The sequence below is a fragment of the Petromyzon marinus genome, chromosome 8 (assembly GCF_048934315.1).
Source record: "Petromyzon marinus isolate PM22_M1 ecotype Great Lakes invasive population chromosome 8, UKy_Petmar_22M1.pri1.0, whole genome shotgun sequence".
Taxonomy (NCBI): domain Eukaryota; kingdom Metazoa; phylum Chordata; class Hyperoartia; order Petromyzontiformes; family Petromyzontidae; genus Petromyzon; species Petromyzon marinus.
Window position 1 is genome coordinate 17,259,356 of NC_133674.1, and position 136,984 is coordinate 17,396,339.

Sequence of the window (136,984 nt, forward strand, 5' to 3'; positions counted from 1 at the left end):
TAGTTTTTAGTTTTCGTTATTTTCTGTGAACCTATCTACTTGACTTTACCGAAAGACCCAAAGAATATCACGTGACATTGTTTTCAAGAGGCTACGATGTGCCAATAAAATAACGTCATTCATAAACAGACCGGGTCTGTTTCACAACCTTTAACAATATAACAAGAAATTAACTTGTGGTTAAGCGGTTCATAGGCCTTCTTTACCATATTTAACGGGATCATATCCTAAAGCAGCAAAACTCTTGATCGCTTTGACTTTCTGAGTCTCTTCAGCGGTGTTGTCGTCTGTCAAACAAATGTGCCAGCTCCATACTCTTTGGTTCTTTTGGTAAAGTCACGTAGGTATAAAATAAAATAAATCACGACGTTTCGGGCACAACACAAGCGTCCATCAACAGATGGGAAAGCATGGTCTGATGCTGAGGCAGCCTGTTTTAAAAGGTTTGAAATGGGTGTAGCTCAAGGGTTACAAAGAAGTGGCCGGGGCTAGTGATTGTTAATGTGAGGAATTAGCATGATGTTAATGTGAGAGATTAGCGTGATCTTAATGTGAGAAATTAGAGGGCACGGAAGTGGCATGTTAATGTGAGAGATTAGCATGATGTTAATGTGAGACATTAGCATGTAAAAGTAAGCTAGGAGAGCGGCCTCCTAAACGAGGGCACGGAAGTGGCTATGTTAATGTGAGAAATTAGAGGGCACGGAAGTGGCATGTTAATGTGAGAGATGATGGACGCTTGTGTTGCGTCCGAAACGTCGTGATTTATTTTATTTCATACCTACGTGACTTTACCGAAAGAACCAAAGAGTATGGATTCCTGCAGTCACGAGAGCTTCAAATGAAGATTGAAATGTTGCCAGCGTTGTGGCCAGGTTAGCTCTCCGCAATAGCCGAGACAAAGCAAGTCGCTTGTGAAAGGTAACGACGTCTTTGTGCAAATACGTTTCATAGGCAAGGTAGTGCAGTAATAACGTGTGTAAGCAGCATGAAACGCATGTACACAAACTCTGTCCAACATCAGTGTCTCCCGGTCTTCACCAACCCGCACTGAACAGCACGGTGATTTATAGTAAAAACAAGTTTCACGATCCGCTTGTGTTGCGATCGAAAGGTCGTAGTTTTTTGTTGTTATTTTTTGTTATTTTCCTTGAACCTATCCGCGTGACTTTACCGAAAGACCCAAAAAATTTAACAGCGACGCCGGTTCGACGTCCACTCACCATGTGTTGTCACCCACGTGACGCAAGGCATGACGTCATAATGAACATAGTCATTTCAAATCGCAATTGGTCATCATAATTCATCATCATCATCAATAAATCATGATCCATCAATCGATATATAGATATTCGATCATCATCAGTCAAGCATCATCTATCACTCGTCATCATTTTGTCAATCATAAATAAAAATCATCATCATCCCTATATCACTATTGATCAATCAGCGTTCATAAGTCATCATCCGTAAATTATCAACGACCCATAATATAATCAATAATAAGCTTCCAATCATGTGTAAGTCATCATCAATTATCCGCCATCTGCCAATCGTTATTCGTATATCAGAATTCGTAAATCACAAATCATGCGTAAGTAATCGTCCATCGATGATCATCCAAAACGATCACCCATCAATATCAATCGTCAATAATTATCCGTCACTCATGTATGAGTCATCATAATTAATTCATCACCATCCATTCATCGGCATAAACCATTCATCCATGAATGATATTGTAGTCCTCTCAGCTGACAAAGGCAATGCTACTGTCATCATGGATAAAATAGAATACAACAACAAAATTAAAGAATTACTCGACGATGGTAGTTATACAAAAATAAAAAGAGATCCCACCAACAGCCTCGTCACACAAACCAACAATAATTTCTGATTCAACTGCATTAATTGATCAATCTAAACAGTTTTCGTTGAAACCTTCTGCTGCCAGGCCACCAAGATTATACGGCTTACCAAAAATACATAAAGTAGATACACCTCTTCGTCCCATAGTCTCTACTATCAGCTCCCCCACCTACAAACTAGCTCGTTTTTTGTCTGAAATCCTGCGTCCTTTCACTGGAAAGACCACCTCTGCGGTACAAAATTCTACTCACCTGGTATCGACAATCAAGGGTATTTCCCTGTCCCCAGACGACCTGCTTGTCAGTTTTGATGTAGTTTCCTTATTCACCAAGGTTCCTGTACCTGACACCATTGCAATCATTGAAGACTTGGTTCATCAAGGACTAAACACTGAGGTACCCCCCTTGGTGAGACACTGTTTAACCAATACATACTTCACTTGGAATGGAACTTTCTACAAACAAACTGAGGGCACCCCAATGGGCTGAGACTGACGCCATCCAGACTGCCACTCTGCGCCCAACCTTATGGAAGAGGTACGTGGATGACACTTTTGTCATCTGGCCACATGGCCGGTCTGCTCTAGACCAATTCTTCGACCACATCAATTCCATACACCCAGCCATCAGATTTACCATGGAAGTCGAAATAGATGGCAAGATACCTTTTTTGGATGTCCTAATTAAAAAGAGACCTGATGGTTCAATGAGCCACTCTGTCTACAGGAAAGCTACCCATACGGATGCTTATCTGAAACCGGATTCCCACCACCATCCATCACAGAAGAATTATCTCATCAAGACTCTGTATCATAGAGCCCAATGCATATCCGACCAGGAACACATAAGCAGTGAACTCAAGCACGTACACCAAGCTCTTAGGGCTAATGATTACTCCGACTATACAATCCGCAAAGCTATCACTCAAACCATGAAGAAGAACCCTCTTGAGGAGCCTTTCAAAACCATCACTTTACCCTACATTGCTGGGATCACAAAAAAGATCTCCAAAATCTTGAATAAACACAAGATCTAGGTCCGTTTCAACACATTACATAAAATCCGTGATCTGGTTCCGTCTGTAAAAGATGTGATTCCGGACATACAATACCCTGGTGTCTACAAACTAAGTTGCCTCTGTGGTAGTAGTTACATTGGAGAAACCAAACGCCATGTCTCGGACCGCATTCGTGAACACAAAGCAGACCTTAAACACGGTAGGACCAACACCTCGGCCGTAGCAGATCATTGTTCTAATTCAGTAGGCTCACATGCCATTGACTTTTCCAAGACAGAGGTTCTTTGTAAGCCATCTGGCTTCCATGAGAGATTCGTTCATGAGGCTATCCACATATACAAGCACAGAGACAATTTCAACCGAGAAGATGGATTCTATCTTAGCAATCATTAGAAAGATTTGATAAACCATTTCAGTTCTTAATTGATTGTTCACGCTTACAGTGGCTTTCAGACAGCATACATTATAAAAAATTTCGTCTCCCCCCTCCTCTTTTCAGAATATAGATGGACTAATCCTGGGTAAACTGCCAAATCGCTGCGCGTGGCGCTAACGTTTTTATACATAAATAAATGCGCCGTTTAAAAATAAATTTATGCAAACCAACACACCTGAAGATGACCGTTTGAGTTATGGTCGAAACGTCGTGAGAATTTTTTTATTGTTTTATATATATTTTATTATTTTGTTGTTTCTCTTCAACGTGACTTTACCGAAAAAACTAAGAATATACATTCATCTATAGTCAATTATCATCCATCAAGCATGTATAAACGATCATCAATCGTGTAATAATCATCACAGTCATCTATAATCCTCTATCAACATCCCTCAATCATCAATCGACATCCAACAATCACAATCCATCAATCATCATCCATGAATAATCGGCAATCGATCATCAGTTATCCATAAATCGTGTAATAATCATCACAGTCATCTATAATCCACCATCAACATCTCCCAATCATCAATCGACATCCATAAATCACAATCCATCAATCATCATTCCATGAAAAATCGTCAATCGATAATCGGTCTTCATCTGTACGTCATCAGAAAGCATCATCAATCGACTATAACCGTCGATCACAAACCATCACCCGCGAATCGCGCCATCAAATCGCGCGTAAATCATCAATCATCCCAAATTGTTCACAAGTCGCAGTGCGCCTAGCGGTCGCTACGCGGGAGAGTGCGCGAAGTTGCGACCGTGGGGAGCTCCATCGCCTCCTGTTGTCAACACCTCGCTCGACACTGCGGGCGACCGACGAAGACGATGACAGGGGGGGGGGCCCTTAAAGACCCCCCACCCCGTGGCAATGATTCGCAGGGGTAGGGCCGTTGAGAAGATGGTGGTTGAAATGTCTGTCGATGTGCAACTCGTCCTCGGCGTCCCGGTATGAAGTCTGGTTCTGTGTTTGTAGCGCCGCCCTGATATTGCGATGACGTATTTATTCAGGGAAATCCCGCCACGAATCCAGGCACTCTTCTTTTTTTTCCACACAGGGTCCTAAATCTATCCACTGCTTGACGAGGGCTTCTGCCCATCACCGCTGTTGGTCGCGGCGGTTGTTTAGCCATACTTCACCATTGCTGGTCAGTGCGGACTTCACGTAGGGAGTAATCCAGGAACTGTTTAGACATCACCGCTCACTTTATTTTTTGTTAAACCGTGGCCAGGAATTGAACTCAGATGACGGACCGGGCAGTAGCGCTCCACCCTCTCCGTCTGTCCCATTAAAGATTGAAACTAAAAACAAGACGGCGCGTGCCGTGCCGTGGCGCGTTCGGGACGAGTCGGTCTCTCGAACGAGACGACAGCAGCAGCCCAAACATTTGCGGTGAACAGCGGGAACACAGCGGGAACACAGAGGGAACACAGAGGGAACACAGAGAGAACACAGCGGGAACACAGAGGGAACACAGTGGGAACATAGAGGGAACACAGAGGGAGCACAGAGGGAACATAGCGGGAACACAGAGGGAACACAGAGGGAACAGAGAGGGAACACAGAGGGAACACAGCGGGAACACAGAGGGAACACAGAGGGAACAGAGAGGGAACACAGAGGGAACACAGCGGGAACACAGAGAGAACACAGAGGGAACACAGTGGGAACATAGCGGGAACACAGCGGGAACACAGAGGGAACATAGCGGGAACAGAGAGGGAACACAGAGGGAATACAGCGGGAACACAGAGAGAACACAGCGGGAACACAGAGAGAACACAGAGGGAACATAGAGGGAACACAGCAGGAACACAGCGGGAACACAGAGGGAACACAGTGGGAACATAGAGGGAACAAAGCGGGAACACAGAGGGAACACAGAGGGAACATAGAGGGAACACAGCAGGAACACAGAGGGAACACAGAGGGAACACAGTGGGAACATAGCGGGAACACAGCGGGAACACAGAGGGAACATAGCGGGAACACAGAGGGAACAAAGCGGGAACACAGAGGGAACATAGCGGGAACACAGAGAGAACACAGTGGGAACATAGAGGGAACACAGAGGGAACACAGGTAGAACACAGCGGGGACACAGCGGGAACACAGCGGGAACATAGAGGGAACACAGAGGGAACACAGAGAGAACACAGCGGGAACACAGAGGGAACACAGCGGGAACATAGAGGGAACACAGAGGGAACACAGAGGGAACACAGAGGGAACATAGAGGGGACATAGAGGGAACACAGAGGAAACACAGAGGGAACATAGAGGGAACACAGCGGGAACACAGAGGGGACATAGAGAGAACACAGCGCGAACACAGTGGGAACACAGCGGGAACATAGAGGGAACACAGAGGGGACATAGAGAGAACACAGAGGGAACACAGAGGGAACACAGCAGGAACATAGAGGGAACATAGAGGGAACACAGAGGGGACATAGAGAGAACACAGAGGGAACACAGAGGGAACACAGTGGGAACACAGTGAGAACACAGAGAGAACACAGCGCGAACACAGCGGGAACACAGAGGGAACATGGAGGGGACATAGAGGGAACACAGAGGGAACATAGAGGGAACATAGAGGGAACACAGCGGGAACACAGAGGGAACATAGAGAGAACACAGAGGGAACACAGTGGGAACACAGTGAGAACACAGAGAGTACACAGAGGGAACACAGCGCGAACACAGTGGGAACACAGAGGGAACAACCAGCAGCGGGTGTACAATCTCAGCGCCTTGTGCTGCTGATGTCACAGTGAGCGCCCAATGTTCTTCTTCTTCGCAGCACAGATTTTGGTTTACAGACCCGCGTGCGGGACGATGATGATGACCACGACGACGATGATGATGATGACCACGTCGACGACGATGATGACGACCACGATGACGACAACGTCGATGATGACGATAACGACGACGGTGATGATGACGACGATGATGACCACGACGACGACGATGATGACGACCACGATAACGATGATGACGACGACGATGATGACGATAACGAAGACGATGACGACGATGATGACCACGACGACGACGATGATGATGATGATGACGACGACGATGACGATGACGACGATGGTAATGTTTGAACGTTACCAAGCGGCTCTGGAAGTTTCTCCGTGAAAGCGATCCCGCATCAACAACAACAACGACCACGACGACGACGAAGACGAAGGCGACAACAACAAACCGAGGAGGTGGTTAACACCCCCCCGGTCTGTCTGAACAAAACGGCCGAGGCGTATTAGCCGCGGCGTTAGCGCCATATGTCACGGGGACGTGCAGAGCGACAGTGCGCATTCTCCCGGGGCCGACCGTTTTACATATTTCAGTAATCACTTCACTGCGTCGCGTTGCGTTTAATAATTCAATTCCGTTAATTGAAATATACGTGATAATCACGCTGGCACGGTCGCCCGGCGCTCGATTGGCCGCCTTCGAGAGTGCATTTCGCGCAAATTTGTAATTTGCTTATAAAAATGGATCGTGCGGTAGTGGTGGTGGTGGTTCATGCCGTCGCCGGACATCTGGAACGCGTTCGCCTTCGTAAACGCGGCAACCCCGCGTGTCAAATAAGTCGCTACTTTGATGGACGGCTGCTTGGATGTATGGACGCCTGTTCGTGCCGTGTTTGCCATATTTCACCAGGCTTGTCACCGCAGGTTCGGTGAAGCAGAGGAGGGGGGGGGGGCACGAGATGCTGAGATATCACGTGTCAGTAATTGTCGCCGTGGCCGCGATTCGAACTTGGGTGGCTCGGCTTAAGAACGCAGTGCGCTAATCAGTGCCCCACCGCTCCCCTTCCGAGTTATCGGTATTCTGAAAACGCGACTGCGTTCGTTGCATCTCTGTCGACGCGTCTATGACACGCGTGTAACGAAAACGACTGGTTCAGTGACGCCAATGTTTAACGTTTATTAGGAAAAGTCTTCAAGGTGATTAGTCGCATATCAGTAGCCACAGTCTCACGGTGACTGACCACTTTTGAAACGCTTTGGCGCCACCCGATACCCACTCCTGCACGTGCAGGGTTAGGTTAGGTTGCTTATTCCGGTAAGCAGATATTACTCAAGACTCTATGGCACACTATAGACTCTATGCTACACTATAGACTCTATGGCACACTATAGACTCTATGGCACACTATAGACTCTATGGCACACTATAGACTCTATGGCACACTATAGACTCTATGACACACTATAGACTCTATGGCACACTATAGACTCTATGGCACACTGTAGACTCTATGGCACACTATAGACTCTATGGCACACTATAGACGCTATGGCACACTGTAGACTCTATGGCACACTATAGACTCTATGGCACACTATAGACTCTATGGCACACTGTACACTCTATGGCACACTATAGACTCTATGGCACACTATAGATTATATGGTACACTGTAGACTCTATGGTACACTATAGACTCTATGGCACACTATAGACTCTATGGCACACTATAGACTATATGGCACACTATAGACTCTATGGCACACTATAGACTCTATGGCACACTATAGACTCTATGGCACACTATAGACGCTATGGCACACTATAGACTCTATGGCACACTATAGACTCTATGGCACACTATAGACTCTATGGCACACTATATACTCTATGGCACACTATAGACTCTATGGCACACTATAGACTCTATGGCACACTATAGACTCTATGGTACAATGTAGACTCCATGGCACACTATAGACTCTATGGCACACTATAGACTCTATGGCACACTATATACTCTATGGCACACTATAGACTCTATGGCACACTGTAGACTCTATGGCACACTATAGACTCTATGGCACACTATAGACTCTATGGCACACTATAGACTCTATGGCACATTATAGACTTTATGGCACACTATAGACTCTATGGCACACTATAGACTCTATGGTACAATGTAGACTCCATGGCACACTATAGACTCTATGGCACACTATAGACTCTATGGCACACTATAGACTCTATGGCACACTATATACTCTATAGCACACTATAGACTCTATGGCACACTATAGACTCTATGGCACACTATAGACTCTATGGCACACTATAGAATCTATGGCACACTATAGACTCTATGGCACACTATAGACTCTATGGCACGCTATAGACTCTATGGCACACTATAGACTCTATGGCACACTGTAGACCCTATGGCACACTATAGACTCTATGGCACACTATAGACTCTATGGCACACTATAGACTCTATGGCACACTGTAGACTCTATGGCACACTATAAACTCTATGGCACACTATAGACTCTATGGCACACTATAGACTCTATGGCACACTATAGACTCTATGGCACACTATATACTCTATGGCACACTGTAGACCCTATGGCACACTATAGACTCTATGGCACACTATAGACTCTATGGCACACTATAGACTCTATGGCACACTATAGACGCTATGGCACACTGTAGACTCTATGGCACACTATAGACTCTATGGCACACTATAGACTCTATGGCACACTATAGACTCTATGGCACACTATAGACTCTATGGCACACTATAGACTCTATGGCACACTATAGACTCTATGGCACACTATAGACACACTATAGACTCTATGGCACACTATAGACTCTATGGCACACTATAGACTCTATGGCACACTATAGACTCTATGGCACACTATAGACTCTATGGCACACTAGAGACTCTCTGGCACACTATAGACACTATGGCACACTATAGACTCTATGGCACACTATAGACGCTATGGCACACTATAGACTCTATGGCACACTATAGACTCTATGGCACACTATAGACTCTATGGCACACTATAGACTCTATGGCACACTATAGACTCTATGGCACACTGTAGACTCTATGGCACACTATAGACTCTATGGCACACTATAGACTCTATGGCACACTATAGACTCTATGGCACACTATAGACTCTATGGCACACTATAGACTCTATGGCACACTGTAGACTCTATGGCACACTATAGACTCTATGGCACACTATAGACTCTATGGCACACTGTAGACTCTATGGCACACTATAGACTCTATGGCATACTGTAGACTCCATGGCACACTATATACTCTATGGCACACTATAGACTCTATGGCACACTATAGACTCTATGGCACACTATAGACTCTATGGCACACTATAGACTCAATGGCACACTATAGACTCTATGGCACACTATAGCAAAACAGATCTTGGGCAAGCCGCACTTGAGTGCCGTCCTAACATTTCCGCGGTTTGCAAATCCTCCTGTTGACTCATTTTGTGCGAACGGATGTCTAACCACCACCAACAATCACCCCCATCACCATCACCAACCACCACCACATCCAAAGCGAAGCGAGTCACCATCGTCCCCACTGCCATCTCCTCGCGTTCCAAACCACCCCGTCAACTGCCTCTCCTCCTCCCGCTCCTCCTACGACTCCGCACCCCCTACAATGGAACAGACAGCGCAACGTCCTGGGTCTCCTCTCCATCAACAAACAGCGCTACGGGGGCACATCAAGCAGCTTTTGCCCGAGACCCGTGTTACTGCCTGCCTGCCTGCCAGCCTGCCCGCCTGCTTGCCCGCTCGCCCACTCACTCGCCCGAAGGGCTCGGAGGCTGCGTGGTGTACAGAGCGGGCCGGCTGGCGAGCTCATCTGGCCAGGGCCGGGGGGATCCCGCGCCGCTCTCGGTCCGGACCGGGCCAGATGGCGAGGGGGCTCGGGAGGGGCCCGGCCGCCCGCGCGGTGCCGCGCCCGACTCATGAATAATAAACGGTGCTCGGCACGGTCGCGTCTGGCGCTCGGCCCTGCGTCCACGCAACGAAGGTGGCAGCCAGCTAAGATGGTTTGCGGAGTGAAGGGGGTGGTGAGAATCGTGGGGGGCAGAGGGAGGGGTGGGCAGGGGGCGGGTGGGGTAGAGAGCGCAAGGTGCCTCGATTATCGCGGCTTCTGCCGTCCAGCAAACGCGTGCGTAAAAGGCGGTCCAAGCGAGAGCGCTGTAGCTCGCCTCGATCGTCTGGGTTGGGTCGAGGAAGAGGAGGCTGGTGGCGTGTGTGCGTGCGTGAGTGAGTGAGGACGCGTTTGTTGTTTGAGGCAACGGAAGCGTCTGCGAATTTAATTATTAACTGTGGTCAACATAGGGCAGTAGAGCAAGTGGGTTTGTGATACCGTCCGTGTGGAGGTGTCATTGTTATTCCCCTTTGAATGTCCGTTGAGTTGTATCTGGATTCTCCTGTTTCCTCCCGCATATCGCAAAACACGCGATTTAAAAATAAAAATCAATTTGCTGAACATCCCTCCTGAAAAAGAGCATTGATGCGTTCTTGATTAAATAACTTAGTTCACTGTGTTCATTATGAGTTGAATCACATAAAAAAACAATACTCAGTCATGAGTAGCTACGTGTAAAGTTGAATAAACTGTGGGTACATTTTGTTGAAGGTTGAAATAGACGCCAAATGCAATCAACTAGCACGCAACGTTTGTAGCTAAAATGTACATTTCGTATTTGTGTATATTTTTTTACGAGTATCACAAGCGCGTGCGATTGTCTTCCTGCTCCTCAAAAAGCGATAAAAAAATAAAGTTAGTGATGAATAATTCACGGACCTTCGTCAATCCACTGCTGGATGAAGGCCTCCCCACGCCGCGTTATACGTCACGACGATCGGTATCCACACAAAAATAAATGATCAGTGAGTGTGTCCGTGGCTTTTCGATCGCGCGCGTCGAGTCGTACGACCTTCGGATTTTTATTTAGGGGTGGGGGGGGGGCTGGTTAAGTTGTTTACTGATTGAATGAGTACGCGTGTTAAAACTGTTATCACCACTGAGCCGTAACACTTGCGACGATGTCACTCACTGCATGCACCAGAGTAAGGCGCTCGCGTAATGTTCTTCGTGCAGAGATCAAATGTCATCGTCACAATCCATGGGCAGATAGATCCCGTAGGTGCCCACTGCACATTTCGTCGTTTGATCAGTGAGATCAAAATAATCAGACGAGGGACGTGGGGCGATAAAAAAAAAACAAGAAAGTAACATCATTGCCCTGTTTCTGGGAATTGTGACGGTTAAAGTTGACCCCAAAATGACCTTAAATTGGTGAGCGCTCTTACTTCAAAACGCACGTGAGTTTTCACGAAACAACTTTTCTTTTCTCGGAGATTTGAAAAAACAACAACAACCAAAGATATAAGTGACCAATTACAAAGCCCTTCAATACGTGGCCCCACTGTTAATATTACATACACAAGTTTGTTAAGTGCTGTATTTATACATAATTAAAATGGCACGCGACGGATTTGCGTGCGGGGCTCGATGCATGCGCACTCCGCGGGTCACTTCGCCCGTTCTTAACGCAGCGTGCGCCGTTTCGGCGGTCACAGTTGACTGGCCAACGCGTTTGGCGTGGAGCTTGCACAACGTGAGGATTCAGCACCCGTGCACACGAGAGGTACGTCGCGGCGTGCCACGGCACTGCAGCGTACACGCGTGCGCGGGCACATTTACGCACGCGTGCGCCAATGCTTTTTCAATACGCGCCAGGGCACTGTTGCCGAAGCGCGACACGGCACACGGGAATCTGACGTTCGGTTCATTTTCGGGACGTCGAAGAAGCGTTTAAGGTTTTAATACAAACACGATAACGCTTTGTAACATATACACACACAGGGACAATAAAACAGATTGTCTTGATAACGGCATGCGTGCAACTTATTAGAATCAGGCGAGGTGGTGGGCTCGCGAGCGGAATGCGGTTTCTCGGGTTTCACCACAAAAAAAAACCGCGCAAAGTTACTTGCATCTCGGCGTTTTTCGCGCTGAACGATTGAATTGGACCAAGCGAAGCGGTTTGTCTCGGCGGAAATTGGCACCTTCGACCGAATGCGCGCGTTTTGTTTTGCATGCAGAAGACATGGGGTGTATTTTCGCTTCGCTAATAAGGGACGGTGCGCCCGAACGCAATGATTATTCGGGTTGACGAGTCGGATTGTTTTGCTTTCAAAGAAAATAATTGTTCCTTGGTTAAAACTTAAAACAATACATGCATTAACTGAGATTTTTTTTTAAGAAACACAATTGAATGTCTCGAGACGCGAGTGAAAAAACACTCCCGCTTCGTCGTTGCAAAGCCTCACGCGTGAACTCTGCGCGCTTTTGCGCTGGTCGACTACATTATCCAATAGAGTTAATCCGACAATAATAATAATAATAATCGTAATAATAAAAATAATTCGAACGTAATTTTACATGCGCGAGATCATTAGAGAGTTAGCCCGCACCGAAAGCAACCTTAGAGTTTGCACTGCGTGGCCCGGCGCTGCCATTGAGATGCGCTTTCTCACTTGTGGCATCTTCACAGAGTGGGGCTGCCGATGATCTCTCTCTTTTTGTTTTCTAGCGGCGAGGGTTCGCATCTTCCGTGCGAGTCGGCGTGCGCAATTTACGCATTAAAAAAAAACCTCTGCGATTTCGCGCAACCTATCATCTTCGGCGTCACAAATCACCTACCTTGTGATAATTTTGCGCTGACGAGCAATCATTAAAATTGTTATTTTTTTTTTTACACACGCGCACGAACGTTTGCGTACGATCTTGACGCGCTTTTGCGCAGTCGTATTCAGTTGGCTGCGCTTCGTAATGCGGGTCGTGTGAGTTGGATTTTCGGTCGGGTTGTTATTTTTTGTGTTTTTTTCCCTTTGGCATAAAGCAGTAAATTACAGTGGAGATTCATCGGCGTCCTTTAAATAGTAGAAGAAGAAAAAAACGTGCCGCTCGCTCGCACGGGCGTACGGGACGTGAGAGAAATTGGCTCACGTTACCAAGCCAAAGCGCAGGGTGGAACAAAGTTCACGTCGCATTTGGACAAACTCGTCGGTTAATGTCGCTAGCACTTATCTAACTAAGCCGTAGCTTTAAAGTTTAAAGCCAGCAGGCATCGGGAGTGCAAAGGCAATCCAACGCCACACTCCCTTACAGGCGAGGCAGCTGTGCATTGAGACGCGACTCGCGTGACTTTACAACTCAACGCATTGACGCATTGACGAGCCGTCGTGATCAGAGAGCGGGTTCGCAGCGATCGCGTCCTCATTTCTCATGCATTCAGGATGCAGTGGGGGGGGGGGGGAGAATCAGTGAAATAAATAGATAACGCCCCAGCCAATGGCACGCGCCGTCACAACGCGCGCTCGGTCGTGCCTACGTGGTAGGCGAAAGCTGATTGGGCTGGAGGTGGCCTTCGGAGGGGGGGGGGGGGGAGGAGGTGGTCTTGGGGGGGAGGTGGAGGAGGCGGAGAGTGGTACCCCCCGTGCGCACGCGGGGTAGCGAGCTCAGGGATACACGCAGAGAGAATCTCCACGACCGCCGCCACTCGCGCACCTTTATTAGTCGTGGCTCTCCGCCTGCCGATGTGATTACACCTGTCCCGTCCTCTCCCTCGTCCGTCCTTCTCCCTGGCTTTTACGCTCTGACATCGTCGCCTGCGCCTCCTCCTTCCCTTCCTCCTCGACCTCCTTCACGCACTCGGCGCGCCTCATGTCCAAAGGTGAGACATACGCTGGGATTTTGTGTTCATTCCTCCCCCCACCCCTTCTCGCCCCAGTGCCCCCCCCCCCCGTTACGATCTTTGAGTAAGACCACAACAGCGGCTCCGCTGCCGTGCCGAGGTGCTGCTGCGTTGCTCACCGACGGCAGATCGCACGACACTGCCACGCGTTTGGCCGCACTTTGTTTGAGTGGCGCTCGCGTGGTCTGCGTCGTCTCGTGGTTGTGCGGTACCACCGCCCCGTGCTTCCCCTCCCCCCTCCCGCGATGGTCAGCGGCTGAGAGTTGAAACGATCCACATCCGTGCTCTCTCTCTCCTTTCTTTCTCGTGCGCGCGTGCGCGTGGGCAACTCGGGGTTTTTTTTTTTTTACAAAGCGGAACACTTTTCTCGTGTAACACGCGAGTCTGTGAACTGCAGCACGCGAGTCTTCATCGACACTCGGCCGTTATTATTCAAAGCGGAAAAGTGGCTGCGTTTTTTCGAAAATGAAATCTCCCCCCCCCCCAAACCCTACCACCCCCCTCCGTTCAATTGTAGTCCGACTTGGCGGGACAGCGGTATCTAGTTTAACAGACAAGACGTAGACCGTGCGTCGCTCTTAATAAGAGATGCGATCCATTCAAGAGATGCGTTCAGGACTCCGCACGAATCTTCGCGCTCACCGCTACCAATCCACGCCACTGATGCGCCCGCTTGGCGGACTGACGTTGGCCGCGGTAAGAAATCGAACTCGCGCGCGCTTACACGCGCTCCGCAATTGCTCGACGATGACTTGGGAGCTGCTCCGTCAACATCGACTCGAACGTCTGGGACTCGAGCGGGCGTCAGCCTCTCCCCCCCCCCCCTCTTTTCGCGAAACGGACGAACGCGCGCGGCTGTCGGCGCAGCATTAGCAATGCGTTTCTGGCACTTTCACTAATTGGCTTTGAACACGTTCGTGTGTGTGTGTGTGTCCCTTCCCGACTCCACACGCCCCCCCCCCCTTTCCACCAATCCTCCGACGCCTTGACCATCACCCAACCGCTGTTCTTTAAAAAAATATATAATTATGGTCATTCTTCGCTCCGATTACTTTTACTTGAGCGCGACAGATGCGCAGCGGACAATATGCGAGGAGCAGGGGAGAGCGGGCATCTGTCGCCGCATGCTGTCGGGACGAGAGAGTGTTTATGAGCAATGTGCCACACAACAGCCGTGATCGTAGGACACATGCCACCACCTCCCCGTCAGCATCACAGCAATAGCAGCAGCAGCAGCAGCAGCAACAACATCAACAACAGCAGCAGTAAGATAAGCAGTAGCAGCAGCGGCAGCAGTATCACTTTGTAGAAGTGTCTGCAAATGTGTCCGCAAACGCGCAAATTGTAAAGCCCCGTGAAGACGCTTACGCGTTAATTTACAAGCGGCAGTTTTGAAGTCGTGCCGATTAGTAGCAGTTCATTTACAGGATCGACTACAATGCTGTGTGTGTGGCGCACGTCATGTATGAGGACGACTCGTACACTTCGGGCGGGTTGCGTTGTTTAATGAATGCTGCGGCTTTGCTGGGTTATTTATACGCACTTTTAATGTATGCGCCGTTTTGAGACCCATCTGCGCTCCTCACACTGGCTCATGGGATGTGTTTTTGTGTGTGTGTGTGAACACAAAAAAGAACATCCAGGCACGTGCTGCGGCCGCGCAAAAGCGAGTGATTCAAGACAGAAGCCGCGGACTTATTTGCACGCGTTTTATATTTGTATCCATATATGTAGAAAGTGATTTATTTTATATTGAGCTATCACTTAAAAAAAAACAAAGCAGTGGTGGTTTTTAATGCGTTAAAGGAGGTCAACGGCCCGCGCATATTTTCCAAATGAATCTAAACGTACATACGACCATACTTCATCAGGTATGTACATATCACGTGTGTGTGTATGTATGTATTTACAATATAGATGTGCGGGATCAGTGAATGTGCGCTCTTTTAGCAGCCAAAAATTGTAGCGCGATCACGAAAGCGAGCGAATGCGTTCATGAGCATGAGTCGATTCATTTCACGCAGACAATTGTAGCAGTATTAGCAGAATCAGTTATTTCTGCCGATCTCTCTCACACTAAGACAGATATAGAGATCCCCCGTGTAGCCTGTAACAGACTGTTGAGGAAAGTGCTGTTAGCCAGCACCTGCGAAGGACGGCACGGCATACGAGGCGGTGGGTGGCCAGCACCACGCCCGGCCGCCTTTGTCTCACCAGTGGCGATGTGTACTATACACCGCACCAGGTGCTCATTTGATGCCGAGTCGTCCTAGGGGACGCCCAGGACCGGTTCAGATAATCGTCACTGATGGTGTTGGTGACCGTGAGCGCGAATCGAACTCGGGCCGCCGGCTTCGTAGCGTAGCGCTAACCACTGCACCACCGCTCCCCATTGCACTCCTACCATCACACTCCTACCATCACACTCCTACCATCACACTCCTACCATCACACTCCTACTATCACACTCCTACCATCACACTCCTACCATCACACTCCTACCATCACACTCCTACCGTCACACTACTACCGTCACACTGCTACCATCACACTCCTACCATCACACTCCTACCATCACACTTCTACCATCACACTCCTACCATCACACTCCTACCATCACACTCCTACCATCACACTCCTGCCATTACACTCCTACCGTCACACTCCTACCATCACACTCCTACCGCCACACTCCTACCGTCACACTCCTACCGTCACACTCCTACCATCACACTCCTACCATCACACTCTTACCATCACACTCCTACCGTCACACTCCTACCATCACACTCCTACCATCACACTCCTACCGCCACACTCCGACCATCACACTCCTACCATCACACTCCTACCTCTGCTGTGTAAGGCCGAGGACGGAGCTCCGAGTTTTAGCTCCCCGGCATCATTTGCGTAACGACTATCGGATTAAAACTAATTAAACGCAGGCGCCGTTTTTAATTACAGTCTCGGTGGGAAATGCGTAAATATGCAAATGAGATGCGGTGGCGGCGGACGGCATACGCTTCTGTGTGTAACGGAGAAACTGCGGCTGAACAGACGGACACACACATACACACAGAGGCACAGAGGCTCGTACGGGCCGCACGTGCGAGCGACTGTTTGGGTGTGGGTGGGATGCGTTACGCCGGGGAGCGGTGGCGCAGCGGTTAGCGCTACGCTGCCGCTACGAACCCGGCGGTTTCCCAAGTTGGATTCCCGCTCACGGCCAACACCGGTGACGATTATCTGAAACCGGTTCCTGGGCCTCCCCTAGGGTCAACTCAGCCTCAATTGAGTTAGCTGGTGTGGTGTGTGAACACCGCCCCTCGGGAGACAACAGCGGCCGGGCGTGGTGCTGGCCATCCCACCCCGGTCTTCATAGGTGCTCGCAAACAGCACTTCCCCCAACAGTGTGTTGAGGCTATACGGGAGGGGTCCGTGTCTTTATCACAGTGCAATTTTGTTGAGCGCATCGCGTTATTATATTAAAAAAGGGGGCTGTGTTCGTCAATACGCGGATCACTCCATACGCATTGTTGGATTTTGTTTTGAGACGCGATCTAGTGTTCTATTTAATCTCTTTCCACGCTCGTTTATATGCTCGGCTGCAGACGCTAAAACATTGTGTTCATCGAGAGTGTTAGTGTTTAGTGTGTGTGCTTTTTTTAAATGTTAAACGCTTCACGAATTGCAGATCGTTTTAATTCACCGTTCTGATGTACGTGAAGAACTTAGGTCAATCGGGTGTTATGTTCTCTCGAACGTTCTTTCACAATGTCCTTGATTAAAGACGTCGGCGATGTGATCCTTCTTGTATTCAGCTCTGTCCATGATATTTACTCAATAACTTTGCATCGTATACTCTTCCCCAGTTGCATACACGAGTTCAAACTGCCTTATGTACTTAATTCGCCGTCTTTACTGACTTCTTGTACCCATGACAGTACTTTTTAAGGACGGTTAATTCGGGATAAATGTGGCTCTTCTTAAATAGAGCTGAGTTAATTGGAATGAGTCAAGGCGGATGGATCAAGTTGGGTCATCCGATCGAGCGGCATCTTGAGGTGCCACATAACTCCTGCACCCTTACACACACATACACACACGTCCATCCTGCACACTTACACACACACACACGTCCCTCCTGCACACTTACACACACACGTCCCTCCTGCACTCTTACACACACACACACACTTCCATCCTGCACCCTTACACACACACACGTCCCTCCTGCACTCCTACACACACACACGTCCATCCTGCACACTTACACACACACACACATACACACACGTCCCTCCTGCACTCTTACACACACACACGTCCCTCCTGCACTCTTACACACACACACATACACACACGTCCATCCTGCACACTTACACACACACACGTCCCTCCTGCACACTTACACACACACACACGTCCATCCTGCACACTTACACACACACACACACACGTCCCTCCTGCACCCTTACACACACACGTCCCTCCTGCACTCTTACACACACACACACACGTCCCTCCTGCACCTTACACACACACACACACGTCCCTCCTGCACTCTTACACACACACACACACACGTCCATCCTTCACTCTTACACACACACACACACACGTCCCTCCTGCACACTTACACACACACACACGTCCATCCTGCACTCTTACACACACACACACACGTCCCTCCTGCACTCCTACACACACACACGTCCATCCTGCACACTTACACACACACACACGTCCCTCCTGCACTCTTACACACACACATACACACACGTCCATCCTGCACACTTACACACACACATACACACACGTCCCTCCTGCACACTTACACACACACACACACGTCCCTCCTGCACCCTTACACACACACGTCCCTCCTGCACTCTTACACACACACACACACACGTCCCTCCTGCACACTTACACACACACACACACGTCCCTCCTGCACTCTTACACACACACACACACGTCCATCCTTCACTCTTACACACACACACACGTCCCTCCTGCACACTTACACACACACACACGTCCATCCTGCACTCCTACACACACACACACACACGTCCCTCCTGCACCCTTACACACACACGTCCATCCTGCACTCTTACACACACACACACGTCCCTCCTGCACTCCTACACACACACACGTCCATCCTGCACACTTACACACACACACACGTCCCTCCTGCACTCTTACACACACACATACACACACGTCCATCCTGCACACTTACACACACACATACACACACGTCCCTCCTGCACCCTTACACACACACACGTCCCTCCTGCACTCTTACACACACACACGTCCATCCTGCACACTTACACACACACACACACGTCCCTCCTGCACTCTTACACACACACACATACACGTCCATCCTGCACACTTACACACACACACGTCCATCCTGCACCCTTACACACACACACACACACACGTCCATCCTGCACACTTACACACACACACACACGTCCATCCTGCACACTTACACACACACACGTCCCTCCTGCACTCTTACACACACACACACACACGTCCCTCCTGCACTCTTACACACACACACACGTCCCTCCTGCACTCCTACACACACACACACGTCCCTCCTGCACACTTACACACACGTCCATCCTGCACACTTACACACACACACACACTTCCATCCTGCACACTTACACACACACACACACACGTCCCTCCTGCACCCTTACACACACACACACACGTCTATCTGTGCCACATCCCTCCTGCAACACCACAGGTCGCAGTGTCGTGCGAACGGCACAACTGAACTCACGCCACGATGCATTGCTATGACAATGCACATACTTCAGCACGCTGGTCAGTGGGGGTTGGTGAAGGAGGGGGAGGTGGGGGAGGGGGACAGAAGGACGTGGAGGCGGTTCAGATGTCGCTCGCTGGTCACGTTGGCCCAGGCCGGGAATCTAACGTAGATCCACGGGGTGTCATTGCGTAGCGCGTTAAACGCCGTGCCAGCACTCCAGCGCACACAATGCATTGTTACCCCGCACATACAGCACGTGCAAATGGTAGGATTGTATTTTTTGTATCGAGCAGCTCTTTTTCGCGGTGTACGTATATATATATACCCTTGCGAATTACGTCCGCGTGTCACGTAAGTGATCGAGCAACACGTAAGCGCGCTGCACTCTGTTAAATACCCAGCGAGTCGCGAATTCCGACGCAGTCAAGCGACGAGTTGCAATGAGCGAAGCGAAGTCGTGATTATCGAACTAATGATCATCGCAAAAACAACAGCAGCAGCAATAACAACAACAACCATAACCACCAAAACAACAATTTTGAACGTGAGCTGGCCTGCGACGCGAGTCACCGCTAAATCACACGCCGCGTGTTTACATCGCGGGGATATTTTATTACGAACCGGTGGGTCATGGCGGGGGGGGGGGGGAGGTGGGGGGTGCGGAAAATATTGTTGCAATTTCTGTATATATATAAAAAAAAGAAAGTAAAAAATATAACGGTAAGAGATATTCGACGGAGAGCGTGTTGCTCTCCCAGCGCATCAGGGGCAATCTGTGTAGAGAGCCACACCTCAAGTCGCATACTCAGAGTTCTCCGCGTGCGGATCCCACATTGTGAGCGAATTGATCGAAGATAAAACCACGAACGCTCGTCAACGACACTGCTTCTAAAAGGGAAATCATATATATAATCGGCGACTTTTTATTTTGGAGGGGGGGGGGGCGATGGCCCTTCTTCATTGCACATCGTGGCACATCATTTTGCTACGAAGAAGGGATATTGCCCGAAACGTCGCCGATGGTGTATATATATTCTTGCAAGGCAGTGTTGTAATTGTGTCTGTGCACCACTGCCAACGCAGAAGCGTCATCAAATAACTTCCGTGAATTAATGAGCACAAAATTGCGCCTTTCGGTCGGTACAGATGGAGATTAAATGTAAAAAAAAAACTTCAGCCCTTTGTCGATCCACTGCTGGATGTAGGCCTCTCCATGCCGTGTCGCTCAATGGAGGTTTAAAAAAAAAACATATTTGATCACACTAGTGAGTGCAAGTTTATTGAAGATGGACGCGGATGTGGGTGGTGGTCAAGTGCCGGTTAACATCATCACTCGTCACTGATGTTAGCCGGAGCCAGGGATCGAACTCGAGTCGCAAGTTCGAGAGTGCCGCGCGCTCGCCGCTGCGCCACAGAAACATTCCTGCGGGGATTCAATCGTCTCCTCTTTGAGACTCAAACACTCTTGCCATGGGTACGTCAGACGTCTCCCAATCGTAAACGATTAAAAAAACAACCACGTGCGTATTGGTAACAGTTGGTAGCTGAAGGAAACTCGCGTAAACTCACACACGCCGTCATTCTATTAAGAACGCGTTGTTTTTGGCCTGTGTAAAAACAAAACAAAAAGAGAGATAATATCTCTATAAAATATTTTATAGAATATTATTTTAAGTTTTTCTTCCGGGCATGCAAATAAAATGCATATAAATGAAAATGAAATAATACATAAACACCATTCCTCAACGGCGTTGACACCAATGGTTCAAATCCTCGCTATCTATCGGAACTTAAGTGAGATGTCTCGCAGGAGAGATGTCTTAAGTGAGATGTCTCGCAGGATCTGATTAAGTGACGTGTCATGCCTCGTATATAACACGCTGACACGGTTTTATGTTCCGCTGTGAAAATGAAGACGCTTTTTTCCTCCGCAACCGAACCTCGAAACGCGTCTTCCAAAATAATAAGATATGCTTCATATATAACACACGTTTCAACACTTTGTGGACTTAATAACTAAACTATTTCAGTAAAAAAAAAAGTGACGTTCTTGATTTAAGGGATTTGTTTTCTTTCAATGGACTGCAAATGTGTCTTTAAATCGAGGAACACATCGGTGTAGAACGTATGCTTTGCTTTGGCTTTTGTGATTTGCGCGTATGTGTGCGTGTGCGCGCGTGTATGTGTGTATGTGCGCGCGTATGTGTGTGTGCGTGTGTGATTGTGTGTGTGTGTATATATATGCACGGCTGATATGAGACTGGAAGTGTCCACGCGTTCGTAATGCACGTGTTTGGAACTGTTCACGGCGACGTTCGTGAATATTAGGGCTTTAATCTCTTGCGCGCCTGCCACCGCCTGTTCGTGTTTTTGTTTTGTTGCGGTTGCCCACGAGTCAAGAGCCGCATGGCTCACAGGAGATATTCCTAATAAATGAAAAATAAATTAAACTGAAACCGTGGGCTTGGCAGCGACGTTAACGTGAATTTGGAACCGGCTCAGTGTCAATGGGCAATGCTATAACTCGCGGGGACGGGAGGCAAGGGGAGGCGTAACGACTTTGGAATGTGTCATTTTAACAAATACTCGCGTACAACAAGAATCACCGGCTGACTTTATTCCAATAAGCAGAAGAATAATAATAAGTTGGCAATGTTTTTCAATCCAGCCGTGTAGGTCGCATGGGGTAGCTTGCCCATACTTTCACCTCGCCGGTCAGTGCGTGTTGATGAATGGTGATACCCATCCATGTCTTTACATATATAGATACACCATCGTACATCTATCTATATATACTGCGGTTGTGTGTACATGCTGAGAGGTAAAAGCGCCACCGTAACGAAATCCGGCTCAACGACGGACCGCGAATTCGTCGGCTGCCAAGCGGTGTTCACGTGACTCTGTGCGTGCGCGTGCATGGCCCACACCGACCTTAATAGGTGCTCGCTAACAGCACTCTCCCCCCTAACAGCAGGGATGGGCAATCACAGTAACAAGAAGGGAGATTTTTTTTTGAGAATTCGGTATCTATGTTATTAATAAACAAAAAAACTTCCCGCAAATATTGCAAGAGCTGGGAATGCACGTGGTGGATAGGAGAGACGGTGATCCTTCATCAACAACGTCACGCAGGAGTCCTTAAAGAGCCTCAGGTTGCCGACCTCTGCCCTACAGGCTACTTGGAGGAATGCGATGAGCTATTAAGCTCGTCTTCACGGATGTCCAGTCGGGACAAATCAGAACGTTACAACAACAACAATACATCTGTGATTTGAAGCTTTCGTAAACTGCAGGAATCCATACTCTTTGCTTCTTTCGGTAAAGTCACGTAGGTAGAAAAAAAGTCAATAATCAATAATTAATTATTATTTTCTACCTACATGACTTTACAGCAAGAACCAGAGAGTAACAACAATAAAACCACGATCGGAGTGCAAAGTATAGGAAAGTGTAAACAAAACACTTTGGAAAAAAAAAACAACCTCCACATACATATACAAAATAAAAACGAGACTGCTGTTTTCTCATTTCCATCCCACCAAATGTGCGCGCGTGAACTCGCCCTCGCTACGTTGGGCACGCGCGCGCGCACGCAGTCTGAGATGGACGTGGAGGCGGCGGGCATGGTGGTGAAGGGTCAGTGGGACGACGACGTCCGCGCCGTCCAGCAGCGCCTCACGGACATCTTCACGAGCGTGTTCACCACGTGCGACGTGCCGGAGCACGCCATCCTGGGGCCCTGCCTCCTGTCCAGCGCCTCTTTCATCGACACCATCGCCTTCATTGCGCTCAAGGCCGCCGACAAGCGCACCGCGCCCTACATATTCAGGGTAAGGCGGAGCCGTCTGCGGATTGTGCGTTATATGCTGCTGCTCAACGTGCGCGTGGGTGCGGTGTGAGTACGTTTAGTACCTATTTAGGTGTTCCATAGGGTCTCGCTAATAGCGCTTGGTCATACAACCAGCGAGATGATACAGAGGGAGATCTTTGCAATCGTACGATGAGCGGTCAGCACGCTGCGCTACGACCCCGACGACCCGAGTTCGATTCCCGCTCACAGCCAACGACGGTGACGATTGTCTTGTACCGGTCCTGGGCCTCCGCCTAGGTCGGCTCAGCCTCAAAATAAGTACCCGGTGCAGTGTGTAAAACATCAGCACTGGGGAGACAAAAACGGTCGTGCGTGGGTCTGGCTACACCATCCCCTTCGTACACCGTTCCGGCCTTCATAGGTGCTGACAGCACTTGCCCCAACATCACGCGTGGGCTATGTGGGGGATCTCTGTCTTTGTAGGCCGGTGCCTTACGTGTGGAGTAGTCACAAAGTTCTGGAATTGTGTTTTTCTTTAACGCTTCATGATCGAGGTTGAACATGTTGGTGCGTTGGTTTTGGCCGTCGGACGGGCGGAGTTACGACTAATTGTTCTGCCCATGATCCAAAATAAGCGAACCTCGAATGTAAAGTTGTGTTGTTATTACGATCCTACCCGAGCGTAAACCCGGAGGCATAAACCATAAAAATATATATATAAGCGCATTTCGCTCTAATAAAAGCTACTTCGTCGACTTTTGCACTGATAATGTAATAATTCTGAAGGCAAATGCATGCTGGAAAGATTTACATTATACGTGCTCATGCCTGGCTTTTCCCTTTACTTGTTCAATTAGGTGCATAACTACAGACACGTGTTGCCTATACCCGTTATCTCATAGATACTCGTCATTGCAACGTATTCATATCAAAGGGGTTTAAGAGCTGCTCGAGAATGCAAAGGCTTTGAAACGATCCTCGCATTAGGGATTTTGTTGACTTTCATTTTAATGAATACCTCGCTCTCAAATCCGTGTTGTACGCACGTGTTGTACGCACGTGTTGTGCGCACGTGTTGTAGGCACGTGTTTACAAGACGTGTTGTACGCACGTGTTGTACGCACGTGTTTACAACACGTGTTGTACGCACGTGCTGTACGCACGTGTTTACAACACGTGTTGTACGCACGTGTTGTGCGCACGTGATTACAACACGTGTTTTGTCACGTGTCGTACGCACGCTATACCTTTCTTAGAATTGAATTTGTTAATGGTGTCAAGGGTTGTTACGGAATGCGCACGGTGAAGACACGGGTGTTCTTCTGCATTCTCCGCGCAATGGATTAATCGTGAATAGGTTGTGAGTCATCTCCGGAGCGCGTCTAAGCTATCGACAGAGGATAACGCCGAACAACAAGTTATTTAATGACTGACGTCACAGCCCGACACTTCCTTAGAACTTTCGTTTGCGCAAGAAGTTGACGTCCCAACCTGTTGTACACACTAAGACAGAATGTTGCTATGTATATATATATATGTTTTAACAAATTACACTTGGCAAGGTGTATAACCGCTCCCAACCTCACGCGTCCGGATCAATCAATCGGCGTAATTAAGCGTGCGACGCTCCTGCCACGTCGATTCTTACCCCCCCCCCCGCTCCCAGAGGGCTGCGTTGATTCATCACGGTCCTTGTAACGATTTCATGGGATACCGCCTCCTCTTCCATCGAGAGAATGTGCTTGAATTTGATTTCGCGAGGTCCTTTGCTTGAGTGTCGGAACCATGATGGTGATGATGGTGGTGGTGGCAGTCATTATTACGGTTCTAGTGGCCAACAGCTCATGAGCAACACATCTGAACGCGTGCACGTTTTAAAACTGCGGCTTATCGTAGGCTCTCCGATGTGCTTTCGGGGATTGTGCCCGCGTGTGGTTCGGCATCATGTCTGACGTTTCGCTCCACGTGCTGCCGGGAGCTTCTTCAGCAACTGAAGACCTGTGTGTGTTTGTGTGTGTGTGTGTTTGTGTGTGTGTGTGATTTCGGCAGGCACCCCGTTATGCGAATAACGAAGTGCACGCTATCCCACGTGGGGATGTTGACGTGACCCTCCAGTTAAAATGCAGCGAACATCGTCAGCGCGCCCCAACAATTGGGTTTCCAAGTTTAACGCTTGAGAAATGATTTCACTCTCGCCATGGACATTCTGACGGGGACTCTTCAGTTTCGGCCACTCCGTTGCTCTTGCTTTCTTACGGCGTGCATGGGGCAAATTACAGCAACAAAAAAACCTTACTTCATGTTGAGTTTGGGCAACTCATTCAATGGCACCAGGAGTTAGCTCGCGTGTCCGCAGCGTTCGAACCCGATGAAGCGCGGATCGCACTTCACCACGTTCACAATGTGGTGGACTCTTGTCATTCTCCACGTGTGAAAGGAGGTATTGGCACGTGCCCATCGTATCATCCGAACACGACTCTCCGCTCATCCTCGCAGCAGCAGCGGCGGTGGCAGCTTTTGGCTTTCCATTGAACAAAGGCGGTGGTGGCCGCATCGCGCGGCGCTTTGAAGATGCGCTTCTGCGGCCGTCTGGAACGCTCTTCCTTTCGACATTAGGAAGCCACTGGGAGCTACGCACTTTTAACTGTCGATTGAAAACTAATTTCTTTAGAACTGCGTTATTGTGTTTTAGTTTGCTGTCCTTTCCCCGCAGCTTTGATTAGCGCGGTGTTGGCTGCGTGCGGTCGCAACAGAAGTTCAACGCACTTCTACGAATACGAGTGGCCGGACAGACGGGCACACGGATCCTGTTGACGACGTCGTACGTGGTGGCGACGTGAGGTTGCTCTCTCGCTCGCCGAGTCTCTGGGCAAATGGGAAAGATGCGATTCGAGACGACGCGACACGCAGCCCCCTTGTTTTTATCCGACCCTCGTCTCTGCACTCGGCTGCACAACAGCGAGATTTACCGACACACTGTGGGTCCAGATGATCGCGTTGGCGCTTAGGGGTCATGGTTTAGGGTCAGGGTTAGGGTCATAAAAGTTCCGCAGTAGTAGATGAATTGCCGGCTGTAGCAAAGACAAATGTCCCCCGTATAGCCTGAACAGGCTGTTGGGGCAAGTGCTGTTAGCGAGCTGCACCTATGAAGGCCGGCACGGCACACGAGAGGATGGGTGGTCAGCACAGCGCCCGGCCGGTTTTGTTTCCCAAGTGGCGATGTTTACACACCGCACCAGGTACTCATTGTAGACTGGGTCGACCTAGGGGAGGCCCAGGACCGGTTCAGATAATCGTACACTGGTGTTGGGCGTGAGCGGGAATCGAACCCTGGTGGCCAGGTTCGCGCTAACCGCTGCACTACCGCTCCCTCTCCGGCTATAGCGAACCGTTATTCTCACGAGCGCGCGCATACGTTCTGCTGTTAATTAACATCCATGACATGCTGGTTAGAGTAAGTTAGTTTAACACTCATATTCGTTGAAAGAGCAATACAAATCATGCGGCTGTCGGCAGATGGAACTGCAAGGTCAATATTTAACATCTCACATCCTCAACCGCAATATTCTTGTAGCAGCTTTATGTCTTTCAATAATAATAATAATGATCATCAGTAAAGGTGCATTATGAGAGTGATGTATTATCTTAATTAATAAATAGCATTGATAGGAATTTATGTTTTATTTATATCCAGGTGCGGTATCCAGGAGTGTCCTGCCGTGAAAAAAATTGCATTTCCCTTCGGGTGGGACAAACACGGAGGGAACCCGGAACGAGCCCACTCACGCTCACTTGGGGGAAGACACTCAAAGCTCTGCTACACCAAACGGGCTCACGAACCTACTTGCTCTCCTTCCTGGCAAACACATCCGAAGACACTCAAAGCTCTGCTACACCAAACGGGTCTCACGAACCTACTCGCTCTCCTTCCTGGCAAACACATCCGCAGCCTAATCGGATTTGAAAATTGCTAAACTGATCACGGCCGCGAGGCACCGTTCCCGCCTCCAGTCGCTCAATGCTCGTTAGCAGAGGGAGTCCGCGTGCCGAGATGTTAACTACCTCGCCTGGTATACAGGAGGGCGTGGGTTTGATGCCTACCCTGGCTGTATTCGGTGTTTGAATGTTCTCCCCGTGGTGGTCGCGTCGATTTTTCTCCGGGTCCTCCGGTTTTTGTGCCTCCACATTTATAATCAACATCACGTGTTTAGAGTATTTGGCTGCTATACAATTCCACGTGATAAGCCACTTCGTTGAGCTATCATTTGTGGCCAGGTCGCTTTTGAAATAGAGCTATATAGTTCAGTGGGCTTTACCTGGAAATAAATGTTTATTTTTATTTTTAGTCGGGTGGGTCAGAGAGTTGCACTTCTGATTCATCAGTAAGAACATCAGTTACTGCAATTCGAGCACGGGTGCAACGCAGAAGTCCAGAAGCGCACTTGGTACAGGTACGCGTGGTGTAGATATGATTCGGGAAGCACAGGTCGCGTTGGATTAGGACACACGTGTAGGATGGGAGAGGAACTTAGCCCCGCCACGGTCATTGGGGCGGTCTCCACGAGTCTGGCAAGCAAAGCGAAGACCTAAGTGCAGACGGTGGGAGACCATGAGGGCAGATGTCGGGAGGTCGCTCCGAATCAACCGCGCAGCGACCGCGGGACCTGGCAGCGGGTAACATCAAACATTGGCGAGGTGTGGTGGCATCAGCTTCTTCGGCCGTGATGATAAACATCTCGACCTCGATTTAAGTGCGCCCGTCGGCGTGGCTTGTTGTTGTTGCTGTTCCTCTGGAGACCGGGAGATCGGTGGTCGATGTTCGGTCGCCGCGTTGATGGCATTCGTCCGTGAATTCTCACCGAACAGAGTGGGGCTAGCGTGAAGGCTGCCGTCTTCCCACCCCTCGATAAAATCAACAGACTACATCCAGCAGCGGGCAAGCGGTTATAGATGCCGCGGTCAACATCTGCAACAGGAAACGCAACCAACCACCCACCCACCCACTCACCCACCCACCCGCCCGTCCCCTCTCTCCTCCACCCCACGCGGGTTGCCACAGGTGGACAGCACCGCGTCCCAGGGCGCGGCGGACGGCGTCGCGTGGCTGCGCCTGGTGCAGCCTGCGAGGGACCGCGCCGAGCAGAACCTCGAGGCCTACCTCAAGAACGGGCAGCTGTTCTACCGCTCCCTACGCAAGATCTCGCGCGACGAGGAGCTGCTGGTGTGGTACGGCAGGGAGCTGGCCGCCCTGCTGCGTCTCGACGACACGGTGCCGCACAAGGCCGCCAACGGTGGGGAGAGGGGGGGTGGCACAAATGTTTGCGCTTTGGTTCGCTTGCTCGTGCGTGCGCGCGTTTTACCTGGCGGGGGAGCGGTGGTGCAGTGGTCGGCGCTCCCCGCGCGCGCTACGAATCCGATTTCTGCTCACGACCGGCGGCGGTGGCGAATGTTCGAAACGGTCCCGGGCTTCCTCTAGGTCCACTCAGGTGTAAGCATCGCCACGAGGAAGACAGATGCGTCCGGGCGTGGTGCTGGCCACCTACAACACCCTCTCTCTCGTGTGTGCCGGCCTTCGTAGGTGCTCGTTAGCATAACTTGCCAACACCGTGTTTGTGTTTTTCTTTTAAATATACATGGGTGGAGTGGTGGCGCAGTGGTTTGCACACTACGCAACAAACTCGGAAGTCTGAGTTGGATTTTCATAGATGTCTACTGGATATCAGTGAAAAAATAGCTTCATCGCTGATCGGATTCATCCAGTATATCTAAAGATTCTGATTCTAGATTCCAGGTCACGCTATTATTGGCGACGAGCCATAGTTGAACCGCTCATGAACCTGCCCTGAGGTCGACTCACTCATCACCTCTTTCAGCCTAGACATAGATCCTCGCTAACAGCGCTTGCCGAACACAATCTGCATCGCTATACGGCGATTGTGTTTTTAAATGTGTGTGTGTGTGTACATCAAGCGTATGCAGTACACATATCTCTGGAGCTTTTCAATAGTAACCGTAAAAATGTTCTGTTCCCGGTAACAATTTCAGTTTCAAGGAAAATGCATATATTATCATAGTATGTTTTTTGTTTGCATTTTGACTGCAGACATTGTGGCTAATGCAGACATGAATCCTCGTAAAAAGGTTTCAGTTTTGTTGCCAGAAAAAAGGGGAAAAACCCTATTATTAAATTGCAACGCTGTTTTCGGAATGCGCTGTCTGCCATCATACAGACAGAAAATAAAGATCCCTCGACATATTTCTCATAAACAATACTTTAAAAGGATCAACGGATGCAACTGTCCTTCGAGATGCCGTCTCTCTTACGTGGTATGATGGACTCAATGACAAGAGACTCTTTGGCCCGGTCAAAAAAAAAGTTACGCAGTGAGATTACATCATTGTCTGAGAGACATTCTTATACGAGGGTTTGGCTTGTGCGAAAATTCCCGTTCTCATCAGTAGACTATTCATGGGGATGCGGGAAAATTAATTTGCAGGAAGCCACTATGAAGAGGAGTTAACTAATGCGATATGCCTCGTGTGCGTGTGCATTCCTCTACCTGCTGTGCGTCTCATATCAATATGTACGGGGAAATCAATTTGCAGGCAGTGGCTAGTAAAGTTAATAATGCCGACGCAACGTTTGAGAATTGATGGCTGCAAGAGTAATTAAAACATATGTGTATAGAGTAATAGCAGGCATGGGTGCACTTAGATGTGTCTGTATGTTGCGCTATATATAGACACGCTTCGCCACGCATCTCGACTAGCACGGTTGGCTACGTACGGTGCGAAAGAAGTTCACCATACATACGCACCATCCACGGTTAAACGCTTCTCGGTGACAACTTAATTAAGTGTGCGCCACAATTCACGCGGACCATACAGCTCTACGGTCGGTTTCACACATACGCATACCATTCTCAGTAACTCAAAGAACAAAGCAATGCAGCCCAAACTCACGCATAACGTCTATGTGGGATCCAGGAACACCATCATAATAAGAATATTATTTGACGACTGAAAAATACCTGTCCCCAAAAAAATATCCCGTCTGAACACAGCAGCCACGCAATCTGCGAGCATCACGCGGCGCTTTCAGATGCGCTTCGGCGGCCGTCTGGAACGTTCTTCATTCCGATATGCGGAGGCCACTGGAGCGATGCACTTTTAAATCATCTAGATTGAAAACTAATTTCTTTAGATCTGCTTGTTGTGTTTAGGTTTTGTTGTCCTTCCTCCGTACTCTCCGATTAGCACGGTTGGCTACGTACGGTGCGAAAAAAGTTCAACATACATACGTATATGGCGTCTCTTTATTTATCATATTCAAAGGGGGAATACTTAACTTTAGTGATGAACTTCTGACGAACAAAGTGATTCCATACGTTTAAAGTTTTGATTTGGACACGTCTCTACACGAGGGGGTGAGTTTATGATAATTAAGATGTATACATGCATACTAATGTGCCAAAAGTAGTAATTAAATGTATTACATACTGGCATGACAAACATGCACATATGCATCCAAACATCACATACATACGTAAAACGCAAGACAAACGCCCATTATATACACGACAAACAACACACGCATGCAAACATAAAACACACATTACATGACACATACGTGCAATAACACATGCGCGCAAACATCACATACATACTGTGAATACACACAGACATTAAATTAATGTATCCGTAAACTATCTGCGGACAAATGAACATACACTACGACATAGACACAAAACAACACACGCGTTCCACAGACACCGCCAAGAAAAAGATACCCTGTGTGAACTTTTGCAGACTGACAGGGCAAGCGCTGTTAGCGAGCACCTAGTAAGGCCAGCACTACGCTAAACCACCAACATCCGGATATTCACCGGTAACTTTCTGACCTGCCCCTACTGGAGATCTGTGCTATAGTACAAATTACGATTCCGATGGGCAAAAATGTAATTTAAAACAATTCTGAATTGGCTGGCGGTGGCGTCACCGCAGCACTAGTGCCAGGCTAGGTGCGCATTGAAGCCACGGTGAAGTGTCGAAGGCTCGCTGCGCGACGGGGAGGTCACCGGACGGCCTCCGGGTGTCAAGGGTTGACTGAGTTGACCCGCAACTGCGTCAGCTGTGACTTCCACAGTTCCACTTAAGAAGGAACTCCACCCATCTCCTCCCCTGCACCCCCCCCCCCCCCGCTATAGCTAGGCGAGTGCTGTTAGGGAGCTCCTACGAAGGCCGGCGAAGTATAGGTGGGCGTGGGGCGGTTCCTCCAGTGACGGTGTTGACACAGCGCAGCGGGGTCGCGACTCGTTTGGGGCCGAGTCGATCCAGGGGAGGCCCAAGACCGGGTCCCGGTAATAATCGTGAGCATTCATTTTTGGCTGTGAGCGTGAATCTAAATCGGGTCCGCCGGGGTTGTGAGCGCAGCGCGCTGAACCACGGCACGGACCGGTCCACCTCACGCGTGACCGCCTACACACACACACGGACCCCGCGCGCTGTCGCGACGCTCCCATTGACGAGCACGCGCGCGCGTCGCGACACTCTCATTGACGAGCGCGCGGTCGCGACACTCCCATTGACGAGCACGCGCGTCGCGACACTCCCATTGAGGAGCACGCTCGTCGCGACACTCTCATTGACGAGCACGCGCGCGCGTCGCGACACTCTCATTGACGAGCGCGCGGTCGCGACACTCCCATTGACGAGCACGCGCGTCGCGACACTCCCATTGAGGAGCACGCTCGTCGCGACACTCTCATTGACGATCACGCGCGCGCGGTCGCGACACCCCCATTGATGAGCACGCGCGCGGTCGCGACACTCCCATTGACGAGCGCGCGCGCGGTCGCGACACTCCCATTGACGAGCGCGCGCGCGGTCGCGACACTCCCATTGACGAGCACGCGCGTGCGCGGTCGGGACACTCCCATTGACGAGCACGCGTGTGCGCGGTCGCGACACTCCCATTGACGAGCACGCGCGCGCGCGGTCGCGACACTCACATTGACGAGCACGTGCGCGGTCGCGACACTCCCATTGACGAGCACGCGCGCGCGGTCGTGACACTCCCATTGACGTGCACGCGCGCGCGGTCGTGACACTCCCATTGACGAGCACGCGCGTGTGCGCGCGCGGTCGCGACACTCCCATTGACGAGCACGCGCGCGGTCGCGACACCCCCATTGACGAGCACGCGCGTGCGCGCGCGCTCGCCGTTTGCAGGAGGCTCCCCGTCGTCCCCGCTGCTGCGATGTGGCGAGTGCCAGCAGGCGTTCCACTTCGAGTTCCCCTACGCGGCGCATCTGCGCTTCCTGTGCCAGAAGCGGCGCGACTTCTCGATCCTGCACGAGAACCTGCGCATCCTCGCCTTCCCGGGGGGCGGCCCCGCACAGCACCACCACCACCACGGGGGTGGCGGTGCCGCCGTGCTGTCCCCGGCGGCCCTACTTCACCAGCACCTGCTCGAGGGCAAGCGGGCGGCCGCCGCGGCTACAGCGGCGGCTGCCGGCCTCCTCCTCGAGAGCGGAAAGCGCGTCACCAACTTCCACAGCCTGGCGCACGACATGGAGAAGGCGCGGCGGCCGTCGAGTGACGCGGACGAGAGGCCCCCAGCCAAGAGGGCGCGGGTGAGCGCTAAACTGCTGCCCGCCTCGGGCGACTCCCCGTTAGCGGGTGCGAGCAAGGGCGACTCTGCGCTCGTGACCAAACCCGCGTCGGCGCCCGTCGTGGGCGCTCTCGACGAGCACCGCGACGCCGCCGCCACCACCACCACCGGCGGCGGGAGCGACGGGGGTAGCCGTGACGAGCGAGTGGTGAAGGACGGCCGCGAGCGCTCCTCGGATGACCTCGACGAGGTCCGGGAGGCGCCGAGGAGGCCGTGCTATGCGACGGACGTGCTGCAGCACGGCTCGAAGCGCAGCGCGTTCACAGAGGTGGTGCGCAAGGCGGGCAAGGAGCGCGCCGAGGACGAGGCGTGCGAGGCGTTTGCCGCGGCGCTCAGGAGCCGGAGCGCCTCCGCGGAGCTGTGCGGCGGTGCTAAGGCTCTGTCCGAGACGCGCGCCGAGGTGGCCATCAACGCCGCGGCCGCCTTCACGTCGCTGCTCAAGTCGCCGCTCGGCGGCGCCGAGCGCAAGAGCGCCTTCTCGCAACCCGTGCGGCCGTTCGCGCAGCTCTCCGCCTCCATGCTGCCTCCCTCCATGCAGGGCTCGAAGCAGCACGGTCTGGAGATCAACGGAGGAGGAGGAGGAGGAGCCGGCGGCTTGCAGAACGCGTACAAGCATCACCAGCAGCAGCAGCACCAACCGCCGCACCATCATCATCACCACCATCAGCACCATCAGCAGCAGCAGCAGCAAACCCCGTTCCTGCTAGCACCCGCCTTCTGGCCCAAGGCGACCGCGATCCCAGTGCAGCTGCCCGGAGCGCTGCCCCTGCTGCCCCCGACGCTCACGCCGTTGGGGCTGCCCGCGCAGAACTGGTGCGCCAAGTGCAACACGTCGTTTCGGATGACCTCCGACCTGGTGTACCACATGCGCTCGCACCACAAGAAGGAGTACGCAGAGGAGCCCGTGCTGAAGCGGCGCCGCGAGGATAAGCTCAAGTGCCCCATCTGCAACGAGACGTTCCGGGAGCGTCACCACCTCTCCAGACACATGACCTCCCACAATTAAAGGGCCCCCGGCTTTCGCTGGCTTTGTTTCTCCTACGACTGGGGTTAACTGAACCCTATTCACCCCCCCCACCCACCACCACCACCCCACCCCCATCAAGGACGTGCGATTTTCAACGTTGTTGTTGTTACCAAATCGTCTCCGTTGCACGCTGCACGCGCCTCGTGATTGCAAAACAAGTCTCGCGTGACGAAGAGAGCGCCGAGTGTAATTCATAGTTATTCGTGGTGTGTGTGTGCGCGCGCGTGTGCGGGTTACGTCTGGAAGACAAAGGCGGCACGGACGTGGCGTTGGCCACACACCCTCCCGTGTGCCGTGCCGGCCTTGATAGGTGCTCGCAAACAGCGCTTGCCCCCGAGAGTCTGTTACAGGCGACACGGGGCGGTGTCTGTCCTCGTCATCGTCCGTGCAGGTCACGTGTGATTTAAGCGCCGATGAAATCGTAGAGATCGTGTGTGCGACGCGGGGCTTGATGTTTCATGAAACATTCTCGGAGCACCCCCAGGGTTCCGGATCTCCCCCCACGGCACTCCCACCACCCCCCCCCCCCTCTACAGCGCGCGGGTGTGTGTGTGGGGGGGGGGTATTTTCAGTAGATCAGCCCCGGACAGCTCCGACTGAACTTAAGCTACGTCTGTGTACGTGTGGAACTCAAGTGCAGATCTGGTGTGCCCCACGCGACGCACCCGAAATTTGAATCGGCCCTTCCAGCGTCAAGTTATGTTACGCGTTTGGCAATCATCGGGCGCGTGCGGCGTGTAACACCGTGATTTGTATCTCTACGGATAATTTCTGAAACGTTGAAAATGCGTACCGTGTTCTGTCGCGATGACTGGCTTTTGCAAAACTCTGCGATTGGGCCAGGCTAAGCAGATATCATGTATATATTGTATATGGTATAAACGTATATATGAAACAGTGTATATACGGTATATAGAGCGCGCATGTTGCGTCTTTAGAGAGGTGTGTGTGTATATATATACGAGACGGGGGTCAAAACGTTCCGCCGACGAGACATTGGGCCCTGTCGCGCGAGCAGGAGATCCCATAGCCGTCTCGGCGAAAAGTCGATCACCAGTTATGTCGACTTTTCTGCCGAGTAGCACGCTTGGTCACGTACGGCGCGAAAGAAGTTCAGAACACACGCACGCACATCCGTGCCGAAATGTCAAGTCGGCAAATGCGGTCCGCTTAAGGTTCCTCCTCCTAGAGGCGGGGTATGGCTTTTGTGCCCATCCAACCGCGTCGCTGATGGCTTAAGTTGCCACTTAAACAATGCGTGAGGTGTATTTCATAAGTCTATTTTAATAACTCCGAACCGTAATTAGTAATAATAACAATAATAATTCACAGCCCTTTGGTCAATCAAAAGCTAGATGAGGGTCCTCTCTGCGCCGTGTCGGTAGGTAGCGTTTTTTTTTTTAACCATACTTCACCACGCTGGTCAGTGCGGGTTGGTGAAGGTGTGGAGGGAGGAGGTCGAATCGACTTAGATGACTCCTCATGGATGGTGAGCCACGAGCAGAAATCTTGCTCGCGTCTTCAGCTTCGGAGCTTATCGCGTCCGTCGGGTGATGCTTCTGAGCGTGGTGCCGTAAACTGTGTTGGCGTACGTCGATGAGATTCGGTTCTCGAAATGTTTTGACCTCCCCTCGTATATCGCGGGTTTGTATGATAAGGCCCGTGGAAAGGTCACGCCGTTACAATTTCGTACCCTGCAAGCGACACGCGCTCGAGAGAGACAGCGATATGGACGGAAACGTTCACATGACACGGTAGAGAGATTAAAACAAACAAAAAAACGTCAAAGGTTGTTTATAGAGGTACAGATGTTGAAGCACTTTTTGTTGTTGTTATTGTTGTTATTGTTCTTTTCAAAGGCAGAGTCGTTGCCAATTGCAAACGCGCGACGTGGAGATTGAAATGCGGCGGTCACGTGGCAATGGACGTGCGCTCAATTTAAAATGAAACCTAAACGATCGTGGGGGTACATTAAATGGCGATTTTAAAGGACACGTATTCGCCCCACGCACTTGAGGTCAATTAAGCGTGATCAGTCAATTGCGTAAAGAATTAAGCGATTGATCATTATGATGCGAATTGGCCACAGGAGGTCATTACCAAGTCACCGCCGATATCTCGTGCACGTTGAATGACAGAAGCACACATTGCACACACTATCATGGCCATCGCAATAATCTGGAGTAACACCACCACGTCGTCCTCACCGCCTCCACGCCCCTTGTTATTTTCGGTATAATTAACAAAAACAACACACTCGTCAATAATACCACCGTGAACGGATAAAGACATAAAACGGGCCAGTATCACTGACAAATGTGTTGAGTTTTGTAATTTGTGCTTTATGCACAACCACAAACCACCGCGGCCCACCCAGTATCACAATTATTTTGTTTAATATATACGCGTAATTAAGACACATCAAGAATGACACGGACGGCATTTGAAAGGGAATGGAATTGCGCGGGATCTAGCGTGTTTATCTTCGTCAGCAGTGGCACGGCGTCTTTGCCATAGCAGTAGGGGGGGGGGGGGGTGCCGGATTAGCCTGGTAGCTACACGTGTAGTAGCTACATACGTAGGAGCTATGGGCCCCGCACTTTCAAAGGCCCCGCACTAAATGCTTTCAAGCTATCAATTCCGGTTCAGTGATTCTGCACTTGCTCTATTACTATAGTACTATACCGCCTTCAACTTTTATGAACGACTGGGTGTTTAAGGTTAGCGATTTGTCGTATTATCATACAATTACTTTACTATGCAAGTTAAAAATTTGTGTTTTAACATTTGTGTGTTTTTTTTTATTTAGGGCCCATTTATAACATCATGCTACAGGCCCCGCACGAGCTTAATCCGGCACTGGGTGGAGGTACAGGGGATTAAATGGGAGCCTCCCCCCTTCCCTCCCCCTGGACCCCCCCCATCCGGCCCTTGGGCCCCGTTACAGGTGCAGTTGCACCGCCTGCACACTCGATAACTACGCCACTGGCTGTTGGTCGTCGGGTGACACCCACGTGTGGCCTCCACGTGGCGAAGTGGAATTGGGGCTGTCACGAATTAATTCTCAATTCGAAAACGATGGGTACGTGTCTCCCCCCCCCCCACCGCATCCACCCCCTCCGCCTGCCGATGTCCACCGACCAGCAACAATCAGCACACCACAGCTGGCTGGCGTGGAACGTTATAAAGAAAAAGTGGTGGGACAGGTTGTTTATTCAGTTGCACGTATGGCTTCCCCGTTCCCACGAGAGATACGTCAACATTTATTTACATTTGGTTTTAACGCTGTTTCGTGTAACGTCTTACACTCTCGGTTGCCACAGAGGTTTAAGGTAACCGTCGCAATCGAGTACATTGCGCGACCAAAGGTAAGTTGCCGCACGGTGACAAGTAGCAGCACCGGCGATTTAGACCTCCCAGCGCCCGCGTAGGCTGCGCCGAGCTACCGATGAAGAGTGACGTTGCGTTTCGTTTGTTGTCCTACCCCCGCACCGCCGGTTGGATACGTACGGTGCGAAAGAAGTTCGGCGTACGTACATGTTGGCAAGCACATATGAAGTCCTGCACGTGGGGCGGTGTGGCATTTGCCCAGTGTGGCGCTGTTGTTTATGCACCGCACTAGCTCACTGATGGCCGAGTCAACCTCGGCTTAGGACCGGTTCCGATATCACGTGCCACTCATGTTAGCCGTGGCCGGGAATCGAACTCAGAGGTGGCCGGGTCAGTAGCGCAGTGCCGCTATCCGCTTAAGCCACCGGCTCCCTACGCACGACTACAAAGACAAAGATCCCCCGTATAGTCTTAGGCTTTTAGGGTAAGTGCTGTTAGTGGGCACCTATGAAGACCGGCACGGCACACGAGGTGGAGGGGGGGGGGCAACACCACGGCCGACCGCCTTTGCCTCCTTCACGGCGATGTTTATTCCACACCGCACAAGGTACAGTACTCATTTTTTTATGCTGAGTCGACCTACGGCGGTGCCTAGGACCGGTTCGGATATGCGTCACTGATGTTAGGCCAACGCACGACTACACACACACAAAGCACAGCCACACACAGGAATGCTTTTGTTCAATCGGCGATGCATCGCAATTTGACTTTGCGGACCACGCGTGCGCTTCTCATGGCCAAAGTTGAGCAAAACTGAATTCGCAATACGTGGACAACCCTCCCCGTACTAGCTTGAGTACTTGCTCTCCGAGTACTCCACTGCACTAATATACGCGTGTGACCTAGTCTTGATGTACAACGGTGTTTCGAAAGTATATAACGAATAAATAAATAAAACACGTGTCGTCTGCGAGGCTCGCTTCTTGCAAAGCTGTTGTTGTACCACCACCACCATCACTTGCGTGCAACAGTAGCGCCTCTGGCGGATGCTCGCACAGTTGCAATGTTCCCCATATGCTCTCAAGAAGAAAAACAACCCCACGCTTTTGTAAGTCTGATGCTGTTCTGTGCGATTGACAAGCAGATTCTGACGATGAGTATAATCTTAATCGTAATTCAGCACCATGGACAAGGACATCCGAACTACGCGCATTGAGAATATATTGAGCTTTATTTATTCATTGATTTTGGCTGTTTAAAAAAACACTTTTAAGAGGATGGCGTGAATTCTGATTGTATTTCTTGTGCGTTCGTGCGAGCATGTATTTGATGGATGGCGTGGGGGGGGGCATGGTAATACAGGGGACATTTCATTTAATGCCGTTGGACAAATCTGTTTGCACAAGGTATGTGTGCGTGTGTGTCTGTGGGTCGCGTTCATTCCAACGAGCGGCAGTGCGGTTCCGCCGCTTTATAGAACCTCGGTGGAGGGCATTTATAGCCACGCGCTCTTTAATCCTGGCACGGAAAATCACGACAGATGGCTGAAACTTGGCAACATTTTGGGACCGTATTGTGCATCACTTGAAGGATGATTCCCTCATTTGCCGTTTGCCGTCACGTGACATTACTTAATGCCATCCAATTAAGGGTAGGAGGCGAACTCCGTTAAGTCTATTCTGTCGAGCCAATAGTTCTGGGATGCCACGAATGCCATCCCAGGAATGCTCGCCGAGCGTGTGCGGGTTACTGGGGACAAATGAAGCGTCGTACCGAAGTGTGTGTGTATGTGTGTGATGATGAACTCGGTCAGACACGCGCTTTACTTTCAACCTTGACCAAAGGACGTTGAGCTAGCGAACGGCGAGCTCCGTGCGTTTGGTTCTCAATGAAATGTACGCTTGCACCGCACGGCTTGATTTCTCACTCGATATTTTTTACGCAACGCTGCTTCTCGGGCTCCGATCAACACCCGTTGGCTACGTACGGTGCGAAAGAATATCAACATACACACGTACATACATTAGGCTGGCTTGGAATAGGGTTTAGCGGCGTGAGGCACTACCACTAAGATCCATTGGTACCTCGGATATATTCATTGATGTTAGTGGGTCCGAAGGTGACCTTCGATCTCATGTGCCCTATAATCCCATTAGCACGTTTATGATTGTCAAAATGTGGGGTACATTGCAAATAATATCGGGAGGTCAACACAAGGTGAAATAGCTGTGGATGTCTATAATACTGGAGTTCCCGGAACAGCGTTTGGACCGTTTGGCGATGTGACAATAAATACGCTGCTTTGTACGGGCGACATGACAGCGTATTTTTGGGGTGATGTACATACGTACGTGTCTTTAATTTGGGACTGTTGGAAAGCACAAGTGTGTGTGTGTCTCTCGGTATGCGAGCACAGCTACATTTCCATGCGCTTTGAGATATCACGTATCCGTGAACAGCTCGCCATTGAGATGAGCCATTGCTGGAAGACGCGCTCGAATCGCAACGATTTTAACAATTTTGAACCAAGCCAAACACACGTGGAGGCCGTTCATAGTTCTCTTGCTGTTGTCATAAATCGAGGGCATGGCTCCCCACCCTCACCACCAAGGTAGCAAGCCCACGATAGTTATTGTAAATCATTACTATATATAGGCAAATAATAAAACTACTTCAAATATGACCCTTTATAGACTATTGTTTTCTATGCAGTGATTATGAACCAATGTTTTGGTTATTAAAACTAAAAAACATGGATGTAGTGGAAAACAAAAATCATCTCCGCCTGTTGGTTGTTCTTCTTGGTGGATTGTCATATCGCACAATCTTGTGAGATAGCGACTGCTTGGAGATCTTAATCCTCCAGCATCGGATTGTTTAATTGATGATCATGATGATTCATATATTGACTGACTCGTAATTTTACAAAGATCCCCTGCACAGCCTTAACAGACTGTTGGGGCAAGTGCTGTTAGCGAGCACCTATGACACACGCACGCTTACTTACACACACACACACCCCTATCTCAATTAATGCGGCGTAAAGTTAGCGGTCGCAACTTCACAGCAGTCCATAGCTCTGTGCGTGTGTGTTGTGTGGAAGTTCAAAACGAATGCTCCCGCTACATGCACACAATGCGTACTTGGTCGAGAGCGTCCGGTCAATGCGTACAGGTATCCTGCGGGGATATTATTGGCAGGAGTTTGCTGATATGCAGTTGACGTGAGCGACATGAAGCGTGAGCAATGGCAACGTCGTAATGCGACAGCGTTATTTATGCTCGCGATTTAAAGCACATCGCCGCGTAAAGTGCATTCCCTGTCACCCTTTCACCTTCGCCTCGCGACGCGTCGCCTTTACATTCGCGGGGGAGTATTCCGCGACTCGCCTGTCGGAGAGAGGGGGCGGGGGTCCTCGTTCAGCAGTGGATTGAGAAAGGGGCCCCGCGTATGGCTTCTCTAAAAGAGGACGTAGCCGTCATGGAGTGTGGGGGCTTTGTAGCGTGACACGTGCCCGTGTGAGCGCACCGTTTATCGATGCGCGGGGTCACCGCGAGACGACTCTCAACAAGCGCCGTTTGTCAACAAGGCGGCGACGGCAACCACGGCGCTCGTGCCAGGCTAGGTTCGCGTCGAGGCCACGTGAAGTGTCGAGAAGGCTCCCTGACAGGAGGTCACGGGACAAAGCCGGGTTGTTATGGGTTGACTCAATGGGAAGATTGTCAGATGAGCCAGCCGTGCTCAGAACGACGCCAACTTCCTCCGTTGTATCGCTCCGCTCGCTGTTGTGAGTGCCGCTCCTCTTTCGCTCCGCTGTTGTTGGAGGGCGACTGCCGTCCCAATTGCCCAGTAGCGGCGTCCTTCACGAACCTCCTCCATAGAGGGCTCCTCCGTGGGAGCCGACTCGCTCGCACAAACACACAAAAAACCGCGACGCATTTCCACCGCCATTAATTCTATAGTCAGAAACTAAAACACAGGCGCGTTGAAACTCTATCCTTTCTCAAACTATGAGCCAACTATTAGACTGTGCTACCGGGATTACGGGACGAGGCATTTAAATTCCACAGCTGGTGTATACGAATAGCGGACACAAGTGTTCGGCTTTCAATTTTCACCTAGACGCAACACCGCAATGATATTTTTTCCCAAAGCGTATGTCGGGTTTCACCACCATCTCTCTCTCTCTCTCACACAACACGATTGGTGCTGTGGTGGCTCTACGTCTTCAGTGGCCAGGAGCACAACCACCCTGGAACACCCTCCAACATGTTTATATTCATATGGCCCAAAAAGACGCCCACACAAACGTGGCATATTTCAGTGTGCCCGCTTTCCGTTCAACAGGACGAGACGTTCGGCGCCGATGACGGAGCCGTTAATCACACAGCAGCGTTCACGAGGGGTGAGGCTCAGTCTCCGCAGAGTTCCGCAACAGCCAGTGGAGAAGGATGATCGAGATTCTTCCAAAAGTCTTGTAAGTCGAGTGAATAAAACAGCGAGGGTGCAATTAGGCGACGTGCGAACGCAGCCTTTCCTCGCCACACACAGGGGCTGAGAGCGAGCGCTGCATGCATGAGGGAGACGAAGGGAGTATGTAACGTTTGTTTAACTTTGCCTCTCGTCCCTCTGAGTTTTAATAGCCCTCGCCTCCACCCCCTCATTTGTGTTTTTATCAGGGTCACGCTACAGGGCTCTTGTGCAGTCCTCATGCATTGGGGTTTTATTTATTTTGGATTTGTTTTTATCCAGTTAATGAGCGTTTATTATACACGTGGGATGAAACCCGGAGCACATGAAGAGAACCCACGCGTGCGAGGGGGAAACGCTCTATCCCGTACAGACGGAAACAGATGGCGACGAGTCCGCTTGCTGTTGCTGCCTTCTCCCGGCGAACCAGGGGTACGGCACCGCCTCGACGCGCACATGAAGGCAGTCTCACGACATTTGGTGCGGTCATCCACCAAAACCCTCGCTGCTTTCTCCACAGTGCTGGATCACAGGCCACGCGCGCCGTTCAAAAGGCGACAAATCACCACCGGGGAAAACCGCTCGCTTCGCAAATCGTTGATATTTTTGCTCCCCCCCACCCCTGCACCCCCGAAGCCCTGCACCCTACCCACTCCCCTCTCTCTCTCTCCGCTGTTGTCAAAGTTTTTATGATTTTCGCAAACGCTTCGCTTTTCTCCGAACTCCGCCTCCGAACGGGTTCGTCACCACAATAAATCCGGAGCCCCCCCCACCCACCCACGACGCTCCCCCCATCATAACCCCCCCCACCCCCCACCAGACTCGCGTGATGAAGCTCAGCGTTGCCGTGCGCGGCTGGTAATCAAGCCATGCAAGATGCATGCTGTCGTAAATCTCAAAGTGTCATACTTTGCCGCGGACATTATTGTAGGGAAGCAGTTGCTAGCCTTTCGCTCGCATAGTTAATCAGGTGCATGCGAGGCTCCGGGGAGGAGGAGGAGGAGGACGCCTGTAATCAAACCCAATGAACAATCGAGGAATTCATAGCCCTGCATGCAGCATCAGTAACACGCCGGCGTACATGCGCGTGTGAATAAATATCAGCGCTCGAACGAGTTGACGCGACGTGCTGCCCGTACGCGCGCCTGCGACCTACGGCATTGCAGCAGCAGCAGATGCATACGCGGTGTGGTTTCCATTCGCACCCGACGCATATGCTCATGTTTGCGTGGTGATACACAATGCACGTAACGTATTTTTAGATAGCAAAGTATCCCGATTATGATACGCTCTACCCCGTGCGGCATCCGCCTCTCACCCGTGAAATCTGTTTCTATGAGATAAACATTACATTTAGCGCATGAGTGCAAAATCTGTCTTAGTCGCACAGCTGAGCAAAGACAGAGAGCTGCGCCTATAAATTTCTCGCTCGACGTGGCGAGGGGGTCGTGTGCGGACCCCATTGCGCCCGTGTGTCTGCGGGTTTGCTTGCTGCAGTGGTTAGCCCCACTGCGGGGCTAAGCCGAGTTGGATTCCCGCTCGCGGCCAATATCGGAGACTAAAATACGAATCCGCGGAGCACTCCGAAGTGGAGTTGCTGTACTTTAAAACAACAACAACAACAAAAGTAGCCGGTGCGGTGTGCAAAAATACAAGTAGAGAGACAAAGGCGGCGGCCGCGCGTTGCACTTGCCACACCACCGCCTCCTGTGCCTTGCCCCAACAGACTGTGAAGGCTATCGGGGGGACCTTTGTCTTTGTGCGAGCGCGTGCGCGCGTATTTGTGTGTGCTTACTCTTCGGCTTATTAAACGTCTGTAGGTTACAATCTGTGTGCAGACCTAATGGCAGGCAGGCAGGCATCTGCCTGTAACCGCAATGCACGATACATGCATATGCGATAATGTATCACGGCCGATGTCAAGATTCACAGCGCGAATGTATCCTAACCGAAGGCGCGCATGCGTCCGCACACGCTTCGGTGAGCACGCGTGTTTATTTATGTAAACAAGACAAAGAGCCCCCCCCCCCCGGATAGCCTGAACAGACTGTTGGGGAAAGTGCTGTTAGCGAGCACCTATGAAGGCCCGCACGGCACGCGAGGGGGTGGGTGGCCAGCACCACGCCCGGCCGCCTTTGTCTCCCCAGTGGCGATGGTTACACACCGCACCAGGTACTCATTTGAGGCTGAGTCGGCCTAGGGGAGGCCCAGCACCGGTTTAGATAATCGTCACCGGTGTTGGCCGTGAGCGGGAAGCGAACTCGGGTTGCCAGGTTCGCAGCGCGGCGTAGCGCTAACCGCTACACCACCACCACGCACACACAGACACACACACGCACACAGCTAACACACATACATTGCGTATTCAGTTATTCCCGTGTATAGCCGACACAATGTGTACATCCTACACAATGTGTCCATACGCATAGGCGAGAGATTCTAACAAGAGAAAGTTATTCAAATGCATAACTTAACTTGACATTCAGGTATATTGGAAATGTGTTTTTTTATTATAATAATAGTTTAGTTGTAACCAATATGGAATTATTATAATAATATGCAGGTTTTAGTGTACGTGGGCGAGACTAGCAGGTCGGGCTTGGGCAGGAAACATCGCTATGACGAAACGAGCTACATCTTTATTTGGAGACTAGGCTCTAAGAAAAGCCGTCTCGGGTGTGGACCAATCAAATTCAAGGATAGTGCATATTATTATCAGAGTTGTCTCTTTTGTTTGCATTTTGACTGCTTGTGTTGTGGTTATTGCAAACATGATGCCTTGAATAAAGGTGTCAGGTTTGTTTGTGCCAGTTAAAAGGGTAAAACCTATTTCTATATCTAGAGCTACATCTTCTCTCGTGCGGCTGCTGATGGGGCAGATGCGAAAGCGACAAAATTCCCATTCAGGTGGTCAAAGCAAGGCGACGATAGGAGCCGGCGTCGTCTGTGGTGTATGGCTCTATGGTGTATGGCTCTGTGGTGTATGGCTCTATGGTGTATGGCTCTGTGGTGTATGGCTCTATGGCTCTATGGTGTATGGCTCTGTGGTGTATGGCTCTATGGCTCTATGGTGTATGGCTCTGTGGTGTATGGCTCTATGGCTCTGTGGTGTATGGCTCTATGGTGTATGGCTCTATGGCTCTGTGGTGTATGGATGGCTCTATGGTGTATGGCTCTATGGTGTATGGCTCTGTGGCTCTGTGGTGTATGGATGGCTCTGTGGTGTATGGATGGCTCTGTGGTGTATGGCTCTGTGGTGTATGGCTCTGTGGCTCTGTGGTGTATGGCTCTGTGGCTCTGTGGTGTATGGCTCTGTGGCTCTGTGGTGTATGGATGGCTCTGTGGTGTATGGCTCTGTGGTGTATGGCTCTGTGGTGTATGGCTCTATGGCTCTGTGGTGTATGGCTCTATGGTGTATGGCTCTATGGCTCTATGGTGTATGGATGGCTCTGTGGTGTATGGCTCTATGGCTCTGTGGTGTATGGCTCTGGCTGTCCTCCTCTCGGTATTTGTTGGGTCCAGACGACGACTGAAATGTGACGCCGCCAAACGTAGAGATCGCGTCCAAGGGGAGCCGCCCACCGCGGAGACGGAGCGATGGATACGCTTCGCGGATCGTGAGGAATAGGCCTCCATCCAACATTGTCAGCCATGGATAGACCATGGCTGACAACGATGATGAATCTACAAGTCTACTGCTTGCAATATAAAGATCCCCCGTATAGCCTGGACAGACTTTTGGGGCAAGTGCTGTTAGCGAGCACCTATGAAGGCTGGAACGGTACACGAGGGGGTGGGTGGCCAACACCACGCCCGGCCGCCTTTGTCTCCCCATCACACCAGGTACTCATTTGAGGCTGAGTCGACCTAGGGGAGGCCCAGAACCGGTTCAGATAATCGTCACTGGTGTTGGCCTTGAGCGGGAATCGAACCCGGCTCGCCAGGTTCGTAGCGCAGCGCGCTAACCGCTACACTACCGCTCCACACGCAGTCACGTACACGCTTAGTCAATCCGACATGGTGCACCGAATTCAGATATTTGGCTGTTGCCTGTTGTGTCGCATTGCTGGTGACTATTAGCGACAGTGATGTGGAACTGAGGTAGTGGAGCGGTGGTGCAATGGTTGGCGCACTGCGCCTCTGAACCCCGGCGAACCGAGTTCGATTCCAGATTACGGCTAACATCGGTGGCAAGTGATAACTGATCCTGGAACTCACCACCCTTCACCAACTCGCACTGACAGGCGTGGTGAAGTATGGTCAAACAACTCCCTTGACAAACACTGTTTCCTAAACCTTTTCCCGAGTTCTTAGAACCTTCAACGCGTGCTCAATTCAACAAACGTATTCCTGTACTTTATGATCGATTACCCCTGCACGAATGCTGTTTGTTGATGGCCCCTTGGTGTTGTGGGGCCTTTTGGATTTTGCTCTACAACCGTGATGGTGATGATAATAATAACAACAACAAACCTAAACTCGTAGCTAACGTGAATATTTAATAACCGGTAGCCACCACTCACCATGCGAACGATAACAAAGAGTGGTTTATGGTTGTGTGCTGGGCAAGTGCGCTTGACATTTGCCCTGGCTTGTTCGCACGTTTAGGACAACGATTGCCTGATAATCAGCTTGGTGTTTCTGTAACTTAATTTGTAATTGTGCTAGGAGCAGTCTCGGGGTGAGCTGCAGTGTTTTCAATGCCCCATGTGGCACAGTTAGTTTTGTGCTGACTTCTGTTTGCTTCATTTTACGTAACGTTATTTTATTTCATTTGAGTTTGTCGTTTTGGCGACCCAGGTGGCTCTTGCGAACGAGACCGACTCATCTCCTGGTCCGTCGACTTCCTACCTGGTTAAACAAAATAAAGGTGCCCCTTTGAATGATATTCTACGTGCTTATTGGATTGGTGTAACCTTGGTACCATGTAGCATGGTTACATTACTGTGTAACACTAATGCCAGGAGTATACGAGCACAAGTAATAATAACAATAGCAAACTCAAAATATGTGTCGATGACACTGCCGGCAGAAAAGAGTACCTCTTTGGCTTCTGTGTGTGCTATGAAGAAGGGTAATTTCCCAAAACGTCGCCTATTGTATATTTTGTCTATGATAAACGTTTTCTTTTTAAGGCAGTGTTATTGACTCAAAAGTATTTATGTATCCAGGAAAGCCACGCAGAGTCCTAGAACTCTTGAGTTGGGTCCTGCATTGTGTTTAAATCGTAAATATATTTTAAGCCAATTAATGCGATGTTTAATACACTCGTGGAAGGAAACCGGAGCGACCTGGAAAAAAAAAACCCATGTGCCGAAGGGGACAACACTCTATCCCCGTACCGATGGAAACAGATGGCGATTATTCCACTTGCTGTACTGCCTTCCCCTGGCGCGCCACGGTATGGCAAGCACCTCGACGCTCGTGGGAAGGGATTTTCACGATATTTGCGTGGTGATCCCCCCCCCACCCACCCCCCAACCCTCACTGATACCTCCCAGCAATGCTGCAGTCCACACGCCGCGTGCGGAGATGATTTTCACGAAGCTCCCGTTTGCTGACAACAAGCGACGCACAAAGCAAGCGTTCTAGGACGAGGCGACGCCCACACCTGCCAACAACCCCTTTTCCAGTGCCCTCCTACCTTACCACAGACCAATTCAGACCTTATTGGTCACCCCGTGCCCTTATACATCTCAACGTTCATCCTACAAAGTCCCATCACAAGGGAGAAACACAAGCAAATAGGAAAATCAACGTTTTTTTGCCCGTGTATACGCCGCATGTACCCAAACTAAATTTCCCCGGATAAGAATACGGGCTGAACCGTTCTGGATTGACAGCTCTGCGACGCAGCCACGTGCACCGCCAGATCGCCGCTGTGAGTCGTACAAATGTTGCTTTGTGAGCAAACTCCTCGCAGCGGAAAACAACACGCCAGAGATGAGAATGTCTTTCTGCTGCTGCTGCCGCTTGCTGCTACTGCGATGGCGAGGAAATTGAGACCGGTTTGAGAAGTGGACACCTGCCATCTGCTGGTGGACTTGTGTAGCTGCGCTCTAGTGTGCGATTTCGAGCGGGGCCGTTCATGGCCGGACACAAGCTCGTGAATGCTGGTGAGACCCACAAGGTAGAAACCGGTTCAGAGTGTGTTTGTTTGTTTTACACACACTCACGCATGTATATATGAGAAAAAATGCATCTGGATAATATTTGTCCGGAAAAGCCAATACGCTTGACTAAAACCATCCAAGCAACCATCATCATCTGTTTGTCTTTGTGTGTGTCTCGCTCGGTGTGTCTCTGCATGTGTGTCTGCCTAGGTTGTTTCCGTGTCTGTGTTTTATCATTCATTCTTACCTGATGGTGGCTGCTTGTGTTGCAACCGAAACGTCGTATTCTATTATTCTTTGATTTTATTTTCTACGTGACTTTACCGAAAGAACCAAAGAGTAATTCCTGCAGTCACGAAAGCTTCGAATCTAGTTTGAAACCCATCCACGTGTTTCAATGTGCGTGGATGCACGCACATTTGGAGTTGTGCTTCGCATTCGTTGTCGGGTTGTAGCGCGCGTTGTTGGGCAACACGTCCGACGTTTCTCTCCGCGCGCTGGGAGCTTCTTCGGGAACCGAAACGTCGGACATCAATGCCGAAACAACAGGAGACGCATCGGGAGACGCGTGCGGTCTGGCCGGGCACCCGTTACGCAGTCGTAGCTGAGTAAAGCGGCGTGATTAGGAGATGATCACGGTAACAAAAGTAGCTACATATTGCTACGGGCACCGCGATAAATGCTTTCAAGCAATCAATTCCGGTTCAGTGATTCTGCACTTGCTTTATTACTATAGTACTATACTGCCTTCAACTTTCATGAACGACTGGGTGTTTAAGGTTGGAGATTTGTCGTATTCTTTGGCTGTATAGCAAAAAAAAAATACAATTACTTTACGATGCAAGTAAAAAATGTGTGTGTTTTAATATTTACGTGTTTTTTTTTAATTTAGGGCCTCTTTATAACATATGCTACAGGCCCCGCTCTAGCTGAATCCGGCACTGATTAGGAGGGTGGGGTTTTATTTTTCATTATTTCCGCTCATGCAACCAACATAACAAGAAGAATGAGAATAAAATAATAAAATAAAACAATAAAATTCTCACGACGTTTCGGCCACAACACAAGCGGCCTTCTTCAGGTGAAGGAACAAAAAAACTGTCGGGACGACAGAGCTCCAATGAACGCTGCTAAGATTCGTAGCGTCTTTTAAGCTGGTTGAGAGAAGAGAGGCACCTTGACAAAGGGGTTAACATATCAAACAGGAGAAGTTATCATTGAAATAGCTGAGGGATTTGGCTTGTGACTGGTCACAGAAATGGCTATGTTAAAGTCAGAGCATACACATTCACAGAGGCACCTAGTACTCATCACACTTGAGAATTTAGCAATGAATAGCTGAGGTATGAGCTTGTGACTGTCGGGACGACAGTCACACGACAGTCACAAGCTCATACCTCAGCTATTCATTGTCACAAGCTAATCAAGGTGCGTCTCTTCTCTCAACCAGCTTAAAAGACGCTACGAATCTTAGCAGCGTTCATTGGAGCTCTGTCGTCCCGACAGATTTTTGTTGCTTCACCTGAAGAAGGCCGCTTGTGTTGTGGCCGAAACGTCGTGAGAATTGTATTGTTTTATTTTATTATTTTATTCTCATTCTACGTGACTTCGCCGAAATAACCAAGAAGATGAATCCTTGCAGTCACGAAAGCTTTAAATAAAAAATATAACAAGAAGAGCTAATGTTTATCGACTTCGGTACCCGCAACCCCCCCCCCCCCCCGATCAATCTTTCAAGAGCCGCGATGCACGTGGGTCAATACGAGACAGTGGTGGTGGTCCCTTAATAAACGACGTTACAAAGCAGTCCTTTGAAGAGCCTCGGGTTGCCCCCCGCCCCTTGGACGTGGACGTAGGACGCTGATGAGCAGCAAAATCGCACGGAACGCGCCCGATCTCGCCAAGATGTTCGGAAGCTAAGCAGCCTTGTGCCCGGTAAGCGCTTAGGATGGGCAGCCCGCCGTGTATCGATAGGCTGCTGCGGGGGGCTACGGTGCAGGTAAGCCGAGGGCACTGCATGCGACAGATCCATTATTATTGCACAGCGTGACCCAGATGTCTTGTGACCCCCAATTATTTGACCCCTAACATTTTTGTTTTGCTTTATATATATTACGTTTTAGAGAATTAAATGGGGGGGGGGGGTGGTCACAAGACATCTGGACCACCCTGTTCACGACGTAGGTCTACGCTCCCGCGTCTGCGCTGTCCGCGTTCACCGACTCGCGCAGACCAGCGTGGTGAAGTATGGTCAAAAAAACCTCCGTGACCCGAACAGCGTGACCCGTGGGGGATTCCCTTATGCGTACAGCAGTGAACTGACACATGAGCTGTACGTGGACACATGTGTCCTGATCTTTGTGATGCTATATTGTCTGCAGGGTGCTGCAAAAACATGTTAACACTTTCATGGGACTATCGTTTGTTCATGGAAATAGAAGGGATAATATACTGGAACGTGATAACAAATGTATGTTAATAGTTTCAAAGAGTCAAAGAGTCTCCACTTGTTCGCCAACGTTGTCAACGCGTGCCTGGAATCTTCTCCGGGTGATCTCCAGAGCCCCTAGGCACATTTCTCGTGGCATTTTTGCAAATTCTCCGAAGTGTTAACATTTTCTTGAAGCACCCTGTATATATGGAATTATAATACAATATATGTGAGCCTTCATAGTTTTGAAAAAAAAAACCCTGTTTTACTCCAGTGAACAGCATTCACTCGACCATAAAAGTTGACCAAGTGTAAATAGTCCAAATAATATACATTCCCCCTGAGTCGGTCCACTACGAAATGAATGCCCTCTGCCCACGCCGTGCCAGTCATCGGAATCGTTTGACCACACTTCACCCCACTAGCCAGGCCGATTTGATGAAAGGGACATCCCTTGCCAGAACCGATTCAGGTATCACTCGCCGCTGACGTTCACAGCCGTGGCCAGGGAATTGAACCCTGGTGGACTGGGCCACAGCGCGATCGGCTTTTAAACACCGCCACCCAGTAACTATCACTAGTGTTCATGTGTGTACCTAAATAGGTTGATTCGGCGCGAACTGAGAGTAGTCGCAGCGCGATGGCGTCATTCTACAGGGACTCTTCTATTTACGAATATCCGACTCACGAACTTACAGGCGATACGAGCAAACCCGTCTGTATGTCCAGTTTCCTGTTTGGACCGAGAGTCGTAAGTTCGAACGCCGCGCAATAGATGGCGGCGGTGGCTTCTACATCTGCAGAACGTGAAGAACCAGTGGCATCTACATCTGCAGAACGTGAAGAACCAGTGGCATCTACATCTGCAGAACATGAAGAACCAGTGGCATCTACATCTGCAGAACGTGAAGAACCAGTGGCATCTACATTTTCAGGACGTGAAGAACCAGTGGCGTCTACATCTGCAGAACGTGAAGAACCAGCGGCGTCTACATCTGCAGAACGTGAAGAACCAGTGGCATCTACATCTGCAGAACGTGAAGAACCAGTGGCGTCTACATCTGCAGAACGTGAAGAACCAGTGGCATCTACATCTGCAGGACGTGAAGAACCAGTGGCATCTACATCTGCAGAACGTGAAGAACCAGTGGCGTCTACATCTGCAGAACGTGAAGAACCAGTGGCATCTACATCTGCAGGACGTGAAGAACCAGTGGCATCTACATCTGCAGAACGTGAAGAACCAGTGGCATCTACATCTGCAGGACGTGAAGAACCAGTGGCATCTACATCTTCAGAACGTGAAGAACCAGTGGCATCTACATCTGCAGAACGTGAAGAACCAGTGGCATCTACATCTGCAGAACGTGAAGAACCAGTGGCATCTACATCTGCAGAACGTGAAGAACCAGTGGCATCTACATCTGCAGAACGTGAAGAACCAGTGGCATCTACATCTGTAGAACGTGAAGAACCAGTGGCATCTACATCTGCAGAACGTGAAGAACCAGTGGCATCTACATCTGCAGAACGTGAAGAACCAGTGGCATCTACATCCGCAGAACGTGAAGAACCAGTGGCATCTACATCTGCAGAACATGAAGAACCAGTGGCATCTACATCTGCAGAACGTGAAGAACCAGTGGCATCTACATCTGCAGAACGTGAAGAACCAGTGGCATCTACATCTGCAGAACGTGAAGAACCAGTGGCATCTACATCCGCAGAACGTGAAGAACCAGTGGCATCTACATCTGCAGAACATGAAGAACCAGTGGCATCTACATCTGCAGAACGTGAAGAACCAGTGGCATCTACATCTGCAGAACGTGAATAACCAGTGGCATCTACATCTGCAGAACGTGAAGAACCAGTGGCATCTACATCTGCAGAACGTGAAGAACCAGTGGCATCTACATCTGCAGAACGTGAAGAACCAGTGGCATCTACATCTGCAGAACGTGAAGAACCAGTGGCATCTACATCTGCAGAACGTGAAGAACCAGTGGCATCTACATCTGCAGAACGTGAAGAACCAGTGGCATCTACATCTGTAGAACGTGAAGAACCAGTGGCATCTACATCTGCAGAACGTGAAGAACCAGTGGCATCTACATCTGCAGAACGTGAAGAACCAGTGGCATCTACATCCGCAGAACGTGAAGAACCAGTGGCATCTACATCTGCAGAACGTGAAGAACCAGTGGCATCTACATCTGCAGAACGTGAAGAACCAGTGGCATCTACATCTGCAGAACGTGAAGAACCAGTGGCATCTACATTCGCAGAACGTGAAGAACCAGTGGCATCTACATCTGCAGAACGTGAAGAACCAGTGGCATCTACATCTGCAGAACGTGAAGAACCAGTGGCATCTACATCCGCAGAACGTGAAGAACCAGTGGCATCTACATCTGCAGAACATGAAGAACCAGTGGCATCTACATCTGCAGAACGTGAAGAACCAGTGGCATCTACATCTGCAGAACGTGAATAACCAGTGGCATCTACATCTGCAGAACGTGAAGAACCAGTGGCATCTACATCTGCAGAACGTGAAGAACCAGTGGCATCTACATCTGCAGAACGTGAAGAACCAGTGGCATCTACATCTGCAGAACGTGAAGAACCAGTGGCATCTACATCTGCAGAACGTGAAGAACCAGTGGCATCTACATCTGCAGAACGTGAAGAACCAGTGGCATCTACATCTGTAGAACGTGAAGAACCAGTGGCATCTACATCTGCAGAACGTGAAGAACCAGTGGCATCTACATCTGCAGAACGTGAAGAACCAGTGGCATCTACATCCGCAGAACGTGAAGAACCAGTGGCATCTACATCTGCAGAACGTGAAGAACCAGTGGCATCTACATCTGCAGAACGTGAAGAACCAGTGGCATCTACATCTGCAGAACGTGAAGAACCAGTGGCATCTACATCCGCAGAACGTGAAGAACCAGTGGCATCTACATCTGCAGAACGTGAAGAACCAGTGGCATCTACATCTGCAGAACGTGAAGAACCAGTGGCATCTACATCTGCAGAACGTGAATAACCAGTGGCATCTACATCTGCAGAACGTGAAGAACCAGTGGCATCTACATCTGCAGAACGTGAAGAACCAGTGGCATCTACATCTGCAGAACGTGAAGAACCAGTGGCATCTACATCTGCAGAACGTGAAGAACCAGTGGCATCTACATCTGCAGAACGTGAAGAACCAGTGGCATCTACATCTGCAGAACGTGAAGAACCAGTGGCATCTACATCTGTAGAACGTGAAGAACCAGTGGCATCTACATCTGCAGAACGTGAAGAACCAGTGGCATCTACATCTGCAGAACGTGAAGAACCAGTGGCATCTACATCCGCAGAACGTGAAGAACTAGTGGCATCTACATCTGCAGAACATGAAGAACCAGTGGCATCTACATCTGCAGAACGTGAAGAACCAGTGGCATCTACATCTGCAGAACGTGAAGAACCAGTGGCATCTACATCTGCAGAACGTGAAGAACCAGTGGCATCTACATCCGCAGAACGTGAAGAACCAGTGGCATCTACATCTGCAGAACATGAAGAACCAGTGGCATCTACATCTGCAGAACGTGAAGAACCAGTGGCATCTACATCTGCAGAACGTGAATAACCAATGGCATCTACATCTGCAGAACGTGAAGAACCAGTGGCATCTACATCTGCAGAACGTGAAGAACCAGTGGCAGCTACATCTGCAGAACGTGAAGAACCAGTGGCATCTACATCTGCAGGACGTGAAGAACCAGTGGCGTCTACATCTGCAGAACGTGAAGAACCAGTGGCGTCTACATCTGCAGAACGTGAAGAACCAGTGGCATCTCTACACACACTGACAATGCGTAGACAAAAGCAGCCAGGCTGTAACTACAAGACTCTCTGCCGTGCGTTGCGCTGTCGAGCTTCGAAGGTGCTCGCGAAGCGACACTTAACTCACACCACTGGCGTAGCAATTACATTGTCAGCCCAGGAGGGTGGGGGCAATACTGTTGAAGACAAATCTCTTGGTGGTGGTTGTCAAGGGGGGGGGGGCAAGGCACCCCCCCCCCCGCTTGCCCCACGGTCGATGCGCTGCTGCTGACTCGAACAGTACAGACGAATCGACTTACGAACAAATCTGTCTGTCGCCTGATGAAGCTAGTTGTAATTCCTGGCGAAACGTCGTACTTAAGATTGTAAATGTTGTGGCTTGGCTCTCCAACACACCGGTGTGCTGTACTAGTGACGAATTGGCCGCGTTCTGTTTACGTGACAACCCTTACTAGTTGCCTGTGTCGGGTGGTGGCGGGTTTGACGACTCATTTATATATTTTACGCGATCTAACCCCCCCAAAAAAACCCATTGATCATGGAGCACAGACGATCTAGCCGCCAGGGTGTTTGTGGGTGCGTGTACACCTCTGTGTCAACAGAGGGCGACAGCCGAAGGCAAATTCCCGTCTGGGGAATGTTGTGGGTAACACCCGGCTCTTACGTTGAGGCGCTGTGTCGTCGTTCTTGGGTGGGTTGGTTTCTTTGTTGTTGTGAATGTTTTCACGTTGAAACGAATGAGAGCTGCATAGACTTCCACAGTTGTCTCGTTTTTGTTGAGTGCATGGTCTGAAACTATAAAAACGGGCCACGCATGGTAGTTCTTTCGAGTTGTTGGTCTGGTTAAGGCGAGAGCTTCTGTTCATGCGACGCACATCTGTGTGTTGTTAAATATATATTTTTCCACCCTGTAATACAAATTTAAGTTGTAATGTGTTTGTTTTGTTATCATCATTTACAGATTTGAAGAAAAAAAGAGACCTCCATCGCCTTCGACACGAGGCGGACGGATTTGAGTGTGGACGTGAAAGGGCCATTACCACGTGAATTTCCTCGACAGCCATTTGGGCTCGTGTTGTCGAGGGTCTTAAGTCGATACTAAAAAGGGGCACTATTGATCATGTTCCATATGGCGAGCAGCCGAGGACGGGTCAATACAGTGAGGGGAAAAAAGTATTTGATCCCCTGCTGATTTTGTACGTTTGCCCACTGACAAAGAAATGATCAGTCTATAATTGTAATGGTAGGTTTATTTGAACAGTGAGAGACAGTATAACAACAACAAAATCCAGAAAAACGCATGTCAAAAATGTTATAAATTGATTTGCATTTTGATGAGGGAAATAAGTATTTGACTCCCTTTAAGATTGTGCTCCTAATCTCAGCTCGCTACCTGTATAAAAGACACCTGGGAGCCAGAAACCTTTCTGATTGAGAGGGGGTCAAATACTTATTTCCCTCATTAAAATGCAAATCAATTTATAACATTTTTGACATGCGTTTTTCTGGATTTTTTGGTTGTTATTCTGTCTCTCACTGTTCAAATAAACCTACCATTACAATTATACACTGATCATTTCTTTGTCAGTGGGCAAACGTACAAAATCAGCAGGGGATCAAATACTTTTTTCCCTCACTGTATATGAGCCGATGTTGACACCGGTAATATGGTGTTTCGGGTGTCACGTTAGCCTCAACTTCCCATGAAAAAACACATCAGCACACAAGATGAATGCACATTTAATTTTGTTTTTAAGTAGAGAGAGAGAGAATGACTACATTATCAGTGGTGTAGTCACTACATTATCAGTGGTGTAGTAACTACATTATCAGTGGTGTAGTGACGACATTATCAGTGGTGATGTCACTACATTATCAGTGGTGTAGTGACTACATTATCAGTGGTGATGTCACTACATTATCAGTGACGTAGTAACTACATTATCAGTGGTATAGTAACTACATTATCAGTGGTGTAGTGACTACATTATCAGTGGCGTAGAAACTACATTATCAGTGACGTAGTAACTACATTATATCAGTGGCGTAGTAACTACACTATCAGTGGCGTAGTCACTACATTATATCAGTGGTGTAGTAACTACATTACCAGTGGCGTAGTAACTACATTACCAGTGGTGTAGTAACTACATTATCAGTGGTGTAGTGACTACATTATCAGTGGCGTAGTCACTACATTATCAGTGGTGTAGTGACTACATTATCAGTGACGTAGTAGCTACATTATCAGTGGCGTAGTAACTACACTATCAGTGGCGTAGTCACTACATTATATCAGTGGTGTAGTAACTACATTACCAGTGGCGTAGTAACTACATTATCAGTGGCGTAGTCACTACATTATCAGTGGTGTAGTAGCTACATTATCAGTGGGGTAGTAACTACATTATCAGTGGCGTAGTAACTACATTATCAGTGGCGTAGTGACTACATTATCAGTGGCGTAGTAACTACATTATCAGTGGCGTAGTGACTACATTATCAGTGGTGTAGTAACTACATTATCAGTGACGTAGTGACTACATTATCAGTGGTGTAGTAACTACATTATCAGTGGCGTAGTAACTACATTATCAGTGGCGTAGTAACTACATTATCAGTGGTGTAGTGACTACATTATCAGTGGCGTAGTAACTACATTATCAGTGGCGTAGTAACTACATTATCAGTGGCGTAGTTACTACATTATCAGTGGTGTAGTAACTACATTATCAGTGGCGTAGTCACTACATTATCAGTGGCGTAGTTACTACAATTATCAGTGGTGTAGTAACAACATTATCAGTGGTGTAGTAACTACATTATCAGTGCGTAGTAACGACATTATCAGTGGTGTAGTAACTACATTATCAGTGGTGTAGTAACTACATTATCAGTGGTGTAGTAACTACATTATCAGTGACGTAGTAACTACATTATCAGTGGTGTATTGGCCACATTATCAGTGGCGTAGTAACTACATTATCAGTGGTGTAGTAACTACATTATCAGTGGTGTAGTGACTACTTTATCAGTGGCTTAGTGACTACATTATCTGTGGTGTAGTGACTACATTATCAGTGGTGTAGTAACTACATTATCAGTAGTGTAGTGACTACATTATCAGTGGTGTAGTGACTACATTATCAGTGGCGTAGTAACTACATTATCAGTGGCGTAATAACTACATTATCAGTGGTGTAGTAGCTACGTTATCAGTGGTGTAGTTACTACATCATCAGTGGTGTAGTAACTACATTATCAGTGGCGTAGTAACTACATTATCAGTGGTGTAGTAGCTACGCTATCAGTGGTGTAGTTACTACATCATCAGTGGTGTAGTAACTACATTATCAGTAGTGTAGTAACTACATTATCAGTGGTGTAGTAACTACATTATCAGTGGCGTAGTAACTACATTATCAGTGGCGTAGTAACTACATTATCAGTGGTGTAGTAACTACATTATCAGTGGTGTAGTAACTACATTATCAGTGGTGTAGTAACTACATTATCAGTGGTGTAGTAACTACATTATCAGTGGTGTAGTTACTACATCATCAGTGGTGTAGTAACTACATTATCAGTAGTGTAGTAACTACATTATCAGTGGTGTAGTAACTACATTATCAGTGGCGTAGTAACTACATTATCAGTGGCGTAGTAACTACATTATCAGTGGTGTAGTAACTACATTATCAGTGGTGTAGTAACTACATTATCAGTGGCGTAGTAACTACATTATCAGTGGTGTAGTAGCTACGCTATCAGTGGTGATGTCACTACATTATCAGTGGTGTAGTAACTACATTATCAGTAGTGTAGTGACTACATTATCAGTGGTGTAGTCACTACATCATCAGTGGTGTAGTAACTACATTATCAGTAGTGTAGTAACTACATTATATCAGTGGCGTAATCACTACATTATCAGCTCAGGGGTTGCGGCAATCGGCCAGGTGGGGCCCCCAATATTTGATGTCTATCACGGTGGCACCTCGAGGCTATCGCCGCTCCTCTGGCCTCAGCACATCGTCGCTACGCTCACGACCCACAACATTGAACGCTGTAGGGGCGCTCCATCCGCAGCCACGGTTTACGTCAGCGGCGAGTTGTATAGTTGAACCGGTCCTGCTGCCTCCACCTCACCCGCTGCACCAGTCCACATTGACCAGCGTGGTGAAGTATGGTCAAACGACTTCCATGACCGACGGGACGTGGCGAGATGCCTTCAGGCAACAATAGACCGGCAAAAGGGCTACACAACAACAACAATTGTTATTGTATCACGATACTGCGTATGCGACGCGTCATAGCAGCGACGATGTCAGCCTGGCTTGTGTAGAGTACTCGAACAACAATCCGGGCTACGACGCAGGGAAAGCTCGCGTACATTTTGAGCTTCGGTTTCGACACACGTTATCGATCAACCCTGGGGGGGGGGAGAGGGAGGAGGGGGCTCATCTGTTCACGTTCGGGGCTTTAAACGTCGCGTCGGACGCGGCACGAACCGACGGCCCACTGAATAATAATCTTGCGATGCCGTCTGGATGTTCAGATTTTTGTGTTTACCAGCGAGACAGGCGGTGTGTGTGTGTGTGGGAGGGGGGGGGGGCAAAGTAAAACAAAAGAAAGGGGTTTTCGTGGCCCATTCCGGCGAAGTGGCGACCCAAGTCCCGCGCCCCGGCCGACATTCCGAGACGCACTCGAGACGCGCTCCTGATCGCTCCGTCATTCCATGGCGCGCCACGCGAGTGCGACCGTTACGTTTGGAGCACGTTTCATTTGTCTTCTTCTTCTTCTTCTTCGGCACAATGTGTAATCGGCTCCTGTCAAAGTGTGCGTTGTTGCTGTTGTTGTTGCTGTTGTTGTTGCGAAGAGGGCGTCATGCAGATGCAGGTGTCGGTAGGGTCCCAGTGGATTTCCCAGATGGATCCCTTGGTTTGGGAGGGTTTTTTTTTAGCTGTTGATGGTGAAAATCCATGCGCCTCTTGGGACTTCATGGTGGAGTCGTCACTGGAGCTGTCGGTCGTATGGGGAGCGCTTGGGAGAGACGGAGCCGCATCTCCATTCTCCATCACCCGACGGAGTCCCAGTCCACCACTCGTGCTGCACCATAGCAGTCGCTTGTTTGAGCGAGAGAAAGAGAGTGTGTCATTCCGGTAATCATCATTCAGCGTGAAGAGAGAGAGAGAGAGAGGGGGTAAGTCTTTAGACGAGACAGATCCGAATCTGCAGGATATAAATGAACTAAAGGCTTTCGGTGGATATTTAGCAAGGCGCAGTTTGCACACTGCTCATCTTCAGTCTGGGTGGCGAATATGTAAATGTTAATATTCACATCAACACCACCCATAGGCGATGTAGAATACTAGATTACTATGCTTTGTTATCGTATACATCGTTTCATAATCTATACAACTGCCGTTTGTGAGACTCTGCAAACGTCGATATGCATTGATTTGTACAGCCCTTCTGTCAATCCACCGCTAGACGAGGGTTATTTCCACGTCACTTGACCATAGGGCGAGGTTGTTTGGCTATACTTCACCACGCTGGTCACGCCACCAAAGCGTCCGACCTTCCAATGTCGCTCACCCACCGAGGTGGTCTCCGCTGTCACCTTTGACAGCTGGCCAGCCCGCACGTCCCCCGGCACGGCAATGGGCTGTGGGCGCGCCGCGCTCATCGTACTGGGCAGCGTGCTCCTCACCCTCCTGCTCGCCGTGCCGGCCACGTGGCGCGCTCGCCGGGACCCGGAGCAGTCGCCTCCACCACCAACGGCGCCATCACCGCCGCCACCACCACCGCCACCGCCGCCCTCCTGGAGACGCAGGCTCACGGGCGGCGAGAGGCGCCAGTCACCGTCGAGGGCCGTGCGCGACCTTCGGAGGCCGCATGGGTGGGCGAGGATGGCGCGCCGACGAGGTCGGCTCTACTGCCAGGTGGGCATCGGATTCCACCTGCAGCTGCGACCCAGCGGCAAGATCAGTGGCACCCACAGAGCCAACTCCTTCAGTGAGTACGGCCCGACTCTCCTGCATGCCCAGGCCCTCTCGCGTGCTGCCTGGACCCTCGGCGTTCGTTGAAGCTCGGCTCCTGAACGCATTGCAGCCGTGCGCAATAATACTAGAACGCAGCCTACAGCGTGGCTGTCCCGCGTAAGGTTCATATCGTGCCTTAGTCCGAGGCACTTTACAATCAGCAGCGACCACGGGGCATCGACTCGACCTTGCGACGCGACTGTCCGTCGACCTCCCGCACGCACGCAATGCGATGAAGCGTCGCCACCCCCCACGGGGTGCGTCCTCTCGGGTGAGCTCCCTCTATTAGCCGCCACTCCGCCGCAAGTCTTGACCGCTGCCTCTGATTTGTCTCCAGCGAACTGTCCTGCCCAAGTACACAATTGGACAAGGGCTGGAGGAGGTTGCAATTAAACCTGATGATACAGGTCATGCACGCTGTAGGCCATACAATTATATCCTTACGTGTGTCTAGCGTGTGCGTAAGAATAGAACCGCTTTGCGAGTTGCTAACCCTAACGAGCGAGCACCCATGGCCACGTCACGCGTTACCTACGGTGACTTGCTGCTCTAACTTTAATACAAACACAAACACTGCTGCTGTCGTATATATATTTGTTTTCATAAGAGCTCTGGATTATAAGTTGTAGTCAGGCTCGGTGGGCACTCTTCGTGGATGTCTACTCTTGGGAGGAGTCTTTGGGGTGGCTTGCAAAAAAAAGCCGTGCTTAATTGTGGCCAATGCTGAATTCCAGCAAGGAGGGCTGCTTCGCCGTGCTGCCCTCTACAGGCACCACCCCGCGCAGTGCACGCGATGGGCATTTTGATGGCACTTGGCGGACTCGCGGTGTCACCACGTGTTGTTGACACATCATGGGCTCGGTAACCTTCGGCTTCCGGAGCGGCAGTGCGGCTCTTTAAGGACCGCTGCTTCGCGACAGTTATTTATTAAGGACCCCACGTCTCGTATTCACCCACAGTGCATTGCGGCTCTTGACATAGTCAAGGTTGTTTTATTTTACTTCTTTTAACCAAATTCGACAAGAATGTCTCTTTCTTGTTATTTTTTGCTTTCCCGACCCCTGCCTGGATGAACACAAATCGATGCGAACGCTCAAGTCACGTACAGTATATCGAATTGCGTGTGCGAGAAGCTTAATTTATGATTGAATGTAGATTGAATGGTAATATTTAGAATAAGCAGTGCTCAATCCCACTGCTGGATATAGAAACACGCATATTTGACAATACTACGTAAAACATGAATAAAACAATGTAAGTACTCCCACTACGAGATAGAACATGGGCGAAATGTGGCTTTCACGCAGAAATATCTGTGTTTCGTGAAAAAAGTGGATATGGCTGTCTTCATTAGGCCCAATCTCAGCACTGGGGCATCTAAACTATAAGCTCAGAGACACGGAAGAAGAATACATCACGTGCATGGGGTCCATCCCTAATTCTTAGAAAAGTCTTAAATACCTGAGCCCGGAACGGCAATGAGCGGGCCAAAACCCCATAACCCCCACCTGCTCTGATGAGTCCTGTGTGCCTGATACCGTCGATTTCCCTGCTAATGCCATCCAGAAAGTCAGGATTTTGGCAATGTATAATGTGGAAGGATACGGAATAAAAAATATTTAATTAACAAAAATAGTGGATTTTTTGGTGCAACCCAGAATAATAAATAACATATTTTATTTTCATTCTAAAAATTATATTGATTCAACCCAGCGCTGAAACCAGCCAGGTATTCCCAGCATACACTGCACAAGAGGGATATCTGAATGTCACTTCAATGTCATCGGGGCTGTCTGCACTGACGTGCCGGGGACTATGCTTTACGCGTAAGCCCTGCAAGGTCATTACGCAGTCACAAGTGGCCCCGTGTCACTCCATCGAATGTGCAACACAGACGTTTAAATATAGAGGACACTAGACCCCGATACAATGACGCACAGCGGGCTCTGCGTACACTCATAGGTAGGTGGCTAAATGGGTGGATTGGTTGATGAGTGGCATGGATTGGCGAGCGGATTGGTTGGCGGATAGGTGGGCGGGTGGATTTACTGGTGGATTGGTGGGCAGAACGTGGGAACGTCGGTGGGTTGGTCGGTGATGATTGGTTATTGCAACGCGTACAAATGGTACGACAACGAGTTAAGTACAACAGTGGATTTCGCAACACTGCCCTCTGTTGTCCTTTATGTAGGCCTGCATACTTAAGAAACCCCCATTCGGGCACCGTGGTCACCCATTCCAGCACTACCTCGGCTCAAATCTAACCTTAGCATCCGTGATCCGACGAGATTGAGTGCACTCCGGGTGACTTGGCCATAGGCTTGTATAACGTAAATTGGATGTAAATCTGGGGAACAAATGGGGCGATCATTGTAAATGGTGGAGGAAGGGCAGGCGGGGGGGGGGAATTGGAGGGGGATGTACAGTTTGTTGAACTTCTTTCGCACCGCACGTAGCCAACCGCGATAATCGGAGGTGTGCAGGGGAAGGACAACAAACTAAATACAAAAAGCAGTTATTAAGAAATGAGTTTGCAATCTTTATTTAAAAGTACATAGCTCCAGTGGCTTCCTAATAATGGACGGAAGAGCGTTCCAGACGGCCGTAGAAGCGCATCTGAGAGAACGCGATCATCTTTGTTCAATGGTTAGCTAAAATATGCTGCGAGGATGATCGGAGTTAGCGTGATGAGTTATTCTCCTTGAAAAACGTTTAAGCTTGGATTTCAAGAAGAGGAGAGAATCAGCCCTGCAGATGGCCCTAGAGGGGAGGGAATTCCAGGCAGCCGAGCAGCAAAAGAGATATTGTAGTGAGTTAATTTATACCGAATGTATGTATGTTGAACTTCGTTCGCACCGTACGTAGCCAACCATGCTAATCGGAGTTCATGCGGCAGACATATGTTGTCTGGGATGAAGCCGTAGAGGTCGCCGGTTGCTATTTTGTTTAAAAAAGCTTTCAATAATTTGTATAGTTTTATCTCCCGGCTCGGCAATTTAAACAACAATAATTACATTTTATATGGCCTCATTCATGCTAATTGCATCTCACGATGGGCAGGTTTGTTTAAACCCACCCCGTCCGCTTAGCAAAATGTCAATGGCTACACCACAGGTCAGGTGTGGTTGGGTTTCTTCCACGTTTGGCCAGCATGCCAGATGAGGCCACAATCCCCTAGGAGTGGGGGATCTCGAGAAGGAGCCCCATCAGCTCCAGGAGGCCCCTTCCACCAGCCAAACAACAACAACAACGACGACGTGAGCAAGCAATCGCCGGGCTGCACTTGGAAATTGTACATGACTGTGTGTGAGAGTTTCCTACCGATTTGAATCTCGCTCGCACCGCAGGTGTCCTGGAGATTTTCTCTGTCGCCAGAGGAGTTGTGGGCATCTGGGGCGTCTCCAGTCGCCGGTTTTTGGCCATGAACAGGAAAGGAAAATTATACGCGACGGTAAGGACTCGAATAACTCAATCGTTATATTATCTATATACAAGGGAAATTTGTGAATGTGTGTCTGTTCGAAATGTTTAGCATACTTCCCGACATGCAACAAACTTGAAATTTGGCATGTGATTTAAAGCTTTCGTGACTGCAGGGAATCATATTCTTGGTTCTTTCGGTAAAGTCACGTAGAAGGGAAACAATAAAATAATAAAAATATAAAACAATATTATGTATTTTTGTTATTAGTTTTTACACCTGATGATGATTGCTTGTGTTGCAGTCGAAACGTCGTGATAATTGTATTGTTTTATATTTTCTTATTTTATTGTTTCCCTTCTACGTGACTTTACCGAAAGAACCAAGAATATTTGGCATGTGGGTAAGTGAGCGGTGACGTCACATCTGTGATGTCACCGGCATGCGGCAGCGTCACGCAGTGTGCCTACTGACTTAACGCCCCCCCCCTCCAAACTCTCCGCGTAGGCCGTGTATTAATCCAAGACAAGAATCCAAGTTTCGATTTAAAGCTTTCGTGACTGCAAGGATTCATCTTCTTTGGTTCTTTGGGTAAAGTCACATAGAATGAGAATAAAATAATAAATTGATAAAATAAAATAACACAATAATATTCTCACGACGTTTCGGCCACAACACAAGCGGTTTTCATCAGGTGAAGGGATGAGACTGTCTGGAGGACAGCGCTGGAGTGAAAAAGCCACGCTCAGATCGCGACCTTTAAGCTGTGTAAGAATAAACAAAGCGCCTTGACAAAGGAATTAGCATAGAATTTAGCATTGAAATGGCCGAGTGATTAGCTTGTGACTGGTCACAGAAATGGCTATGTTAAAGTTAAAGCATACACATCAAGGGGTGCCTCTGCGGATGTGTATGCTTTAACTTTAACATAGCCATTTCTGTGACCAGTCACAAGCTAATCACTCAGCCATTTCAATGCTAAATTCTATGCTAATTCCTTTGTCAAGGCGCTTTGTTTCTTCTCACACAGCTTAAAGGTCACGATCTGAGCGTGGCTTTTTCACTCCAGCGCTGTCCTCCAGACAGTCTCGTCCCTTCACCTGATGAAGGCCGCTTGTGTTGTGGCCGAAACGTCGTGAGAATATTATTGTGTTATTTTATTTTATCAATTTATTATTTTATTCTCATTCTACGTGACTTTACCGAAAGAACCAAAGAAGAAGAATCCAAGTCTCGGGCAAAGCCGGCTAGTAAAGCTAGTGTTTAATAAACGTTACTCGAAGCCCACAATGTGGAATTGTGTTCCTTAGAATGTGTTTTGACGAGTGTTGTCATGTCCAGATGATGGCCAATGTAGGCCTACTTGAAGTAAAACACTTCCTCTTGCCGAACCGGTATTTAAACAAATATACCCATTTGTTATATAACAGGAAGATACTTGAACGCATGTCATAGCTGTATCAAAACCGTCCCTAAGTGTAACCTATATTTAAAATTGTAATGATAATTGCAGCATTGCATTCTCAATGCCCTCCAATGAACACGACCTCGGCACTTCATCTGCTACACGACACTTAATAATGATAACAATATATCGGGTACTGATTTTTGTCAGGCCTCCTCACACCGTGCCGGTCATCGATGGTAGTTGTTTCACCATATTTCACCTGTCTGGTCACTGCGGGTTGGTGAAGGGGGGGAGATGCCTAGGATCGGCTTAGATATCCCTCAAAAACTGACTATTTAACACGATTTTTGTTCCTGGGTAGTGTTATTTTCTAATTGCTTATGCCTCAAAAGTATAGAAAATGGCTATTATTTCCCACAAACTTTGCTTTTGTGACCAGGACTTTATTGAAGGAATGACACAACTGCACACCACATTTTCTCATTGAAAATAGGTAAATTTCAAAACATCACTGTCCTGGTCACAAAAGCAAAGTTTGTGGGAAATAATAGCCTTTTGCTGTACTTTGGAGGCATAAGCAATTAGGAAATAACACTACCCAGGAACAAACAAAACATGATTTTGTTACACAGTGAATTATTGCTTTGACCTGTAATCATGATCATCACGATCCATGGGCAGATAGGCCGTAGGTGTCCCCTGCACATTTCATCATTTGTTTCCACTCCCCTCTGTCTTCTGCCAGTATGCTCAAGTAGTGCCGAACCAAGGTTGCCCGCTTAAATGGGCAGCGCAATAGCCACCGCGCCACCACAGCGAACCATAACGCGACAACATCCAATCCAACCCGCTTAATTGCGGCAGACTTATCGCGCAAGCGTAACAAACAAACAAACAAACCAGATCGTCGTTGGTTCCCCCCCCCCCACCACCCACCCCGCCAACGGACGTCGCCTCTCGGCGTGTGCGTCTCCTCTGCACAGAGCTCCTTCACGGACGAGTGCCTCTTCGCGGAGAGCTTCCAGGAGAACGGCCACAACACGTACGCGTCCGAGCGCTACGGGGCCGCCGCGGGGTCAGGCGGCGAGGGCGCCTGGCTCGTGGCCCTCAACAAGCTGGGCCGCGCCCGCCGCGGCACGAGCCCCCGGGTACGCCGCCAGCACGCCTCCACGCACTTCTTGCCCCGGCTGCGGCGTGTCGCGGCCGCCGGCGAACGAGGCTTTAGGGTCGTGAGTTCGAGCCCGAGACGCGTGCCGCCCGTGCAGGCCGAGACGCGAGCGGGCGCCGCCTCCGAGCACGGGCAGATCGAGACCCCCGGCGGCAGCCGCGGAAAGGAGGTCGCGAAGTACCTGCCGAGATTCCGGTTTGGTTAAAGTTCGTGCCTCGTGCTCTTGAGCTTGTAATTCTTCTGTGCGGTGACAACACGCTCCCCTTGCGCATCATTACACAAAGTGCGCGTGAGAGTCTCCCGAGGATTACTTCGCCCCCCCCCCCACGCCACGTTGGAATCCCATAATCATCGCGCCCTCAAGGTGATGATGACGACGACGACGACACGATCTTTAAGATGGTCTTGCCATTACGTTTGCAGGTTAAAAAGCTAATTGCCATAAGATTTCCCTTATTAGTGTAAGTAGTGATACTGCTTTCCACCAATGTTAGCTGTGGCCTACGAATTTAACTCGGGTAGCTGTGTTCAGAATGCAATTGCCCTATGTATGTTGAACTTCTTTGGCACCGTACGTAGCCAACCGTGCTAATCGGAGGTGTGAAAACTAGCTTGCTACTGCGCCACCGCTCATTGCCGTAACAAACAGGTGTGTTATTTTGCTCACAACACATAGGCCTTCGTGTGTCAATCGGCAGAGTAGATGTTCAGGTGTTTATTACTCAGAGCGGCACAGCACGTGCACGATGAGCTTAAACTCCGTCTCCATAGCTACATGACTACAACCACAATTGGTTAAGCGCCGTGGAAGATGATGCCCGGCATGATAAGCCCCGCCGGGAATTCGCCTGGATGCAATTTGCGTCATGCCATGTTCCGCTTGAAAGGCGTACGGCGATGGCGGTGGTGGCTAATTACCAGCTGGAATCGGTCTTCGGCGAGGTTAAGTAAATAGCGCTTTAAAACCCAGCAGCCCACCCGCGACCCTCACCCGCACCGCGCTGCTATAATTATAGCTGTAAGCACCAACATGAAAAACACTGATTTATAGCTTTGGCGTGGTGGGGGGGCGGGGAAGTGCGGGTTGCCTGTGTCGTCACATCCGTTCGACTGTGACGTCATCGCTCGTCGCGCGTGGGAATAATGCATGGCGACACAAGTTACGAGCCAATCAGGAGGCCTGACATTTTCGTCCAATCACGAGGTGGGCGGGGGGGGGGGGTGGGGGATTTAAGCGTGTCTGACTGGCTGGTGAGGTGCAGAGTAGAAATGCCCAGCTGTGTATCGTCCGGTGAACGCCAAACGGGCGGTGAATTCTCACTAGTTGCACACCCACGTGGGATAGACTTGTAGCTGTGCTCACTGGTACGGCGACGCTGCGGGTTTGCGTAAAAAAGGCAGGAAGTTTACGTTCGAACACAGCGCTTCATACGACAATCACTCGCCAACCGCGGACTTGCCAACCGTGGATTCATGTATACACGGTTGATGGTTTGTATACTAAATCAACCAACCGCGGCCTGGTAATTTGAGTATCCACGGGCAGGCACGGGCCTGCAACGCGCATTTACAAATTTCGCGGGGCCGCGGTTCCACTCCGGGCCACAGCACCACCCATGGCCACCCGTGGCGTTGCGTAACTTATCAGCTGTCCGTCTGTTTTGTTGTGCTGTCCAGTAGGGTAATTCTCGAAGCACAAATACCGCGTCGCATCATCGCATTCACGTGAACCCTCTCCCGTTCCGAGACGCCTGCAAGTTGCGGTGCGGGTATCCCGTTCACCGCTGAATGTTGGAACGCGCAAGCGGTTAGCGTTCATTTTATTTAGAGACGTAGCGCCGTTGTTTTTAAAGACGTCGTACTCACCGCGGAGTACTGCAGCGACACGACCTCACTCGATGATAGCTGGCGCCAAACTGGGTCACACGCCCTCCCGCATGGCCTTGTGCACGCCTCGGTAAGATACAATCTAATTATTTAATGTTTTCTTCCGATTCCTTTCCGATGACGTACGCCTGCCCACTCATCTGTCATTGATGACCCGGAGGAAGAGGGGAGAGTGGGCTGAGCCCCTCTTTCTATCCACCCCTTTCCCCCATCGTTCTATTTTAGTTTGTTGAAGGACAACATACATACATAGTCACAATCATCGTTAATATTAAATGTATATAAAGTTAATGTAATGTTTATTTACGTTTTGTTATGTTATTGTGTAATGTACTATATTTTACTCGGTGTGATGGTGAATAAACAGGCAAGTTAGTTAAGTTATGACGAATCTGATCATGGCCGTGGATCCCCTAACCCCCTCTTTCCCATAGGCCCTGTACTTTACCAACCGCGGATTTGCTTACCTTTTCCAGGAACCTAACCCCCGCGATTGGCCAAGGGATTGCCGTGTTAGCGTAAATAAAAAACGACTAAAACATTCCAAATGCGTGTATGTGTGTTTGGGGAGCGGCACTCTAGTGGTTAGCGCACTGTGTGTGTGTGGGGAGCGGTGGCACAGTGGTTAGCACACTGTGTGGGTGTGCAGGTGTGCGTACACGTGTGTGTGTGCACACGTGTGCTCATCGCTAACTTAGTGGGGAGTGGTAGTGCAGCGTTTAGCGCGCTGCGCTACGAACCCGGCCACTCGAGTTCGATTCCCGCTCACGGCCGACACCAGTGACGATTATCTGAACCGGTTCTGGGCCTCCCCTAGGTCTACTCAGCCTCAAATTAGTGCTTGGTGCGGTGCGTAAAAAACATCGCCACTGGGGAGACAAAGGCGGCCGGGCGTGGTGCTGGCCACTCACCCCCTCGTGTACAGTTCCGGCCTTGAATGGGTCCTCGCTAACAGTACTTGCCCCAACATTCTGTATCAGGCTAAACGGGGGATCTTTGTCTTTGTTCATCGCTACCTTTGTTGGGTGTGGGAGCGTGCCGTGTGAGCTGGAGTGGACTTCGATCCCCGGCGACTCGAGTTCGATTCCCTCTCGTGGGCAACAACCGGTGACGTTTACCTGAAGCGGTCATGGACCTCCCCTAGGTGGACTCAGCCTCAAATGAGTACCCGGTGTGTGACCATCACCGCTGGGGATACAAAGTTGGCCGGGCGTGGTATTTGCCACCCACCCTCTCGTGTGCCGTGCCGGCCTTCGTCGGTGCTACTCGCGACCCGCACTTGCCTGTTGCAGGCTACCCGGGGGATCTCTGTCTTGTGTTGTTTTGTGTGTTGGTGCGTGCACGTGCCTGTCGGGTGTCATTGCTCGCGTGAACTCAGGGGTTAGCGTGACAGCGCGTCGAACACTGAAGAGTCCTCATGCTGCTGCTGCTGACTGCTGCTGCTGCCTGCTGCAGTTTGAACCCCGCGTGGCAGGCAGGGAGGGAGATGATAATGGGGGCCACGCTGCCAGAAGGGTACACGGGGGGTGGTGGGGGTGTAAGAGGGGGCATCGTGCACGGGTCATCGCACGCGCTGCCGTTCGTTCCAAACAAAGTGTTGACACGAGCGCCAAGCGGCGTTGCGGTCACAAGTGTGGAAGCCTTCGGCCGTGCGCTCCGCTTGCGGGACGCAGGCGATGGGTCGCAGGCGATGGGTCGCCCACGAGCCTTGGCTAATCCCTCTGCGCGTTTTAGATGTAGCATCCCACGTGCGTGATGTGCACCAGCCCAGCTGTCTACCCACCGTGTGTGTGCGTGTGTGTGTCTACGTGTGGGGATCGGAAAACCCGAGTTCGATTCCCGCTCACGGTCAACACCGGTGACGATTATCGGAACCGGTCCGGGGCCTCCCCGGGGTCGACTCAGCCCAAAATGAGTACAGTGCCTGGTACGGTGTGTAAAGTAAAAAATAAATCATAGCCACTGGGGAGATAAAGGCGGTCGGGTATGGTGCTGGCTACCCACACCCTCATATGTGCTTGCTAACAGCACTTGCCACAACAGTGTTTAAGGCTATACGGGGAATCTTCGTCTTGGTGTGGAAAGCAGTAGCGCAGTGGTTTGCGTGCATCCCAATACGAGCCCAGCCCACGTGAGTTCGATTGCCGGCCACGGCTAACATCGATATTGTGAACATAACAATTGTACGATACACATTCAGTATCTTGAATGGAACCTACAAGTACACGTACAACCCTTGTATTCGTCCACTGCTGGATGAGGGCTACCCCCAGCTCCGTGCAGGTCATAAGGGGGTTGTTTGACCAGACTCGATTCTCACTCGGGGCCAACACCAGTGACGATTGTCTGAACCGGGCATGGGCCTCACCTAGATTAACTCAGCCTCAAATGAGTACCTTTGCGCGGCGTGTAAAACATCAGCAAGTGGGGAGACAAAGGTGGCCGGATGTGTTTCTAATCACAAACACCGCCGTTTCGTGCGTCGTGCTCGCCTTATAGGTGCTCGCTAACAGAACTTCCGCCAACAAGCGAGTGAAAGGTGACATGGGGGATCTTTGTTGAGTGTGTCTCTGCACTCCTCATATGATGGCTACGAGCGCATCTGACACGCAAATAATTTCTCATTTTGTCTCGCTCCTGGCCGTTGCTGATTAATAATGAGATTGTAAATAGGAAATAATGTTTCATCTGTGAGATTACTATGAATTGGAATGTTTCTTTACCATGTAAAGCAGTATATCATTTCGTGCTATAATGGAACAAGTGTGAGTTGGTCTGTTACTCTGTCCAGAATAAAAAAAAAGTTTAAAGCCATTTTTTGAGCGTGTAGCATTTGCGGAGCATTCATATTCAATTAGTTATTGATTTCAATGTATTTGTAAATGTGAGTAAACATGTTTATTTAAAATTATGGAGACATTACAGGCGGTCTCCGATTTACACCGTTTACGATTTACGACCAACATTTACGACGTTTATATAATGCAACCGTGGATCGATTTACGACGCACAAAATCAATTTACGACGCATATTCCAACATGACTCTGGACACATTTTAACAGCGATGGCACAGTATATTTTTCAAGTAGTGGTACCCCAAACTTTCGCAGCTCTTAAATTCCCTTTTCACACCATCAATAGGGAAACTCCCCCCTCCCACCCCCCGCGCCAACCGGCATGTGCACTTGCATGTACACCACTTCTATGCTAAGTCGGGCAATCAAATGCTTATTTTTTATGCTAATTCCTTTGTCAAGGCACCTTGTTTCCTCGCACACAGCTTAAAGGTCGCGGTCAGAGCGTGGCTGTGTTCCACTCCAGCGCTGTCCTCGAGACAGCCTGATCCCTTCACCTGATGAAGGCCGCTTGTGTTGTGGCCGAAACGTCGTGATTTTTTGTTGTTGTTTTATTTTTTACCTACGTGACTTTACCGAATAGAACCAAAGAGTATGGATCATTGCAATCACGAAAGCTTTAAATCTAGAAGCGATGTTTCTTCTGTGCAACGTAGTGGAAAGTCGGTGAGTTGTTTTTATTTTCAAGAGGTCAAGTCAGTTCAGCGGAGACAGAAAGAAGACGAGGTCATACTAAACATTCCAAACTTTTCAAACAAAATTTGCTTTAGTCATTGTTTTTTTCGGTAAAGTCACGTATGTAGAAATACCATAAAATTATATTAAAATAAATCAATCACGACGTTTCGACCACAACACAAGCGATCTTCATCAGGTGTAAAAAATGAATAGCGAGGGAGCATATAGGGTGACATCAACGCAACACATAGAGAGCGTTAAACTGCACGGAGGTAAATTCAACAAGAAGACGAGAGACGAGAATTCAACAAACCTAAGAAAAAAATATGTGATGCAAAACCAGACAGAATTGTAAAGGTAACTTCCCCGTAGAAGTGTGTTAATAAAGAAGTAAAGCTTTCGTGACTGCATAAATTACTCATTGGTTTTTTCACGTAATTTTTTCTTAGTTTTGATTAATTCTCGTCTCTCGTCTTCTTGATGTATTTACCTCCGTGCAGTTTAACGCTCTCTATGTGTTGCGTTGATGTCACCCTATATGCTCCCTCGCTATTTGTTTTTTACACCTGATGAAGATCGCTTGTGTTGCGGTCGAAACGTCGTGATTGATTTATTTAATATAATTTTATGGTATTTCTACATACGTGACTTTACCGAAAAAACAATGAGTAATGTATGCAGTCACGAAAGCTTTAATTCTTTATTAAAATTTGCTTTGTTTCAATGTTGGTGATTGTGTTTTTATGTTCGGTACTGTACTATTTTACACGTGTCCCGTGAATTATCGCACTTGGGTCTGTTGACTAACATGCATTAAGAATGGATAATTCGGGGGCGCTGGTGCAGACACCACTCGTGACTGATGTCATCTCTGGCCAGGAATTGAGATTCAGCCCCATTCTCAAGTGCAGTGAGTTGATGGTCTCAACCCAGTCAGAAATTACTCTTTTAAACAAGCATAATATTTTTGTTTTATTCAATGATAAATAAAGTCACCACACTCGTTTTTCTTGATTGCCATGCGACGAACAGCCCTACAGCCGACAGGGCATGCACTGCCAAGTGTGGATTCGAGGCAATTCAATGGACCTCAAATCCAGTGATGTCATCTCGCATAACTACTTCTGTGATCTCGGTTCGTGCCCCTCGATTTTGGAATCGCATCGCCTCCCTGACTGCGTCGACATTTCAATGTCGCTTGAAGCTGAGTTGCATGGAAACATTGATTAATATCCTGTACCAAAAAATAATCCCTGGAAATTGTTCGATTCGGCTATGTCTAATCTCACGTGTTGATTGGGCAATGTCTAATCTCACGTTTTTATTGGGCTGTGTCTAATCTCACGTTTTTATTGGACTATGTCTAATCTCACGTGATGATTGGGCTATATCTAATCTCACTTTTTGATTGGGCTATGCCTAATCTCACGTTTTTATTGGGCAATGTCTAATCTCACGTTTTTATTGGGCTATGTCTAATCTCACGTGATGATTCGGCTATGTCTATTCTCACGTTTTGATTGGGCCATGCCTAATCTCACGTTTTTATTGGGCAATATCTAATCTCACGTGCTGATTGGGCTATGTCTAAGCTCACGTTATGATTAGGCTATGTCTAAGCTCACGTTTTGATTAGGCTATGTCTAACCTCACGTGTTAATTTGGCTATGTCTAACCTCACGTGTTAATTGGGCTATGTATAATCTCACGTGTTGATTGGGCTATGTCTAAGCTCACGTGTTGTTTGGGCTGTGTCTAACCTCACGTGTTGATTGGGCTATGTCTAATCTCACGTGTTGATTGGGCTATGTCTAATCTCACGTGTTGATTGGGCTATGTCTAATCTCACGTGTTGATTGGGCTATGTCTAACCTCACGTGTTGATTGGGCTATGTCTAATCTCACGTTTTGATTGGGCTATGTCTAAGCTCACGTGTTGATTGGGCTATGCCTAATCTCACGTTTTGATTGGGCTTTGTATAATCTCACGTGTTGATTGGGCTATGTCTAAGCTCACGTGTTGTTTGGGCTATGTATAATCTCACGTGTTGATTGGGCTATGTCTAACCTCACGTGTTGATCAAGCTATGTCTAATCTCACGTTTTGATTGGGCTTTGTATAATCTCACGTGTTGATTGGGCTATGTCTAATCTCACGTGTTGATTGGGCTATGTCTAATCTCACGTTTTGATTGGGCTTTGTATAATCTCACGTGTTGATTGGGCTATGCCTAATCTCACGTTTTTATTGGGCTATGTCTAAGCTCACGTGTTGATTGGGCTATGTCTAACCTCACGTGTTGATTAGGCTATGTCTAATCTCACGTTTTGATTGGGCTTTGTATAATCTCACGTGTTGATTGGGCTATGTCTAAGCTCACGTTTTGATTAGGCTATGTCTAACCTCACGTGTTAATTTGGCTATGTCTAATCTCACGTTTTGATTGGGCTTTGTATAATCTCACGTGTTGATTGGGCTATGTCTAAGCTCACGTGTTGTTTGGGCTATGTCTAGTCTCACGTGTTGATTGGGCTATGTCTAACCTCACGTGTTGATTGGGCTATGTCTAGTCTCACGTGTTGATTGGGCTATGTCTAATCTCACGTGATGATTGGGCTATGTCTAATCTCACGTTTTGATTGGGCTATGTCTAATCTCACGTGTTGTTTGGGCTATGTCTAAGCTCACGTTTTGATTGGGCTTTGTCTAGTCTCACGTTTTGATTGGGCTTTGTCTAGTCTCACGCTTTGATTGGTCTATGTATAATCTCACGTTTCCCCCTGCCTTTAGCCAATTTATTAAAAATGTCATTACATTTTGAGCAAATTTCTGCACTGTCTCCACTAGCCCAATCTCGTCACTCTCCTTGCCAGTAAATATATTTTATTTTCTTATACGTTTAACATTCGCATTCTTAGCCGGATTCAAAAATGCGCGTTAATGTATGGTAAAACAATAATGGAGATGCGTTTAGAAATTAACCATTCAAGACATTCTCTTGTATTCTAAATTATTTCGTGTACAACGCAGGTCGTACTTGCAAGGGAGGCAATGTCATATCACGCGTCTCCACGGACCTACATTTAACCTCCTCGTTAAATGGTGTATACTGGCCACTTCTACCTAACACTGGGGCGAAGTTACACTTGGTTCTGCGAGAATCGGACATTCCTTCATATCGTGTCATGACGCAGATAGCCCAGCTGGAATATAATCTGGAGGAGGGGAGAGGGGGGGAAAAACATTGTTTGAAGAAATAAACCCACGTAGCGAGCTTCTATCTATTCGCCTTGTCAGTTGGGTCACAGCCAATCGGTGGGGGCTCAATCTTTGGTTGGTGTGACACACAGCGGATGGTGGACGTGCGTCAGCTGAGACAGCCAGGGCCTTTTAGAAGCTGGGCCGCATAGCAGAAGCTAATTTGCGAGCTCCGTTCGGAAATACAACAGCAGTGGCAGCGACATTTTTTTTTGTATATAAACTGTTTTTTTTTGTGTGCCTGATCCCCGGCAGTGCCGCAGTGCATGCAGTGACGTCCTATAGGAGGAAATTGTCGAATTCCGCGGCCCGATAAGGCGACGGGGAGGTCGATTCCTGCTTTCAGTCAGCCCTCGCAGGCAGACGCAATCCCGCGCTATCACAACAAGCCGTGCATTTCGGACGATTTGAAGAGAAAGGAATTCTCTTTTTTTTTTTCCCTGAACTACCATTTTTTTTTTGCTGCTATTTCTTTTCTGTTGCATTTTATCACACTGGGACTCGGTGTGGTTGACGTGTCATACACACGCATGTGGTGGCTTCTTATCAGTTAATGAGCTGCAGTTTCCTCCAGCAAGTTAAATATTTACACATTTACACGTGTTTCGCCCGCTCGCCCGCTTCGTCTCGAACGTCGACGGCGAGTGGCATGCCCGCTGCGAGCGACTTCTGAAGAGCTGTCGGCCCCCTGAGCAAGCTATACTGCAAGGAAATAAACTGAGTTTGTGTGTGTGTGTTTTTTTAAATGTAACAATAATGTACGGGTGCATGTGTCATCATTGACGTGAGCACGCCAAAAGCCAATACGTGTTCCGCGTATTAAATTGGCTTGCCGGTCAATTTTATTTTTGCATTGGTCTGGTTTTATTGTTCCAATATGAATTTTTACAGCTCGCAAGAACGCCATCGGCAAAGGCTCTATGGGGGAGCGGGTAACGAGGGGGGGAAGTAGCGACAGATATTGAAATAAATAGGAGTCACGGTTTTCATAGTAGCGAAAGTTATGACAAGCACGTGAATATATATATACTCTTGGCTTGTTTTGCATGTTTTAAATTGTACAATACGTCACACGCGTAGGCCAAAGCAACTTCGTAATACCGTCAAGCGCTTCAAATAATAATAATGATGACAATAATAATATCATGGAAACAATCTTACACACACACTCGCGCGCGAGTTTTAAATAAGGTACGCGTTAGTTTCATCTTAAACTTAAATTAGCAATCTACTGTACACATTTACATTGTCCTGAGATACAGAAAAACATACGCGGGTCACATATATAGTATGCACACTTATAAGGCGACTGGTGAAGTTGTCACGGTATAGAAGCCGATGTTACGTTATCATCCAGCGGTGACTTTTGGTGGCTGGAGTATTGTGTGATCGATGAACTTTAAAGTTTAATATATATAAATAATATTTTGCACGGGTTGAAAAGATTAGGCCTATATATATATACAGAATACACGCGGTGTTTGAAAGCGTACTGACATGTACATTCATAATTTATAGATAGCACATTTTTTTTAGCCGAGAAAATAAAAAACAATTATACAAATGAATCAAAATAATTTACAGCCTTTTTTTTGTCAATCCACTGCTCGATGAAGGTCACCACACGATGCCGTGTGTCGGTGGTCATGGGGCGGTTGTTTGACCATACTTCACCTCGCTGGTCAATGTGGGTTGGTGAAGGAGCGGGGTTGGGGGACCACTACTTGTTCCGATATCACTCACCGCTGATGTTAGTGTGCTCGTCTTATCAGCCTATATGGTTAGATAACCGTGTCCTTAATAAATCATTTGCGTCCGCATAAAGGTGTTTTGTAGCGCAGTTTATGATTTTTACAATAGCTTAAATACGTGATTATACATCTTGGACGTAACAAATCATATACATCTATAACTGTGTGTCAGTATCGTACCAATAAATTAATCTTCGCATTGAAGCGCACGTAACTCTTGTTCCATGTTGCCTATACGGGCATGCAAATACCTCCATTGCCAAACATCGCCACTATCATCATCATCGTCGTCATCGGCAATGATCTATCCACAGCTGGATGAAGGCCTGCTTCATCCACGATGGAGGCTTCCTTCATCCGGCAGTGTCCTCGACATGCCTCGACGTGCTATGATGCCACGATCCGTCTCGCTCCCGATCGCGCGCGGTGCACCTCATCGCTCCGTCGCTGCTCCGACGGCCGTCCTCTCGTGCGTGGTTCTTCTCGCTGCCTTCCTGTCCCCGGGTTCTCGTCCGTCGATCATCGTCCCCTGACCCTAGCCACGTGTCCTACCCAAGCACGCCCACCGCGTTGGCATGTTCATGAAGGTCGGGAGTAGTGAGATCCAAACCAAGGACCCAGATGTCACTCAACGCTGATGTTAGCCGTGCCCGGGAATCGAACTTGGGTTGCCAGTTTCATAGCGCCACTTGCGCTAGCCATTGTCAGTTTATTTTATACCTACTAAGTGACTTTACTGAAAGAACCGAAGAGTATGGATCCCTGCAGTCACGAAAACTTTAAATCTAGATCGTCAGTTTCGTAGAGCCACTGGACTAGCCATTGCGCCACTGTTCCAAAGCGAACGCCGATTATCCAGCCAGCGTATGGTTAAATGTGACCTCTTCTTTGGTTCTTTCGGTAAAGTCACGTAGAATGAGAGTACGTGACTTTACCGAAAGAACCAAAGAAGATGAATCCTTGCAGTCACGAAAGCTTTAAATCGAATTTTAAATGTGACCTGTTCGACGCGCTGACATGTCTAGAAGTTTCGAAACCATTCGATATGAAGCGTGCTCGACTTTTACGCATTCTACACAGACTATAGTGACGAGTCAACGAGAGATGAATGTTCGTCAGTTCATATCTGACTCTAAACTACGTTCGGTTACAGGGACAATTGCAATTTTACGCCTTCACTACCAACAAGGCCAAGAGCCGATTACCAAATCATGCAGCTACGAGATCCCTAAGACGAAGACATGAGCTTCATTCCGCAGCTGGAAACTTCTGCTCGGACCTTTAATTAACGCTTTCAAACCTGAAGGTTCAATTTAGAGTCTGCCGTTTGGTTGTCCGTCCGTGCGCAACGGGCGGAGGGAGGGCACGTTCGCTCTCGTAATGACAATTCAATTGGGAATTCAACTTCGGTATAAAGTGGCGTTGTTATGCGGGGCTCACCCTTTTGAAATCAAGGTCACGTCGATCACGGAGTTCTGGTTCGCGCTTTTCCACGCTTTTCCACGCTTTTCCACGGCTGCTGCGAGCGATGCCGCTATTATTGCTAATTAAACATTTCCGAGGACCAACGCGCGTTGGAGCGAGCGACAAAAGCCCACGGCGTACGCACGCCACCGTTTTCTTCTTGCCCGATTCACATTTAGATGCGCTCACTTTGAATTGCACGCGCACTCAAGCCCCGAATGTGATTTCGCGGCGCGGCGATCTGGGCCGGACCATTGTTAGGCTGAAGCTCAAATTATCTACGGAAACTAAACCGGGTGGTGGCTCTGCTCTTAGCGCTGCGCGTGGCTATCCCCAAGGTGCTGTCAACCACGCGGCCCCATTCCGTGCCTCGCACATCTGCTCGCGTAACATCGGTCCGCTTCGGATGCACACAATTTAAACAGCAACAACAACAACAGCATACGCAAAAAGGTCCTCCGTGCGGAATAATCAGCAGAAGCCCCTTTAGTAAATGGGGGACGCTCTGCAAATAACGCGCGGGCACCGCTATCTCCAAATGTGCCCGCAGATTGTCTCTGCCAGAGGCACTGACGCCAAGCAGATGACCCAGGCACGAGACAGCCCACTTATTTCACAACGCCTTGGCGCACGCTTACAGACACCTTACAGATGGCCAGCGGGCGAGATAGTCGCAGACAAAACGCGCGCTCTCACTTCGACCATCAGGTAAACAGTGCACGTGGCGGCTTAGCACTATCTGCAGCCGCATTCCGACACCACCATGCCCTCGTACTTATACTTGTACGTCACGACGCCCGCCTCGTCCCTGTACAGGATGGAGATGGAGTCAAGCTTCGTGGGCACGCAGCACGCCTTGGCCACCTTGTCGGGGTGCGCCAGGTGCATGAGCGTCTTCACGATGGCGTGTTTGGTGGGGCTGAGGTGGTCGGTCAGCGGGAAGATGCACTGGCCGGTGCACTCGTACGCGTCGTAGCCCGGCGGCGCGATAATCCAAGAGTCCCATCCGATCTCCTTGAAGCTCACGAAGAGCGGCGTGCGCTTGCAATAGTTTCTCTTCGCGTGCCGCCGGTACCTCGACAGCGTCTCGTAGCTCAGGATGTTCTGGCGCACGTTCAGCACCTCCTCCACCACGTCGCCGAGCCCGTGGGCCGCCGCCTCGCCCGCGCCGAGCACCTCCTGCAGGAGGAGCGGCTCCTCTCGCTCGTGATCGATCATCTCGTCCAGCTCCGCCTGCCTCTGCGTAGCCCTGCCGCGACTCCGGTCGTCGGAGAAGACGACGAGCAGCGGCTCACCCGGCTGAGGCTCGGAGGCCGCCGTCGCCCCGACGCCGTCGCCTTGGCCGTCGGAGCTTCTCCGGTACCTCGCCTCCTCCAGCGTCTCGATGTGCACCTCCAGCCTGTGCGTGCTCTTCCCCGTGCGGGCCCAGCGCTGCACGGTGCTCGTGATGTCGAAAGTCTCCCAGGCGCCGCCGCCGCCAGCTGCGGCGTCTTCATCGCCACCGCCGCCGCGACCCACGACCGTGCGAGACGCGAGGAAGGAGAGTACCGTGCGACCCGACACCGGGCTGCCTTCCTCCTCCTCCTCGTCGCACACCTCGTACACGGACACGCTCCTCTGCAAGGGCTTCGCGTGCTCGGGCAGGAGGCGATGGTCGCTGTCCAGCACGGAGCGCAGCTTCAACTCGGCCATGGTGACGAGCTCGTGCGGCGGGAGCGACACGTTAAAGAGCAGGGCGTGCTGCCTCACGGCGTCTTCCTCCGTTCGGAACGAGGACGAATCTGGGACGGGCAGAGGGCAACGGGCGGCACGCGCGGGTGTTTGTGTGAGACGGGGCGCGTTTTGAGACTGGGAGCTATCGATTGAAGTCCACGCTGATCGTGGAGTAATCTGTACGTTCAGTGAGATAAACAGTTGTTGTTGCAGACTAAACAGTTGTTGTTGCAGACTGAAGGCGATGTTTCAACGTAATGCGTAAAATGTGTGTCGTACACCCTCCTCCACCCGTCAGGGCCAATTAATAAAGGTGCCACGTGACAACTCTGTTAATTGTTTGACGTGCGTTGCCTTTCTGTCGACAATGTTTGGTAAGGCTCACTACTTGTTATTAACCATTTTGCTTTGGTGCAGTGTATAGCCCAATTAGCCAGGACGCAAGGCCCTTCTGGGTAAAAGGGTAACGCTTGATTATACTTCACCACTCTAGTCAGAGATGGTAGGTGAAGCTATTGGCGAGATGTGGGGGAAGGGGGACGGGGGGTTAGATCCCCTGATGTTAGCCGTGACTCGGAATCCAACTCATGTCGTTGGATTAATCGTTCAGTGTTCGGGTCATTGGCGCCAGCTCTCCCCAGCATATATACACAGATATATTTACCAACATAAACTGCTCATGCCACTCACGCTAGGCAAATGCATTTATACAATGTAGAAATAAACAAACAAACAAACTATAATTTCAACACGTATATGCTACGCGTCCGTCATTGCCAGCAAACTTAACGTGGTATTGTTATATTTATATTATATTTTGTATGCAGGCCGTAATGTACGCGTTGTGTTTGCGTATTGTTTTATAGTCGCGAAACGTCGAGAGTCGAACGTGAACAGTGTCACGTTCTTGCCTCAATCGTCATATCGAGGCTCCGGTAAACTCCGCGAGTAAGCAAAGAGACACGAGGTTAGGGGGTGGTGGTGGAGTGTGCACGTGGGGTGTGTGAACACTGAGCGCGCAGTCACCCCGTGAACAACTGCCCACCGCGCCTTCCCGGTTCTGTCCATTCTGTTCCGTTCAACGAGAGAGAGAGAGAGATCGTTTTGGCAAACGTCGGGTCACGTTGCTCGAGCGTAATTAGCGACGCGTGGCGCAATGTCCGACGAGCATCTACAGCGGCCCTGCGGTCGATCTACCCGCTGGACGAGTGCCTCCGCACGACGCTCCGCTCGCGAGGGTCGTCTGACCCAGAGCCCACAGCGACGGTCAAGTTGGTGAAGGCAGACGCGGAAGCATGCTCGACAACCCATGTATTTACCGAGCATATCTTGACAATGCATACATACATATAAACAAAACAAAAAGGGCCGGGCGGTTTTGGGTCTGGCGGCGTTTGAATGTCTGCATCGCAGGACCGTGTGAGATGACAACAGCTTTGGGAGGCCTTCATCCAACAGTAGATTGACGTGGCTGCTGCTGCTGACGGTGTCAACTCGATTAAAGTTGCGAAAATCACATGAGACTGTGGTTTTTACCCCCCACCCCTCCTCTTACATATTATCCAAGGTGTTTAGGCATTTCAGTAGGAATATTCAACTTCGAAGCCTGACCCACCCCCCCCCCCCCCCAAAAAACATAACAGCGTTTTGCGACGTTGAATCGATCCCTGCTGAATTTTGACCCCAACACGCAAACCTCCCCCCCACCCCCCCGCGACGCAACCCGAGGCTCACCCACCTTCGTTCTTGAAGCTGCGCACGATGTTCGACGACGGCATGGACGATCTGTCATTGGCGAATCTGTTGTACAGGTCGACCATGAACTGCGGCGGCGGTTCGGACGAGGAGGGCTCGTGGAGAGGAATACCGGAGAGATTGAGGCTCCTCAGGAACTCCTCCTTCATGCTCTCCACGATGGACGCCAGCCGCTCGTCACGCCGCGTCTCTCCGGATGGACGGGCAGCCGCCCCCGTCTCCTCCTCGTCGACGGCGGCGGCGGCTGCAGCGGCGGCGGCGGCGGCACCTCGTCGCTCCAACTGCCGCCTCTCGGTCGGTTCCTCGCCATTGGCCTCGGCCACGGGCTTGCAGGACACGGAGCACACGAGGAGATTGAAGGTGTGGACGAGGAACAGCAGGGTTGAGGCTCTGCGCATGGTTCTCCCCTGCGGTGGAGCGACGGATCTGCGCTCCGCCGGGGGCTGCGTTTGTCTCGCCGTGTGTGCGACTCAACTCGCACGCTCGGCCGCGGTACAACGGGATCCCCGCGGCAGCGAGCGAGTGCTCACTTATCTTCTGCCGATGAATTCTGTCGCGCTTATCTGCTGCTCCCGTCCCGTTTAATGAACTTATTGTAAACAGCTGACGCTAATGGAAGGAAGAAGCCACGATGGGCTGTTTTTATTTATTTATAAGAAATGTATTTTTTTATTTTCGCTCGCCGCCACCACCCCCCCCCCCCTGCCCTGCCCGCTCCCCACCACTCAGCCACTCACTCACTGCTGTAACTGAGACTGTGTGGACAAGTATTCTCAGCGAGGCAATGATGATGATGATGTGCTCATCGTTGTGACATTGTTTTATGACTTGCGGGGGGAGGTGACCGCCTTTGGCGAACGACGCGAAGTATAATACCGGGAGGGCAAGCGGTCGTGTGAGACAGAGAGAGTGGGAGAGGTCACCAGCTCCTCTCACTTCACAACGCGTAACGGGCACGCGGTGCTCGCCGTACGGGACGTCACTTTTATCTCCTTACGCAGCGGCAGTGGGGGGCGGCTATGAAGGTAAAACGGGTGCAGCAGGGTTACAGGCGGGAGAGGTCGGCACGTGTTATCTGTTAACATTCTTCCGATGAGCCGTGTGGAAGCGTCTCATTGCGCAGACATTTGCGCCATTTCAACATTTTTGGCTTCCCGTGACCCAACGGATGTGAGAGTGTCGCCCAGTGCTATTTTGCGAGGCAAAAAAAAATCATCTCATAAACGCGTGGTTTAAGCTGCCCCCCTGGAAATTCAGCTCGTCAACCGAACTTCAACGTCTTGAACAATAGCAACGACGTCGCCAACTCGGTCGCACGTGACCCGCGCGAGGTTGTGCGTCGGGAGAAATGTAATTTAGGCCTCCCATGAGAGACAATATCTCTTCCACACGTGAGAGCGGACGCATCATAGACACACTTAGTAACCGATTCATGACCTGCAGATGTTTGTTAATCCACTAATGTTCGTATGTAGAACTTGTTTCGCATCGTGCGTTGCCAATCGTGCGCATCAGAGGTTAGCACGGATGGATGAATGCCCTCTCCAATACTATTTAGGATTTTGGGATTATTTGACCGTATACTTCACGACGCTAGTCGATGCGGGATCGATCAGGGAATGGTAGCGGAGCCCAGGGCACGTTCAGATATAAATTGAACATGTTAGTCGTATTGTTAGTCGTGTCTAGGAATCGAACTTCGAGGCCGGGTTCAGAACACAGTACATCTTACCACGATGGAACGCCACAGTGGCAGGATGTTAACTCCCTGGTATACAGAAGGTCGTGGGTTCGATCCCGATCTTGACGCATGCTGTATAATTGGAGTTTGCGTGTCACTCTCCCCATGATTGCATGGCATTTTCTGAGGGTCCTCCAGTTTTTCCCTTCACATTTAGAATCAAGATGCGTTTAGAGTCTTTGGCTGCTATAAAGTGCCACGTGATAAGCCACTTCTCGTCGGGCTATCATTTGTGACCAGGTCGCTTCTGAAAAAGAGTGATGTAGCTCAGTCCGTCTTAACTGGTAGAATAAAACAGTTTAGTTTAGCTGCTATATTACAGCGCCATCCATTAGGATATTTTAAACAATTTAAAACAAGGTAACCACGTACAATTTACTTTGAATTGGCTTTTATAAGGAGTTAAGTATCGCTAAAAAATATTCCACCGCAGATGGTACGCATTGTCATCATGTTCTACGAGCAGGAAACCGCTGAACTTGCTCGGTAAAAACATTGCGAACGTGTACAGGGGACTGATCATTTGCTAATTTCATGTAGAAATAATGATTTTTGCTCATATATATGACCAAAATAAATTACAACAATTCACGATTGCATCTCAACTACAATAAACTTCATCCCATGAACAAGCACAACACAATTGCTTGTGCAGTAAACACTGGGAAGGAGCCTTCATCCTCCTGCACAAGTCAAGACTCGTGCAGGAGGGTGAAGCTGCACTTCGAGAGACGCACCGAGGGAGGCTGGCACGCTCTGCCCACTGCGACTGCGACTGAACTCAATGGACGCGCGACCTTTTTCTCTGTTCGTGGGAATGAATAGGCTACGGCGCGTGTGAGAACTTGTTGATTTATAATGAGTTACAACTTGTTTCTTTTCGGTTCTCTGCAGTGGCAACCACGGATTTTCTGCTGTCGGAAAGAACAGGACACAGAACCCGTCCAAACTTTTTTTTTATTATTTTCCTGTATGTCCCGGTACATTACAGACAGACGCACGAACGAGCGTATCATTCTTCTTCAGAATAGACCAGCAATTCCTGCCATTGTTTCATGGGTCCTGCAGTCAGCTGACGACCCAATCACCCACCGCAATGAGCCCGATCTCGTCGGCTCTCAGAAGCGAAGCACGCTTTGAGCCTGGGTCCGTACTTGGATTTGGAGACTACTCGGGAAGACGAGGTGTCGTGCACGCTGGGGTTGCGAGATGCACACCGACTCATTGGCGCAGCACCTTTGTTCATCAGACCAAACCGGTGGGCAAAATGTAGTAGTGGAAGCTGTGCGGGCACTGCGGAAATATCGAACGCGTGCAATGGACGCACGAGGGAGTGAGCGGTGGAGGGCTCAGAGTTGTTATACCTCGTGTGAGAATCCACTCGGCAACCGGAACGGAACTGCACCGTGTCGTGGTTACGGCTAATTGAGTGCGGCTTGGCTAAATGCGGAGTCACGATAAGCGCACGGTTTTGCACGAGTTATTAAAGTGAAGGTTATAATTAAAATGAAGGCCAAAACGCCTTTGCTTTCCATTTCATGACGATGCTCTTGGTATAATAACACCCAAGTGCATTTGAAATCAGCATCAAACTGGTGGGGGGGTGTGTCTGTCTGTTTTTATTTGTGGGAATCAATTTTATTTTATAACCACGTGGTTTATTATTATTATGTTTTCCAGCCATCTCATTTGTGTTTTGTTGCTGCATTGCCTCTGCGGGTATAGGGGGGTGTGAGGTAGGGAGATTTGCACAACAGACTAAGACAGAACCCTTCGCTGCATCAGTCAAATCTTATTTTGTGGGGGGGGGATACAAACTGGGAAGTCAGCTCGTGAGACGTTGTCTCCTTTACAAATACGCCACAGGGTTACTGTGCAATCAGGTGACTTAGCTATTATTCGCCATATTTGCAAACTGGAAAAAAAACCGTAGCCTGTATACACATTATGCAATATAAAAAATGTATTTGCAGGAAAATGTTTTTTTTATTATTCAAGGTCAGCCCAATAATATTTCATACTAATAATCTTGACAACCCTCCTGTCAATCCGGTGCTGGCTGAAGGCCCCCTCACGCTGTGCCAGTCAAGAGGCTTTTCCAACTCTCTTACAAGAGGGGGCGGCTGGGGGGTGAGTCTGGATAGAGACAGTTTACAAAGATAAGCGTCAATACTCTCACTCGTTAGGGGAGTCCAATGTATAAAGAGCCTCGTCAAAAAAACGTTGAAGTGAGCATTGATGTCTTGAGAGTTTGTAATGGGACGACCCGCTTCATTGTCAACGGAAGCTACATGGGTTCGATTCCGTCTGGACTTTGCCATTTGTGCCAATTCCATCACCTCTTGGAGGCGGATGTGGTTGTGGAATGGAAGTTCAGGCCTTCATATATAGTTGGGAGGTTTGATCACGGAGAATAATATCTAGCAAAAGTGGAATTAATCTGAATTTGAAGCTTTCGTGACTGTAGGAATCCATACTCTTTTGTTCTTTCGGTAAAGTCACGTAGGCATAAAATAAAATAAATCACAAGCGTCTGATGGACGCTTGTGTTGCGCCCGAAACGTCGTCATTTATTTTATTTTATACCTACGTGACTTTACCGAAATAACCAAAGAGTATGGACTTAATCTCCCGGATGTTTTATTGGGATTGTGTAGCCTTGCGGGTATCATGAGAGCGCACGCAGAGTGTCCCCTCGGTGGGAGTGTTGTTTGCCTTTGATTTTGTCGAATCCTGCTAGCTCCCTTTTCAAATTAATGAGCACCTCAAGAAACCCTTCAGGGCGTCCCATATTATCAGGGTGGGTGGAGGAAGGGGGGGGGGGCGGGGTTCGACTCCGAGTTGACCGCCATGAACCCTTCCATTTCCCTCCCGATCTCTTCCACGATCTACTTCCCCGTGAGCAATCTCCTGTCCAGTGACCAAGAGTCGTGCGCCATCGCCTCGGGTGCCAAGGAGGGGGATGGGTAAACACCGGGGCGTGATCGAACAGCTACGAATCCACCTTTGTGACTGGGCACAAGGAGGGGATTTGAGACCAGGGGGGGGAGGGGAAGTATATTCTGGAGAACGTTCAAAGTGCCTTAGAGATGCGGGTGTCAACTCGTTCCGAGGGGTTTCAGAATCAGAATATTTATTCATACTGGAGGAATCCGATGCGCTATAAAGCACTTTTTCACAATATGTCCAGTTCAGGGCTCTCCATGGGTTCTACCAGTTAACGTTGGGACATAATGTCTTGAAGGATATTCCTCTGTGCTGAGGTAGGATCCGATCTGAGAGGGTGACTTATCGAGAATGGGGGGTCCAGAACCAGGTTCCAATTCCCACCGTTAATTGTTTCACCGCTTCTCTACTCCTATCAACGATGCAATGTTAGAACACAGCCTTGAATTAATTGTAAGCGAGAGACGCAGAGGAACAAGGCAACAGGACAGAGACCACTTTCATTTCAAATGTTGAATGTCCTTCCCACCCCGCACCTCCGATTTGCATGGTCGCGGAAAAAAAAAAGCTACGTACGGTGCAAAAAAGGTTCAACATGCATACACATGCGATGCTTGTTCACTCACGGTCCCCACGTGTGTGAAGAACGGACCCGTTTTAAAGCCAGGATCTGTGGTGTAGCTGTCGAGTGTGCAGGCGGTGCAACTGCACTGGTGACCCACGGTGTGGCCCGCGGGGGAGGGGCTAAATTGGACCGGTGGCCTTTCAATTTAATTCGTTGGGCCAGGGGGCCAATGCCAACCCACGCTATGCCACTGGCCCAAGCGGCATTTATTGCAGGTTGGCCGTTACGTTACGAAGTGCAAGTTATGTGACTTGTCTTTAAAATGCCCCGTACGTATGAATCAATAGAGTAACTAATATAGATGGGGAGGGTGGGTGATAGTAGTCGGATTCGTTTGAAAGCATATGTTGAAAGAGTGATGGGTTCATAACTGAAGGAGATGTCAGCCATACTAGGATCCGTTTGAAAGCATATGTTGAAACAGCGACTGGGTCACCGAGGAGACGGGGGGAAAACATTCCTCGGGAAAAAATCCTGGGAATGTGACACCCCCGGGCGATGATAGGTGCCCGCTATAGTTTCTATTTTACAAGTGTCGCGAAATGTGTGACACATCCCTGGCTGGCGTGTTATGTCATCTGACGCTCGGTCGCGTGACCTCGCGTGTCTGCTCACAGGCACCACAACGCGGTTGGTGGGGTGGGTTGGGTTGGGGGGAATAAAAAAAAAGTGACCCCGTGAAATTTGACTGCGCGTTAATGTGGCATGGCTAGACATATATAATGCGATGTGGTGTTAGCCAACATTGTTAATGAACATACTTGTACCTTGACAGCCGATGACCAAATCATCCGGAATGAACCCAATTTCTCTCGTGAGCCGCATGTGGAAACGAAGCAAAATTGAGTCTCCGTTGTGCGTCAACGGGTGGATCACCTCCGATTAGCAGAGTCGGCTACGTACGGCGCTAAAGAAGTTCAGCATACATACTGTACATCTACAAATTGCCGGAGGGTAATGTACGATGGGGCCACGTGGTGGGCAGCAGAGGGCAGTGCGGCAAAATCATTCTGTTATACTGTACTTGTGTGCTCCCACACGCTGGGGCGCCACGGTGGCGAGCTGTTAACTACCTCGCCTGGTATACAGGACGTCGTGGGTTCCATCTCGACCCTGACGCCTGTTGTATATTCGGAGTTTGCGTGTTCTCTCTCTCCCCGTGGTCGCGTGGATTTTTCTCCGGGTCCACCGGTTTTTCCCTCCACATTTAGAATCAACATCACGCGTTTGGAGTACTTCAGTTCAGTTAAGTTCATTTTATTAGGTGTAGCCCTGTGAGCCATTCGGCTCTTGAATCGGGTGCAACCGCAACAAACAAAAACATGAACAAGAAAACATCTTAAAGTGACTACGCGCAACAGGCTGCAATACACTTCCACACGGTGATAAACCCATTTGATTGAGCTACCATTTGTGATGGCCAGGTCGCTTCTGAAGAATGACTGTATGGCAGCTCACTGGGTCTCACCTGGTGAAATAAAGAATAGTTTTATTTAGCTTTTCGACACCCACCGTTCCCAACCAACAACGACCAACGTGGTGAAGTATGGTCAAACCAAATGTGTCCGTAGCATAGCTGGTTTGCATTCTGTGAGTGGAGTATTAAGAGCACACTTAGCAAAGTAAGTTAATTTCTTTTACAATGTATGTTTAATTAATAGGATTTTTGTTATTTTATTCTCCGAGATTACGTACGATTGCTAAGTTAATATTTGTGTGTATTTATTAAAACGCTCGGATACCTTTCCCCAAATATCCATCGCCAACGAATGCATTTTCGTTGGGACGGAGAAGTCTGGTTGGTCAACATGGGGAGGGGAATCATGGTACTGAAGTCTGGCAAAGCTCGGCTTAATCAGACTCAAATGAGTACCCTTGTCCGGTGTGTAATCATCGCCACTAGGGAGATAAAGGCGGCCGGGCGTGGTGCTGTCCACTCGCTGGCAACACTTGCTCCAACAGTCTATACGGGGGATCTTTTATATTTGGGCGTGTGCGATGTACGTACGTATGTTTAACTTCTTTCGCACCGTACGTAGCCAACCGTGCCAATCGGAGGTGCGGGGGAAGGACACCAAACTAAACACAAAGAGCAGTTCCTTATTGGCATTCACGCCGACGCAATGAAAGCATCATTCGATGGCTGTCATGTAGCTTAGTTTTGTTCAGAGGCAAATATCAGTACTGAAATAATCTGTAAATTCATCAGCATTGATGCAAGCAAGCCCCGACTCTGCTGATGAGACACTGCAGGTGGAAACGGGTCCAGTGTTTGCTTATCTTGAAACACTGCTGCTGAACGCATGCACTCCAAAAACAAACGGCGCGGCTAATGGTTTGTGTAAGAGATAATTGTATGCATATTCTTGGTTCTTTCGGTAAAGTCACGTAGAAGGGAAACAATAAAATAATAAAAATATAAAACAACATTCTTTTATTGTTTCCCTTCTACATGACTTTACCGAAAGAACCAAGAATATGAATCCCTGCAGTCACGAAAGCTTTAAATCAAGAGATAATTGTATTGTTTATTTGAAGAGACGGATACGTAAAGCCGACTTATTGTCTGCGTATTTTCTTTGGTAATTGAAAAAAGAAACCCACAGATGAAGCGTGTGGCTATTCAAGCAACCAGAGACCGATGTCCCTTGCTTTCATTTAATTCTTGCGTATGGCAATATTTTCAGGAGACAAATGCAATGTCGAGGTCTGCGTGGCAAGAGAGGACTTCAGGAGAGAGTTCACGTGGCTTTGCTACTCCTTCATTGCAAGGGTGCAGACTACAGTGGTTTACTACATGGTCCGTAGTTAGGGTTGCGTGGCCACTATCACAAGACTATGACTCGTCTTTATTGTTCCATTCATGAATGACATGTGCACAGCGACCCGCTGATGTTCTTGATGCGGTTGATGATTCCACACCAGTGTCATCGAGCAACTCCAAAACCATGGAGGTGCGATGTGTGGGTCTCGAGTGAGGTGTTTATTCTGGAGGTCCGTGTTGTTCCGCTCTGTTCGCGAGCAGAGTTCTTCCGGATCTGGGTGAGATTCTAGGATGGTGACAGAAGTAGCGCTACCCCAGAAGGGGGGGGGGAGGGGTCGGGACGTGAGACACGATGTTGTCCACAGGCAGGCAATGGGACACTCCGAGAAGAAACGTGTTGTGTGTTGTGAGCGAGAGGGTCCAATGCTGAGCACCCAGTGGCAAAGCTATTGGTGCGCCAACTGCACCGGGGCTCACGGGCCAGAGAGGAAAATTGGACATGGGAGGTGGGGGGGGGTAGCATCACTCCAACGATCAGTGGCGTAGCTCCTATCGAGTGTGTAGGAGGTGCAGGCGAATGGGCTCTCGGTGGAAGGGGCTGTGAGGGCCGTGGAGGGATTGGACAAGGCTGCCCAATTTAATTCGTTGCACCGGGGCCCATACAGACGGCGCTAGGCCACGGGAATCCTCCGTCCCCCAACCACGTCGTGTTCCGCAGACGATTTGTAAGTACAATGACCACCCCCACAGCTTCGTTTATCAAGATTTCTCCGATCTTACATTTACATGCAAATTTAATATCTAGCCCCGCCCACTGACCCTTGGGAGACACCCATCTCTCAAACCTTTATAACTCCCTGTCTTAGCAGCGCTCCCGCCATATATTTTATCCTGCCTCAGCAGCTCTCACCTGATGACGATTGCTTGTGTTGCGATCGAAACGTCGTGATATTGTTCTTATTTGTATTATTTTTCTATCTGCACGTGGCTTTACCGAAAGACCCAAAAATAATAATTTAAATTTTGACTTAAAAATTTCGTGACTGCAGGAATTCATATTATTTGCTTCTTTCGGTAAAGTCACGTAGATAGAAAAATAATAATAATCATTAAAATAAAAATACCACGACCTTTCGATCGCAACACAAGCGGTCGTCATCGTGACGTCATCATGACGACCGCTTGTGCTATCTCCGTGACTTTACCGAAAGAACCAAAGAATATGGATTTGTAAGTTTCCATTTCGTGCACGGGCCAATCATTGAGAGAAATTACGCAGGACCCAGCCACAGGTGCGAGCACACAATTTGAAGCCACTTCAAGGGCCACAATTTAACCAGGCTGACGGGGCAAGTGCTGATAGCGAGCACCTATAAATAAGACGCTGACGGTACACGAGGTTTGTCCATTACCACGACCTTTACCTCCCTGATGTTTACAGATTGCACCTGGTACTCATTTAAGGCTGAGTCGACCTAGGGGATATACAGAACGCTTCAGATATCCGTCACTGATGTTGGCCGTGAGCAGGAATCGAATTATGGTCGCCGAGTTTGGATCGCAGTGTAACTATCCAATGCACCACCGCTCCCAACTTGGCTGACCACAAATACAAAGATCCCCCGTATAGCCTTAACATGCTGTTGGGGCAAGTGCTGTTAGGGAGCACTTATAAAGGCCTGCACGGTACACGCGGGGGTGGATGACCAGCACTAAGCCCGGCTGCCTTTGTCACCCCAGTGGCGACGTTTGCACACTGCGCTGGGGACGCATTTGATGCTGAGTCGACCTAGGGGAGGCCCAGGACAGATTCAGATAATCGTCACTTTTCATGGCAGTGAGCGGTAATGGAACTCAGGGCCCTCACAGGCATGTAGACAGACACACACCACTCCGCTACACTCATCTTAACAAGCGCGTACGATCTCGCGGCCGTGCGGTGTCGCTCTCCGATGCGTCTGCAGGCTGTGCCGCGCGTTGTGCTGTACGATGCCCCAACAGCGTTTCGCTCCACCTGCTGGGAGCTTCTTCGGGAACCGGGATCGAAGCGTCGGGCGTCATTCCGAACATCGCGCGGACGGCACGCGCACGGGCGAGGCTCAACGTTTCCTTCCCCTCGAGATCACCGCTGTGGCGTCGCGTGGAAGGAGCGCCACGGTGGCGAGATGTTAACTACCTCGCCTGGTGTGCAGGAAGGGTGCAAAGCATTTGTTCATCGGTGCTACATTGTACTGTTACATGTGTCGACGGTGTCCCGTTCGCTCAAACACCCCCACCCATCCTCCCCCGGGCCTGCTGCTAAGTATGCCGCGGCCTTCATCCAGCAGTGGATTGCCACAGGGGCCGTAAAATACTATAATCTTCATGAAAAAAAATCTTCATAAATAAAAATCTTCCTAAAAAAAATGAAGCAGGCAAAACGACCGCCATGGCAGTGGGCCGTGTGATTGCAGGATGTTAACTACCTCGCCCGGTATGCAGGAGGTCGTGGGTTCGATCCCGATCCTGACACCTGCTGTATATTTGGAGTTTGCGTGTCTCTCTCCCCGTGGTCGCGTGTTTTTTTTTTCTCCAGGTCCTCCCGGTTTTTTTTCTCCACCTTTAGAATCAACATCACGCGTTCAGAGTATTAGGCTGCTATAAATGTCCACACGATAAGCCACTTCGTTGAGCTATCATTTGCGAGAGTCAGGTCGCTTCTGACAAAGAGCTACAGAGTTCAGCGGGGCTTTACCTGGTGAAAATATTTTTTTAAATAAAGTTTAGTTTGTGAAAGTTAAGTTCTGGTAGCCGCCTCCTCCTCCTCCTCCTCCTCATCCACCAAAACTCTCCACAACCCCCCCCCCCCAAACCTCCAAAAAAAATCACAGCCGTCACACGCGGCGGCACATCGTGCTCCCCTCTCGCTCGCTCGCACAGCACACAGCAAGGTGGAGAGATAAGATCGTGAGAACGCGGATGGCGCGCACGGGGAGAGCGCGCGAGCCACCGCAGCTGCACCCCCCACCAACCCACCCACCCCTCTCCCCACCAACCCACCCACCCTCCCCCCACCAACCCACCCACCCCTCCCCCGTGAGAGCGCGCGCGCGACTCTCCCACCCCGCCCCCCCCCCCCCGCAACTCCGCACGCGTCATGGACGTTGTGGCGTCACGTCCACGCCCTGCGCCCGCAAGGCGGCCAGGCCCAAGTGCGGTGGGGAAGGCGATGGGACGACGGGGGTGGAGCTCGGGGGAGGGGGGGGTAGGAGGGCGGTGGGGGTTGGAGGGATGAAGGACGCGATCGGGGTGGGGGGGGGTGTCACAGAAGGTGTAAGTACAGGGTGCTCCGGATGTCTTGTGACCCCCCACCCCCAAATAATTTACACCTTACTTAAAAAAATGCGTTTTATAGAATTGAATGGGGGGGGGGGGGGGCGGTCATAAGACATCTGGACCACCCTGCATGTTGTAGAGCAGTAACATAATAGGACGAGGAATTAATGAATAACCGATTCATAATGTGCATCTCTTTGTTTAATCCACTGTTGTTTGTTGAACCTCTTTCGCAGCGTACGTAGCCCACCGTGCTCATCGGAGGTGCAGGGGGGGGGGACAACAACAACAAACACAACACAACAAACACAACAACAAGCAGCGAGGGGAAGGATGGGCCGTGATGGGAGGGGCACTCCCTGTTCACTCGGCGTGTCTAATGATCGATCCGCCCCGTCACCTCCACTCGCGAGGAGCTCGCTACCACCCCAGGGAGTAAATCGACGCGATTCAAAGTAGTGGCGATTGGATTAATAATCGATTCTTTGTTAAAAAGCCGTGACTTTTTTTTGATACGCGTTTTTATTTAACCTGAGCCTGTTGTCCGTGTTCATATATATTTTTTCAAATCCTTTGACGCTTAATTTCTTCGGATGTGCGAAGCCGAACGAGCTGATATTGTGTAACGCAGACTCGTCGTGACAATTCAAGATTTCATTTAAAGAACCGGTCCAGGTCTCGCCGATCCTGGGACTCTTCGTGTGTTCTCGTTTGTTACTTAAGTTTGTATCTCTCTCACTCGGCATCTAAAGAATTTCTCTCGCAGCACTGCACGGCGAGAGGTGGCGATGGACACGGGGATTCCTTCATCCAGCAGTAGATGGACAACAGATGAACCGCATGGTGGGACCCCGGGGTCCCGAATAAAGCGAAGTGATAATCGTAATTAATTCATTCATTTTTGGCGACTCCGTCCTACCGCGCACGTAAACGCCGCGACCCACCTGGCGCGGATAATTTTGCTGTCAGAAGAAACACAACTTTGAACTTTAATTAGCGCATCGTGTAGAACTCGTCGAGAGGAATAGATCGCCGTGTCGTTCGTCTTCAACGGACATCAAATGACGTCGCGACGCAGTTTGTGCGAGAGCCGGGGGCTTACGGGACCCCGGGGTCCCGCCATAAGGTTCAGATGATGATCATCATCACGATGATGATAAGATTCGCTCGTCAGGCGATTATATATGATTTGTCATTATTCGATTCGATAATCAATATGCTGTTGTCTGGTATTAACCGTGTGGTCTGTACGCCCTTACAAGTTTGTGTACGCATTATCTCTATGGGACCTTTTTATCGTCAGTATCAGAGTACGAACATTTGGAAGAGACGTTACCGTTTCTGGCAATAAAACCGATGGTTAAGGATCGAGTCTGCACTAGCCACGCGTGCTTTGTGGCAAAAAAAATACATGCGAACAAACATACTCCGATGATAGACACGCAGAGCTCGGGCAATTGTTGACACCGAGTCATCACGTGACTGCTGCAGCCTACCTGCCCCCCACCCCTGTCCTTTTGTATTCCATTCCTAGCGCCTCTGAGCACGCTCCCTCTCTACACCAGAGTGAGCGAATACTGCGTGGATGTTGTCGTGTAGTCAAACAATCCCACCGCGATTGACACGACGCGGGGAGGCCTTCATCCGGCAGCGGAGCGACTTACGAAGGGTCGTGCGCAATGACACCAACGCAGTGCCGGATTAAGCGAGTGCGGGGTCTGTATAGCACATGTTATAAAGGGGCCCTAAATAATAATAATAAAACACTTAAATATTAAAACACACAAATGTTTTACTTGCACAGTTAAGTAATTGTATTTCTTTTCATTTGCTATACAGCCAGATAATACGACGTTCATAAAAGTTGAAGGCGGTATAGTACTATAGCAATAGAGCAAGTGCAGAATCACTGAACCGGAATGGATAGCTTGAAAGCATTTAGTGTAGTAGCTACTTCACGTGTAGTGAAGTAGCTACTACAATGTTTAGTAGTAGCTACTTCATATGTAGCTACTTTTGCTACGAGGATCATCCGGCACTGCCTGCCTGACTAGTTAGCAGAGTAATGTAAAGCGCCCCTACATCATTGCCGCTGTACAAAGACAAAGATGCCCCGTTTAGCCTTGACACACTGTTGGGGCAAGTGCTGTTAGCGAGCACCTATGAAGGACGGCACGGCACACGAGGAGGTGGGTGGCCAGCAACCACACCCGACCACCTTTGTCTCCCCAGTAGCGATGTCCACACATCGCACCAGGTACTCATTTTAGGCCAAGTCGACCTAGGGGAGGCCCAAGACCGGTTAAAAAAATCGTCACCGGTGTTGGCCGTGAGCGGGAATTGAACCTGGGTCGCCAGGTTCGTAGCGAGGCGTAGCGCTAACCGCTCCACTACCGCTCCCCGTATTGCTGCTGTACGCACGCACACACACCACACGCACCACAACACAGCACACACACACACCACAACACAGCACACACACCACACCACTCAAACCACACCACAACACACCACGCACACACGACATACACCACACATTACGTAATGCGAACGCGTACGCGGGCAATGTTTTCATTGCACATTGGCCCGTGCTCGCGCGGCCTCGTTCCGAGGGCCCCCCCCGGTGTAATTGCCATCCGGCTTTCTCTTCGCCGCGACCCCGCCCGTGTTTACTCTACGCTAGATTAACTCGCTAAATGAGATTATTAAGCGTGATCCCCGCGGGCGCAAGCCGGTTGCCAGCCCCCCCCCCTCACCTTGTTTTTTTCTGGACGGAGTCGTGTTTATGTGCTTGGGTACAGGTGTCCCTTGCCTCTCCTCCAACCCCGTCCCCCCACTCCTGCCCATTCATACGAGATGATCCGTTCATAGATAATGCTGACGATGAAGACGACGAGCAGCAGCAGCAGGCCCTTTCTCAATCCGCTATTGGATGAAGACCTCCTCTCCTCGCCCCACGCCCACGCCCTGTCGATCATTGGGGGGTTGTTTACCCATACTTCACCGCGATGGTTAGTGCGAGTTGTGGGGAGGGGGGGTGTTATATCACTCACCACTAAATTTGAGTTACAATTAAAAAAGCTTATTTTAATTGTAACACGGATGATCCCGTTTAGCCAGTTGCCCGGCTATATTTTTTTTACAATGGAGATCCGCGGTTTCGTGAGCACAGCAGCAACAACGACTAAACACTGAGAGCTCTCCAATGTGTATCCCGTTCCCGAAGAAGCTCCCAGCACGCGGAGCGAAACGTCTGACGTCGTACCGAATAAATACGCGGTTGCAATCAGGAAGCACATTGGCGGGATGCAACTCTCTGATGGTTCGAGGGTATTCGTAGAACGCACGGTGGGTTTTCTTGTGGCACTCCGGTTTCCGCCCACGAGATACTGATTAAAGGCATTGGCCAAAACGTTCCAATCAATGCAGGATCGTCCCGAAAAAATCCACGGAATTTACTGAAGATTTGCGGTATGGCGAGCTTCCTCGAGTGCCGTGGTTCTCAAACTTGTTTGGCTTACCGTACGCCCCTCGTCGAATTTAGTTTCAGCCGAGTACCCCCTTGCCTGACCCAACAAGGATTTCAACCAATTGTCCGTTTTGCGAGGCATCCCTTCCTAGCCAGTGACTGCAAGCGAATGAAACAAACTTCAACGGACGCTCTGCGAGCGTGATGAAACTTTTTCGCGCTTCGCCGATTGCTCTTGGACATCACATTGTTTGCAATCAATTACTTTAGAAAGGTATTTTATGTCGTTCTAGATTACCATGCAGATTTAAATGTTATCGTAGTTATTTCACATTGGCGGATTCATTACATGATTATTCGCCAATGACTCATGCATGAAATAATTTCACACGTTTACGAATCACCGCACGTTAACCACCGGTGGTGACATTTGCCAACGTGCCCCCCAGGGGTTCAGCGTACCTCCAGTTGAGAGCCACTGCTCTAGTGGGAGACCCTTTCACCAACAGTGGCGTGAGCAAGGAATTAATGCGCTGCACTTTCACCGCTCTTACCCTGGGCAGGCGAAGGGGCTTGGCCCAGACACCACTTATGCACTAATGTCAGCCATAGGACCCCCCGGTTGCCCAGTTCAATTGCGTACACTCGCGCAAGGTTTTCGTAATGTCGGGCGGTCGTGATGCTTAAAACGTTCACATTTACGCTTCGCCAAGTCTGAAGCTGCATGTTTTGTATACAAACCGTAAGCATCAGTATCTGCTGGATGAACGCCAGCCCAAGTCGTTGGCATCTCTATCTCTCGATGCACCAATGCATTTAGCTACTGCATGCGAGCTCATTCCATCGCTCCATCTCCGCGGTGGAACTTCTCTCAGAAAAAAGGCTCGTATCCTCCTTTGGTTGCCATTCCGTCGTTAGTCTCGACCACCGGCCATCACCCCTTCCAGCAATGCCTCCTGTCCAAGCCAACTTATTAAAATAAATGTAAACAGTCAATGTGAAGTGTCTGACTTGCGTACGCTCTCTGATCCCGCGTGTCCCTCTGTCTCTCTCAGTGGAATTCCCAGCACGCTTCTTTGCACACCTTTAAGCTTTGCGTTCTATTTGCCTGATAAATGCGCGTGCTATTGATCCATAGGCAACGTCAAGCAACATCAAGCAATGGTTTTCGATACTATACGACTGTCCCGCATGTTATTATGCTTATAAGGATATGTTTTTATTTTGAGCGATAAATCCCCTAGGTCCCGGTGGAGTTGCAGAATTGAGATCCTGGACCGCGTTTAGATGGGTGACATACATCCACACAAAAAAATCCATCGTTGTGCTGTACTTCTTTGCTTCCACTTCGATGCTCCCCCGCCGACAATCCTCGTTAACCAAGGGTGGGGGGGGGGGGTAAAGTACAATCAATCAATCGCCCAAGAGCCGTAAGGCGTGGGAGGGGGGGGGGGAAGCCTTTCATCCAGCAGCAGATTGCCAATTATGGCGGTACGTGTGAATTACTCTAGGCAGGGGAGCATGTCATTTGCTGACGTGTGACCGCGCGGAGGGCAGCGAATTCCCTCCCGGCGGAATAATAATTGCACTGCATTTGGCTCCAATGTAATAAACGTGGTTGAGATTCAAAAAGCAAACACTTGGGAGTGTGCAGGCAGGAGGGAAAGTTACCACTTTAATGCGATCTGTAATTGGTAAACCGTTCGAGATTCCACAGCGGTACAAAATGTAACATTTTTAAATACACCACCGTCATCATAACATAACTCGGTCTCACGCCCTGGCAACGCATCCACAGATTACATTGTTTATAGCGCGGAGTGCCATGAACCTCCGGCCACCTGGGTTCAATTCCCGGTTCACGGATAACATCAGTGGAGAGTAAACTGGGTCATGCCGCCCACCCACCCACCCCTAGGCCACTTCACACCAATCTGCATCGACCAGTGTGGTGAAGTATGGTCAGGTCAACCAACTCCCTTTCCCCCCCCCGCACCCCTCCCATGTCTGACACAGCAAGGGGAGGGAGGACTTCATCCAGCAGTGGATCGACAAAGGGAGGGCTTTGCTTATATCGAGAGAGCCGATATGTGGGGGGCACTGGACACGTGTATATCTCGTGTATATTTATAATAATAATACAAATATTTTACCAACGCTAGCAAACTATTAGCAGACGCGCGCTAAGTTTGAATTTAATAACTTAAAAACTGAAGGAAAAAAATACTACGGTTAAATAATTTATAAAGATGTCAATGTTAATCGCCTAACATTTACCGAGGCGTATATTTTAATTCGTGCTGTACATTTGTGAAAAGGAAACAAAAAAACATTATTATTTTTCTTATCATTATGAAATCAAATCAAACAAATAAAACCAATGCGATATAATATTGGTAACGTATACATAACAAGTCATTGCCATTAAATACAGACGTATTATACTGTTATAAAGTGTTTCTTCTTACTGACCATTCCGACATCGATCTTGATCTACTGACCCCCCCCCCCACTCCATAAGCACTGCAACAAAGTTACAATGCACTGCGTTGTGTGCCTACGTGTGCACGTGTGCACGCTGAACTTCTCTCGCACCCTTACGTTAGCCAGCGTCGCTAATCGGAGGTGCGATAAAAATGCCCGCTCGATGGTGTACGTTGTGTTCGCTGTGAGATTGCGTTGGCCGATAGTGAACGGCAGGACACGTGACTTGTCCTCTTGCGTCCCGCTAAATGTCCGAATGAGCCTGAATGCGCCCCGATCTGTGTCAAATATCTGAAGTTCGCTAAGCAGGGCGGCTTAAGTCTGGGTCGTGTTCGCATGGGGTGACCATCACCACACATGCACGGGTTGCCACAGGGCTGCTGCGGCGGGGGTGGCGGGGTGGGGGAGAGTACTTTGTGGGCAGCTGAAGACAATGCAGAAAAATCCATTGTTGTATTGTACTTCCCGTGCTCCTACATCTACGCTGCCCACCGTCGGCCAACCCACACTGCCCAGCGTGGTGAAGTGATCCCCACGTGCCGCCCCTGCATCGGAAGGCCCTCGTGCAGACGTGGATCGACAAGAGGGCCGTCCATGCCAGACAAACACCGTGCATTGAGTAATTATGTTGGAGCGTTTCATTCACGTTTTGCTCGACATGTACTCGTGCATACGCACTTAGTGTGCATGGCCGCTGAGATATTGAAGTGTGGGTATTGTGCTATGGCCACTTTGACCAATGCTTATTACCACTGACTTAGTTGGAATGATGCCCTATTCCCCATTACCAAGTATTTGCGGGGAGCAGTGGCACAGAGATTTAGATCGCTGTGCTACGATGAACCAAGTGATCTTAGTTCAATCCCCGGTCACGGCTAAGATCAGTGGTGAGTAATATCTAAACCGGTCCTTGGCCAAATTTTTTCACCAGTCTGAACTGACCAGCGTGGTGAAGTATGGTCAAACATGACCAACATGACCAGCATGGTGTGGGGGAGGCCTTCACCCAGCAGTGGATTGACAAAGATCAATAACTTCTTCTTTAAAGCATTTACAGGAATTACTTTTGAAATCTGACTTTACATATACCCTATGTATAAGATCAAAACGACTATATATGCACTATATTGGTGGCTGAACTTATATAGGAACTTATGTAAAATACTCTCTGCCTTTAGGCTAAAGTCTGCACCGACACACACACACTTAGCAGCAGAAGCCAGGAAGGCGACTTGGATTTTAGCAGTGAATCAGCTGAATAAAATATGGTTGTAGATGGTCTTGTCTGGATTGACCATAGCATCGACTGTCTGGGGAGAGGTGGTTGCAGTTGTTAGCGCACTGCACTAGGAACCCGGCTACCTGGCTTAATTTCACAATCACGGCCATGATTCGTGGCCGTGTGATAGCCGAACCGGTCCCGGGCGCCATCTTCACAAACCTGCACTGACCAGCATGGTGAAGTATGGTCCAACAACCCACGTGACCAACAAAGCATGGGGAAGGATGTCTTCATCCGGCAGTGGATGGACAAGGGGCTGTAAATTATTAAGTGCTGTTATAATTGTCACCCTCATTGTACAATGTCTGTGCCATGGGAGTCTTGGGATCAGTTTTTTTTGTTCGCATAACTTGTTGCTGAGACGCGCCAAGGGAAAATAATGCGCCTATACTCGTGATGGCATCGACAGAGAGGTCTGACTGACGCGCGTAGTGGGCACGTGCGATCTCGTTCATCGATAACGTCATTCTGCACGCGACTAAGCTTTTGTCACCTGCACTCAATGCGACTCTGTCACGTCAAAATAAGCATTTACTCGTTACAGGATTATACAATGCCATTAATTATACCTTTGACATTTTTAAAAAAAATATCACAAATATGGATCAAAAAAAGAAAACGTTGAAATGCGGGAACACTCGTCGCACGTGTAAGCCCGAGCTTGGTTACTCATTCAAAAAGGCATCGTGTTACATAACGAGTGGAGCCACGTGATCGGCCTGCGTCGTTTATATTTGGATGAAACACGACTGACCGGAGTGAACCGAGACACACGTGCCGCGTTTCGGCCTGAAAGCAGGCGTCGCGCTCACGATCTACACGCGGGATGTGACGCAGTGTGCTCCGTGCAACGATGGCACGCGGCTCTTTGTGATTTATGAGGACAAGTTCCCTCCCCACGCAGTACTCCGTGAGTCACCGCGTGTATCATTTCCGTGCCTTATGAGCTCTAAAAAAAAAAATTAAAACTATTTTTTTGTATTTGATCAGGTAAGGCCCACTGAGTTATTCATCTCCTTTTTCAGAATGCATCACAAATGATAGCATCAGCGCAGTGACTTATCACGTGGATGCTGAGAAAACTCCACGCGACCATGGGGGAGAACATGCAAACTCCAAATATACAGCAGGCGTCAGGGTTGGGACCGAACCCACGAGCTCCTGTACACCAGGCGAGGTAGTTAACATCTCGCCACCGTGCCAGACTTGGGGTGAGCTGCACTTAACAGACCAAACATGACCGTTCACCCCTATGCGAAAGCAATACAGGAAATGCAAATTGGGGCCAATATTGGCTGACACCATGTTGCAGTGATGGACCAGTGCAGGTCTAGATTACTTTTCTGTCGAATATATATGTCTACATGATGCATTTTAGCTTTGCGATCAACTTTACAAAACACTCCGACACTATCGGCAACAGCATGGCATGGTAGCTGGCCAATCGGGGGGGGGGGGAGTCTATAATGGCTATAGTTTGTTGTGATCCCAGCCTGGCCACTGGACTAAAGAAAATGAGTGGAGGTCTGGGGTCAATCCCTGACGCTGTACCGCGCCTGCGATTGAATTAACAAAGAGCAGCGTTTGCACCTTTGAGTACGATGCGCGTGTCGCAACGGCCACTCCAGGCTTGGGGCGCCAGTGATGGCCAACACTGCTCCCACGAATCAATTCATCATCTGCCCTGGGTGTGTGTTACAGTCTCTGTGAATGCGAAAGGTGTTTGGGGGGGAGGTGTGAGCGGTGGGGGTTCTTCTCTCAGTCTATGTGCGTGTGTGGCGGACGACGCTGCTGAAGCGCGCGGGCCCTCCCGTGTTTATCTGCACGCGCACGTCTCCGCCACCATGTTGGGGTAGAGCTTGAGCACCACGTTGTAGTTCTGGTCGAGGAAGAGGAGGCTGAGCGAGGACATGCTCTCCGGCACGCAGCACGGCTCCGGCACGTTCCGCACGATGCCCACGGCGCGAACGATGCTCTGCAGCGTGGCGTGGTTGGACGGGCGCACGGCCTGCGTGTGCGTGCGTGCGTGCGAGCGTGCGAGCGTACGTGAGGACAACCACACAAGTTAGCCGTTCGGTGGCGATTCCAAGAGGTCGTTTGTTTACGCAGTGAAGCCTCAAATTAGTTGTTGTACACCGTTTCAGGAAGGTCCTCCATTGTTTTTGTTTGGCCAATTAACTCGCGGGGGATGTTTTGCATGCTGGGGTGGCGTGGAGGAGGGACTGCCGAAAATGGAATACACAGAGAAAAATCAAACATGCAAACAGATCTTTCTTTTTTTTACGGATAGAACGGAAGCTGATTTTCTTTCCTGCAATACACTGGCACTCGACTGGTGCTGAACAACCGCGTATCCTCGTGCGTACACCAATAACGCGTGCGTTGGAATTGACCGAGGAAGCTCATGCGTGCGGAAACATCTGTACGTGGGACTGCGGCTTAAATTCTGCGCTGCAACCTACTGGCACCCAGCTAGCCGCGCGCGTGTCTCTCACGCGCGCTGACGGTCACGGAGCGGCTCGATCAACCGCGGCCTTCCGTTAAGGCGCTCGGCCTCACGTTCCATCGGGGCCCCTACTGTGGGAGAGCAGCGACGAGCGGGTGCGCTGCCCCCCCTCCCCCACACACACCCCTCACCAAGCGGAGTGCCGCGTGAGAGCTAAAGGGAAAAGTTGCCGAGGGGTGGCAGCCGCACACGTGATGGGCATCGTGACCTCAATCTCCACAGCGATAAACACTGCAGCCAACACCTCCGGTTAGGGTGGGCTGCGGGGCTCAATGGAATATTGTTTTTTTTGTTTTCCAATGGGGGGGGGAAGGGGGAGAGGGAGGTAACGAGGGGGCGGTTGAGAAGCTTTTGCCCTCTGTCCGCATGCAAGGAACACCACCGACAGATAATGGCTAATTGATGAACCGGACGACGTCGGTGGCCCACCGCGTACTGCACACACGGCCACCGAGGATGCTGCCACGTGGCTCACCGATTACGCATCCCCGACGGACGAAGCGCAGTGATTTGTACTCAATCTGAAGTTTGACGATGAAGCTCGGTTGCTGTCCGCGATTGAGGGCAAATCGAGAATCTTAACCCTGAGCAGTTTGAGTCCTTGTATGACTATAATGTAATTCAGCCTCCTCGACCAGATGTCAATCCGATTACTCTCTCTGGGTTGTCTTTTTATTGTTAAACGAATAGTTTCAGTGTCGCGTTGATTCGTAGTTGCTGTTTGAATTCCGATTGGAAGCATTCGCTTTTTTTTCTTTCATTATGCGATGTGGTCTTGCGTTAAGATCTTGCGAGAGGACGTGAAATGCATTTGCCAAAGCCGAGGTGTAAATGAATGCCAATCGATTGCAGTCGCGTATCCCCTGTTAACGTATCATTCCATTTCAATCCCTGTGACGATCATTTGCTGGATGAAGGCCTCCCCACGCCGTGTTCGTAACGGAGATTATTTGACGGGACTTCACCCCGGTGATTAGTGGTGGTTGACGAAGTGAGGGCGAGGTGGTGAGCATCGCTTCGAACATCACTCACCGCCGAAATTCAAATTTCTAATTGGCAGGTTCACAGCGCAGTGCGCTAACCACTGTACCACCGCTCCACCACCTCCGATTGTCAATGTAAGGACCTATTGTTTTCTCTCGCTGGCAGGCCGTTGGCTAATCCACGCAATACGGCCTGAACATAAGCATTCGTTTCTTTCTCCAGAGTACGCTTGGCTGCGTACGGTGCGAAAGAAGTTCAACTCGCGGTGTTATGCTATCACGTCTCGTGGAACGTTAACAACGGATCCTGACATTTTCAGAGAGCGCGTTTGTCGCCATCTAGTGGTGCAGCGAGGGGAGGTTTATTACGACAATTACACGACATGCTTGCTTTTCCCTCTCCAAAATTCCTAATTCAGCTGTTCCTCTACAGGCTTTCTTATTGTAATCGCGCGCATTTAAAAGCGTGCGAGGAGCGTTTAACAACACGCCGGCTGCATTAAAGGAGCTACATTCATGTTGCTATGATGGAGGGCCATTGCTCAAAACGTCGCATGTTATATATATGTTTTTATTATAAGGCCACAGCTTAATTGACGGATGTCGACTTTTTGTTATTGTTAATTGTGTTTGGGCACCACTGCCAACGCAGCTGTTTCCCGCGGTGGCGAGATGTTAACTACCTCGCCTAGTATACACGAGGTCGTGGGTTCGATGCCGACCCTGATGCCTGCTGTATATTTGGAGGTTGCATGTTCTTCCCAGTCCTCGCGTGAATTTTTCTCCGGGTCCTCCGGTATTTCCCTTCACATTTAGAATCAACATCACGCCTTTTGACTAGTTGGGCTGCTGTGAATGTCCACGTGATGAGCCACTTCGTTGCGCGAGTATTTGTGGCCAGGTCGTTTCTGAACAAAGAGCGATATAGCTCAGTGAGCCTTACCCGGTGAAATATATACGAAGTTTCGTTTAATGATCTACACGGTAGGGAGGAATGTCGCTGTCTCTGGTGCTGAATGGTGAAGGATGTACTCACTGCCGGAGTATCATTTAAGTGGCGTATCTGTGTATTGATTGATTCCTCGATGAATATGTATGTTTTATTATGCGGTAACGGGTTCACGTGACCCCCTCCCAGCCACTAAAGGCCGCTACAATTTAATAAGAGGATCGATTCTAAAAACGAGTAAATACAGAATCGTCGCAATCCAAGTAAAATGCACAACCTTACAAGAGCGTGTTTATTGCAACGCAACGCTATTTTAAATGCACCACGACGTATGGAGCTTGAATAAACATTTAGCCTTGCTAAATATACTCGCCGAGGTTTAAATCCAATGCAAACATATACTGTATGCTATAATGTAAGAAGTCACTGCACTTGTGCCATTGCAGTCGCCAGTAACCCGAGCTTAACTTCGCAAAACGCGTGTTTATATACACACACACCACACGTATATATATACACACACACACCGTACGTAAACGACTATGCAACCATTCAAGGGTTCTATTTCCATCAGCACAGGGATGCCTTTGTGCGTACGCTACATTCAGGTAACTGCCGTCTATTGACCTATACCGAAGCGTAGACACGGGAGGCAGTGCGATTAATAAACTGCAGACGACGAGGGGGAATATTCCCGTGCCCCGAGAACCGATTGACGATGCTCGTTCCCTCTCTTGGCCCTACGCACGTTGGGAACATTCCACATTACTATGGCAAGACACAGCCCCCTCCAAATTCGGAATGCTCACCCTTCCACCGTGATTCGATTAACCGTTGTGACCTAAGGTTGTGATTTAATTCACAATATCTAATTGTGGAGGTGGTGAATGTAGCGGCCACAAGTGGCTGCAGGGGGTTCAAGTTGAACCCATTGCGCACAACACGTACGAATCCAGATACAACAATGATTCTTGCACACGCAATTTTCGATATTTTGGAGTATGGATATTTAAACATTGAAGCGTTTCAATATATCTATCCACCGCTCCACGTCTACTTTTTATTTGTATTAATTTTGTTGAGACGGGGGGGAGGGGCATGGAAAACAGATTCAACGCAATGCAAAACCTAGCTATGGTAAGCGCCACGTGACCCTAGCTATGGTAAGCGCCACGTGGCCCTAGCTATGGTAAGCGCCACGTGACCCTAGCTATGGTAAGCGCCACGTGGCCCTAGCTATGGTAAGCGCCACGTGACCCTGGCTATGGGAAGTGCCACGTGACCCTAGCTATCGTAAGCGCCACGTGGCCCTATCTATGGTAAGCGCCACGTGGCCCTAGCTATGGGAAGCGCCACGTGACCCTAGCAATGGTAAGCGCCACGTGGCCCTAGCTATGGTAAGCGCCACGTTACCCTAGCTATGGTAAGCGCCATGTGACCATAGCTATGGTAAGCGCCATGTGACCCTAGCTATGGTAAGCGCCACGTGGCCCTAGCTATGGGAAGCGCCACGTGACCCTAGCAATGGTAAGCGCCACGTGGCCCTAGCTATGGTAAGCGCCACGTGACCCTACTTATGGTAAGCGCCACGTGACCCTACTTATGGTAAGCGCCACGTGACCCTAGCTATGGAAAGCGCCATGTGACCCTAGCTATGGTAAGTGCCATGCGACCCTAGCTATGATAAGTGCCATGTGACCCTAGCTATGGTAAGCGCCATGCGACCCTACCTAAGGTAAAAGCCACGTGGATTGACGTCTTGACCAAACGGACCAAAGGCATCACTGGTGATTCATGATATTTCTGGGCATGGAGAGAATCGCAGATTTTCGCTAAGAAATGCACACAAATAAACGATCGCTGACGAACGAATTTGATATGAATAATACAAAATGGCACAACATCCAGGAAAGGCTTACCGAGTCGTTAGAATATTTCTTTTTTCAGGAGGGTCATGCATGTGCACGGTTGGACAATTCTATGACCGAGTGTTGTAGATTGGGGGGGAGGAAACCTGAACACGCGGAGAATTACCCCGCGCGTACGAGGGGAAAACGTCCTCAGCCCCGAGCGGGATTCAATAACCAACTGGCCGTGATCGCCATCTCTTGACCACCTCGCAGCACAACGGGGCTTCATAGCGTTTTTCACAAATCTGCTTGATCTGCCAGCCAACCACCCGATCATTGCCGCAGCAGCGCTGGTTCACAGGACGTGGGTCGCCGAACCTCTCTCAAACGACGACGGTGGCTTCATGTCACAATCAGCGAGCCAACGCAGGCCTTGTCCTATAGACGGGGAGAATGTTTTGTTTGTGTTTTTTCCAGGTCTGAAATTCCAAGTAAAATGACGTTTGCACGAGTATCATGAAAGCCTCCTAAAGCTACATGTGTAGCAAGGGGGTTAAAGACGCTTCCAAAACACCGTCAGGCTAGCATCGTTCCGGTATTGTTTTTCTTTCACAGAGATCAAATGGCATTGGTCGTACATTGGCGATCATCAGCTCTGCAGGCTATTTCGCCGGAGTTTTGAGTACCCGAAGCAAACCCCAGGCATACAACAGGATAACGCCCAAAGCTCCTCGCAGGATTACGTGACCGACGCTAAAACTCGGAGACACACACACATTAAGTTGGGTAATTGCTGTACGGGCCAGAGCGGCGGTGCCACGCTTAGCGCGCCGCCCTGTGAACCCTCGCTCTTGATTAAAGGACGGGACTAACGTCGGCGGCGAGTTGGCGAATCTGCATCGATCGTGGGAACTTCCCTAGGTCGACTTAGCCTGAAATGAATAACCTGCCGTTGTTTGTAAGCGACAGCACTGGGCAGACATCGGCGTCCTCGCTCCGCACTGCTCAGCGTGAAGTGTGCTCAAACAACCCACCCCCACTACCGACAGAGCTCGGCAGGGGAGGCCTTCATCCAGCAGTGGATAGACAAAGGTCCGTATATTCTTAATCTTATTATAATATTCGTTTTCAACAGAATGCATATTTTTTACTATAGATCTGATTTTAAGGGTGCAAAGAATGTGTTCGTAGATGGTACATTGCACTGCCAAGATGTCGCTGCAACCTCCCCACGCATCCCGCCCATCTTCCCCCGGGTCTGCTGCTAAGTTTGTCGCGGCCGTCATCCAGCAGTGGATTGCCACAGGGGCCGTAAAATACCAAAATCTTCGTAAAAAAAAACCTTGCCAGGCAGGCAAGACGACCGCCATGCCAGTGGGCCGTGTGATTGCAGGATGTTAAATACCTCGCCCGATATGCAAGAGGTCGTAGATTCGATCCAGACTCTTGACTCCTGCTGTTGTATATTTGGAGTTTGCGTGTCTCTCTCTCATCATCATCATCATCACGGTGGCTAGGAGATGTTAACTACCTCGCCTGGTATGCAGGAGATTGTGGGTTTGACCCCGACCCTGACGCCTGCTGCATATTTGGAGTCTGCGCGTCTCCATCACAGTGGTCGCGTGGATATTTTTCCGAGCTCTCCGGTTTTCCCCTCCACATTTAGAAACACGCGTTTAGACTATTTGGCCGCTATCAATGTCCAACATGATGAGGCACTTCGTTGAAGCTATCATTTGTGACCAGGTCACTTCCGAAAAAGAGCCATACAGCTCAGTGGGGACCTTACTTGGTCACTAAAAAAAAGAACCCCCCAACATAGTCTTTACTTTAATGGTTTTCTCACCCGTCGCCCACCCGCCCTGTCCTCACCTTGGACATGGGGAAGCGACACACGCCTGCGCAGTAGTGTGCGTCGAACGCCTTGGGCGAGATAATCCATTCGCTCCACCCGATGTCCGCGAAGTCCACGCGGAGGGCGCGCCGGGCACACGTGTGCGGCTCCTTCATCTGCCTCCGCCGCGCCTGCCGGAGCGTCTGCTCGTCAAAGTTCAGCATTCGGGACGCCGCCTGCTGCTGCTGCTGCTGAGCTCCCGCTCCTCCGCGCCCCTTGCCCACCACCACCGCCGCCGCCACCGCCTTCCTGAACGTGGCCTTGCCCCTGCGCCTCTCCCCCTCGCGTCTCCTCGACGCCGAAGCCTTGCGTCGGGACGACGTCTTCGCCACGGGCGAGCCGACGCCGCCCTCCGCGGCGTCCGCGGCCGTCGCGGCAGCGCCGCGTGGCCGCTCGCTCCACGACGCCTCGCTCGCGTTGTTGTCCTCCTCACCCGCGAGGCCCAGGCTGACGACGTCTCGGTGGTGGTCGTCGTCGTCGGGAAGCTCGTTGTCGAGCAGGGACGCGGGCAGCGCGGCTCTGCGCTGCCGGCGTCGCGCGGCAGCGGCGGCGGCCGTGGCGTTGTGCGCTCGGTTCGCGGCCGGGTCGCGCTCCTCGTGCAGCGGGAAGCGCCCGTAGCGCTGGAGCGTCGTCACCACACTGTTGGGCTCCAGGATCTCGGAGTCGTTTGCGTAGACGAGCAGGTAGGGCGAGTTCTCCCACGGGCCGCCGTTGCCGCCGCTGCCGCTGTTGTTGATGTTGTTGATGTTGTTGTTGATGTTGAAGAGCACGTTGTGCATGTCTCGGCGGCGAGCGAGGCGCGCCTCCCCGTACAGGAGCGCGTCTCCACGCGTCCTCGCGTTCTTCACCAGGGAGGTCACGTCCCGTACCTGCCAGCCCTTGGAGCCCGCGTGGGAGGAGGACCACGAAGAGGAGGACGAGGAAGATGACGAGGAGGATGATGAAGTGGTGGGGAATGAGGAGAAGCCACGAGGAAGGCCGGGACTTGAAGAAGAACCCCATAAGGCGAACTGAAGGAGATCCGCGGACCTTGGACCCAGGCAGGGCGAGCGGCGATTGTGGGGGCACCAGGAACCTCGGCCTGGGCTCAGCTCGTCGGCGGTGAAGTGGAACGACGCGGCCAAGATCTTCTCCGAGTTGGGGATGGACGTGAGGTTGAACGTGAAGATCATGCCCTTGTCTCGAAGCTCTACGGATCGATGGCGGAATACAAATAGGTCAGGGTCATCGAACCGTGTAGAGCAGTCAAATATAAAACATTTTGGGGGAGAGGGTGGAATCAATTGATAACTGCTTGGCGATTTTCAGCGTAGTTGTTAATCCACTGATGCACGTATGTATGTTGAACTTCTTTCGCACCGTGCGTAACCAACGGTGCTTATCGGAGGTGCCGGGGAAATTGACGACAAACTAAACACAACAAGCAATCCTAAAACACAAAAGCAAGCTGACAGAATCGAGTGACATTGAAGAAGCCGACGACTTCACTGCTGTTTCCATTGGGGAGGAGGCAATCTCAAGAAATCCGCATACATCGAGTGACTTTCTAGTTTCCCGAAAACAGAATGAATTATCTGTAACGGCCTCTGCTGGCATCGCGAAGTTGTGATCGATACCTTACAGTAGCATTCCCAAAACTAGAGCCTCCTGTTCTTGGATTGTAATCTGTCTCGTGTAGCGAATTTCGACTTAAAAACCCATCAACGGCTGTCTTCAATTAATTCATTCTACAGCGTATTCCAGACGTGTTCCAGACGTGTTCCACTATAACAGCCCGATCCATGTTCTAAGCAACTTTTATTCTGGTTAAATGTCACTTATTCGAGTAAACAAAGCTCCACGATCAATTGTAAAGCTCGCGTCAAATACATGCGGAGTGCACCTTGAAGGGAACGAACGGCAGAGGGCGTTCTCTAAAACTCAGCGAAAACATCAGAATAATCAGAATTTTATGGAGAAATGTTTAAACCCACAGGCGGATACTCGGGTTCGCAAAGGGAAACCCCCCCTTTGAAGAAAACTTATTTAAATGACAAAGGCTTTTGACTGCAAAATAATGGTTGGCTTTTGTTGTTGTTATATTCAGCAATATTCACTTAAGACCGTTAAGTTATTTTTTTTCGCGTAAAATTGAAATATAAGAGAGAATATAAACATTGTCCGCTTGTGTTTATTTTAATGGTTATTAAAGCGCTCGCCACTCCAACCGTGAATATAAATACAGCTCAACCCGAAGTGCTTAATTTCCCTTGAAGGCAATGCGCAACTCTTGAGAGTCAAGTCAGGACATAGCAGCACTTCTTTGGATGTTTACATTTTAAATATGTTTATAAATCACGTTAGCACCAATTCCAATAACAGCAAATCGACGTGAGAGTTTATATATATGTATACAATTTTTTTTCCATTGTTCTAATCAGTAGGCATTGTAATGAAAGTAACATTAATTGACAGAATAATCCTATTTGAATTATACAAATATTGTAATAATCGCACCGTCGATTAGCGCGGTTGGCTACGTACGGTGCGAAAGAAGTTCAACATACATACAAGGATATTACACAACAGATAACTTACAGCAAAGACAAATGACATATACCACACAAAACATAATATCATAACCAAGACACGTAACTTGTGTGAGACATACAACAATACGTAGGTACATACTCTGCTCCCCACTGCCCCTCCCCCCCTTTGTTAATCCGCTGCTGGATGAGGGCCTCCCACCACAGACCGTGTCGGTTATGGGGGGGGCGGGGGGAGGGTGGTTTGACCATACTTCACCACCACTCTGGTCAAGGCGGCCAACATAGACGGAGGAGCCTATTACAAAGCACGTATTTATGAACACGCCCGAATGAATGCTGACGAGTCGGTGTGGAGCAGGCTACATCACTCGCAGCACCTATTTGTTCATGCAAGCAAAGCAAGTCGGGCTGCGTGGTTGTCACGCATCGATCATTATAAAGGCGCTCGCTGTAAAGTGCTCTCCAGGTGTACGTTTATCGACAAATCTGAATGAAGGATGGCATAGCAATACGGCGAGCACCCACACACGCCACCACTCGCCAACCGCACGTGGCACCCGTCAATTATTCGCAATGTAAAAACCCTCACAAGGAGTCCTTGGGATTCTTTCTTCCAGGAGGTTCCTGCTGCTACTCCGAGACGCCAGGAATATTCCATAATTGAGTACGTGGCTCCGTGTATGTATGTTGCATTTCTTTCGCACCGTACGTACGTGAGGTGGGGGGGGGAGGAAGGACAAGAAACGCAAACGCAGCAGGAGGAAGCGAGAGAATCCGGAGAAAAACCCTCACCAACACACGGGGGGGGGGGGGGTGACAATCCGCGCTCCCATCTGACGGGCACCTCGCAGCCGCACGCCTCCTACAACACGCGGCTAAGCCCTAGCGGCTCGCATAACCGAACCACGAACCCAATTTTGAATTCAGACCACTGCAACGTAACAAGAGGATGAGGTTAAATAAAATGACGTCGTCGACCAAGCACCTCGATTGCTTGTGATCTGTAGCGTCCGATTGTCAGTTGTCGGGCGGGTGGTGCTGATGTTGGTGATGGTGGTGCTGGTGGTGGGGGTTCAGTCAACGATTAAAGTTTTATCTTTTTTTGTGCCACGGCTGTACCAGAAATCTGCAGTTTAAAAAAAATATATCAACACCTGCTTAGCTTCAGATATCCAACAGTATGGGTAGCAATCCGGCTGATCTGGCTGTGTGATGGGTGACACATAGACCTTGATTGATAGACAGACGTTATGTTACCAGTCTAGAACACCCATCGTAAGGGTGGCATGGGTCTACCCAGTGACAACGCGATGCGGCACAAGCAAGCCGAACGCACGCAGCTGAGACTAAGAAGCATCGGAACATCAAGGCAATTGCACAGAAATCAGTAGCTATGGGACGGGAGGGGCACGGGCGCCTTCTGATTCTCCGTTTAATTCCCCGTGCGCCAGGGCACATTGCGAGCACAAACCCGTAAGGAATTCAGCAATTGGGAATCACCCGCACCTGGGATTTTTGTTAAGTCCAACTATTCCGCTTAATAGACAGGAATCGCTGGAGCTGCCACACCGCTAATAATTATAGGACGCGTACGCGGTAGGCACACACGCAACTGGCTACTGCCCCTCGAGTTCAATAATTGTTTTTTTGTAATAAAATTAGGTAATCAGTGTAGAAACAATTACCCGTGCGCGCGCGCGCGCACACACTCTCTCTCGAGGAGCTGTCGCGTGCGATTAATGAAACAGGCGCTGGTGTGGTCGTACCGACTGCGGGCTTGAAGCTGCGGATGGTGTTCTGCTCGAGGAAGCGGCTCCCTCCCTTCATGTACTTGTCGTAGAGCTTGAACATGTGCGCAGAGGCCATGTCGTGGCCCAGGGGGTGCTGAGAGGTCCTGTCCGCAGCGGTGCCCCTGGAATCACCAGCGCTCGCTCCTTCGGCGCACAGCAGCAGCAGCAGCGACAGCAGCGACAGCATCGCCGTCGTCGCCAGGAAGGCGAGCGCAGGTTTTCTCGTCGTCGGTAGCGGAATCATCGCCTCCCCTCCCCGCTCACGCTCTCGAGTAGGCAACGACAAAGTTGTAGCCACAAATAATAAATGGTCTGGAGAGAGATCCTTGGGAGTAAAAAAAAACACCCACCAACAACAAAAACAATCTCTCCCGTGAGAATTTTACGTAATGAATAATATCGATAATTTTGTCTCTGTAGGAGACCCAACAAGCGAAACGTGGTTGGTCTGGCCGCCTTTCACGGAATGGATTAGAATGGATTAGGTTATATACGGTGAGCGGTGATGACAATTTATGCGCGTGGGTTTTTTTTTCCCTCTCTTCTGGCTTTAAATGGGAAAAAAAACCCGCCACAGTTTAAAATAGTCGGGGTTGTCTGATATCGGAATCGGCTTCCCGTCGGATCTACGTCTTCCCCTCCTCTGTGTGCGCGCGTCTCTCTCCTCCTCGCCCCTCTGAGCTCAACCGCCTTCTATGCCCGAGTCGCGAGTCGAGAAGCACCGCGTGCGTGAGAGCCGCTGGGTGCGACTGAGACGCAATAGGTTTTTTTTTTGCGTAAAACTCCCCGGGTATTGCGAGCCGAGTGCGCGCGTCTGAGTGACTGTGTGAGTGAGTGTGTGAGAGAGAGAGAGAGAGGGGAGTGTTAGGCGGGGGGGGGGGGAGGTCGAGTTGGTTGGTGTGGAACAGAGGGAGGGGAGGGGGCAAGCTTGTTGGCCCCAGAGGGATGGATGGATGGATGGAAGGGAGGGGCGGGAGGGGCTGGAGGAGAGTGGTGAGTTCGTGTAAGTTTGGCAGTGGAGAGGAGGCGAGGGCGGTACAGACAACGCAGTGACATACATTGCCCTGTGTAGGACTCCTGATAATATCATCTTCGTGTGTCTGTGTACAGCAAGACAACTCTTTGAATATTTTGCACTAAACTGCGTGTTGTAGCGCGCGCACGCGCTGCGTGACAATTTTTTGGCAACGGGAAAATGCGCGAGTTCTTCTCGAGTTGCTTGGCCCCTGATTTCTTGTAGGCAGTTTGTTCCTCATTGGCGAGACGGGGAGAAGGGAGGGGGGGGGCATCATGGTCACTATAGATCTTCATGGGTAGCCGAACGGCCGTCTCGAACCTCGATATCAAGAACAAGAAGGGACACTATCAGACATGATTTATCTGTCTCTCTTACATTGCCTGCATGCGTAACATCGTTTGTCAATCCACGTCTGGATTAGGATCTTTCCCCCCTCACGCCGCGCTTTCAGATGCGCTTCTGCGGCCGTCTGGAACGCTCTTCCTTCCGATATGAGGAATCCCACTGGAGCTGTGTGCTTCCACACCGTCTCGATTGACAAACTAACTTCTTTAGAAGTGCTTTTGTGCGTTTAGTTTGTCCTTCCCCCGCACCTCCGGTTAGCACGGTTAGCTACGTACGGTGCGAAAGAAGTTCAACGTACATACATAACTCGGGTCATCGATTGCGTTTGTGCATTGTGCAAACCCACTGTGCCACCGCTCAACTCCGCCGCTCTTATTATGACTTGGAGCTGTTATCTGCTACCGACATCGACTTAAGTATTCCACATTAACTCGCTCTTATGCAATAAGCGGCCCTCTTAGTGGGGGAAGTTTGCAAAAAAAAATGAATTGGATGTGAAGTACGGTTCATTTAAATTACGATCGGCAGTTTAAAATGAGCGTGTTGTTTCCAGGGCCCATTTTAATACGAAGCGAAGAAAAATAATAATAATTAGTTTAGACGGTATCACGCTAAGTGTAAAGGTAGAGGGAGAAAGAAACGTTGCTAAAAATCATTCATCCTGCCGGCATTACAATTGGCTTAGTGCGACTTACGTTTCCTGAGAAATATCGGGTTAAGAAATCCATTTAGCTCTGTCTTGACGTGGCTATAATCGGGTAAGTGCACGCAAAGTATGTTTAATAACATGATTTATTGTACCTACTTGAAAACGCGTAAGTATTCCACGTAAAAAAGACGAAGATCCCCCGCATAGCCTCGGTAGATTTTTGGGGCAAGTGCTGTTAGCGAGCCACCTATTAAGGTCAGCACGGCACATAAGGGGCGGGGGGGGTGTGGCCAGAGCCACGCCCGGCCGCCTTTGTCTCCCTAGTGGCGATGTTTACACACCGCACGGGGAGTCGACAGCACAAGTGGCTGTAGGCTGGAATGTTACTACCCTGAGTCAATTCACCGATTGATGAAGACCTCCCCATGCCGTGTCTGTCATGGGAGTGCTTTAACCACACTTCACCACGCGGGTTGGTGAAGGCAGCCCCCACAACCAACGACCGATTCGGATATCTCTCGCCACTATTGTTGGCCATCGCCGGGAATCTAACTCGCGCGGTCAGCTGCAGAGCAAAGCGCGTCAACTGCTGCGCCACCACTCCTCCGACAGTAAAGGTGTGACGTGTGCGGTTACTCCTCTTGCAAAATAAATGTTCCATTTTTTGAAAGGCTATTAAAATCACATTTCCTAATCGCTTTAAAAGCCTGCGTCGCCTTGCAATTACTGCCGAGCAAATACGTTTTTAAATGGGTGGGGGGGGGGGGGACAGGAACAGCCCTGAAATGTGTGTGGGTGTGTCGTATTGTCTGGATTCTAAAGACGCACCGGAAAGTAAGACGTGCCACTAAACACTTTGCGTCGTGTGTCAACAAAGTCGCACAAATCTGGTCTCGCACACAACATGCCGAATCTGGTTATAAGAACGCGCGCACCATTTACTTATAATGCTTTTTTTTTTAAAGAAATTAGGCGGAGGGGAAAAGTGCGTCTTATAATCCGGTGAATACGGTCATTGTTAATGTTGCAATTATGCGCTGCAGCTGCAGTGATGCGTTCAAACGTGATTACCTGGATCGCGCATTGTTCAATGGGATTAGGCAGCCGCGAGCCCAGCCCCTGTAATTGAAACCAGGCATAGGGGCAACTGGTACGCGCTTGTGTGTGGTGGTTGGTGATAGGCCCACTGGGGGGGGGGGGGGGGGGGGGGAGGGTCCTAAGCAGGCATATGGAGCGAAAACGTCGGACATCGTGGCGAAACAACACGCGGAACGGCCAACCTCGAATACACGCGCTGGGAGAGCCCGCATGCTCGTGTGGAGCGTCGTTCCCTCGAACGCGTGGGGTGAGGTTTTGTTTTTGTTTTGCTGGGGCAGCACAGGGGCTGCTCAGTAAAAGCCACATAGGCCCCCTGCCCCACTTCTTCCATGCTACGGCCAGCTGAGTTTGATTCCCGACTACGGCTCACGAACAGTGGCGAAGAATCAAGATCGCTGCCCCCCCCCACCTACCGACCAGCACGGTGAAGCATGGCCGAAACAGAACCCCCCAGAAGAATCCAAATATTGATTTATGCTGGAGGAATCCGATGAACCATGAAACTTCCCCCCCCCCCCCCCATAGAGATGTCCAGTAGGGGCACGGTCAGAATGTCACAACAACAATAATAGCAACGTGGAGAGAGATCCTCAAGCGCAGCAGTGGATTGACAACGAAAACCGGACGTCCCGTGTATAATTGATTTTAAACGTGGCTTTTTTAAATCGCATCTGGCTGCAGAAGGAGTACTCGTCCCGACTCATGACTTCAGTTTGTATATGGGGTGGGCTTTAGTTTTCATGGACCTCACCTTTTGGTAGCAAGTGTCGCAGAGGCTCGCTGGGTGGAGTGACTCGCATTGTGTGACAACGAAGGTGATGATGATGATGAGGATGAAAGCCGCTTATTATCCCCATGACGCTATGGGCGCGTGGACCGTGTGTGCGCTACAGGTTTTCGGCATGGAGTGCCCTTTATAATAATCACAACAACAATGAAGCCACTGTGTGTTGAACTGCTTTCGCGCACCGTACGTAGCCGGCCGTACGAATCGGAGGTGCGTGGGGCAAGGACAAGAAACTCAACGCGTGCCACCGTGTGCCAGTTGCGGTGTGGTTTATTTTGTTTGTTATTAATAATCTTGAGACTTGTCCTTGTTATTTGTGCCAAGAAAGCACCACCTGAGAGAAAGCGCGTCGTCTCGTTTGACAGAGCGGCAGCACCGCGCCACGCCGAGGGTCACATTGCCCCTTTTGCAGACGGATAGTATTCGTGGCTTTTACATCGAAGGTGCGAAAACAAATTAATAACATCGTTAATAATGAATGCGGTGATTTTGATGGTGGGGGTGGGTGGCCAGGCCGTACGAGTCACTCGGAGCGATCTACATTGTGCACGCAGCATTCGACGGCGCCGCGTTTCGTGAGCACGTGCGAAGATGTTCACTTCCGAACCCTCGTCGGTGAATGCAGTACAGCTACTCCTCTACTTACGAACGAGTTAGGTTCGTGAGTAGATTGGTTCGAAAGGCTAACTTCACTCATGTCGTTTCCAAACATGTTGTACGGCATGTACACTAAACACGGGGAATGGCTTTGACAGTTGTGTAATCTCCTGTAGATGTAGATGCCACTGGTTCTTCACGTTCTGCAGATGTAGATGCCACTGGTTCTTCACGTTCTGCAGATGTAGATGCCACTGGTTCTTCACGTTCTGCAGATGTAGATGCCACTGGTTCTTCACGTTCTGCAGATGTAGATGCCACTTGTTCTTCACGTTCTGTAGATGTAGATGCCACTGGTTCTTCACGTTCTGCAGATGTAGATGCCACTGGTTCTTCAAGTTCTGCAGATGTAGATGCCACTGGTTCTTCACGTTCTGTAGATGCAGATGCCACTGGTTCTTCACGTTCTGCAGATGTAGATGCCACTGGTTCTTCACGTTCTGCAGATGCAGATGCCACTGGTTCTTCGCGTTCTGCAGATGTAGATGCCACTGGTTCTTCACGTTCTGCAGATGTAGATGCCACTGGTTCTTCACGTTCTACAGATGTAGATGCCACTGGTTCTTCACGTTCTGCAGATGTAGATGCCACTGGTTCTTCACGTTCTGCAGATCTAGGCGCCACTGGTTCGTCACGTTCTGCAGATGTAGATGCCACTAGTTCTTCACGTTCTGCAGATGTAGATGGTACTGGTTCTTCACGTTCTGCAGATGTAGATGCCACCACCGCCATCTATTGCGCAGACAACTGGACATACTGACAGGTTTGTTCGTATCTCCTAAAAGTTCTTAAGTCGAGTGTTCGTGAGTAGATGAGTCCCTGTAAACACACGCAGACGACAAGCCGTCAGTCCGTTTTTGCACAATTGCGTTGTCTTGCTGCAGGTCGAATGTAAGAGAATGATGAGCCGTTGAAATTTCACTCGCAATAATTCCCCTTGCACTCAAAAGCGAACGTTCTTAATACGTTCGAAAATGTACGAGCTTTTTGTCGTGCCATATACATTCCGTGTCCTTGAATACGTACACGTACAGCCCTTGTTGCTAATCCACTGCTGGATGAGGGCTGCCCCCCCCCCCCCCCCCGGCTCTGCAGGTCATAATGGGGTTGTTTGACCAGAATCGATTCTCGCTTACGGCCAACAGCAGTGACGATTATCTGAGCCGGACCTGGGCCTCCCCTAGGTCGACTCGGTCTCATGAGTACCTCGTGCGATGTGTAAACATCGCCACTGGGGAGACAAAGGCGGCCGGGCGTGGTGCTGGCAACCCTTCCCGTCGTGTGCCGTGCCAGCCTTCATAGGCGCTCGCTAACAGCTCTTGCTCCATAAGTTTAAGGCTATACGGGAGATCTGTGTCCTTGTTTTTTGACCACAATTCCCAATGATGTGTTGGTGAAAGCGTGGGGAGCATAGACGTCTTGAAGCGTTGTACAGCACAACAATGGATGCTGTTTGGGTTGCCCTCTGCTGACATTGGTGGTCCGGCAGCAGCCTACAGCAACTTGGACACCTTAGCTTACGCTTGGAAGGGGTGATCCAGGCTGATCCCCCTGCTTGACTTCTGAGTTCTGATGATGTGGGTGTGCGCGCGCGCATTCCGGGTGATTTGATTATAATAAAATCGGCACAAAACCGACTGATTCGTCGCTCCTGCGTCTTGTTCGTGGATAGTTTTGCGCCATTCCGTTTTCTCCGTCTCTCACCTCGTACCCGCGCATGCCCTCAGCCCCTGATCGGTGGCATTTAGCTATCGCGTGTGCAGGCGGTGCAACTGCACCGGGCTCCGCGGGCCCATGCCGACCCCGCCACGTCACTGCTCGCCACTCTGCTCGGACGCTTCCCAACGCTGTTTATCAAACCCGCTTCGCCCTCTCCTCCCTCCTCCTCCTCCTCCTCCGTCTGTCCCTCCCCTGTCCCCTCGCCGCCCCATTGTTCATCCTCGTTCACCCCCTGCCACCGCGGGAGAATGGAGCTCCTGTGGGAACCAAGCGGAGGCAGCAGGGGGATATTGCTCGGAGCCAAGGCCCCGGGACAGTGCCCACTTATCCTCCACTTCACTCCGCCCCCCAACCCCCACCCCCACCGCAGCAGGCCCTCTCATTTTAAACCCCTTCCCCAAACCCTCGGCCAAAAAACAAGAGGCGCGCGCTTTCATCCGGACTTCATTTGCCTCGCGTCCCTCCTCTGATGTTGCCCAGCCGAGCGTGGCTGCGCGAGCCTCGTGTCCGCGCGTCCGCCAAGCGCCCCCACGCCGTCGCATTATTTTACTTGCGGTGCCCTTTTTGCGGGTTTCACATTCGGTTTGTCGTAATTCCGTAGATAAAACGAGAGAGGAAGGAATGCGTTCGATTATCTCGCGCGCGCAAAAAAAAAAACGGTGCGCAACCATCTTCGTGTGGTTTCGGAGAACGGCCCCACGGAAGTGGATATCACAGAGCTACGTTATGGCCATCGCCTGCAAGTGAACTGCAGAGGGGGGCGGTGGGGGTGGGGGTGGGTGGCAACACTTTCCCCCACCCACTCTACAGGCGAAAAGTAATGTTTGACGCCTTACTATCCAAGCCAAAAATTGTAATTGTGACAGCTGGAAACAAACCAAAACTGAAGTGTAAAATAAAATGTGGTGTTTTTTTGTTTGTTCTAATTCTACAACAACGCGCGACGCGGTATTTGCCAGGGTTCCGGCTTTTCAAACGGCGTCGCCTGTTTTGGTCTCTAACCAGTTTGCTAATTGGGTGGTTACTGTTCACCTGTCAAGCATGTGAACAAATTGCCTCCCTGTTAACGTGACTGCCATTGTCGGTGCATGTAGGCGGCTAGCGCCACGCTGCTCACGGCCAACACAACCAGTGGCGGTTATCTGAACCGGTCCCCGTGCTGGGCCTTCCCTAGGTAGACTCGGCCTCAAATGAGTACCCGGTGTGACGTGTAAACATCGCCACTAGGGAGACAAAGGCGGCCGGGCGTGGTGTTGTTCAACACACCCCCTCGTGTGCCGTGCCGGCCTTCACAGGTGCTCGCTAACAGCACTTGCCCCAACAGTCTGTTGAGGCTACACGGGGGATCTTTGTTTGCTCGTGCCAATTTACACGGGACATCTCGCTCCTGCCTCTACGTACGCCTAAAAACATCTAAAATAGTTAAGCTAAAATGTTGGCAATGTGGGTATTATAGTTTTGTATATATAATAAATACCGATGAGCTTCTACTAGGTCACTGAAATAGTTAATTTTGTGAGAGTCTCAAAGCTTGGTAGAAATTATACTTAAGATTAAATGTTTCCAGAATCTTATTGATAGATTTTGTGGTCAGTGGTATAAAGTTTTACACTGCGTGGGTGCCCCCCCCCCCGCGCCCCCCCCGCGTCCCCTCCCCCCCTGCGTCCCCCCCCCCTGCGTCCCCCCCCCCCCACCTTCATCCCTCCCCATTTTCTGAGCACCAAAAATCACGACTCCTCTACTACCGACTGTGAATTGACGATTCCTAAAGTTTAGCTTTCAAAATATTGTTCCTTGGAGCAAACAACTTTATTCCCTCGTGTGAAAATGATAACGCTTGACATGCATTTGACATTAAGCGCTACTACACATTGCACATGTCAAAAAAAAACCACAATAGTCGCATATTCGCTGAAAGTTAAGTTGAGTGCTCTCTTAGAGCACTCTCCAACCTGCTCTTCCCAACCTCCGTTGTAGCATCATTCTAATCCCGGTTCGACTTTTAGGAATAATCGCACGCATACTCTCCTGCGTTTTGACAAGTTGTGGGGGATGCCTTTTGACAGATTGTCCCCCCCCCCCATTAAATTTAGCGAACTTGTTAGGTTACTTGAGTGGTGATGTCTTTAGAAGACTCTAACTAAAAATATATAATAAAGTACAAATTGGAAGAAGGAAAAACGCGGTCTAGAATTCTTGCTTAATCTCATCCATCGTAACTGCTTTGGCCTGTGCCAACTCACTCGCTGCAGTTTGGTGACCTCTGCTCAGGGCTATTGAGTCTCCAAAGCGCAAAAACCGCCTTTTAATTTTGTCCTCACCTTTTGCTGGCCCCATATATAGCATGCGCCCCCACCCCCTTCAAATGCGCCCCGCTCTCGCTGGGTTCGCTATTTTAAAAGGCCAACAGATGTCTGCAAGGCAAGGCTTTCACCTGCGTAAATGCCGCAAAGGGCAACGTTAATTTCGCAGGACTCTGGTCTGTACCATTTATTCGGCCGCTGGCAAGGTTTTATTTTTTTTTGGGGGGGGGTTTCTTTTTTCGTCGACTCTTGGGACGCCTTTGTTGTCAATCAAATGTTAAAGGCGCAGGCCCTGCAAAGTCCTGGCTCATGCCGCTGCTGACAGAAGGGCCTCCACATGAGAGGGAGTTCTAGGGAGGTCGAGATGTGGTGGGAGTACTCACACCGTACCCCACCATAATCGAACTGCTGATTGCGTAACTTACTACTGGGTTCTTGCCTTGGTTATACATGTAATGTCATAAATACAGTCATTGGCTCAATCTGTACAGAAGTTTAAACCTGGAGAGCATGAATGTATGTATTACTTATCTTGGACAAATGGTTTGCGCATAGTCTCCATGTTTTGCCCCTCTCTAATGGACGCCTGCCTCAGAATACAGATGCATAATGTACATTTTATGTTGACCTTTAATTTTTAATATGTAAAACTATGATACAAAACCTCTTCCAAAATGTCTGAACAGCATGGAAGAGAAGGCCAAGTACTTCTTAGAGGAGCGCTCTGTAGAGTTTACATCACCTTCTGCCAGCAATGGTATGCGCAAGAAATTTCAGGGCTACACCTTTTTACCGTGTATATATAAAACAGTCCTTCACAATATAACTCGACATAAACATTGAGGACGTGAGTCTACATCGAGGCTCACTCATCCTTATACCCTACGACTACATCGTTTCTTTCTCCAGCAGTGGAATAATGAGCATATATATCAGGACAGCAGTAGCAGTACGACTGATGATGACGATCTTCGGAATATTGTAATTGAGGCAGCTGTCAATAGGCGTCTCGAGTGAACAATCGCAACGAACCGAGGACCACGTGAACCGGGGTTTGCCCCCACATCCCCATCTCCAGGCCATACTGCGCATTTCTAAAAGAAACCAACTCTGGGGGTGGGGAATTCTTTACGTCTAATATCTGCCGGTGCGCTGCTCGTTCTCGTAATTTGCCGTTTCTATGTTTTGAGCTTAATTCGCAACTGCGCGTTAGCTCGGACCGGTGCTAATCGACCTGCTTCGTGGGCCTTACACACAACGACGGACAACCACGCCCCTCGACGGCCGTGGGGATAACGTTGAAGGTCCTCCTCCTCCTCCACTCCTCTAACGAGACCCCCCACGAAAAAATTGCCACTTTTGTGTTTGATCGCGACAACACACGCCCCGGGTATTTCGAAGAATCGCGCCGTCTCCAATTTCGCCCCGTGCGCTTCTTTTGGTTGACGATTGCACTCGACCCCCCCCCCCCCTCGCCCCCCCCCCCCCCCACGTTTCTTGAATGGACAAAGGGAGAGGCGGAAGGTAGTGACCGGATTCTTCTCGCGCTCCGCTTTGTGCACGGAGTTTCATCGGGATATCGGATTCCTTTAATTAATTCAAAAATGCCTTTACCCCACCCCCCCCCCCCCTTTTTCAAACACTCATTGTGGAGCTTAACATTCCCATCCGGCGGGTCAGGAGTGAAAATACGAGATTTTCAAGCACGCTAATAACAAAAAGCCCTCCTTGAAAAGTTGTTTGGGGGGGGGGGGGGCAAAAAAATCTAAACCCCACAACGTTTTCTTAATTTAGACATTTCATTGCCATGGCGAAAGGTGTAAAAAGAAATGCTGAAAGCGGTCAAAGCCATCAACAGACTTCAAGAACTTGTCCTCAAATCTTTTATTTCCTGTTGAATACGTTCCTTATACCCAGTGAATATAGGGGGCACACCACACACAAAAACCGATTCCCAATTTCCCCCTCTTTGGTCCCTGACCCTGCACCGCATCACCCTGAGAGGCTCTGGGATTGAGCCGTGTAATGCCCTCTGCGCGGCCTTCCAGCGGCCCTGGGTCTCGTGTAATCGGTTTTCTTTCTCCTTAAACTCAATTTCTCTCGGCTAATCGCTGGTTCACGCTCCGCAGTTCCGAACAATGGTGGGGGGGGGGGTGAGGGGGGGGGTTAGGGTGGGGGTTAGGGTGGGGGGGTGTTTGCGCCTCGGACGGACGGGGGTGGGGGGCTCTGCCCGGGCCAAGTCAGCGCGCGCAGAAGAAAGGAGGCCGCTTTATTTATTTCAATGTTTGCGGCCCGGAGGGTGAAAGCTGCAATGAAATGAGGGTGGGGGGACGCCCCCCACCCCTCCATGCTGTGATCTTCTATTAACGAGCAATATCAGCGGATTTTTTCTTCTTCTGCTGCTCCCAGCATTAGCTTACTCCACAAGCGTGTGTGTGCGCGTGTGCGCGTGTGTGCGTGTGTGCGCGTACGCGCGTGCGCGTGTGCGCATGCGTGTGTGGGTGTGTGTGCGCGTGTGTGTGTGTGCGCCTGGGTGTGTGCGCGTGTGTGTGTGCGCGCGTATGTGTGCACGTGCGTGTGTGCGCGTGCATGTGTGGGTGTGTGTGCGCGTGCGTGCGTGTGTGTGGTGCGCGTGCGTGTGTGCGCGTGGGTGTGTGCGCGTGCGTGCGTGGGTGTGTGTGCGCGTGCGTGTGTGTGGTGTTTTTCTTAGCGCGTGCATTTTTTGCCTTTTTGCTGTTTGGGTGGTCAGGAATTGGGCATGGCTGGTTGAGGGCGCTGTTTGCGACCGACGGTGAAAGTGTCCTGCTGTCATGAACGGAAATTAAGGAGGGGAAAAAAAATCAACTAGCATTGTTATTGAGAGGGATAGAGTGCTGCTGCGGGAGGTTTTTTTATTTTTGTAGACGTGTAATGATAGGAATTACTCACTCCACCATACCCCCTCCATCACAGTTTGGAGAATCGATTCGTGTTGTTTGGCTGCCTTTTTAACCAACTCCTTTGCGTTTCGCATTCGCATAGTTTCGTATGTATGCATGTTTAACTTCTCACCCTACAGAGGTGACCGTTAGCCTCCTGTACAACATTACAACTATAGTTTACATAAACTGTGAATAATCGATTTTCAGTGGAGTAGCATGGTTGGCTGGGAATTAATTGCACCACCCCCCTTTAATTCAATACCTCCCCTCCTCATAGCCCGGGAGCTGGGTACCTCCATCCCGAGGCGCCCGGTACAGTTGCACCGCCTGCACACTCGATAGCTAAGCCACCTGATAGATTTCCACGATCTGATACTTGTATTGTGAGCATAATTATTGATTTTACTCGATCGTTACATTCTTGGTATTTTACTTGGTTTCCACACACACACATACACCCACAAATACAAAAAAAAGCCGAGTAAATTAGAACCTTGAGCCGAAATCGAGAGCAAATATTGGCTGACGTTTCCTTGCGTTGAAATGTTATATCGCGGCACATGTTAGCTCTTAATAGGCACTACCAGCTCCTGTGAAGCGGCAGGGTTTTTGTTATGGACGACGACAGCGGCAGCAGTGGCGAGGCTTTTTCCAGCCGTCGGCTGCGGTTCTTACAAAGTGGCCAAAGTTGCTCGAGATTTTTTTTTCCTGCAAATAACGAAACGAAACATATTGGTCATATCTGACACGCTCGCGACCAGGAAACCCGAGCCGACTGATTTTGTTACCTCCTCCTCCTTCTTTCGGACCTGAAATGGATCCTTGTGTTTAGGTGTTTCTTTTTTTCCACTCGGGCGGCGTATACTATAGGGGGAGAACATAAACAGATTTAGGTTTTTTTATGTCGCGTATGAGCGAATGCGTTGACATCTGCACCGCGGTGGCAATGATGTTAACTACGTCGCCTGGTATACAGGAGGTCGTGGGTTCGATCCCGACCCTGACGCCTGCTCTCTATTTGGAGGTGGTTGCGTGGATTTCTCTCCGGGCCCCTACTGGTTTCTCCTGCCACATTTAGAATCAACAACACGCGTTTGGAGTATTTGGCTGCTACACATTTCCACAATAAGCAACTTGGTTGAGCTACCATTTGTGGCCAGATCGCTTCTGAGAAAGAAAAAAATCCGTCAGAGCTCAGTGGGCCTTACCTGATAAAGTAAAAACAAAAGTTTTAAGTGACTTTCGAGATGTTCCCGGCGACCCGCGCACTCCTCCAACTCCTCGCCACCGCTGTAGCGATTCTTTCTGGCACCGCGAGGCGTCTACCACAAAGTGCCCCCGACTCACCCACCCACCCAAACTCTCTCCGCAAGGGGGAACGTGCGACCGACGTGAAGGTGGCACGTCGGTTTTTTTTATTTCGAAAGAGGACATCGAAGATGACGTGCAAGTAGTAAGTAGGCGTTGCGTGCGCCTCTTCCTCTTGGAGGAGGGGGGTAAACCTGCCACAGGCTGGAACACAACAGGTGGTGGACAGGTCTCACGGAAGAGCTTTATACGGTTTTACTCTGAGATTGTTTTTTTTCTCTTTTTTCACATCAAAGGGGGGGGGGGGGGGTGAGGGGGCAATCCCAACCACAGAGTGCCCTAAGTCCATGCAGGTGCAATGATTATCGTGCCAAGTCTCTCCGTGGCCTCGTGGCCCCACGCTAAATGTATGCCTTTTATTTCCCGAAAAATCAACCTCTCGAGCCGGGCATGTGTTTGCCTTCTCTCACGTTGACACCTTGGGCTCGGCTGCCATGCCGTGCCCCCCCCCCGCCGCTCGTGCGTGCTGCATGAGAGCAATCGCGCGTACGAGAGAAGACCCATTGTGTGCCGAGAAGTGCACCATATTAATCCAATATTTGTAGTTTTTATTCCTCTCAAGATTATGCTTTAAATGTATTGGCTTGCATGTGACTACCGTCCATAATAATTGCACCACACTAAACCAGTGTGGTGAAGTATGGTCAAAGAACCCCGCATGATGGGGTGTAACGTATTGGGAGCGCTTCATTCAACCGTTGATTTGATAATGGGCTGCACATTATTTTTCGTAGCGTTTTTTTAAATCATTGTAATTATAAGCAGGAAGTATGTAAACATACCCAACTTACCCAGATGCCAAGCATTCCAAAAATACACGGTTTACGCACATGTCCGTGTGTGTGGAGCGGTAGTGTAGTAGCGGTTAGCTCTCTGCACTCCGAACTCGGCGACCAGAGATCGATTCCCGCTCACGGGCAACACCAGTGACGATTATCTGAATCGGTGCTACCTCCTCCCCAAAGCTCGACTCGGCATCAAATGAGTACCTGGTGCGATGTGTAAACATCGCCACTGGGGTACCAAAGGCGTGGTGTTGACCACCCATCCATTCGTGTGCCGTGCCGGCCTTCATAGGCGCTCGCTAACAGCATTCAATGGGACATCCTGTGTTGGTGAATCATGCCAGTTGTGTGTCGGTAGCTCTTAAGTTCAGCAGGAAAATTCCAGAATGCGGTTCCAAGAATATTTTGGGATGCCACATCCATTTCACCTTATTGCGTCCTCATACTTTGAATGACACTTTAATGGAATCGTTGGAATACAGGGGACGACAATAGTATATAATTTTCATGCATAAGTGTACCTTATGCCGATAACCCATGCTTCAAGCTAGCCCTAAGCAGCGTTCCACGAAATATCGAGTGAAAAAGTTGTAGGGCATACGTGTTGGTTAGCAGAGTGGAACTTGCAAACTCTCTAAGCTTAATGAAAATCAGAGAATATTACCATATGGGCCATTGGGTTGGGCTGGGGGCTGACCTTATTTTAAGTTTTATTTTTATTTATTAATGAAGAAATTTCACAAGGCCTGTGATTTGTACCGCGAGATGGTGGCAGAAATAGGAGATCAGGAGGCGGTGATACGCACGGTGATCTGTAATGATTAGCGGCTGAAAAATTGCTGTGCTTTTTTTTGGGAACTGCGAAGGGTCGCTCTGAACCCCAGGTGTTTGAGGATTTTATTCCCCCATTAACCCCGCGCGATGTGTAATGCATTTCATTATCGGAAAACTATGGTAATGCGCGCGCTTGCACACATGGTCACAGTTGAGTCGCGCTCTGTTGGTTTCATTTGTGACACTTTAAGCATGTTATGTGCTGGGTGATATCCCATTACATATAAATACACTTTGTGTCCTCGTTTTTTCTTCTTATTCCCAAAGTTCATCGCTCTTCCGTGTATATGTAAAAATGAACGAGCACGGAGCGCGCATCAAATCTGTCTCGTCGCTCGGTTTCAAGAGGTCGACTCTTTTCAAATGTATTTTCATATTGAAAGCAATCGATTCAGCAACGCAGTTTAAAGCTCCACTTTCATGTGGCTGCCGGTCTGTATAAGTCGTGCGTGCTTTCATTAACACGCGCGCGCTGCCTTTGATCCGCGTTCACCACTTTCGTAACGCCCGCCTCCCCTCCCCGATGTTTTAGTTTTCCCTCCTCCGCTTGAAAGCTCCCTCCGACCAGAAACGAGAAGAGAGGGTCAGGATCAGGGTGTAGGCCCCACGCCCTCTCCCGCAAGTCCCGCTTCGGCTTCCCGAGCCGGAGCCTCGCTCCCACTCGCACTCGCGGGCTGCGGCACATGGAGGCAATCACATTTTGGGAGTGGATGTTTTTTAAGAGTCGTCAAGAAGCCCCTTGATGATAGTTCCGGGCGTAACCGCTAAGAGGTTATCGTTTTGGCTCGGCGACAGAAGACGGTTCAGTTGAATGAAGAGAAACGTCGTTCGTGGAGGAGAGCATGCGGTTTTTTCTTCTTCTTTAAAACCATCTCCGCATTTTTGGACTCCCGGCCAAATAGTTTTTTTTTTGTAGCAGATTGGAAGGATCGTCTGCTGTGTGTGAGCTCAGGGCCCGGATTTGAGCGCTGTTTGTGAGTGGGGAGCATTGCAATGGCATGCTCTTAAAATCCACATCCGTGTCTTGAATTCCTCCCTAAAATGGAAATGTTCCCGACGCTCTGACCGTATAGTTTGACTCCGAACAAAAAATGACATTGCTTTGTTCCCGTTTATTTGTGTTAACGTTATGGTAACTGTAACGCAGCGAATCTCGAATAGTTTTGCACCAAAATATACGAGGCGAATATTATGTTTACATTTTTAGCATTTCCACATTTATTTTGCCTGCTTACTTGAATCAAGCGTGGACGTCAAATTTGTTATTAGATTTTACACGTGCGTTTTCTGTTTTGTGTCATTGTAAATCTTTTATAATATAAGCACAAGTATCGAAATCTCCAATGTTAAAACCATGCTGTATTTATGATATAAAAAATGGGAGACGCATTACCAACTACTCACAATGATTTGTTGCTATAAGTGGCAACTTTCGATTTAAAGCTTTCGTGACTGCAGGGATTCATATTCCCTTCTACGTGACTTTACTGAAAGAACCAATAATATAAGTGGCAACTGTTCGTAATCATCGGCCATGACCTATCCGCTGCTTGATGAAGATCTCCCCAAGCCGTTGCCATCTCACGATTAGCACCGTTGGCCACGTACGGTGCCAAAGAAGTTCTACATTCATACATCTCTCGTCTTGGTAATGCCACAATCCATCCAGCTCCTTCGCATGAACCGATTGCATCGCTGCTTCTCCGCAGCGCACATCTCCACGGTGGAAGTATACAATGTTACACCAAATTAAATCCAAGCATTTTTTTAAAGTGCATAATAACACCAATTACGGTACAAGCATTGTAATGGCATCACAACATATTCAACACAATTAAAATATTCGGCATTTCTAATTGCAATCACGTTTGCTTTACTGCGGGAAAAGATATGTTTAAATGGATTACAATTATTTACAACTTCATCAAAACGCAATTAAAATGTATCGCTCAAATCAAGTGGTAACGCGTAATTGCAATGGGTCTAAGGAGAGTAATTACATTAATTGTGATTATAATTACCCCCAAGGCTGGCCAGAACAAGAATTATCCCAGCCTGTGCAGTGTGCGACTTTTTTCTTCTGCGGTGACTTCGTAACCCTGGTTACACATAAATTAGGAAGGACCCATCGCCCGTCAAGAGTGGCGTGGAACAAAGCCGGCTGTAAAATTTACCACAGCACTCATAAATAACTTGAGCACAATGGGGCTCGGCTTATTGAAAACATTCAGTTCATTCCACACCAGGATCACAAGCCGAAATAAAAAAAAAGTAAATCATTCTGTACAGAAAGTAAAAAAAAAGCTGGGGAGTGTAAGATGCAATAGATTGTTGCCGTTTGAGTTTTTAAATTCTTTCTCTTTTATTGTTTCTCTATGGTTTGACCTTATGGTGAACCCGTCCAAATGTCGCAATTACACGTCACTCTGCCAAAGCGTTCCGAATTCTCTTTTTTGTATTATTTTCATTTTGGCTTGTCCCGGTGTAATTTTAAGAAGGGAATGCGAACGTTAATATAAATATAAAGAATAATAAAACACAATTTTGTAGAAATGTTACACAAATAAACACGTTTTGAAATGTTCCGATACGACACTTCACATTTTGCGCTATTTAAAACGCGCATTGCACTCACTTCTAACGCAACGGGTAAGTAAAAACAAGAATGACAGGTATGTGGCATCTGAGTTTGCTTTTATACATGTATTTATTTATTATATATATTTTTAAATCCTGTGTGGCCGCTCCAAGTTCACGCAACCCAAACATCTCGAGGCGCCACGGCGCCGCCGCCGTTCGTCGTTCCCTCCGCGAGATCCGCGGACTCCTCGCGCGGCCGAGCGAGTGGCGCGTCTCGACGCACGTGACACTCACGCACGTGACACTCACGCACGCGACACTCACATGACGCTCACTTACTCAACATTCGCGCACGAGACACTTACGTGACACTCACGCACTCACTCACGCACGCGACACTCACGTGACACTCACGCACTCACTCACGCGACACTCACGCACGCGCCACTCACGTGACACTCACGCACTCGTGCACGCGACACTCGCGACACTCACGCAGGTGACACTCACTCACGCGACACTCACATGACACTCACTCAACACTCGCGCACGTGACACTCACGTGACACTCACGCACTCAAGCACGCGACGCTCACGTGACACTCGCACTCACGCACGCGACACTCACGTGACACTCCCACTCACGCACGAGACACTCGCGCACGAGACACTCACGTGACACTCACGCACGCGACTCACTCACGTGACACGCACTCACGTACGCGCCACTCACGTGACACTCACGCACTCAGGCACGCGACACTCACGCACGCGCCACTCACGTGACACTCACGCACTCGTGCACGCGACACTCACGCAGGTGACACTCACTCACGCGACACTCACATGACACTCACTCAACACTCGCGCACGTGACACTCACGTGACACTCACGCACTCAAGCACGCGACGCTCACGTGACACTCGCACTCACGCACGCGACACTCACGTGACACTCCCACTCACGTGACACTCCCACTCACGCACGAGACACTCGCGCACGAGACACTCACGTGACACTCACGCACGCGACTCACTCACGTGACACGCACTCACGTACGCGCCACTCACGTGACACTCACGCACTCAGGCACGCGACACTCACGCACGCGCCACTCACGTGACACTCACGCACTCGCGCACGCGATACTCACGCACGCGACACTCACGCACGCGCCACTCACGCGCCACTCACGTGACACTCACGCACTCGTGCACGCGACACTCACGCACGCGACACGCACGCACTCAGACACGCTCACCACGACACAGAGAGAACCGCGCTTCCATGATGAACCTCGCGCCATTGTCCCAGCCGTGGAGTCGATCTGTCATTTCTGAAGAGTGCCCCATTGCGTTGTGTGTCTGTGTCTATGGGTCCGTGGTGAGCGGTAGTGTAGCGGTTAGTGCACTGCGCTACGAACACCGGTTACCAGGTTCGATTCCCGCTCACGGCCAACATCAGTGACGATTATCTGAACCCGTCCTGGGCCTCCCCTAGGCGAACTCGGCCTCAAATGAGTACCTGGTGCGGTGTGTAAACATCGTCACTGGGGAGACAAAGGCGGCTGGGCGAGGTGCTGGTCGCCCACCCCGTCGTGTGCCTTTCAGGCCTTCATAGGTGCTCGCTAACAGTACTTTCCCCAACAGTCTGTTAAGGCTATACGGGGATCTTTATCTTTGTGTATGTATGTTGAACAACTTTCGCACGGCAGGGGCTGTCTTGTTGATTGTTTATTTTAGAGTGCACATCACTGGCTGTGAAACCTCGCGTGTATACATCACACTACTGGGTAGGACATCGCCGCTTGTGCGGCGTAGCTCTCCGATGATGTTTTTCGGGTTCTACTGCGCTATCTTTTTTTGGCACGACTTCCGCAGTTTTGCTCCACGTGCTGCCGGGAGCCTCACCCAGCTGGCAGCTACTCCGGCATGGCGGAGCGAAACGTTGGGACATTCGTGCCGAACAACGCGCGGTTAGCAAAACCACAGCACGCGTTTTTGGACCTCGTTCCATGCATTCATAACACGCGACACAGTTGGTGAAGTTTTGGGCAATTACTCTTTTTCACAGCAGACACCACTTACATATATCATCTTAAATATCGGCTTTCTGTTGCACAAACGTTTGTAAATGACAGACTCGCAGTGGTTTGTTTTATGATTTGCAGGTAGGGGTGTGTTGGCCGCGCTGCTGCGGCATTCTCTAACTACGCCCCAATATTCTCACAGTCGTAGAAAGTCCAAAAGGCTACGTGAGCAGTGAACGATAATATATTTGGCCTCGTGTCGGTATCAAATTCGAAGTTTAGGATGTAATGAATCACCGTTGATTAATTGTTGATTAATTGTTATGACAGAGGGTCACGATTCAATTCACAAGTGTGTTCTTTATTGCCTGAATTGTGTATGCCAAATCTAAAGTGGTACAACACAATCTACGGGCTCAGTAGTGGTATAGAGATACAATTATTAATTAACAGGGTAACCTACACAATTGTATGCATGCATTGTGAGCATGACAATCGATTATGCAGTGTGAAAATACTAATAATTGAATTATGATATTCCCATCGAATCCTATTATCGTCACGATCGCACTTCCATTGAACCTTTTTGCTGAATATGGCGCGTTCCAGTTCATTGATTGATCGCGTATTTTCTCTCCACTGCTGGATGAAGGCCTGCCGATACCCATCACCGTTTCCCGTAGTCATGCAATGCCAAATCCCTCGAATGTAGTAATGTGTCGTGAATAAACACGGACGTTAGCAATTAAAATCCCCCTTTTCACTCTTTGTATAAATGTTATCCTGCTATCGGCGCTACTTGTCTCTTTTTACATTGTACATTTTTCGTTCTTTTCAAGCCACGATTGTTGCCTGCACCTCCTGACGCGTTCCGTTCCGTCGTCATCCGTTCCCCCGCACGCGTCACTCGGACGATGTCGTTCTCGTTCCGTGCAGATGTCCCACGGATCTCTCCCCTTGCGTGCTACAGCTGGACAACCGGCTCCATGGTTACTTTCCGCGTAACAAACAATAATCGATTTGACACTTGCAGTAATAAAAAAAACAATTAACACGCACGCGCGCTTAACACCAAATTGTAACTTTGTTTAGCATAACAAATAACAGCAACAAAAACAACAACAACAACAAAAACAACACTTCACGCGCGCTTGTTTGGCGCGGTACGGACCTCCCAAAAGCCAATTTGAAACACATTGCTGAATCTGTTTAAGTTGACGCAACAAAGTCATCCAGCACACAACAAAGATCAAAAGACAAAGATCCCCCGTATAGCCTTAACAGACTGTAGGGGCAAGTGCTGTTAGCGAGCACCTACGAAGGCCGGAACGGCACACGATTAGCAAGGTTGCGTCACGTAAACCGAACATGCCAACTCGTTATTAGTATAGCACACCGGTGTGTTGGAGAGGTAAATCCACCACATTTACAATGTTCTGTTTACGTGACAAACCTTTACTTAATTGGCCGTGTCGGGTGCCGGCGAGTTTAGCGACACGTTTATATTCACGCGACCTAAACACCACCCCCCTCCCCCCCCCAAAAAAAAGGTATGAATAATATCGGTCGCGAAAGCCAACTTACTACGTGGTTTACGAAAAAGGCAATTTCGGCGCAAGTGAGAGGAGGTTGTTTCAAATCCTGGGCGCCGTACGTTGTTGTTTTTGTTACTTGTGTTTTTGACAGATATTCACACCGTCAACTCACCAAGAAATGTTTAATTAACCCTCCCTCCCCCACCATTCTCCTCCTCCTCTCTGATTCGTGTCGGACGCGTCGACGGATTTGCTGCGTCTCTACCCGAGGGCCACCATAGTCAATGTGGGAACGCATCAACTTGTTTGCCGGCGTTTCTTGCGTGGCCGTTGTGTATTAAAATAAAAATAATAATAATAACACGAGTCGAGCCAAGGTGGTTTTCTACTCTCCTCCCGTGTGCAGCCCCGAGTAGGGCGCTGACATTCTACGTTCCTACGGCGGGGGTAGTGAGCCGTCGATTCATCGGAACGACGTCTTCCCCGACTGTTTGCACTCCCTTTATCGATCCCTCGGAGGATGGAGCACTGAATCAACCATCAACTCGCGATCACGATGTGAACTCTCAATATTCTCATTTCCAGGCTCCTCGTCCTGCCGCTATGCCAACTGGCCGAGCTGCCACCTTGTGCGTTTGTAGTTTGTGTGGTTGTCCTTCCCGCGCCGCCTCCCGAAATAGCACGGTTGGCTACATTGGGTGCGAAATAAGAAGTGTAACACACACACACACGCACTGTACATGTGAATAACAGCCACCACCACCCTCCGGTAAAGTTAAAAACTCAACTCTGAATGGTTGCCACAGATGTGGTGGACTTCATTGTTGCTTGCGCGCAAGCTGAAAGGGACTGCACTCGGATTTCACGCCGGGGTCTCTTTCATTTCTCTCTCTTCTCGCGCTATTTCTTTTTTTTTGGACTCCCAGAAGCTAATTAGGTTTATTTTTTATGCCCGGCACAAACCCCACCTTGGCGGCTACACGAGCGTAGTCACACGGAGCACCAGAACCCCAAGGACGGTAGTGGATGGTGGTTGGTTGGTGAGTGGTGGTTGGTGAGTGGTAGTGGTGGTGGTTGGTGAGTGGTGGTGGTGGTGGTTGGTGAGTGGTGGTGGTGGTTGGTTGGTGAGTGGTGGTGGTGGTGGTTGGTTGGTGAGTGGTGGTGGTTGGTTGGTGAGTGGTGGTGGTTGGTTGGTGAGTGGTGGTTGTTGGTTGGTGAGTGGTGGTGGTGGTTGGTTGGTGAGTGGTGGTGGTGGTGGTGGTTGGTTGGTGAGTGGTGGTGGTTGGTTGGTGAGTGGTGGTGGTGGTGGTTGGTTGGTGAGTGGTGGTGGTTGGTTGGTGAGTGGTGGTGGTGGTTGGTTGGTGAGTGGTGGTGGTGGTGGTTGATTGGTGAGTGGTGGTGGTGGTTGGGTGGTGGTGGTGGTTGGTGAGTGGTGAGTGGTGGTGGTGGTTGGTGGCGCACGAGAGAGTTTGGTGGTCGCTGTCACCGTAGATGGCTGATGGGATAAGGGAGTCGATACAATGACGACACACCTGTCTGTGCTTTCAGTTGCAGAATCGTGATTTCTCTTTCTCGCGAGCGCTGCTCACACAGCAGGGGATTGTTTCGCGTGCGTGCCGTGCGTGGTGTTCGGCCACTCACCCCCTGGATGCTTCGCGAACAGCACTTGCCCCAACAGTCTGTTAAGGCTATATGGGGTGGGGGGATTTTTGTCTTTGTTAGGGAGCGGTGGTGCAGCGGTTAGCGCGCTGCGCTTTGAACCCGACAACCAGAGTTCGATTCTCGCTCACGGTCACCAACACCGGTGACGATTAGCTGAACCGGTGCTGGGCCTCCCCTAGGTCGACCCAGCCTCGAATGAGTACCCGGTGCGATGTGTTAACATCGCCACTGGGGAGACAAAGGCGGTCGGGCGTGTTGCTGGCTACCCACCCCCTCGTGTGGAGTGCCGGCCTTCATCGGCGCTGCTCGCTAACAGCACTTGCCCCAAGAGTCTCTGTCAAGGCTATATGGGGGACCTTTGTCTTGTGTGCGTGCGCGTGAGCGAGACACGCACTGTGAATGCTCAAAATCCACACCACCTAAATCTGACTTCATTTGAATATTTTTTACTTTAATGGCCATGGTTGCTCCCGTGGTGTTAATGGTCAGCACACCTGACGACCAATGACACCTGGAAAACGCGAACGAGTGTGCGCTATCAACACGTGACTAGTTGATAGCTGACGTCACAATGGCAGCCAGTAGATGGGGAAAGCACGCGCGCATTGGGAGGCCTGCCGAGTAGTAATGTGGGGGGAGGCCTTCATTCAATCGCGGATAGATCATGTCTGATAAGGACTTGTGTGTGGCCTCCTGAAATGAGTCCACATCTTGCGCGAAGTAGATATTACTCCAGACGTTGTCTGTTCTTTATGGCCTCGTGTAGTTCCAGTCCCTTAAACCTGTGAATGTGTTCTCCGGGGATTGAAATAGATCTCATCCGACCCTTTCAGCACTGCAAGGAGCGATTCGCTGGTTAGCGACCCTCTAACATTTCCAATATTTCACTAAATTTTCGGTACGGCCACTTGCAATGTATTTCTGTAAAACAACAACAAACATTTTAGTGCTCCAAATAAAGTGGAGTGAAGTGGTTTGTTTTAAAGATTTGTAAGACGAAGCTCATTTTTGTGGCCTCTCCAGGGTCACTGTTTGTGGAACCGGCGGGCATTTCCTTACACCTGGGAGTCTCGCAGGATGCATTAGTCAAAAATATTGTTCATTCACCGGCGTCGCCTCGTTAATGAATTCCGAGTTCTCAGCCTGCAAAAAAATGGGGAGGGGGGGGAGGCCTCAGCCTCCGGCAATTCGCTGATTCACTTCGTGTTTTGTTACTTGCACGAGTTGAGCTGCCGTTGGAGAGGGGGAGAGGTTGGAGGGAAACGAGGTGGAAGAACGCCGTGGCCAGACCTCCGCCGTGCTAACAAATCACAGCCCCGAGCAAATGGCATCCTCCTCCTCCCCACCACCACCACCACCTCCTCCTCCTCTTATTATCCCATCATCTTACTCTGGGCAACCATTAACCCCCTTGACTCGGAACGCTCCTTCCACACAATGCATCCCAAGTGAGCGGAGACCGCTGCCGCTGCTGCCGCTGCTGCTGCTGCTGCTCCGTTTCCCCTCGCGCAGCAGTCGCTAAAACTCAACACACGCCTCGATTCTCTTAGTCCCCCCCCCCCCCCCCCCCACACACACATAAACACGACCAAAGTAAATGTATCGAGCGTTAGTGGGTTTACACACACGCGCACCAAAAAAAAACACCCGAAACAAATCAATTTGCTGAACTTTATTGCGCGCGGACATATGCTTCCCC

General features: G+C 49.7%; 4 protein-coding genes across 4 annotated transcripts; 2 read left to right on the forward strand and 2 right to left on the reverse strand.

Moving 5' to 3' along the window:
• The first annotated feature begins 13,631 nt into the window (after positions 1–13,631).
• Positions 13,632–38,559, forward strand: LOC116940316 (PR domain zinc finger protein 8). Its single transcript, XM_032949969.2, has 4 exons — positions 13,632–13,930; positions 23,354–23,587; positions 28,628–28,859; positions 32,800–38,559. The coding sequence occupies exons 2-4, from the start codon at positions 23,360–23,362 to the stop codon at positions 34,245–34,247; spliced, it is 1,908 nt and encodes a 635-aa protein (XP_032805860.2). The 5' UTR covers positions 13,632–13,930; positions 23,354–23,359; the 3' UTR covers positions 34,248–38,559.
• A 21,461-nt stretch (positions 38,560–60,020) lies between these two features.
• LOC116940392 (fibroblast growth factor 5-like) lies at positions 60,021–69,869 on the forward strand. Its single transcript, XM_076065711.1, has 3 exons — positions 60,021–60,479; positions 63,853–63,956; positions 66,318–69,869. The coding sequence occupies exons 1-3, from the start codon at positions 60,125–60,127 to the stop codon at positions 66,705–66,707; spliced, it is 849 nt and encodes a 282-aa protein (XP_075921826.1). The 5' UTR covers positions 60,021–60,124; the 3' UTR covers positions 66,708–69,869.
• A 6,153-nt stretch (positions 69,870–76,022) lies between these two features.
• On the reverse strand, positions 76,023–83,144 carry LOC116940393 (bone morphogenetic protein 10-like). The gene is made up of 2 exons (XM_076065710.1): positions 81,849–83,144; positions 76,023–80,178 (listed from the first exon to the last, which is right to left on the reverse strand). Exons 1-2 carry the CDS (start codon positions 82,261–82,263, stop codon positions 79,133–79,135), a joined length of 1,461 nt encoding a protein of 486 aa, XP_075921825.1. The 5' UTR covers positions 82,264–83,144; the 3' UTR covers positions 76,023–79,132.
• A 15,236-nt stretch (positions 83,145–98,380) lies between these two features.
• Positions 98,381–113,839, reverse strand: GDF10 (growth differentiation factor 10). The gene is made up of 3 exons (XM_032949970.2): positions 112,971–113,839; positions 108,652–109,862; positions 98,381–102,499 (listed from the first exon to the last, which is right to left on the reverse strand). Exons 1-3 carry the CDS (start codon positions 113,236–113,238, stop codon positions 102,308–102,310), a joined length of 1,671 nt encoding a protein of 556 aa, XP_032805861.2. The 5' UTR covers positions 113,239–113,839; the 3' UTR covers positions 98,381–102,307.
• Between the last annotated feature and the right edge of the window lie 23,145 nt (positions 113,840–136,984).

Excerpts from the sequence above, each read along its gene's own strand:
- LOC116940316 (XM_032949969.2), top strand. The coding sequence starts at position 23,360 with ATGGACGTGGAGGCGGCGGGCATGGTGGTGAAGGGTCAGTGGGACGAC. Across the intron at positions 23,588-28,627 it reads CCGCGCCCTACATATTCAGG|GTGGACAGCACCGCGTCCCA; the intron begins GTAAGGCGGAGC and ends GGGTTGCCACAG. Across the intron at positions 28,860-32,799 it reads GCCGCACAAGGCCGCCAACG|GAGGCTCCCCGTCGTCCCCG; the intron begins GTGGGGAGAGGG and ends CGCCGTTTGCAG.
- LOC116940392 (XM_076065711.1), top strand. The coding sequence starts at position 60,125 with ATGGGCTGTGGGCGCGCCGCGCTCATCGTACTGGGCAGCGTGCTCCTC. Across the intron at positions 60,480-63,852 it reads CCACAGAGCCAACTCCTTCA|GTGTCCTGGAGATTTTCTCT; the intron begins GTGAGTACGGCC and ends CTCGCACCGCAG. Across the intron at positions 63,957-66,317 it reads AAGGAAAATTATACGCGACG|AGCTCCTTCACGGACGAGTG; the intron begins GTAAGGACTCGA and ends TCCTCTGCACAG.
- LOC116940393 (XM_076065710.1), bottom strand. The coding sequence starts at position 82,263 with ATGCGCAGAGCCTCAACCCTGCTGTTCCTCGTCCACACCTTCAATCTC. Across the intron at positions 80,179-81,848 it reads GCGCAGCTTCAAGAACGAAG|ATTCGTCCTCGTTCCGAACG; the intron begins GTGGGTGAGCCT and ends TGCCCGTCCCAG.
- GDF10 (XM_032949970.2), bottom strand. The coding sequence starts at position 113,238 with ATGATTCCGCTACCGACGACGAGAAAACCTGCGCTCGCCTTCCTGGCG. Across the intron at positions 109,863-112,970 it reads CAGCTTCAAGCCCGCAGTCG|AGCTTCGAGACAAGGGCATG; the intron begins GTACGACCACAC and ends ATCGATCCGTAG. Across the intron at positions 102,500-108,651 it reads GTCGCTTCCCCATGTCCAAG|GCCGTGCGCCCGTCCAACCA; the intron begins GTGAGGACAGGG and ends ACGCACACGCAG.